Source organism: Aulonocara sp. 'chitande type north' Nkhata Bay, linkage group LG6 (genome assembly GCF_057382095.1).
Source record: "Aulonocara sp. 'chitande type north' Nkhata Bay isolate Kocher_YH1m ecotype deep benthic linkage group LG6, A_spYH_male_GT1.1, whole genome shotgun sequence".
Lineage (NCBI taxonomy): Eukaryota > Metazoa > Chordata > Actinopteri > Cichliformes > Cichlidae > Aulonocara > Aulonocara sp. 'chitande type north' Nkhata Bay.
Genome location: NC_141349.1, coordinates 31,276,287 through 31,397,406, shown reverse-complemented (window position 1 = coordinate 31,397,406; position 121,120 = coordinate 31,276,287). Strand labels below are relative to the sequence as shown.

Here is a 121,120-nt window from a genome sequence, read left to right as displayed (position 1 = left end):
GTATATTATATGCTATAAAATATGCTTTTTCATATTCCAGATTATTGGTGTGGGCTGTACCAAGCATAGCACACAGCAACTTAAATGTCACATAAAAGTGTACTTTTGATACCTGAGGTGGACAAATCTATATTTTTGATGTTTTTTTTAAATGTGTTTTTCTTAGAAACATAACAGAGAATTATGAAATAAAAGACCAGTTTTAAAAACGATTCCTAAATTGTGCTCTAACTGCAGAATGACCCGTAGACTAACTTTACTTGAATTTTAGTCCCACGTGTGTGCTTACAAGGAATAAAACGAACTACTATGACAAAAAGGATGCTTGTCATCACGGGCCATATAGACGCGCACGCAAACACACGTTTCGGTCCCCTCAACCTTCAGATCTGTACATCCCACTATGCTTTGCGATGACGGTCTGACAAGTGGATCCAAGATGGCGTAGAAAGTAAAGCTAGGTAAGTGTTGACTTCCCATTTTCAGCCCTTTCAGTTGTCTTTTTCATCTCAAAGGCACTGCCACGAAACCCCACCATAAATCATTAGGATAATGGCGAATGCTTTGAGTTTATGCACGAATAACAACACGATGTCATACCAGTTATATGCGTCCAAACACCGTGGCAAAATCACAGGCCCGAACCCGTTTTGTTTCGGCGAACCTAGCTAGCTAGCCCGCTAACATTAACAAACCAGACAGCCATTCTTGTTGTGAGCTTCCCAGTTTGGTTCCAAGAAAGGCCGTGTTTTGGCTAGCAGGCTAACTGCTAGCTACGCATACTCTATTTAGTGGCAACACTGTGTGCCCTGTGCAAAGGCGAGCGATAAGTTGACCAACACTTTGAGTGGGGACATTTTTTTTTGTTTTTTTGTTTTTTTGCAAGGCTTTGTGACGCTGCCGTCATCGCTCTTACTTGCAGCAGTCATGACAAGTTTGCTGGACAAACAATAGCTATAACTAACTACTGAAAGGCAGATCATGTCCACTCCAGTGTATTTGGTATTTAGTGTATGCACTCTTGCTGCCTCCTGCCAGTTAAGCTCAGGGAAATAAGTTTTTACAGCCGTATTTTGCACACGTTGCTGCTGACGATACTGTCAAGCCAAATAACGTTATCTGAGGACAACGGAGACAGTCGCGGTTGCTCTACAACTATTTTCCGTTATAAATATTAGCGTTTTCTTCCACTGTATATTGTAATCGTGGAGTCCCACGACTGAACACGAAAAATAAGACAGCTGCCCACCCGCTGCATCCCGCCAAACTATTTTTCGTTGCACCAGTGAAGTGCCAAGCACTAATATTAGGTAACGGCTATCCCCACAGTAACAAATAGGGCTGTGAATCGCTACATTGGTTTTAAACTAACCCTACTTGATCGTAGCAAGCACTGTGTTAATATCAGTCGTGCATCTCTTTTGTTTTTTTTGTCTACAATTCTGTTGTTCATCTTCCCATAAGCCATCATTCTCTGGTCAAGCAACTTTTAACTCTCAACTACTTTTGGATGATTACATGTTTTTTCCTTAGTCTTAAGACTATTTTAATTATTATATTTGCAGAAAGTTGTTTTACAAATACAAACAGCTACTTTAAATTCAAATCCTAGAAGTTATTTTAAGATTTTCTGACATTGTGGATGAACCATTTTTATGCAAAATGCTCCAGACAATGTGTGATGACGAGGTGTGGCAAAATTGGTTAGTTTCATGTCTGCATGATGACAAAAAACTAGTTATACTAATCAAAAATGCATCTGTATTTTTTTATTTTATTTTATTTTTAAAGGAAGCGTTCACACCACGAGTTCACTTTTTGAAGATCAGCAGACCTATAATGTGTCATATTCCTAAATGAAAAGGCAAAGAATTAGCTGCTTATGGTCCCCTCCCTGCTTGGTTAGCTTATTTTTTTCTGACTCATGGAATATCTGTCCAGGCCAATGGTGACGATTGTGGTATTTTTAGCGTTAAAATTAATATAAGTGCAATGACTGCATTATTTGCTTCACATGTGCTTTTTGCGACAGTGAAAAAAATCCTTCAAATACATTATTGTGTGTCATGTGTATTACCATGTACTGCACATAAGCTGAAAGACTTGTCTCTCTATGGTCCTAAGAGACATGTTGAGCCAGAGCAGCTATTACTAACGTAGCTGTATGTTAGTAGATGTTGAAGAAGTGTCTCAAACACTGTTACAGGGTTAACAGACTCCCCCACTGCACCCACCGCCTCTTGCATGATTGATTTTGATTTTGAAAATATTTTTTTAACAATGTGTGAAATGTCAAATCCTTTTGTTTAATGTCTTCATCATGCGATGCAGGTATAAATTGCAATTTCACAGCTAGCATATAGTAATTTGGTGCCTCCTCTCTCTCTTTCAAGGACACCCTGTTCCAAATATGCCTAAAATTACTGTGCTGTAGGTGACAGCTTCCCTGTTCCTCTGAGGTAGTCAGAATCAAAATCTAAATTCCATACTGTGGTGAGTGCTTGGATTGAAATTGAGCATCAGCTAACTGTTGAAACTCCGTTTGCTTTGCACATAGCTATAATAGGGGCTTTTAGTGTAGTATTTTTGTGACAAAAGCTCTTTATCTGCCTTCCTGAGATAAGTTGCAGTTCTGGTGTTGAAACCAGCGTGGTTGGAAACCGGGCCAGAAGTTGCTAGGCTGTTATCCAAGGCTAAGCATTTGAGGTTTTGGCGTTTGACAGGAGTTCACAGTGTACCCTCCCTATCCTGGAAAAAAAAGCCACTTTCTTGTTTCTTACATGTTGTTGTATAAGATATTAATTAGAAGTTGCTAGAAAAGCTGCTGGTAACAGCCCCCCCCCCCCCCCCCCCCCCCCCCCCCCCCCACTTCAAAAGACAAAAAAACAACAACACCCAGAACACGAGTACATTCATGGCTCAGTACATTTTCATTACAGCAGATGAAACTAAACAAAAGATATACTTTGAAACTTTAACCTTTTGTTCAAGTTTTGCATACTGTGAAAAAAGGTTTAGTAAATGAAGCTAATATGATTGCAACATATTTTTATGTATGTTTGTAAAAATATCGTGTTAAAAATTAAACGCTAGTGGTGCCACTTGAGTTTGAATATTTGTACAAAGCACAGTTGGTCTTTTTGTCCACACTGAGGAAACAGTGATTACCACTAGATAAAAGCAATGTTGGTCTTTACATTCAGTGTGACCTTTAGGATTTGGAATTGATAATTGGTTTTGGATGGTTACCAAATTGTCTAGATCATTTGAATCATGTGTCTCTGAACCTATGAATTTCCGTTATCTGTGCTATTATGTTTTCTCACAGTTAACACAGGGGCCTTTGTACTTCGGAATCACATATGAGGCTTTTTGAACTCCCTATTCTATACTATGTTTATATTTATTGATAATAAATCCACATTGATTTAGAAAATGTAGAAAACTTCCTATTCCTATTTTTTTTTTCTCTCCAAAAGTTGATTAGGAATATACAAAGTGAAATGATCGTACCCCTAACCAGAACCTGTATTGGCAGTGATATTGTAATTTTATCAAGATCCATCCTTAGTGAACCCCACAATGTGAGCAGGGAAGTTGTAGATTCCAGCAGTAGAGTAAGTTAAATTTAAAAACTCAGCGGATTGTATGAGTTGTCAGATAAAGTACACGTATAATGCCTTACCTGCTTTCAAGGTGCACTGCTGTGCTTTTCCCAGTGGCTCCCAGCCTGGAATTTTTGTTCCGGGAATCCAAGTGTGTAGACATAAGTGCAAACTTCTCACAGTACTGTTTTTTTGTCACGGGGCAATATCGAACTGAACGTGATGGGTTGAGGGCAAGTACCATTACACTCCTAGTCCCAAAATACGCAAGTCTCATCAGGACAGATTGTGATGAGGTTTTATCTGAAACATTGTAAAAATAAAAGTACTGCTAGAAATTCAACATAAAGGTTATATTGACTTTTCCTCTGCATACTGTCCAGCATGTCCACTATCTTGTCTCAGCAATGCCCCTTTATTCTGGATGATCAGTTATGCCCATTATGAGTCAGTTGACACCAGACAGCTGACTCTACTACTGACTTCAGAGCTTGATCATAAAGAAGAATGTCTCTTATATTGCTTAAGACATCTCACATGACTACATCTTTCTCTGCTCTTTGCACATGTATTTCAATTTACACTGTGTAAGCACAGGCAGAGGTTGAGGTATGTTAGAAACACTCCAAGGAGTCTTATCCTCTGTTCTTGTTGATTTATGGCAAACATCAGTTACATGAGAACTTGACTCTTGCTTGTTGCCACTGTAAAATTACATTTTACTGTAGAAAACCTTTTTAAAAAACAAAACAAAAACAAACTTGTTCCAAATCAAAAGCCACAATATATAATTTATTATTAAAGTGAACATAATTTAATAATTTATGACTGTGACGTTATGTGGAGGGGAAAAAAAACATTTACTTTATTTAAAAATAATGTTCTGTGTCAACTACATGTACAAGTAAAAGCAAATAAAAATGACCTATCAAATCGGGAGTTCATTGGAAGCAACAGACTATATCTTACCCAAATAGCTGAATTCAGTTTTCAGTGGAAAGTTAGGCAGCTGATGTTGGCTGCGTTTTACATATTGTTTGACAATAATCAGGATGACAATTTCCGAGAGGTTGGAGAAAAAGAAAATTGTTATCTTTTGTCTAGCCCTGTTTTTTTTTGTTTTTTTTTTAAGTGTTCTTATTTTTGTGCCATTTGTGTTTTATTTGTAGACGGTTTGTCCCTAAGTCATGGCGGACAGGAGAGCGGAGAAGTCATGTGAAGAAGCCAGTAGATCGTTAGCCAGGCGGGAGTACGAGGCGGCAGTCAGCCATAGCACGGATGCCCTGGTGGTCCTTGCACCCCAACCCCCATCCTCCAGCAACCCCATCCCGCTGAGCCCTCCATCTCTTGTCGCCGCCGCCGGACCCCTCCGCAGCCGTGCCCTGCTCTACCGAATTGCTGCCTTCTTGCAGCTGGTGAGGACACGGCTGATTTTTACAACTATTTAACATCCCCCAAAATCACAATGTAGAGACAGAACTCATTAACAATAATAATGTGAAATATAAAATTATCATCTAATACTCATCTTGAAATTATTACATTACATTGAAATAACTGACCATTGTCCTTTGAATCAACCTTTGTGAAATGAAGAGAAGATTAAAAATGAGGAAACAGAAGTTTCTTCCAGGGTACTGTTAGGTCATCTTTGCTGAAGACTAAAATTAGACCTGTTGCTTGAGGCTGAAGATTATGGAAACTACTTAAGTCTTATAAGTCTGATAATGTGAGGAAGTATCACCAAGTATTCTCATTTGTAAAGGTCATAAATTTTCTCCCCCATTTCTGCCAACAGAAAAATTATGATGAAGCAGATGAAGACTGCAAACATGGTGAGTGGCAACTCAAATTGTAAACAGTACTGATACTGTAAGTTCGTGTAGTGTAATAGGTAATTTTGTACCTGTGGTAGAAGTTTCACCATGTCCTGACATGTTAATTTTGCATCTACTGTAAGTGTTATAGCTGAAAAACAGAAGAAAATAAATGTTTAGGTCTGCACTCAGGTGATGCCTGGGGTCAAAGATAGTGTCCCAGTGTTGTCAAGTGAGTCGTTTACTGCAGTAAACCTGGGGCATTGCTGAAGCTTGCGGCATAGAAAAGTATATGGTACAATGTAGCCTCTTTCAGCCTGTATGAAAATACAAGCCCTGATAATCCTAAAATGTCATGTTTTCATTGAACTTTTCAGAAAATCAAATCAGTCCCTTTCACTCTTTTTGTAGAGAGCAGGCATGCAGACTTATCACATACAGAACATTGAAAAATATCTAACTGACTGAACTGAATTTATTCTTTCCATACCCACTCCTCTTTCCTCTTCATCTTGTGATAGTCCTGGCAGAAGAAATTGCCAGGGGAGATGGTTCACTACAGGTGAACTTGCGCTCCATGCTGTTGGATGGCAGCCTGCAGGAGGTGGCCAGCATCCTGTCTAAAGCCTTGTATGGAGAGCCAATGGTATGATTAATGTATCTATAAATCGCATTCAGAAGTACTGTCAGACTACACATTGGTAGCTAGAAGGGTATTTAAAGTGCAGTGTCTAACATTGCCAATGTTCTACAGTTTTAGAATAATAATAATAATAATAATAATAATAATAATAATAATAATAATACAGGCAATGTTTTTATTGTGGTTTTTGAAGCAGCTGTCAAAAGTTAGATGGTTTTGGTTTCCACTGGCCATTGTTAGATCATACATTGTTTAATTTTTTTTTCTCAACAAATTACATGTATGTTAGTACAGATTTTAAACTTGAATATTCATTTAGATATGATGTGGGATTTTAAATGTTACCGTATATTTTGGATTAGGAATGTAATAGGCACTTTCTATGTGTAATGAAATTGTGAGGGGTTCATGGTCTATATAGAGCAGTGTTAAGCAGAAAGGCAGTTAAACTGTAAAATTTTCTGAGACCTTAAACATTCAGGAAAATCTTCATATAGCGGTGGATAAAGTCACTACCAGGAAGTGCAAATAAGCGATGAATCAAACAAGAGTTTTATTTGGCAAATAATTCACTAAGAAAGTGAATTGCTAAGTACCCTAGCTGTAAGGAAGCCATAAATGCATGAGCCAAAGGCTTATTTGCGCTTTTCGATACTATAATTTGTGACTTGTTGCCAGCAAACTCCAGGTTACATCGCACATACATTTCACATTCCACTGATCTAATATGGAAACCTTTGTAGTGCATACTGTAATGATGATGAAGATCAATTTTGCATGTTATTGTTAAAAAATGACTACTAATAAAAAGGACTAAAGTAGTTGTTTTCTTTCTCAACAGAATGGTATTGTTGCAAAAGACCTGAGCAGATTAAAAATGCTCTTCTCTGAAATAGAGGTACGTGCCTATTGTTCGTCATGCTCCTTTGTTCCAGTCATGTGGTGTTTGGTTTTACAGGGAATTCTTCAATGCTTGTAGATGGAAATAATTAAGATTTGGTTATAGCCAAAGTATCTGTTGTTTATTTGTTCCCGTGCAATATGTTTAATGCCTAAGCTGATTGCATGGAGCTCGAGCTGTTTTTACACATGAACAGAGGATAACCTCAGGAAAGTCAGATCGGAACATTGTCCAAAGTTGCCCTTTCTCACATTTAATGATGGATCCAACAATCTGTGACATTTGCATGCAAATGTGCACCTCCATTGGGTAATGCCTGGAAAAGTTAAGGGCATGCATGTATCTCAAGTTACTAGTTGACATATTAGAAATAATCTACGCACCACCTCCAAGCTCCTCATTCTGCCCCCCTCTCTGTCAGGCTGTAAAAGGAGAGATGGCACCAGAATACACAGATGACCAGGATGAAGGTAAGCAAATGTGTACCATGACAAAAAAAATCACATTAATGTTGTTTTGTTTTTTCCCCTCTGCTTATCTTGACTGGTGGTGCAATATGATTATAAGCTTCTGGCTGAAATGGACCTGTGTGGCACTGTAAATGCCTGAGTGTGTTTTTAAGGATGAAAATACTGTATGGAAAATATGAACGCACATCTTCATTTAGATTATGAAATTCCAGCTCCGATTATGCTTGAGTTTAAAGGCAGATCTTCTTCACAGTTTTAAGTATGTAGGCTGTGATTTGTAGCTGTCCGTCTCTCTCATACATACTGAAGGACAACAGACAAACTTAAAAATAAAAAGAACTGGCAGTGTTTAAAATTAAACATAAATGTCTCTTAATAGAAGACCAGCTTGTTTTTAAAAATTGAAAATTTTAAAAGCTAAACTGCAACAGCCAACAAGGCGACATCCAGCAGTAGCAACAATCCCAGCATCATTTCTCTAGAAATTGTATAATCTAGTTAGCATTAATGGTTACACTTTTCTCAGTCTTACATTGACCACCCTGCTCATATATTGACAGAGGTCCAAGATGGCTGGCGGTTCCGACCACCTCCAAGAGGAGTCACGAGCAGTGAGGAGTACACCCTTTGTAAAAGGTAATGCAAATTGTATGGTTATTTGTAAGAAGTGAGGAATATCTGTAAATTTGTATATCTTTTGATGTGTTACTGGGGTTATAAAAGCAAATGCATGTAACAAATTGTAAGGAAGAATTTATGATTGGTAGGGCATAAATGGGAAGAAAAAGTACTGACTATTAGTTACTAAATAGTGGAAATGAGGTGGGATTATATAAGATTATATATGCTTCTTCCTACTCCTTTTTGAGCGTCAGTTGTAAGTTATTTATAATTATTACTGTTTTGTTCTAATTTTATTTTGCTTTCTTTTTTCTCTTTAGTGTTATACTATTTTTAACATGTTCAAAATAAAGATACAGTACAAATACAAATGTATCTCACACTAAATGTTGCAAGGAAAAATATGCCATGACTTACGCTTATGTTTATGCAACTAACGGGCATTTGCTGTCATCACACTGAGACTTCAGAATTTGTGATTGTAGTTAGTTCTGTGAATTTTCATTTTTGAACTCTTTACACCAAAGGGGTCTCCTTTACAAACAATAATATATTTTAGATTTTTGTGGTTGATAATGGTTTGTATAAAATTAACCAAAATTGTACATTGAAGTACAGGAGGGGTGGGATGAGATGGGATGTGCCTTTTTGAGTCTGCACAACTTAAAAGGTAGAGGAGATGGGCACATGAAATTTTTAACTACATTGTGTCACAGTCAATGTACCAACTATTTTTAAATGTTATACTTTTAAACAACCAGCATCACAAAACACACCGAGAAAGCATAATATAAATTGGGAACAAGAACCGTTGAGTATTCTGAAACATTTTATGAAGTAAAACAGTTGCTTGAACTAACATGGACCCACCTGAGCATACTTTTTATTTCCCTTTAGGTACTTGGAGCAGGGCCTGTGTCGGTATGGGGCCCAGTGTACATCAGCTCATTCGCAGGAGGAGCTTATGGAGTGGCAGAAGCGCTATGCTTCACGCCTCATCCGCCTCAAACAACAGCAGGAGAGTAAACACTTCACCGAAAACTACATGGAGACCTTAATAGAGAAGTGGATGAACTCCCTTTCTCCAGAGAAAGTGGTAAGTGACATTGTAGTTCATGCAAACTCAAAAGTGGCACAGTGAGATAAAAGTGAAAACACTGTGCGAACATGAATGTGTTCACTGCTATTTGAAACCATTCTAACATGTGTTCTGATTAAAAGCCTCTGCAATTTCTATATATATCTACTATATAAATCTCTCAAATATAAATATAAATCTCTCAAATTTACTACACATTTCCAGCATAGGTCCTTATTTACATATGCATCCACACAAAAGCTTTGAATATCCTAATGGAGGGTTGTTTTTTTTTTGTTTGTTTGGTTTTTTTTTTTTTTGGTTTTTTTTTTTTTTGCCCCCATTGGGTATAAACACAGCTATTAACAGATATGTGACCCTCTAGTTCACTTCTTAAGTCTGTTTTATTACGGAAAACACTCAAATACCTCCACTACATTTAAGATATTTTAGAAGAACAATGCATCAAAGATTATGTTTTCTTTAGGAGTGTCAGTGTTGAGCACATACTCACAAGCCTTTAATATTATTTGGCACTCTGTATCTAGCTCTTAATTAATGTGTGCTTACAGTCAGGGATACCTAACTTTTGCTTTCATTAATATTTGATGCGTAAATTAACTTGGCTTGCAAAAATATTGGCTAACCGTTGACCTGTAAATGGTTTATGAATAAATAAGCTGTGATGGTATGTAACTAACCATGGTATTTTATTTCTTCTAGCTAAGTGACTGTTTAGAAGGAGTGAATGTAGAGACCACCTCTAGCCTGTCTGTCACCGTCACCACCAAAAAATCCTCCCACTCCTGGGTCTTCTCCTTGTTGTGCAAGGTAGGATGAAGCATTGAGTGTTTGATCATTTGTCATTGTGGAGGAGGAACATGAGGGCCGTATGTGGTGATGTGTTAAGCACAATGTTAAGTTACATTTTGTTTATTTATCAACATTAATTCATTTTCAGTTGAATGTGACAGTTCTTCCACCATTTGATGTCATTAACAGTTGCACTGGTTACTCTCTGCTCTTTTTTTCCACTCTGTGTGTGTTTAAAAGGACAAAAGAATCACATTGTGTTGTTACAATTATCCCAAAACCCATAGTCTGTGCTCCTTGGATACTTGGTATATTAACCATCTGTTAATTTTGTGAAAGTCCTGATTATCTTCCCATTGCTCTGTACAGCCGCCTAGAAAGCTGTACCGGATTGCTCTCCTCTATGATGCCCACCGACCACACTTCTTCATCACAGGCGTGTCAGCTGGAGAGCGGCTCCAAGGTGTTCCCAAAGGCTGCCAAGAGTGGACTCCAGGGGAGGAGACAGCAGGTGGGTCATAAATTTTATGTTATGTTGTGTTGTGTTGTGTTGTGTTGTGTTATGGTCAAACATGAGCTATCAGGGGATTTTTATTTTCAAATGTATTTTTCCAGCTTCATAAGGTTTCTGATTCCATTTTGTCTGTATAAATTATATGTGTCAAACTTGTATGTTTCATATAATCAAAAAATGTTAATGTTAGACAAGGATAACCCAAGTAAATACAAAATGCTGATTTTTTTTTTTCTCTTTTCTTTTTAAATGATGATTTTAATTATTTTAAATGATGGTTTCAATTATTAAGGTAAAAATGGCCAACCAAACTCACCTGGTCCTGTGTGGAAAAGTTCCAAGGCGAAAATCACTGCTGACCAAACCCCCCCGTTGCGTTTTTTTTTTGTTTTTGTTTTTTTCCCCCCCACTCCCTCCTCTCACCAAACCACCAATATAATTTCCTCAGTTGCCTCTTCCCCCTCCTCTTCTACCAGTTGCTCCATCTATGACTTTCCAACAGTCTCGAGTCATGTCGACTGAATCCAGGGAAAAGGGCAAAAAAAACCCAAAAAACGATGTTGTGGGTTTTTTGGGGTTTTTTTTCCTGTTGTTGTTTTAAAAAAATATATTTTCCTCATTGACATGTTTCAAAAATGCTGCTTGTAATTTTCGTGAACGATGCAGTCTCATGAATCGCCAAGTGACAACACTGACCAGCCATTCAGTGGCATGCAGACTTTTGACATCACATTTTTGGATTGTCTTGGATAAATCCAATCTTGGCTATTAGGTGAGAAGGAGAAGGTAGTGCAGGGGAATCCCTTAGTGTTTTTATGGTGATTGGACTATCTGTCTTGAAGACTATAATTTATGCGTCTGCAGAACAGTGTCTCCAGTGGTGTGCAGCTACAGATACCGTGGTGTGCAGCTCAACAGTAAGTTGGACTGGAAGAGCTACATGGAGGCAGTGTACAGTAATCAGGGACAAAGATGGCTTTATTCCCTAAAGATGCTAAGGGCATTCAACATCTGCCAGCCCTTCTTGCGCCGTGTCTACTCTACAGTGGTGGCCAGTGCTCTGTTTTTTTTGATGCGGTCTGCTGGGGAGCAGAGTTGACAAACCTGTAAAGAAGGGTGACTCTATAGTTGGGTGTAAACTTTAGGCAGTCCAGCAGGTGGTGGAGAGAAAAAGACTTGAAGTTGGAATCAGTTAAGATCAAGCCTGCATACTTACTCCATGCCCTGCAGGTTATCAATAGTAGAACCTTCAAAAACTGACTGCACCTAAGTGCAAGTCTGAGCACCTCAGGAGGTCCTTTATACCAGCTGCTATGAAGCAGTTTGATGCATAATGATGATATGATTTTTATCCACGTTTGCATATTTGCGCATTACTTATTGGCTGTTTTATTTATTTGTATAATGTCAACTTATAGGAATTATTACTATTGTTTTGCTGTTTGTGATTTGTGGTCTTATGGCTGTGTTGAAGCTGCCATGGCAATGTAATTTCTTGTAAAGGATTAATGAAGGATCTTTGAGTGGGCCAGAATTCCTCCAGTGTGATATAAAAGACTCATTTGCAGTTACCGCAAGAGCTTGATTGCCAACAGCCAGTTATTAGCTTTAGATCCCAATTACTTTTCCACATAGTCATTAATTGCATTTTTTGTTTTTTTTTGTTTTTTTTTGTTTTTTTGGATGCAATACAAAATTTGTTTAGTCTGAAACCTCTGACAAATATGCAAAAATAGAAGGATAAGGAAGGGGGCAAATACTAGCACTGTACATACATTAGTCAATGCCTTGTGTGACAGAGCTACCACAAGATTTCCATATTATATAAACTATTAGTCCTTTTATAGGTATTGACAAGCTTAAACATGGAGAAGTCCAAAAAGTTTCATTTAGATTTTCTAATATTTCAAAACTTCTAAATTAACAAGCAAAAATCATTTCATTTATCTTTGTTTATTTTTATTGACTTCTAAACTTGAATATGCCAAACTGTCTGTTCTTTTAATTATTGTGGTTTAGTAACAGTGCAAATGGACAAATAGTGAAGTTCTTAATCAGAAGAGTACATGTACAAGAAATTGTAAACAAAGTTCCCAGCATTGCTAAATTCCATTAGCTGACTAGCCAGGTTGCACCCCTAGGTCTGTATGGCTCTGAGTTGTTTTTTGTGTTTGCTTGTTGTTGTTTTTTTTCATAGACCAGAGGCTTGCTAGCTGACAACCTCGGGTAAAATTGTGTGTATTGTGTGGGGGATATCTCTGACAGTGAAGATTCAAATATTCAAAAAGTCTGGTTGTTCTTGTTAGCGTGATCACTTTGCTGTGTTTGTGTACTCCTTGGATTCTCAGTCTGCCTCCTTAGGCAACTTTTACCATGCTGTTCTACTTATGTAGTTGTTGTGGGGGCTTTGACCTCCAAAAATATCTATATTTTAAAACATTGGTAGAGACTGTATATCAGTGGTGCATAATATGTATTCCTCGTGTTAAATGTATATATTAAATTTATGTGGTTAGCTCTTTCTTTTTACAGCACAGTGGAGTGCTAGTTCAAATGTACTTAAACGTTTCCTCTTCTCACAGTGGCAGCAGACAATGGCCTGGACCACTGTGTCTACAAGGTTGCAGTGGGTTTCAGCACAGAGATCTTTGGTACCTTCCGACAGACCATTGTTTTTGACTTTGGTTCAGAACCTGTGCTAATGCAGCGGATCATGGTGGATGCTGCCTCTATTGAAGGTATGCTTTAAAACAAGCATCAATGCATAGAAAAGTCTGTTGCCTCTTATTAGTGTGTATATCTGATAAAGTTTTACTTCAGATAGTTTTGTGTTTAAAGATGATACCTGGATAAAAATTTCCAGATTTTTTTTTTTTTTTTTTTAAGTCGCAAAAAAGTAGCAATTAATGCTTTGACCCATTTTGCTGTTCTTTGTTCTCTAGACTTGGAGCACCTGTTGGCAGCCAGACAGCAACTCTTGATGACTGCGAAACGCTGGGACTCATCCTGTAAAACCATTGTTGAATTCAGTCCCAATGAGACGATGGCTGAACTGGAGCGCAGCCTCCTTTCCCGCTATCAGATACCTCTATCAGCTGACCAGCTCTTCACCCAGTCAGTCCTTGACAAGACTCTGACCAAAGACAACTACCAGGCCCGACTGCACGATCTGCTCTACATAGAAGAGATTGCACAGTACAAAGAAGTTAGCAAGTGAGTACATACATATTGAAGGTTTCTTAATTCTGCTGTACAGTGCAAATAAAAAAACATTTATATGAAATTTGAACATAAAACTTTGATTGGAAAGTTTATTTTACACATGAATAAAATCAAATGCGACACAGTATCTAAAAGTACAGAACAGCAAGTTTTATACCATATTATGCACTAATGTTCCCATATATATTACACATGCACTGCCTAAATGTACAAAATATATTAAAAAGAAATGTATATACCAATATAGATTCTTTTTTCTAAATTCTGGGCACTATCAAGTCTTTTGCTATTAAATGGCAAACCACCACAAGGTGTCAGACTTAACCTTTACTATATGCTTGCTCTATGCATGTGTGAGAGGGAGGGTGTGTTTCTCACAGACAGCTTTACTAAAAGTGCTAGTGCCGTTTAATAACGGCTTTGAGGTAGCTGAAAAGAAACTGGTTTACCCTTTGTTTGCCAGCTGAAATAAGCACACTGCTGGTAAGTTGAAACGCAGTGTAAACCCTCATTCAGTGAAACAAGTACAGTAGACCATCCATAGCACACAGGACATAATAGCCATTTAAAACACTGAGTTTCAAGACTGTGTCGTTTGAATAGTGGGTGCCTTTCTGTTGTTATGGCTCATATTCAAAGGGCTTTTAATCTCCAGTATTTTCAAACTCCATATGAATAATCTCTTTGAAGTAATCTGGGTTTTTTTGCCAGGTTCACATGCTTGGGTCATTCAGTTTTATCTGGAGACATTTCTTCAGTTTTGAGAGAGGCACATTCCTTGTACCTGGGAGGCAAAAGACATCAGCTGATTATCTAGAAATAAAAATTGAGCAAATAGAACCAGTGCAGAGTTTTTGCCCTGTTTGATTATCCAGCAAAATAACTAATGTAAAATCATAAAAATAACCTTCTAAGACTCCGTTTGGTTGTGTAACATCACTGTTTTGCTAATACACTATGTGTCAATTATCTGTCACAAGTTCATCACATAATATTAGTTCTTGTTTCATCATGTCAGAGTCACTCATAAACAATCCAGAACTGAACTTTTTTTCTTTTCCTTTTTCTTTTTCCCAAAAGACCTTGAATTTCAATAAACATGTGCATGGATACATTTTGTGCCAATGTTTTTCGTTCAAGAACCTTCTTGAATGTTTTTTGGTGATGTATTTAGTTGGCCTTGTACTCTGATGTTTAGATGGTTTTAAACATCACATAATTATGTGAATATATTGCAAAATTGTATATTCATAAAACAAAACGGGTGAAACAAAACAGTTCCAGTTTTGTTTTCTCTAAATGTTAAATTCACCACAGCATTCATTATGACAATGATATATTTGATTAATATGTTTTTCAGTATAATGGCTTTTGTCATTTTGGGGGGTTTATTTTGTTTTTGCTTTTTAAATGGACTATTCAGGATAAAAGTGTGCAACCCATGTCTATGTTTGTCCCACAGGTTTAACATCAAGGTGAACCTGCAGCTCGTCACTAGCTTTATGCTGACTGGCATTTCTGTTGGAGCAAAGTATGCTCAGAATGGACAGCTTTTTGCACGTTTCAAACTCAACGAAACACTTTCTGAGGTAAGTTGTCTAACTCTAATTTCAGCTACCATACTGCTTTCCACCTTGTTTTTTTGCCGTTTCACTCAGAGTACTACTTAGTGGCACTATATACCAAGAACATCTGTAAGCTAGCTATCTTGAACAGTGATTTCTGTTTTGAACACCAGGACACACTGGCTGGGCGGCTAGTGATGACCAAGGTAAATTCAGTTCTGCTGCTACCTTTGGGCCGTGAAGCGATCAACAGCCAGCCGCCTCCTGGAGTTAAAGAGCGTGTTTATGAGGCTGTGATTGAGGAGAAGACTAAGGATTACATCTTCCTAAGGATCTGCAAGCACTGCTGTGAGGAACTCGGGCTGCAGCCTGACAGAGAACTACAGGTATGGTGAACCACACTTCATGTGCTTAGACATGTGGCATCACCTACATTAAATAAGGTTTGGTGAGGGCTGGTATATGCTCTCTTATAAAGCATACTTTTTTCCCACATGCAGCCTGAGAACATCATTCTTGTCATGTGGATTTTCTAACCTTGAAAATTTGAATGAAAGGTTCACTGCTTAATTATAGTTTTCGCAAATGATTGCAGAGGTTTCAAGGAAAAATGTGTCTGTGTTGTGCATCCATGTCAACACTGATGGAATTATTTTGGAAATTTATTTTTGCAATAATGCTATCTTCACCAGCCTCAGCTTGTTATTTTGCTTGTTCCCCCCAAGCCTGAATGTAGTCAGGGGAAACAAGACACTGTGTTAATGGTTATCAAAACAACTCCTCATTCTATCACTGTGGGAGCATAATCTTCTTTTCTTCTGCATATGCTTCTCCTGCCTTCTTATGTGCTACAATTCTATTACCCTGTCTCCTCTGTGGGTTCTTATTCCACACAGCCTTTGAGCTCTTGAATGTCTCTGACTTTCTGTACTCTTGTACTCATTGTTTATTTCATGCTTAAGCTTTCATGTTTTTTGGGGGTTTTTTGGGGGGTTTTTTGGTTGTTGTTTTTTTTGTAAATGGTTTTAGATGTTTTCATTTGGCTAATAAAAAGTGGATATATAGTGCAGCGCAAGCATGTCTTTTCAGACTGTTAATTAGACTTGCTCAGTCATAAGTGTTGCAGGTGGCTTTCTTCCAAGGTTTAGCAATTTTTGAGAGGATTAAGAGAATGGGATACAGCGAATTTTAGTTAAATCTTAGTTTTGAATGGACAAGAATATCCAGCTCCATAGCAACTGCACAGCTTGTGGGCTTGATTTGTTGGTTTAGATGGTCATTTTATCTGAGCACTTGTGTATATTAATATTTAAAATGTTCTCACAGATGCAGACTTTGCAATGTGATGCAATTCATTGCTTGCATAAAATAAATTATTTTAGTAAAAAAAAAAGTAAATTCACATCATGAAAGAGAATCATGAGCACAAGCTTTAAACCAAAAGATGCACACAAATACCTTAATGAATGAATGAATTGAATGGAATTATCTTTATTTTTGTTTTAAAATTTTGTATGATTTCTTGGCATGGATGGATATAGACAATTGTGTTGATAAACAAGCTCTCTGTGTTGTGTCTGCCAGGTGGAGCTCCAGTTCCAGCTGAACAGACTGCCACTCTGTGAGATGCATTATGCCCTGGATCGCATCAAAGATAATACTATCCTTTTCCCTGATGTTAGCCTTGTCCCTACTATCCCCTGGAGTCCCAACAGGTGTGTACTCCACCATGTACACAATGTCACACACATAAGAACACACTTGATGCATTCATTTTTATGATAATGCATTGATTGTTAAGGCACTAAAATTAAATCAGTGGGAACTCAGAGACACAAAAGTTACATATAAATAATAAATAATTGGGATCAAAGGAAATTTTACTTTGTACACATGGCATGCTGCTTTATGTTGCTTTTATACTGAGGATATGACTGGCAGATATTTGATATAGTAAAGGCTGCATCTACTTTTAAAAGTAGATGTTTAAACGTTTACGTTTAAAAGTGAGGGAAGATATTTGCATGCAGCTTTTGCTTTCAGATGCAACTAATCCTAAACACATTTATTATAACTCTTTTAATACGTCCACATCCTTATAGTTTGACAGATACTCTCACAGAGGGGTCACCACACCAAATCAAAAGTTAAAGGAAGACTTCTCCTACTTTTAGCAATTTGGAAATGCTCACAGCTGCCTAAGCTTTAAATTTCTCTGGTGACAGGTGAGGGAAGTGAGACAGTAATCTTTATTGACAAGAGCAAAAGTCAAATATAATCCCTGTGGTTGTCATAGCTGCTGCTTTATCTGAGCTCCATAATAGGATTCGTGTGGATTTTTGTTTTAATTGGAATTTGGATAAACGTGGGTTTTTGATTAAAGAAGGAGCAAGAGGTGAATTTGGCTTTAGTTTAAAAGCACACTTTCTTTATGGTAGGTATTTGTGTTTTAAACATTTGCCTAAACTGTGGAATTACCGGGATTTTTGCATTGATTACTCAAACGTATGGCCTGACGTTTATGTGAGTCCCGTTATAGACAGTCACAATCTGGCTTAACTAATAACTAACAGTAATTTAGAATTTAGAAGTCTCTGTACTAATGAGTTCATTAAGCACTACTTGCAGCCAGGCATTTAAGTTAACGAGCTCATATTAGACGTTGATGTGTTGATGTGGCAGCTCTTTCCTTATTTAAGGAAGGCATCGTATGAATTTTGGTGAAGTCTACTATATTCAAAAAGATTTATTGGTGTGAGCCATGCCTTCAAGAAAAACAACTTTCAAAGAAACTTCACAGGATGCTATAGCATGATCAAACTGTTCAATCAAGATGAAACTATAACAGTTTATTTCTGAGTAGTTATTAAAAACATCTAATGGAGGTGCTAGAGAAGGTTCTGCAAGTCGGATAGTTTAAGGCTTCACTCAGTCAGTTACTTACAGGGATTACTTGGTGTATTCATTTTAGATTTTGATACATACAACTGTGTATTATCAGTTTAGACAAATTGGTTTTTTGGGGTTTTTAAAAAAAAAAAAAATTCATAGAAACTTAGACATTTTATGCATAATCTGTTCAGAAATTCATTCAAGTAAAGTGGTTCTGATTCTTATCTTTTAACTCAAAGTGTCAATAAACCCATAATAGTGTATTAGTGGTGCATTTAAACCTGATTTTTTTGTTGTTGTTTTTTTGTTTGTTTGTTTGTTTTTTGTTTGTGCATCTTACCCTAACCTCTTGCTAACTTTAGTTAGTTTTGGTAAGAGTTTATAGGACTAAATGCAGACTTTGGTGTGTAGTAAAGGTTGGGTGATATCTAAAATTTTTCCAACCGACATTCATCAGTCCAATAAATGATGATAGGCAATAAGTTTACGGATGTGAAGCAAAAAGAGCCGTCAGGAGCTAAAATTAAACCTTAGACTAAAACGTTAGGACAGGCTTTTCCCCGCAGCACGCCGTGTAATAAATACTCAAAGAAAACGCTACAACTTATGTCTAAAAATGTATAGTGTCATGCATCGGTTAAAACATTCGACTCCAGGTACATGACGCCCAGCTGGAAACACTTCACGCAAGTCGAGCTGCCCGAGATTCACAGAATTTACAGAAAATGTTAAATTTTTGTGATTTATATCGTTATCGGGACGATAGATGTCTTATATCGGGATATGAGATTTTGGTCATATCGCACAGCCCTAGGAAAGGGCCATCCTAGAACTAATCCCACAAAGTTGGAAGCATGAAATTATCCAAAATGTCTTTGTATTCTTGAAGCATAAGGACTTTCTTTTACTGGAACTATTGGGGTTAAGCCCGATTCCTGATAACAACTCCACACCATAAACCGCCCTACACCATATTTTACACTTGGCAAAGTGCGATCAGACAAGTACTGTTCTTCTGGCAACCGCCAAACCCAGACCCGTTTACTAGATTACCAGACGTTGAGTGTGATTCTTCACTCCAGAAAATGTCTTCACTTCTCTAGAGTCCAATGGCGCTGTGTTTTATAAAACCACATCAAAACTTTGCTTTGTGCTTGATTATTTTAGGGTCGCTGCTCATCAGCCATTCCATGAAGCTCTCTGCACAGTTGAGCTTAAGAACCAAATCAAAGAATTTCAGTGAAAGAGCCTTGACTTGGTCTTAAAATTTCTTTCCATTACAAATTGCTTACCTTTAATAAGTCAGATGTTTTGGTTTATAATAAATGGTCTGCTTTGACTGTCAGCGATTGGCATGTCCTAATTATTTATATCAAGGTAAGGTATGAAGGAAACAAAACAAAATGCTTGTATAGAAAGTCTTGTTGGGATTCAAGAGTTGAAGCTGTTTGTAACTTGTAGAATATTCCTTAATGTTATGCATCCCTTTTTGTTACGCACACACACTTGTGCAAATGCTGAGATTTCTCTCATTCCCCCAATTACAGCATCTCTCAGCTGGAGTTCAATCAATTGACTCTGGGGGATTCACAGCTTTTGACGATGCAGTCACCATAATGATGATAGTGATGCATGGAGACATGCACGCATGCTACATTTACAGTAATTCACAAGTATCAAATCAGATGTGAATCATTTTCTCCTACCTTTCTGTCTTGTTTAGCACACAAATTACAACTGCTTAGTTGTGAATATTTACTGGTCATCCTAAAACTACATGGAATTTGAAAAGTTATGTTTGTTGCACATTCATAGAAATGCATTCAGACACGTTCCGTACCATGTTTCCTCTGGAGAGCTAGTTTCATGCAGTTGTGAAACTTGCATGATATATGACTTAATTTGACCTGGCCATCAGACACATTGGCATGTCTTAGTTTGTCTAATGAGTCAACTTCATAACACAACACAAATTGATCAAAAAGAGAAATGTGCAGGGTGTTTAGTTTTTCCTTTTTAAACTTGTAACTGTCCTCCTGAGACCCAGCCTATTCATTATGTCGTCTGTAGTGGACAAAAACAGTTAAACTGAAAGATACTACTTTTTTTTTCTCCCTCCATTCTCAGTAGGATATGGGCAAACATTGGGTCACCTGCACATAACAACTAGATGAGGTTTTATGATATCCCATTCTTAATCCATAGATATTAGCATGGAATTTATCTCCATTTGCAGCAATAACTGCTTCTGAGTTAGCTCTCAAAATTTTGGAATTTGTCTGTGTGAATTATTGACCATTCATCCAGAAACCCCTTTGTGAAGTCAGACACTAATGCTTGACAAGAAGCCCAGGCTCACAATTTTGTTCCTAGTTTACCCTAACAGTGTTTGGTAGGGTTGAGTTCTGCACTTTTTGCACAAGTCAGTCAAGCTCCTTCACACCAGACTGGTCTAGCCGTGCCTTATGGACCTTAATTTGTGCACTAGGGCACAGTCATGATGAAACGTAAAAGACCCTTCAATAAAATGAATCATTATCAATTCCCTTCAATGGAACTGATGGGCCCAGGCCCCCCCCCCCCCCCCCCCCCCCCAACAAAACATAACCACATAGAATTATCCCCTCTCTGCCAAACTTTATAGTTTGGTGAAGGTGATGTGGAGATAACAGTCCCAGACTGCTAGCTGAAGTTGCGATGGAGTGCTTTACACTTTTTGGTGCTTTGTATTGTTCTTGGTGATGTAAGACTTGAATGCAGCTGCTTGTCCATGAAAATATCATGAAGGTTCTGGTATCCAATTACAATACCACACTCAAAATTCATTGTGCTCTTTGGAATGACTCATACTTTCCCAAATGTTTGTAAAGGCAGGCCTGGTGTTTCATTTTTTGTTTTGACACAGCTGTAGCAGTGAGACTGAAAACATTTAAACCCACATTTCTTACCCCCTTTCTCATCTGCCCCTCATCTTCCATTCGATCTTTTTATATTATTTTTAGTGGGACATAGACAAAATAATTACATGGGCATACTGCCTTTTTATATTCAAAAGTAATCTTTGTTTATAGTGCAGTATTTTACTTGAATGCTTGAGTTTGAAATGTTTTATAATAACAGTTGATTTGGTCATCAAAAAATGCCTCCATCCTCTTTCCGCCCTCAGGCAGTGGGATGAGCAGTTGGATCCTCGTCTGAATGCCAAACAGAAAGAGGCCATCCTGGCCATCACCACACCCATCTCTATCCCTTTGCCCCCCATTCTTATCATTGGGCCCTATGGTACCGGCAAGACCTTCACCCTGGCACAGGCTGTAAAGCACATCCTCCGCCAAGACCACAGCAGGTTTGCGATCATTTTCTTTTCTGTTTGTGGTTTGTGATCATTTGATCTTCTTCTCTGTTTGTTTGCATGTTAATTTTTTAAGATACATTGAATTATTTTTAACAGATAGGATTCCGCCCACCCCAGATCCCTGATATACTCTCAGCTTCTTTTGTATTTGTGAATGAATGTTTATGAAGTTCTAAATGTAATGTTTACAATGATAGATGGAGCACTTTTTTTTGTTTCAAACTGTAGTTGTGAAGTGCCAAGTAGATAGTCGCTAGTTTTCAATAACATTTGACTTACATTAACTAAATGATTCATAACTAATAACATAAGGTATTACATTGGTTGCCATACCAGCAGTAACCGCCTGATGATTGAGTAGTAAACTGTAAAAAGCCCAAGTACTGCATTTTACATATAAAGTCAAGTTTTGTAATACTTAAAGCTAAGATAAGGAGGCTATAATTTGAATAACACAGCAGGACTGTATTTTTACTCCACTTTCACTGTGAAATTATAGAAATACTATCACATCTGTCAGTAAAATTAACCTAAGACGAATGGTGCATAATTAAAGGCACAGCTAAATGAATATACAAATGAATAAAATATCTTTTTTTGTATTCGGTACAGCAGAGCAATTTATAAAAGCAGGCACTGGTGTAATTTACAAAATTGCAAACTAAATGATGTTTTAACAATGAAATATGAGAACTTTTTTTCCCTACATCTTACGTTTAATCTTTGTTTTGTTTTTTTTGTCATTGAGTAAGTTTCCTCTGCTTCATCACTGGTTAAAAGACAAACTTGATAAACATTAGTGAAATATTACAAATAAATGGTTTCAATCACCATCATATAAATATAGTCAGCAACCTTGATCTCACAAGCAATCGTTTTTGCAGATTACTGATACTCCCTGCTATGTATCATAAAGTGTCAATGGGGTATTTGTAGGGAAATTTGAAAGGGAAATGTGGATGTGAATCAAGTTAATATCACTTATAAATGCAGTAGGGGAGCTCAGTCAAAAGAAATGACAGATGTATCCTGGGGCTGGGCTGTGCAGTGGCCGCCGTTTTCGTTTCAGTGGCAGTCACTGCCTTGGGTTTGACCTTTTTAAAGTTGAGAAATCACAGTGCTATAAAGTGTCAAACTGTGGTGTGTGTCTGTGCGTGTGTTGGAGCCTGTGTTGTGCTGTGTAGTTGTCTATGGTTTGTATTGTCTAGGCCATATCATTTGAAGACAAACTCTGCTGGTCATTTGGACGAATTTGTGTCAATGTGTGGTTGATGCACATGGTTAGTCTGATTGCAACACATTTTCAGGGCCAGAATGGAAGTGCGTGCCAACTATATTGTGATCAATCAAGCTATGTCACTTCAGTGGCCCACACAGTGTTGTATAACAACAAAACAGTGTATGATTTTCTTCCATTGGCATTTTTCATCATTAGTAAGCTCCCTCCCTGTGTAGATACCCACAGGAAACTTTGCAATTTCCCGTGTTAGAAGCAAACCGATGTAGCACAAGCACATAAATGGTTCCCTGGTCTTTATAAAAAATGAATGTAATATCTCGGACAGTGTCCCCTAACAAAAGTTACCATTTTGGTTTTTAATAAGAAAGACCAGGATGTGTATGTGTAATGCAAGAGAGAAAACAGCCTTGGAAAATGTGTAGCAATATAATATTCATTCCTCAATTCACTCTGAATACATTTAATATTCTGTGGTTAAGATGAATTATAGATATTTTAAAAGCTATGACAAGGGGAGGTGAGCCCATGGATTAGTGCTTCTGGCTCACCATATTTTTAAAAACGTTAACAAGACCGTATATCGACCCTGGTCAGGTGTGCTCAAGATGTGAATTACCGTATTTAATATTGGAAGCTTTCTCTGTACATCTTTAGCTGTGATGCTGCATGAATGTTTAAAAGTGTAATTATGAACAGGAGTTGTTACTGCTGTCAGGGTGAACAGCTCTGGGTTTGCTGTCCCGGATACTAATATCAGTTTACTTTTTAAGGTTTCTACTGAAAATAGAATGGTATAGAGATGAAATAAATCCCTTTTCTTTATTCCTTATATTTCTGTATTTGTATAGCATTAGTGAATGCAGTTTAATCATGAAATATTATAGATAAGGTATAGATATACAAAAATAATGTTATACTATGTTTTTGGGAAAGCCAAGTGCTATTAATCAAAATGAACTGATAGGATTCACAACCACTGTTTTGTTATTTAAAAAAAAAAAAAAAACCCATGCAACTTCATTATAAACTTTTTATTAAAAAACTTATGAAGTGAAACCATTTCTTAAGGTAGTTTATGTGCCACTGTACCCTGGTAATAATTTATTCTTGCTGCTGGTTTTGGAAGATATCGATACAGTGTTTCAGCAACTGCGTATGATGATTCATGCCTACAGTTGTTTGTCTTTTGTCTCTACAGGGTCCTGATCTGCACCCACTCCAACAGTGCGGCTGACCTTTACATTAAGGACTACCTTCATCCTTATTTTGAAGCAGGCAATCAGCATGCCAGACCTCTCAGGTAAAGAAACACGCCTACGGAACAAGAGATGGCTGAGGGGCAAAACAAGCTTCTCGTTTTGTTTTGTAGCATGTAGTATGTACAGTAGATAAAACGTGCTGTAGTGCCCCGGGGGGAGCATTATATATTGGATTTTAAAGTGTTTAAGTCTCTTTGCAATTTTATGTTGTAAAATAATACCACATAAGCTAGTGTTTGTAGATGCTGAGAAAAACCTGTCAGGTACAGGTGTTCATCTTCTTGGTAAATAAATAAAAACAGTTTTAGTAATGTATTACACATCTCTGTAGTTTACATACTTTGGGTTGGGTGTTTTTTACAGAAGTGATAAGTGTTTCTAAAATGACTGGTATTTCTACTTTTTGCCCTATATGTCAGCAAAGACCATTCTAGCTGGATAGCATCAATAAAAACTCAACTAGACATTAACTAGATGAATGTTATTGGGCACATAGTCAGAGTTATACATCCATGTACGTGGGTTGTTTTGTTTTTTTCTGCCCTGCAGTGGTAACAAGCAGACGTTTGTTGACTTGAGGGATTTGACCTCATGAACATTCCGGCTTTTCGAACTACTCCTTAAGACAGCAGATATACACTCAAAGATACTGACAGCTTCCTTATACTGCATCATTGACTTCTAATCACATTTCAGCAGTGCCAGAAGTCACCAAAGACATGGAATCAGTGTGTTCCTTGACCAGGCTGGGGTTAGGCTGTGTGTTTGTGTTTTCACACACAAGCCTGGAGACCATATGGGCAATCAAATGACTTGTTTCACATGAGCAGTCGGTCTGATTTCTAGAGCTTCCAGTGTAATTCCTCCATAAGCATTGGAGCCTCCTCCTCTTGGGTCCACTTGTCTGCTTTGAGTGAACTCAGTCAATACAGAAGTTATTTGAATATTTAGGGGCAGAGTTGAAAGTGCACCACTGCAGAAAGTATGTCCAAAGGGTCTGCTCTTGGCAGCCTTCTGTGTGGATAAGATTGCGCTCAGTCTGAGGTGCACATCAGATATCATGTGCAGTCATGCATTTTTACAAGCATTTCCAGTCTATCTGCTTTTAAGTGAGACAAAACATATAAAATTAAATGAAAATTAACAGTTTCATTCACACTGAGACTTGAGTATTTGCTTTTTGTGATTGTAACTCTTGATCTTTCTGCTTTCTTTGCTCACTCCAGGGTATACTTCAGGAACCGCTGGGTGAAGACGGTCCACCCAGTGGTCCAGCAGTACTGTCTCATCTCCAGCACACACATCACTTTCCAGATGCCCACAAGGGAGGACATCCTCAGGCACCGCGTGGTGGTGGTCACCCTCAGCACCTCCCAGTACCTCTGCCAGCTTGACTTGGAGCCTGGTAAGTCGTATGAAAACAAACAAACAAAAAAAACCATTAAGTCACGCTGACCTATTGGTTGAGGCAGCCATTGTTCTCAGCAGCTTTTATTTGGCATACCAGTATTTGCACTTGGATTAAACTTGCCAGCCAGAGTAGCTGACACATTATATATCAGACATACATGCTGAATGAATGCTGAAGTGTGGTTTGTGTGTGAGATGGGGCTTAATTTAACTCAGGATTGTTCTTGTTTTTTGCATTGCTGATTAAATAATTGAGGCTGAGTGTTAGATTTGTATCGGGAGAACGGACGAGAGCAACTGGGGCCAAGCGAAGGAACGGCGTTTGTCCGGTTCTCTCCCGTGCACAAGTACCATGAAGAAGTTTGCCTACTTGCGTCTTGCTTGCAGTGTAATTATATTGTCTTAACGTTCCAGCGGATGGGTTCAAGATACAAACCCATCATTGAGAAACGGTAAAAAACGACAACAACAAAAAATTGCTCGAATTCCCAGAATGGTTAAACCATAATTTCAGCAATTTAATAAATGAGTTTTCTAGTATGTTCTAAAATGTCTTGCAGCACGTGAGCATGCGTGTGCACACTTTTTTAAAGGCTTGTAAATGTATGCAAACAGAACACAGTCACTCTCATTTCCTGTTCTTTGGTCATCCCCACTGACTCTGACAACCATTGCTGGTAGGGGCCCACCATTTATAGAGGGTTGGAACTCATTTAAGTTATGTAAAAGACATGGAAAACAAACCAATTTGTCAGTGCAGGCTAATAACCGACACTAATGTGTCAGCGGAGGGGGCTTTGTCGGTTGCTTGGAAACACCATCTGCCTGTTTCTAATGTACTTTACATCATTAGCCCTCCTCCCCACGTTTCATCTGTCCTGTTCTCCTGTTGGTTGATGGTGATGAAAATCTCCAGGAAACGAGACACTTGGGAGCCAGCAAGTCTTCTAAGTAGCGATAACAAATCTCGCACCCAAAACACAGGTCCCCCGAAAGATGATGTTTAGGCTTTTATGTTTGGCTTGATGACTTTGCTTTTTTTTTCATGGTCTAGGTATGGGATTTGGCATGTAGACATTGTGCATGTATTGTTTAGCATGCCTTTATATATCTTAACAAATTTTTGTTATTATGATATGCAAAAATCCCATTCCCAGCAAAAACAGACATTCTTTGCTTCTACTAATTTGTGCAGCCCTCACAGCATGTTTTTGCCTGGATGCATTACTTTTCTCTACTGTGCAAAGTTCTATATACAGTTAGGCCCATAACTAACTGAAGTTGGATTTGTATTTCTTTTTCTTGCAACTTTCCTTCTGTGATTTAAAATCCACCACCCAAGTGGATTGTAAATCAAACCACTGATGTGCTTGAAGGGCAGACATTCAACAAAAGTATTGCATTAACCATTCAGCAATTACAACTATTATTTATACACATTCCTCAAGTTTCAGATGCAAAGAAACGATGGACAATCTAGCATAATTTTAAATATAGGGGGTATTTTAGTAATTGGTGGCAAAAGCCTTTGCAGTCAATGACTGACTGAAGTTCATGGATGTCAGGAAATGCTGTTTCCCCTTCCTTGAGATCACACTATGCCACAACACATTCAAGTAGATGATCAGAAACTGTCCTTCTGATGGGGGAGTTCCACACAGCTTTCAGAGCTTCGTTACAAAGCTTGTGTTGTAGGTTTAGTTACGCACTCCAAGACCCTTTCACACTTGCACACTTTTCAAATCACTTTTACAGTGTGAAAAGAGCCAAAAAAAAAAAAAAAAGACTAAAAGGGAGAATGTGCGAGACTGGGCGTGTGAGTAGAAGAAATTGTCATTTATTATTGAAGAGTAATCTCTCTACCAAATAATTTCTGCAGTTCTGTGCCTCTGATCTCTTTCACCTCTCCTTATTACCCTACTCTCCTTCTTTCCCTTACTACGGTTTTGTGCAAATTCAAAAACTTCAATTATTAGCCCAGAGACTGATGGCTGCAACAAATGAATTTGTGAATAATTTCTCTGAGGCATTTCCAAAGTGCAGTGGTAAGCACCATATAAATTCATTTGTGCTTCTGACCATCTGATGCTCATAAAGACTATCTTTTCTTCCCTCTCACACCGCAACTAGTCTCTACTCATCTGCCTGAGAAAATGTTCTCATTTTTGAGTATTATAAGTCAATTGACATGCACATAACTTTATATTTGTTATTCTAACATGTTTGCTCTTTGCATAGCAAAATATTGAGTGTATAATAAGGAAATTATTCATCTTAAGGCCTTTTCGTCCCTTTTTTGGTTTTATAACGGGACAAACAGCCAATGTTTTTTGTCTTATACATGCTTTTAATTTCACATGTTATGGTAATCAGCACTCCATGATAATTAAATTTCCCTCCACTGCTTAATAAACTCTAAGTGCATGTACAGATGATGTTGTAGGACTCGCACGGTCAGTTTATAGCAAATAAGAGGAAAATTTCAAGGAAAAATGAAAATTTAGCAACACTTTCTAAAGTTGTTTTCACTAACATTTTGCTCTCTGCATAGTGAAACACTGAAACTTTGCTATCATGCATCCAAATTCATATTTTAAATTAATTATTGAAAAGCCAAGCCAGAGACTATTTATGTGTATTGTTTAACGCACAGTTACATGTAGTTATTTAGAATATTTGTAACCTCTGCAACAAGCATTTTTCCCTTTATTAACTGAAAATAAGGGAAACATTACAAGATATAGACTTTATAATTCTGATGGGACATTTCTCAGTTATACTTTGTATAAACCTACTTATTCACATTCTGTGTGCAGTGCATGGACTGTTGTATCAAAATGTTTACCATTTTATCAGGATCACTGCAGGGAACAGTGCCAGCCTATGCTTCAGTGAAGTGCATACAGCGTTAAAGGCGATAACACTGGTTTCAGGCTTTGTAGTTGGGGGGGGGGGAGCCTGCAAAAAATATTTTGCAGGCTTTTTGCATTTTCAAAGGCTGATACTAAGGATTGAATGTTGCTTCAAATTAAACTGCTCCACCTCTTTTCTTGCCAGGCCCTTTTTCTTTGTTGTTGTTTGTTTACTTTTTTGTCAGTTTTTTTTATTTCCCACTGTCAAATTTCATATCTGCATGTCCTTTTCTGTGGAAATAGTGTAGCTTTAGAGGATGTTTGCTGGTTGTTTTTCAGCCTCTCTTCCTTGCTCCTTGTTCTAGCACTCATTTGCCATGCTGTTTTATCCCTCTCCCCTCATTCTGCCGACCTCTGTTAGAGCTTTTTAAGGCAGGGTTAGACTAAAAGTTCAGTCATTTGTATGTGCACGGAACCCTGCCTTTAAGTTGTAAGACTGGTTAAAACAATGGGAGAAAAAATATATAAAGGACACCAATGAAGAGTGTGTGAGAGAGATTTAAAAAACAAACAAACAAAAAAACTGTTTGGTCGTAGAGCATGAATGTTTGTTGTTTCTGTGTGACAAATTTGTAAGATTTTATTGAAGGGGCGATCGTGGCTCAAGAGTTGGGCGTTTGCCTTGTAATCGGAAGGTTGCCGGTTCGAGCCCCGGCTTGAACAGTCTCGGTCGTTGTGTCCATGGGCAAGACACTTCACCCCTTGCCTACTGGTGGTGGTCAGAGGGCCCGGTGGCGCCAGTGTCCGGCAGCCTCGCCTCTGTCAGTGCGCCCCAGGGTGGCTGTGGCTACAATGTAGCTTGCCATCACCAGTGTGTGAATGTGTGTGTGAATGGGTGGATGACTGGATATGTAAAGCGCTTTGGGGTTCTTAGAGACTAGTAAAAGCGCTATATAAATACAGGCCATTTACCATTTAAGATTTTATTGATGTAAGATTTTTTTTAAATTAATAAGTAATGGAGTCAACATTACAAACAACAGAAAACCAAAGATAAACATTTTATTTAAGATCAACATTAGCCTAGAACTGTTGACAGTGTTGACTTGATGTGTGTCCACTTTTCCACTCAACGAGAAAGGTCAATGCTGCAAGTTCTTCACCTTTATGCTCTTATTAGAAAAGTATATCGTAATAAGTGGGAATAAAGAGCAATTTTGAAGCAGTGAAATTGTAATATATGTACAGGTGAATAGATATTTGTGTCTTGTCTGTTTTGATAGGTTTGTTCACTCATATCCTATTGGATGAAGCGGCCCAGGCCATGGAGTGTGAAACCATCATGCCTTTTGCTCTAGCTAGCAAGACAACCCGCATCGTGCTGGCCGGAGACCACATGCAGGTAAACAAAGACAGTAAGAATTCAACTTTGAGCTTGTAGAAGCCTCAAAAGTGGCCCTTTTTAAAGACTAACTGTATCTATACTGCTTTGTGAATTGCTATATAATAACAACAACTACATTATAGTGTCTTGGGGTCTCAAATGCTTGAAGAGGTTTTTCTTTAGCCCAAAGTCAAAACACTTAAGGAGATGGAACAAACTACAGATGGTAGCTGGGACATCAAGGAATAGTAATACCATTTTGCACTTTGCTTATTATTAGGTTCTTATCTGACCTACTTCAGAAAACAAAGGAACAGGCAGCAGCTACTGTGGCTCTGTGGTTTTAGAGACCACTTCAACCACAAAAAACAAAATATAAACTCATGTCAGTCAAGCTTTCTAAGCCAACACAAGGAATTAAAACCTAATTTCCTCGTCTGCTGGTTTTAAGACGGTGCACAGGATTACCGGTAGTGAAGTGGATGAAGATGCAGCATGAGTTGTGCTTAAATTACTTGATCTCTCTATTTCTTGGAGGAAAGAAAAACAGTATTAAGACGCAGTGTCCACCAATGCATCCATATGTTTCTTTCCCAGTCACACTCAGCTTTCTTCTGTCGACTTTCCTGTCCTGTATAGATCACTACAGAAAGTTATCATCATCATTAATTTACATTACAATCAAACACTGTATACAATTTCACTGACTGTCAGCAGTAAAATGTCACTTGCCAATAACAAAAGATTTATTTAGATATTTGGTCAACACGGAAAAGCTTTGATGGACTTCATTAAAGAGGAAAAATAATGAAGGGGAAGTGTGAAATATCTTGGGTGTAATTTTATAACTACCATAGCTTTCCTTCACTACTACTACATCTTTTTTTTTTCCTTTTTGTCCTCTCCTTCAATTTCCAGCTCAGTCCATTTGTGTACAGCGAGTTTGCACGGGAGCGCAACCTGCACGTGTCCCTGCTGGATCGACTGTATGAGCACTACCCCCCTGAATTCCCCTGTCGTATTCTCCTTTGTGAGAACTACCGCTCCCATGAAGCTATCATCAAGTAAGTGCCTGCTTTCCCTTGCTACCTTGTCTTGAGTACTGTCTGAAGAGGCTGAGAGGGATGGGGTCTTAAGCTTTACTGAGTGAATATATGTCAGACAAAAGCTGACTTGTGCTGCAATTTCTCAGTTAAACTGACCTGGTGATTTTTGCTAATTACTGAGACATTAAGGCTTTGGCCAGTCGAAAAGTTTGTTCCTCAATCCAAAGGGACCATGTTAGACAGCAGGTGGATAACTAGACAGTTAACTGTGTTGCTGCTCAGGGAACCAACTCACCTGCTAGCTGGCTCAGTGTTAAGCTCTCCACAGCCATGCTGGTGATCTGTCTCCATTGCTGTGTCCTCCTGCTGTGGCTCCATCTTGCAGTAAAAAGGATTTGTCCTTTGCAACTTTAATTACTCTTGGCTGCCATCAAAATGGAAAAATAACTCATTTCTGGAACTCCATAACCAAAATTCTTGCAGTCTTTTCTTGCTGTTGTGTTACTGTAACACCTTAAAAATGAACTGCTACCCCCCATCTCAACACAGGTACACAGTTATTTATTTATTATTGGCTTGCTGCCTGACATCATTACAGAAAAATAAACCTGCTCTGCTACCATTTGCTACCATTGGTAAGTCTGCTGCTTAGTGTTGTATGTTGCCAGAATAGTGCCTCATTCATCTTATTAAGCATAATACAGCATGATATCCATGATATTATAGTTTGAAGGAAAAAAGGAATAACTGTCTAAGCCATGCCCTTTGGCTGTGTCTATACACAGTCACATCACTCCACAGGTGCACAGTGGGGTAGCGTCATTTATCTGAAAGCGATTCAGTAGAAAGAATTCTAGGACCAACTTGTGCCCACATATGTGTATCTGGGTTTCAGACCACTTAGCTCTTTACTTCTTCTTGTTGTACTTGTTTATTATCCCAAAATAGTTTAACTTAAGATTTATGTTAGCTGATCTACTGGTCAGTTTCTGCTCTACAACACAGTCATAACTACTGACAGAGACTGCACCTGCACTTTTTGAGACTCAATTTTGGGCAGCATAGTTACACGTTCCCATGTTCTGGGCCTGGTCCATTTTACCACCCTTTTTCAGTTACAGATCTTTGGTCTAGCAGTCTTCATCCATTATGGCTTTCCTTCACTGTTCAAATTGGACCTCATAAACAGCTACATGTGTAGATGATCACATTTACATAAATTTAATCTTGGTTTAACCACGGTTTGCCTGCCAGTGATCCTTCTTTGATCATAGAGAGCTTGGGTTTCCACTGCAGTGGCATCTTTCTATTGGGCTTAACTCTGTTGCTGCTATAAAATCACAAACAGCCTCATGTCAACTTCATGCTCCCTGGATCACTTTAGAAATCAATACTAGTGGCAGACAATTAGAGAGCAAGTACAAAGTTGTCTTCATTGTACATCTTTGAAGCTTAAAGGATCACCTCTCATCAAAATGTTTGTTTAATTTTTATTATAATAATAATAATAATAATAATAATAATAATAATAATAATAATAATAATAATAATAATAATAATAATGGATACTTTATTGATCCCCATGGGGAAATTACTTGTTTTTCTCTGCATTTGACCCATTTACTCAGTGAAGCAGTGGGCAGCCCACTAAGCAGGCGCCCGGGGAGCAGTGTGTAGGGACGGTACCTTGCTCAGGGGTACCTCAGGGTACATAAGGCAAGTTTGTATTGTCATTGGGCACAGTAGAGTTTCAATACTGCTCCATTTTGATCCAAACACGTTTTGACGATCATGACAAAAGTGAACAAATACCCATCCTTATAGTAAAGCTTAATTTCAAGGAATGCATGAATCATATATTCATGTGGTTCACGTTAATATCAGTTTTTGTGAACATATATTTGAAAAATTAAAAACAATTACCAAGATCAAGCAATTGTCCTCCAAATTCATGTCACTCTTTTATTTTTCCTTTTCTTCTTCCCTTCGTAAAGCTACACTTCAGAATTGTTCTATGATGGGAAGCTAATGGCAAGTGGGAAGCAGCCCTCCCATAAGGACTTCTACCCTCTGACCTTCTTCACAGCAAGAGGAGAAGATGTCCAGGAGAAGAATAGCACTGCCTACTACAACAATGCTGAGGTATGGCCGGGGCACTTGTACATCTAAAGCCTTCAAGAAATATTTTTGGTCTTATTAACATCTTATGGAAATAATGTGGTTCAGTTTAAATAATTCAAGGTGTTAAATAAGTGGCATAATGACCCCCTCTGGACTGGTACTAAATGCAACCCAAAGCATATTTAAACCAGTTTCCTGTGTTTTATGTGTATAATTATACTCGCTGTGTATTGGCCTCTATGCACTTCTAAAACATATAAACTGCTACTCACTATGGCCCCTGAACTCCACCTATTTAAACTCAGAGTGCCGTAACTGAGCTTTGTGCAAAAGCATGTTTACAAAAAAGGATGCTTTGTAAAAACTCTAAGATTCAGAGATAAAAAAAAATTAGTTAAAATAAAAGATCAAGAAATGGTTTCTTACCAGTATAGTTGCCAACTTCACACATTAGCTGGTTAGAGTAATATAATACAATACAAAAATAACTAAAAGTCGAGTAATCTTTGGCAGTAAAAAATGCACTTTAGCCTAGTGTCTGATTTTTACAGAGACATAATTATGCATGATTGTTAGATGTGGACCTATACACTCAACATTCTGTATTTGAATTACATAGAAATTAAAGTTGTTACCAGTCTTTGCCTTGGCAAATCATTGCAATTTGTCACGCACATTGCCTTTTATTCCTGAGATGAAACCCATAAACTCAAATGTGATACCAACTTAGACCTACATTAAAACACATGAAGCATAAATTACTGAGTCCGAATTTTGGATGGGTTCTTATTTAGGTTTTCAGTGGACCCTAAGCCTTTATTGTCATGCTCCAAGCAATTAAAGCAATGATCGTTCTTGTTCTCAATGCCACATTAATTACCTCCTGTTTGTTTGATATAGTACCCATGGTGAAATAGTATACATTGAGTAAAACACGCTCATACATCTTATGTCTGTTGTGCAAGAGTCTGTTCAAAGCCTCTACCCTTAGGGCTAAGCTCAGTGAAAATTGAAAAAGCAACCACTTCAACTTTAATAACAGAATTCTTAATTCTAAAATTGTAACTTGAAAATTATTTCCATCAAAGTTTGCCAGTTGTAGGAATTTTTAAACTTAAAGATGTGGCAATATCTATCCAATAGTTTATTTTTTTTTAAACAACATTTTTAAATACACATTTCATGGGGTCTTCAAAATGCTGCAGACACAGCAAACTGTCACAGTTATGGTTTTATCGTGAATGTTTGGTTTCTTTTCTGTTGCTTTGGAGTCTCATTTCCTTAAAATTTAAGTTTGGATTGTATATAACTGAATCACAGTTTTACCAAGAAGGCACACCTCAGCCATGGTAGTTGGGCTAACTTAAAAAAGGAGATTTTTAAGCATTTCATTAGGCATGAGTCCAGATCAGTATTGTCAGGTAGCATCACCTTAGAGTGGTTGTAGAAAAGATCAGTCGTGAAGGTGTTGGAGAATATAGCTCAGTCCAGTTATTTAACATTTTACTTTTTATTATTTATTTATTTGTCAGGACTGATGCTTCATGTTAAAATTGTATTTTTAAATGAATATTAATTGTTTTGCAAGCCTGTGTTTAGTTTTTACAGTTACAGCTATGTTATAACACTTATGTATGTTTATTTTGTAAGTGGGATACATTTTTATTTAAAAAGTTGTTTAAAGAAGACCCTAAATCCAAATGTCTTGATTGTCTCTCCAAAGGTATTTGAGATCGTGGAACGGGTGGAGGAGTTGCGCAAAAAGTGGCCAGTGGCCTGGGGGAAGCTGGATGAAGGCAGCATTGGGGTGGTGTCACCATATGCTGACCAGGTGTTCCGCATTCGTGCTGAGCTACGGAAGAAGAGAATGCCTGAGGTCAGCGTGGAAAGAGTGCTCAATGTCCAAGGTGAGGAACAAATATTTACTAGCACATCCTGTGCTTTGTGTGTCATGTGTTAAGGTGATACATCTCTATGAGTAAAAAGAAAATATCTTAAATTAATGAGCTGATATTTTAGGATGGCTTTGGTAGTATTCTATGTTAGCAAGTGTTAAAACATCATCGTAATTAAAGATATCTATGGTAAGGCATTCGAAAAGACAAACAATATAAACAAGTTCAGAGCATAAATCCCTAAGCAGAAATGCTTGATTCTGTGAAGGTTGCCTCCTATTTTTCTCTTTGAAATGTTGCTTAAAATGAAGGAGACAAACTAAACAAATGCCTTCAATCTTGGGTGTAGCTCGAATGTATTCATATTGTGTCTCACATTATGAAATCAAGAAGATTTCATAATATGATTTGTACAATAAGTCTTTTTTTCCCCAAGTCTCTTTTCTGTGTCGGTCTCACGCAGCTTTCATTTGTATCACATTCAGCTGCTTTCCACAGGTCATTAGCTCCCTCATTAATCATACATGAAACACATGGACACGGAAAAAAACTCGAGTTAGTGGTTAGTAGTTGAATTTAACAGATTTACGTAATGTTTTTCAATAGTTTCTTTCAACAGGCAATACAGGTATACTTATTAATAAACATTTATAAACACGGTAATTACCATTCATTCAGGTTCCAGTAATATAATAAATGTCACATAAGCTACTGGAGAAATTTATTCGGCCACAACTTTAGTTGATTGTTGATAGTTGGTTGTCTTCGGCAAGGTCTTGTAAGCTATAAAGTTTTGCCTTTTTTCTCCTTTTCTGTGTTTTGTTGGGGTTTTTTGTTTTGTTTTTTTGATAGTGAAAGAGAAAAGTTAAATTGAAATGGAGAATAGCAAGTTCCTAAAATCTTCTTCTAATAATTATTTTGATTTCAAATGGGTTACTTTTTTTGTTTGTAATATTTTCTGTTGTCATACTGTTATGTCTTGCTAACATATCTTTTTAAATAAATCTTTTTAGAATTTTCCAAAGATCTCTGTTCTTAAGATTTCTGAGTTTAGCATTTTTTTTTTTTTTTAAGAGGGCTTAAAAATGTTTTATTTAAAAAAATATTTGCAGGCAAACAGTTCCGGGTGCTGTTCCTTAGTACGGTGCGTACACGGCATACCTGCAAGCACAAGCAAACGGCCATCAAGCGCAAAGAGCAGCTGGTTGAGGACTCAACAGAGGACCTTGACTATGGTTTCCTGTCCAACTACAAGCTGTTGAATACAGCCATCACCAGAGCCCAGTCCTTGGTTGCAGTTGTGGGAGATCCCATCGCGCTATGTTCTGTTGGGCGTTGCAGGTAAATATAGCCTAATTAATATTTTCATATTGTTGGTTACTAATAATTTTGTCTCTATACACCAGCACAGTGCATTTTAAATCAGACTGCCAAGGTTTGATTGAAATGCAAAGTTTCAGGTTTAATTAAAACTACTATATTAATGGTTTAGGAGTTGATCATTTGGTAGATAGTTTGATAGTCAGATAAATTAAGTGCATAAAAGTTGTTAAGTGTCGAGTTTGTTCACGTTTGAATATCTGCTTATTTTTCACCACAGAGAGAGCAATGGCGTACTCTGATAAACCATAATTGGGTCACTACTAGCTGCCAGATCCTCTCTGTACTATTTGAATCTTTTTAACCCACCTCCGCAGCTGTCTCCATAGCAGCTGTAGTTTGTCTTTGCTTATGTTTTGTTTATGCTATTATGCAAACAAAATGTCTAAGTCAGTGTAGTAGCCAGCCAAGCTGTTATTCAATATTTATATATTTTTATTAACTGAACAGGTTAAATGATTGCCTCTACCTGCAAGGTGTTGTAGTTTTAAAAATATTTTCTGATTGCCACTCAGTTCACAAACGGCAACAAAAACTCTGCACTTCTTTCTTCCTAATGAGAGCTGAAAAAATACAGTCTGCACAGTTGGCAGAATAAGTACCATTTTCCTTTTCTATTTTTTCTTTTAAAGGGTTACTTACTCATCATTTAATCAGATTAGGACACAATCGATAGCCTGCCCAACATTTCCCTCATAGCAGTTCCCATTTTATCCTAATGTTGACACCTACTTGACTGCTAATGATACAGCTACTCCTACAGCACAAAAGTTTGTTTTTGAAATGTAAATGTCTTATATCGCCACATTCTTTTGACTGCACATTTCAGGACAGAAGAGAACTAAAGTCAGATGACAAATTAAAGGAGAAAACGGCTCAAAATGCTTTTAGTAGGTTTTTAGGGGGTTTACAATGACTCTTAACATTAAGTGAGAAGTTGCCTCAAGCCGTGCCAGCAAAATGCCAACGACAGTATAACAGCGCCACCAGGTTCCTCACAGTTCAAGGGTTTAGGGTTTTTCTATTAGTTTGTTAGCCATCTTTTATAGACAGCTGTTGTTTGTTTTAATCATACCAATGGAAAGCATTGTGTTCTAAATAAAGTACACAATGCTTTAGAAAGATTTTTCCTTTTCCTCGTTTTCCTTCTTCCCTCTAGTTTTTCTGCACTGTGCACATGCCTCTTTGCTATAAATAGTTGTGATATTTTATGTTTATCCCACAAGTCATTTGTAACACTGGCAGGCAAAAAAATTCAAATGATAATCCATTAAACACTCAATTCAAATAAGAAACAATACCAGAGACTAGAAGAAAATCTTCAACATTTTTTGTTTTTGTTTTTGCCCACTTCCAGAAAATTCTGGGAGCACTTTATTTCCATTTGCCATGAAAACTCGAGCCTACATGGCATCACCTTCGAGCAGATTAAGGCTCAGCTGGAGGCCCTGGAGCTCAAAAAGACCTATGTCCTCAACCCATTGGCTCCAGAGTTCATCCCTCGTGCCCTTAGGCCCATGCAAGGACACCATTCGTCTTCACAGGCCCTCCATCCCCACCATCATCCACATTCTCAGCATGCACAGCCAGCCTCCAACAAGCAGGGCCCCCAGCAGCAGCAACAGTCACCTCCTAAGGTAAGGTGTTTTTCAGTGTGGAGGGCAAAATGGAAAGAAAAAATACTGCATTTCTATTTTTTTCATAAGTAGTTTGAATAATAATGATAATGCTGATGGTTGTTATAAACAGAGCTGAAATGGTAACACTTTAGGAAAATGCAGACACCTATCAAATTTCACCAATGTGTCATGTCAATTAAATAAGTTCATAATTTAGTTACTTTATCAATAAAGAAATAGTCAGAATTCACATTAACTAAACCTGTGGTAGTCTGTGAAGTTTCCTGAAGATGTTTCTGCTGTCATCCTCTCATTGGATGAGAGGTGAGATATAAAACTTTTGTGCTGCAGCTGCTGATTGTCATAGTAACACAACCCGCTTCCCTGCTTGGAAGTGATTTTGAACTCAACCATTGGAAACACAGTGACCATTTGACATGGTAAACAGAGCAAAGTCTAAGAGGACTGAATTTGAGCTGAGAAGCATAATTTGTTTGTTTGGGTTTTTTTGTTTGTTTTTTTTCCTTGCTTGTGGAAAATTGACATCCATCACTATCTGCATATTGCTGTGTATTCCCATTGTCATATTTATGGCTCTCTACCTTTAACATAAGTAGGCTTCAAGATGATTTTAAAAAAAAAATGCAATAAAGACAGTTAAATATGTCTGTGAAGGTTCTCAGTCATCCAGGTCATCGTAGTCATTGACTGAGAACCTTCACAGACATATTGCCATACATTTTGGGAGGAACACCCTTCAACTGGTGCGGGAGTATGAAAGGGAATCAAGGAAACTAGCGGATTATAGGAACCATCTCCGTTTCAACCTAAGATGTAGACAAAGCAGAGTTGTTACAGAGCAGACTTGATTCTACAGAGAGCACAAAATCACCTTTTAAGTGAAAGGATAAGACAAGTCCATTTCACCATAGATGCCCTCCAGATCAAGATCAGCCAGACCCTGCAGGAACTGGAAATCCTTCTACCCTCTCCAATCTTAGAAGAGGTTTACAAGTTTGTGGACAAGGCTCAGCGGGCCCAACACTCTAAAGGAAAAGAAAGACAACGCAGGAAATTTCACACCTTGCTTTCAAAAATACACACTCCTCATCCCGAACCTACACAACCCAGAGAAGAAAACACACCTGATGCCAGTCAGGAGAAATGGGTTAAGAACTTTTCAGACAGGATTCTCACTGAACCTGAAAAGAGAGTATTAGCCAAAGGACTCAATTTTGCCATTTCTCCACAACAGTTGCCCATAGTGGACCTCATCACAGCCACAGAATCTGCCATACGGATTAATAAATTATCACAGACAGAAGCAGAGCAAATCAGGATGAAAGTCTCAGCCACGCTCTCCAGTGCCAAAGTCCCTCCATCCAACCTCACAATACAGGAAAAGAAGGCCGTCGCTTCCCTGAGCAAAGACCACAACATCACTGTTTTACCAGCTGATAAGGGAAGATGCACCGTGGTCCTAAACACTACAGATTACTATACAAAGATCACCACTCTCCTCAGTGACAACAATACCTACGAAGCCCTAAAGCGAGACCCCACAAGCAGCTACCCTTTGACAAAGACAGTTAAACACTCATACAAAATTAAATACAAAATTACAAAAAAAAAAATTGGCTCAGTTGGATTTTTCTTCCACTGACTATTTTTTAACCTAATATGCATGCAGAAATAATTATTATTTTGTCACATTTATTTATTTATTTATATTTTTTATATTATGTTATTTGTTGTCATATTAATAATACACTGTATAGTGATATTTGAAAGCTAATTGTTTATACTATATATGTGTTATTGTTTGTCTCAGAGGGCCTAGGGTGTTGACAGGTTTTTAGGACCCATTTGCGTAAGAAGAATCTTAAATGGTGTAGAATTTTTTTTTTTTAATGCTAATCCAATATTCATGTTAGGTAAGAACACACTGGTTTATCAAAATAGAAAGCAAATTATCAGAAATAAATTGAGTGCTACCTACTTTTATAGAATAAAACTTATAAAAGCTTTCCATATGTGGATGCAAATCAAATATCTGAACAGATGACTCAGTTTAATTTTCACCACAGGAAATAATTTTATGACCAGTCCTTTTATTCCAAACAGAATATTAGCATAACCTGTTTGGCAGAAGATCTGTTAATTGTTTAGGTCAGGATGAAATGTCTGCCTCGCCTCTGTGTCTGCACTGAGGTAAAGGTTAACGAAATCACCACTGCTGACAACCTGCTGCCATCACCCACTGGGCCTAATGAGCTGGAGCTCCGCAGTAGCAGCCAGCTTTACAGACTCGCACACTTCTATTTGCACAGTCATACTTACAACTATGCTAAATATGCAGATAAACATTTGCAATTACACCATTATGCAGAATGTGCTAAATATTCTATATGTATTTATGCACAGTTTGAGTTTCATTAAAAGGTCAAATCTTTTTTTCTGGTGTCTTTGTACACAGTGTAGACGCTACACATATCGTTCTAATTTATTTCATAATGACAGTATGCCCTGCAGTGGATTCTGATGTTGGCTTGTATTCGACTGCTTCAGTGCATCATTTTAACATCCGTTGCTGATGATCAGTATTTTTCTAAAACTTAACCTCCTGACTGTTGTAGTGTTGTTAGGATTCAAGTCTGAAAGCTACAGAGCACATTTCCACAGTTTGATTATTGTGTGGGGGAAAAAAATCCACTCTTGGTTGATGTTTATCAGCATGCATCAATGAACACAGAAAACTGTAAAGTACATTGTGGTTAAAATCATTTAAAACTGAAGCATTGTTGGGCATCCATTTTGCCAGAGACATACTGTATGCTTCACTGAACTTCAGATTGCTGTTTTCTGATGCAGATGGTGTTTTTCTGCAAGTGTGCAAGACTGATAGTTGTGCTCAAATTTGCCCCATGTTAATTCCCTTACTAAAAATATGTTTATGTCGGACATTTCTTGGAAAATTCCTCCTTTTCAGTCTTTCTTGCATGCCCCGCCAGTATACCTAGGATTTCACAGTACAGCACACTGCCCCTGTACTGACAGATGGATTGTGCTATTGTCACTAATGAAGCTTTAAGCTAACAAACTTTTTGTTTACCTTTTGTCAGAACTAAGAGAACATTAGGTTACATGATCTAATTTCAGTCTTCTGGATGAAGCCAGTAAATGTTCATCAGTGGTCCCTTTTCATTCTCAGCAGACTCCTGCAATCTGGGAAAATTATTGTACAAGATATCATGTTTAACACCTAGTTCCAGAGAACATTTTGCAGCAGTGAATCTGTGATTGGATCAAATAACTGCCCTGCTAGACTATAGGCACCAGTTTCAATCCAGTGTCTGGCATTGCTCAGTTGATGTTGCACAATGAAACCGTGACAGGGGAAGCTGCTTTGCTATCACATGTCAGACTCTAGTCTGTTTTAAGAAAGGGATCCTGCTTACGCTATACAGAATTTTCACATTTGCTGTGCTGTTGTAATATGACTCAGTTCTGCCAAGTCTGCATTTTACATTCCATTGCCGCGTTAAACCATTTGAGTGGAATAAATATATTAGATATCTCTCCTGTAGTTTATTATGGTTTGGTTTAGCTGCTTCTCTGCGCAAGCTGGCAGCCTAGCTACAACACAAGTGTGGACATATTTTAGAGATCCATAAATACCCATAAACATTGGCTTTGCTGTGGTTAACACAGCAAGACTGAATGAAAAAGGCTTTGGCAGACTGTGTGTGCGCTAAACTCCATATTTCAGTTGGCACTTTTGCTCTTTTCACAATGTTATTTCAGCGTAGCTTCTGTAATGTTCTGAATTATACATTTATTTTTATTATAACTGTCAAAATTGCTTGTGCTTCGCTTTAGTGTTTTCCTTGTATTATGATGACTAGTCATTTCCCTTGTATATCATGTCTATCTAAGACTATCATAGCAAATCACACTGAATTGCTGTTAGCATCTTCCTCCTTTAAGTAAGCTAACCCACAGTCATCTACTATTTCTGTTGCATTACTGATTACATTAATAGCAATAATAATTCTCATTCTCCATTCTGTTTGTTTTCTACCAATGTGATGTGAGAATAATTTTCTTTTGGCACATTCAGACTCTTAACCTTTGTTACTGATTGTCTTGCAGGGTAAACATGCAAACCACACAGAGCATCTCCCACCTGAAGGATATGGTGAGTATAGCCTTTCTGCTCTTGATTTTCTAAATATTATCTTACCAGAACAGCAAGGAAACAGAAAGACAATAACACAAAACTAACTGTGTCAGTTGTGGTTAGTGAAGGGACAAAGGACCGCAAAAGAAAAAAGGCTGGCACAAGTTTAAGTATAACAATGCTTGTTATTTGCCTACTAAATAACAATATAAATGTGAATTGTAAACCCATATTTGACAGCTTTCTAAATCATTTTTTCTGTTATAGTGACAGGTGATATAATAAACTTGTTAAGCACTGTCTTTGTTTAAGCCTAAATAGCTATAATTTAGAACCAGAATCTAGAAAATGAATATTATTTAAGAAATGCTCCCACAGATTTACTTAATATTATTATTATTATTACTACAGATTTACTTTTGAATCTGACAACAATAATGTCATAAGAGTAAAGTAATTTACCAATTTTACTTCTTTGCAGTCCAACCAAACCCAGCAGTGTTGATGGGGAACCCTATTCGGGCATTCACACCACCTTTGGGTGGCACACCAGCTGGTATGGGCAAGTCACCTAGTCCTGTGCAGAGGATAGATCCGCATACAGGTGCCAGTATCCTCTACGTTCCAGCTGTATATGGTGGAAACATGGTCATGCCCATGCCCCTGCATGTAAGTTCACTGGTGTGGTGTGTGTGTGTAATATTGTATTTTAAAAAGGAACCTATAAAACTGTTTGCTTCTTTTAGAAAAGTGTCAAAAAAACGCACTGCAGATATCTGTAAATGTATGTCCTTACTATTTCAAATAAGTTGATCAGTTATTATGGTCACAATGATAGTATTAAAAATAACAATAGCTCCCCTGCCTGATTTCTGTGTACCACAGGAAAACATTTTATTGAAATGTATTTTTTTTTCTTCTCCCTAAGTTGCCCTGGCCAGGTTACCAGAATCGCTTTGCTGTGGACCCTCGCATCATGGGTCATCCAGCAGCCATGGCTTACAACTTTAATCTGCTGCAGCCACCAAATAGAGGCTCCCCCATTCCTTATAGTGGGGTAGCACACCCCTCTCCTCTAGGACTAGCCCAGCCGAGCCCAGACAAAGAGCCTTCTGACCCCATCAGAAATGGTTTGCCTTGACTTTCTATTTCTAAATCAAGAGATCAGTTAAAAACTCTAATCCAATTTTATGCCTTCATCTAGCAATGTGGAAATGGCAGTGTAAGTCTTTTTAATTTGTTTTGTTTTTGACGTCTTAGGTAAATTAGAAGGATGTTCAAAGTCAGAGCAGAATCATCTTCAGACACCAGAAAGAAAAAACACAGACATGAAGGAAAAACAGGCAAGTTGTTGACATTTAAATGTTTCTTTTTTGGGTTAAAAGTAATTTGTCCGTTTTATTTGTACCCAAACCCAAAACATATTTTGCAAAAGCAGTGATAAATTCCTTGTACAACTTATGGTGTTTTTATACCAGTGTTTATCCTTTTTTTTTGTCTAGGGAGATTTAGACTCAGGCCAAAGTCGAAGTCTGGATTCACAGACAGAAAGCCTAGTTGGATTTCCCAATCCTCTGCTCCACCGAAAAGACCCCTCAGCTGCCCAAAGACCTCTTAATTTCCAACTTGCGCCACCTAGTACACCCTTTCCTTCAAATCCAATCAGTGGAAGAACCTTCCCCCAGCAGTATTCAGTCACTAGGCTTCCTTATCGGGTTAGCCAGCCTCAACACCCAGGGATGGCCCAGCAAAATCAGCAGCAGCAACAGCAGCTCAGTCCTGCCTACACTGGTGGAAGCCATAATGCGTCTTTTTTCAGTGGCCCTATACCAACTCACAGACCTGTCCAGTCCCCGACTTTGAATGGGCCAGACTCTGGAGGAGTAGAGGAGATGAGTAGCTCTGTTAGGACTCCAATGGGCCACCCAGGAGGCCACCACTCAGGCCTGTCACAGCATAACAGGGTCAGCAGCTTTGGGGATGAGGGACAGGATGGAAACCCAGGAGATGGTTTGGGTGAGTAAACACTATATTTACTAGTAATTTAATTTTAGTTAGCTAATGAATTGTGTTACAAAGGAGGGAGCTGAATCTGATGATGATGGAAAATTAGCATCTTATTATTTCTACTTAGAATTTTCATTTAATTTGAGTCTGAGGGATTTAATTCATCTCTTTATTTTCATATAGACATTTTTTCAAGAGATTCTGAACTTGGTAGTCATGTATTCAGAGATTGTTCTGCTTATGCAGATGTTGAAGTTTGTATAGTATCCTGCTCAGGATTGAAAGGTGCTTGCACGTTCAATCAGACTGGTTCTGTTCTCCTCAAAGAAAACTTTCTCTGAACTTTTAAAGCAACAATCTCCATGGTTGAGATGTTAGGAGATTGTTTGTCAAATAGTCAAATTTCACATTCCTTTTTTGGATTAGAATGTGCAGCTTTCATATGTTTAAAAATATGAAAGGGTAAATATTTGATTTTGCAGTACATTTAATATATTGAATATTTATTCATAGAGAATCTACTTAAAGGTATTCTTAACCATGCTGTGTATACTAACCCTGCAGCTCATATAATTATGCAGAATACATGAATGACTCCAAAAACTAACCAGACCATTGCCCTTTCAGATCTTCAGGGACCCTTGGCTCTAGAGGCCCTTAGCCAGCAGCAGCAGCAGGCAGCTAGGCTGGGCCAGTGGGGGGAGGCAGCAAGCCCTTTCATCCAGGCCAGTGTTGCCTTTCCTCTGCCCCAACAGCTTGCCCACCTTGCTCAATCCAACATGGCTCGCTTTCCCCATCAGCTGCTTCGGGCAGGTAACTGGGGCCTTAGTTCCAATCTGGATGATGAAGCTGTTCCTTCTGCCTCGACCGGGCCAACTTTCAGCAGGTTAGACTGGGCACTAGTATGTTTTATAGTCATCTGTAATGGTCTACTAACTTGATCTCATAGAAATATTATAGGTTAAATATTGGACTTGTACTTTTTTTTTACATCATATGTTAAGCACAATTAGTTTTTTTTTTCTTTTGTTTTAAAACAAAATACATAGTTCAAAAAAATAAAAAAAAAGTAAACAATTTTCATTTCTAGGTATCCAGGTCTCTTGAGAGAGATGGCTCCACAGGAACAGCCAGAGCCCAGGGAAGCAGTTGAGATGCAGCCCCCACCTCAGTCTCGCCTCCTCCAGTATCGCCAGTCCCAGCCCCGTGGCTCGGGTGACCCTTCATCCTCTTTAGGTGCCATTTCCAATCAAGCTGGCCCTTTTCCATCAGGACTCTACCCCCATGACACAGGTCGGGATCTACTGAATGAAAACCTTCTTAACAGCCAAGGTCTGCAGCAGCACCCAGGGAATCCCCTGTACAATACTGGTAGCTTTCCACATCAGCCACCAGCTCAATCTGCCAGCCCCCCTCCTGCCCAGGTCAAATACCTTCTGCAAGAGGCCCAGTGGCCCCATGGTGGAGCTACATCAGTGAGCCCACCACAGCAGAACCCTCTGATGGGGAATCAGGGCCACGGCCTTCCTTATGGACTGCCCATCATGGCTCACCCTAGCAGGCAGGAGCAGGTTCACCTGATGCAGCTTCACCATCAGCACCACCAGCAGCAGCAGCAGCAGCAACAACAGCAGCAGCAGCAACAACAGCAACAACAACAACAAAATCAAGGTCCAGATCAGGAGCCCTACCACCCATTATCCCCCAGAACATCAGCAGCCACAGCACATCACAATGTAGATGAGGTAAGGGCTCTTCATTAATGTGGTATTCAATAATATTTCAGTGAAATTAGCAATGAGTCTGAACTGCCTGAAGTAGCATCTCTATGCTAAGGTTATTCGTCCAAAGCAACAAAGTTAAGGGGGCACAGCTAAAAGTGAAGGCACAAAGATCCCGTTCATCCAGTTACTCCAATTATGGGCAGTGATGCCCAGCAGACAGCTGTGGGGCTACAGCTGCTTCTGTCAGATCACTTGTCATCAGATCAGTCCTACTCCAACTTCTAGTATCCAGATAGATGACTTATTAAACGAAAATCTGTGCAGTTGTTTTAATGTTGGAAATTAACTCATTCACTGCCAGCCATTGGCAGTGAATGAGTTAAACCCATTGACTCATTCACTGCAATTGACGGCTATAGACGTCAATGGCAGTGAATGAGTTAATGCCTAGAGAAGAAAGAAAATTGTATTGCCTCAGGCTCTAAGCATTTTAACATGGGAGTCTTTAAGGATACACTCAAACTTGAAGTACCAGAGGTTGTTGCTTGGTGTAAATATCATAAATAATACTATTTGGGAAATTAATTAGTAAGAACATTATGTAATGCTAATTAACCATATGGTCATATTAATGGTAAGCCAGTATTCAGCCAAATCAAGTTATTAACTGAAACGCTGTTTCACTCTTACTGCTCGCTGCTTTCTTAAAGTAGGGATTTCAAACAGCCCCGGATTATAATACACCAACAGACAATGGTGGATAATTGTGGGCTTAAAGTTTTGTTTTTAAGTCACCCAAATTTTAACTTACAAACAAATTAAAATAAAAATCAATATGGAAGATGTGTTACTGTAATGCTGTTCTACAAGAAGTAGCTAAACTAAGCAAGGTCTGGAAAAGGTTGTTCTCTCTTATTACAACACTGAGAGCATACATTCACTTTGTTGTCAGTCACTGGGAATTTAAACCAATTGAATACTCTTTGTAGTCACTATATATCACCTTCTGACCTTGTTTTTGTATCTGTGTTTACAGTATGAACCCAGAGGTCCAGGGCGGCCTCTTTATCAGCGCCGTATCTCGTCCACCTACCCAGATGAATCATCTCCAGCCAACACCCACAATACCCTGTCACAGCAATCCCAGCCTTGTGCATCAGATACCCAGGACCACCCTCATCCTCACATACAGCATCATCAACACCCACACGCCCCCTACAGCTATCCTTCACATGACCACCTCTGGCCAAGTAATGGAGGCGGTCCGGGTCCGTTTCAGAACATTCCATGTAACGGAGCCGGCACGCTCGCTCAGCATCGGGACCTTCTAGGTAAATCTTTCTGTTTTCAAGCCCAATTTCCTCTTCACTTGATTATTTGGATTGTTTTGAGATAGTTGTTTATTATATATGCTAAATTCTGTGTCCGTGTCTCATTCACCTCTCATAACCTTTGGCTGCCTTCCCATATGACAGCTTCCAAGGCCCTTCGTCAGGCAGAGGAGCATGCAAAGGCAGAAGCCACAGGAACACAGCAGACACATCCACACTCCCTCAACTCCCTTCAGCATCAGTTTCCTCCTCTCATGCCCAACAACAAGCAGCAGCAGCCTCAGCCTCCCACCGAGCCCAGTGAGGGGGCTCCAAATTTAGGCAAACAGCCTACCATGTCCTACGCGAGCGCTCTTCGCGCTCCACCTAAGCCCCGGGCAGTTCGGCCTGAACAGGTCAAGAAGAATAGCGACCCCCTCTCCCTCCTACAAGAGCTGAGTATAGGAAGTTCAAATGGTAGCAATGGGTACTATTCCTATTTTAAATGAGTGTCACTTCTCCCACATAAGTGAATAAGTAATAATTTAAAAAAACAAACAAAAAAAAACAAATAAAAAAGAAAATTATAAAAAAGGTAAAATCATTTCTAAAAACACAAAAATTGTGCAAAGTGCATTTACAAGTTGTTTCTATCAGTAGGTTGGTTTTATGCATTTTGTTTCATTTAAACTTTTTATTTTTAACAGTCATTTTTTCCCTCCTATTTCACATATCTGTGAAGAAAATAAGTATATATAATGAATGCATTACTGGTATATATACATACTCATTATGTATATATGAATATATACTTATATTATCTACACTTGTATATGTACGTAATGCTAAAAAAAAAAAAAAAAAAGCAAAAAACAAACATAAAAAAACAAAAAAAGCTCAAAAACAATGGTGTCTGTTGGTTGACCACTTAGCTCCCGCTTGTATTTTTCCTTATTGAAGTTGTTTTGCGAAATAAGTATGTTTTTATTATTTTTTATTCCTCAGTTTCGAGTGGACATTACTTATTGATTTTCATACTACTGTAGATGTAATGGACATAAGCTAAGTGGTCAACTGACACAGAAACTACATGGAACAGTGTATAGAAGTAGATAAATTTTGCTCTAATATGTACATATAAAGAAAAAATAAAAGACTGAATCGTATGCCACAGACATGTCCTTAAATTCCTGCATCATGCTAGATTTGCAATATGAGTTTTAAAGTTTTGTTTTTCCTGTTTTTAGCTTCTGATCTTTAATTCTTAGACATCCTTACCTGGGAATCATCTTCAGTCATTTTTAGTAGAAAATGTGATTATTTATGGGGGAAAAATTACAAATATCGATTGCATATTTTAGCTTTTACCAGCTTCAACATCAAAGCAGCAACAACTGTTTCATTCCTCCTCTCTTTGCGTTAAAGATCAGAGAACACCATCCTTTTCAGTGATAAGATTATCCTAGACTGCTTTGCTTGTGGCTGACACGCAGTTACATGAATTCTTTGTTGTTGTTGGTTTTATTTTATTTTATTCTTTGTTTAAGACCGTCATTGCATCGTGGACTTACTTTGCAACTCTTGTCCAACAGTATGACATTGTTTCAGTATAATTACTGGAGTGAAATGGTTTGTTTGTTTGTGTTTTGCTATTGGGCAGAGTTCTGTTTTTATTGTGTTGTTTTGTTTGAAAAGGTTGCAGTACTCTGAAGGCTTGTGTAAGTGAAGAAAGGACAGTGAGGTCAGAGTAGTGTGTCTAACAGGCAAACTGAGAAGATCTAGAATTGCAGTCAGATGTTTTTGAACACACTAAATTATTGGTCTTACGTATGTTGGAACTTAAGAGTAAACACCCTGAAATGTTGTAGGTGTGACAACTTTTTTTTAATATATATATATATATATATATGCTTCTTTATTTTCTTTATAATAACAATGAATAGAAAATTGCCCAAAGTTGATGATAGACCCGTTATGTTAACCTGATCTCAGATGATTTGCCAGTTTCTTGCCACTTAGTTTTAGGCCAGAATGTCCAAAGGTTTTGAAGTCCTTAGGAATAAATATTACTTACATCTTTTGTTGTTTTGTCGCAAACATTGGTCATTGATCATTTCCAGTCCTGCTCAAAGTCAGCAGCTTTTCCATGAGCTGGGTATTTTGGAAATTCAGAGTATGTAATATCAACCTTTTAAAACTGCTGAATGAAGAGTAACATAGAACTCGCTGTTCAGAAACCTTTGACTGTTTTGCTTGTAGGGTGTGAATATAAAGAATGAATCGGAAATATTGGGTTTGCTCCTCGTGGTTCACAGAACCTTTTTATTCAGATTAGATATATTAACGCTACTGCAGTAGACACGTTTCATTCTCTTTAATCTAACTGAAATTGCTCTGCTCGTGCTTTGCATTTCACTACGACAACATTTTTCTATATTTGTAACACCTTAATAAATTACAGGATGAATCATGCCGCTGAGTTACTCAAAAGGAGTTGACACACAACAGGAAGACACACGTACGTGCACATGAATTTTACTTGAAACCCAGCTGATTTGAGTCATGTGGAAATGAAGTATAAAAAGATGCTCGCACACTGTATCTGCCTATTTTATTTAACAAAAAAAAAAAAAAAAAAAAAGCGACAAAGCAATAGTGACAACAGTGGTCCAGTGCTCAGTCCTGTCATGTAATTCATGAATTGTTAACACATCACTGCCCCATCTGCAATTTGCTAAAAATAATAAATCGTTCTGCTGTTTCTTGGCTTCCACATGGTAGTTAATCCCTCATAAATCTCTCTAAAGGTCACTTCCTCAGAACCCCACTGCTAATAACTTTGTTTTCAGCAGAGAGCTTCATACACGGTATGGTTTCATTTTTGTCACATTCTAGCTCAAAGGTCCAGATTTTTTGACTTTGCAGAGAACACATACTTGTAAATATGCATTTTCTAGGTATTTACAAACAAGAACTTTGGGAACGCCTCAATTTTGTAGAAGCTGTTCAAAGAAGAGGTATGCCCTTTTTAATTATGCAAATTCACAAAACAAAGAATTCTAGAAATGGACAACAACAACCCGGTTGGTAGTTGCAACATCTTGGAACTTTTTTTTTTTGTTTGTTTGGTTTTTTTTGTTGTTGTTTTGTTTGTTTTTGTTTTTCTCTTAAAGATGGTGTCTGGCTTATTAGGCAGAGGAAACATTGTGTTGCAGCTGTTACAACTTCTTTCACTGTACAATGTGTATTTTTAAGTACATGTTGCTGGATTAGTCCTTCCCTGTTTTCTCACCACTTCCCAAGCTGTACAACAATCAAAATGGATTTGTTTTTAAATGTGAAGTCTTTTTCTTTTCTTGCATGTTGAGATGATCTGGCTGGTTTTTATCCCTGTTTTTACCAGTTTGTATTGATTTATCGATGGAGGGAAAAAAAGAAGAGAAAAAAAAAAAAGCTTTTTGTTTAACCTACAGAGTCAGATTTTGGTATATTATTTGATGTGTACAATAACTTGTGACATTATCAACAAATCTATTATACTATTTTACTAATGTGTGAATCAAATATGTAATGGTCATGTTAGGTTTTTTTGGTTTAGTTAGTTTTTTTTCTTTCTGCAGTTAGTTGGCAGATGTGAAGCTGAGGTTGCTCCCTCGTGTGTATTAAATTTAAAATACTGTGTTTAGGTGATCTGTTTTCCACACAATAGTCGCTGGCTGGTCTCTGAAGTTGTGCAATACTAATATTTCACCACTTCTATTGATACAGTTTTGGTCTTGAAGCAGAGGAGATCAAGCCTTTTTGTTTGTTTGTTTGTTTGTTTGTTTGTTTGTTTTTAAAGAAATGCTCATTTCTTCTTTTTTTTCTTTTTCTTTTTTCACAGCTCCCTGTCAGGAGTCTTTCTTTTGAAAGGAGACAATAAAAGCACTGTCTTGTGTGTGTGTGTGTGGTTAACAGTTTGATTTCACCTTCCAGAAATCACAGTCTGAGGTGTGTATTTAAGTGGGGGGGGACAAAGTGAAACCATCGTGTGTGTGTGTGTGTGTGTGTGGCACACTGAATGGGAGCAACCTTTTGCCCAGCCAGCAGAGAGCACTGTGTCCAGCTTTCTATAAGCGCCATCTTTTCCCGTTATCTGTTGGCTCTCCTCTGTTCTTCCCTCACTGCAGTGAATCAATGGCTCACCGGTCCTCCCAGCTTCTCAGTCCCATTGGTTCCTTACTCGTGGGTACAAAACAATGGATAGATCTGTTTTGCTCTTCTTCATTTCAGTTGGTGGTGGTTATGATTCAAGGATTTTTGACTGTGTTTTAAAGGTTTATTTTCTTTTGTTTTCTTTTTATTTGTTTCTCTATTAAAGTGTTTTTATTGAAACTGTTTGAGTTCTGTTTCTCTGTCTTCTGAATTGTTGTGTAGTTGTGCCACCTGGGTCCAGATGGACCTTTACTGCATTAAATAACGCGGTCCCAGATAAGTTTTCCACAGCATTTCAAGATTGAATTTTTATTACAAACCTATAAAGCAGTATATAACAAACACACTCAAAATCTAACGCATTCCAAACGTTGTTACTGCATGCCTCATTCAGTGAAAAAAACACTAGAAGTACAGGAGGTTCACGTCAACAGCTGCCTCTATTTTAAACCACTGGATCTTTTTTTTTTTTTTGAGTGACAATACAACTTTAAAGTCAAGTCAAAGAAAACTTATTTTAAAAGTAAATAAACAACTGGATTCTTTCCTCCTCCGTGCAAAGATGGATGCAAGGCTGACACAACAATGACAGTGTGGTTCTTCAGATACACCACATGTCAGCACAAAACGGTCTGAAATATGAACTCCTTGGTGCTCGAGTCTGTTTGCACAGAACAGCAGCCATTTCGTGAGTGACTTTGAGAAAAGTAAAAACAAATATTTAAGAGCCTTTCGGTGTGTCACATAACGTCAGCAGCTATATAACCTGACTTCTTTTTATAATGTTGTATTTAAAAAAAAAAAAAAAAAAAAAAAGCCCAGTAGAGGAGAAGTTCTGTAAGTGTCTGGCTGCGAACTTCATGCTTCTTGTTCTCTTTTATATCCCCTTGGTTGGTGTTGCACAATACAGGCTACACAGAAAAGGTTTATTCTAATAATGTCCTGTACATTTTTGCTTTTTAAACCCAGGTGACCTAATTTAGTTCAAATCCCCCACCAAATAGAATGGTCACTGACCAACTTTCACTCCTTAATGTGGACTGTTACGCTGTTACAGCTGAATTATAAACTGCAAGTAAACATCAGCTAAAGTCCGTGCTCATAATCTGAAAATATAGTGCAGCTCCATCACTCTATTAGTTTGCCACTTGCATATTGTGTGATTGCACAGCGTGACATCATTTACAACCGAAATTAAATTCAATTGGCGCTCATCTCTCTGAAACTCTGCATGTAAGGTTACAATTCAGAAAAAGACCATGAATCTGTGGCTTTTTTTCTGTTATCTATGCTAACAGCGTGTATAGATGCAAATGGACATTCGCCACATGGGTCAAACGGGTCATAACAACACATGAAAATGAACAGAGGCATGTTTTGTATCAGTTTGGCATGGAAGCTGTCAAGGCCTTGTATGTGCACCTGCTAGAACTGAACCTTTTCCAACATGACTGGTGCTGAAGACTTTGGGTGTTTAGCATTCTGCTTGCTACAGACACATACACCCAGACTCTGAGCAAGTAGTTTGCTCAAAGCTTTCCTTTACTCAGGAAGTTCTGGACTTAATGTGCAATTATTTAACTTTAAATGATGTTTTTTTTTCTTCTTTTATTTATCATTAGAGGTTTACCGTTTAAGCTATAGGCTAAAAAATGACTTAATTGACAGTATAAGAGGGCTTCTTGGAGTGATGCCATAAAAAATACAGAAGCACATTGGCTATGTACACGATATCATACATAATGCAGTACATAAAATCACCTGACCTGGATGTCAGGCCATTAATGCTCAAAATGTTTGTCTTTTTAACTAAGGAGTGACACATGGGGGAACTAGTAAGACCAAGGTCATAATACAATACCTTTTCACCAGTAAAAACATGCCAGCACTAAATCATGAGTTGGAGGGGGAAAGGAATATCTTAAAAAATACTACTAAATCCCATGTGGGAAATGTCAGCTCTTAGTGACGAGTAGAGCAGGTTTTAAGCAACTGTGGCCTACAACACAAAATTGCAGGCATTACAAAGGGCCGCTCTTTACACTGTGGTTTCTTCTCTGATGACAAGCTGATGTCGTTGAATCTAACCTCTGTATTCAAAATAAAAGACAAGTCATTCTTTTCCTGCATTTGTCCGTATGTCTTGCTATCACTCAACTTGTTCCGGTTCGGCGTCCATGCAGGTTTCCCATGGATTCCTGGGCATCTGAGGCATGGAGAGGAACAAGAGTGCAATGCCACAGAGAAAGAGGAGGACAAAGCCAGTGCAGGCACAAGCAAAGGACCAGCCGTAGTAGTATTCGATCCAAATTGTCTCCTCGCTCTCGATCATGCGCTTCACTGACTGACGCATCACCTCCAGTGAGATGAATGCACAGAGACCTGAGAAAGAGAGTGATTAAACATTAGACACGGCTTATAGTAACACCTGTGGCACCCGCAGATTCCCATGCTCACCAAATATGAAACACACACTGAACATAAAAGCAAAACGACTGTGAAACAGAAACTGAACACACCTGCAAATGCAAAAAACATGCCAGCAGGTTTAAGGAGGTAGTCTCTTTTTTTGCCTGTACCAGTACATGAGCCCAGCACACAAAGAGAGCCAAGGATCATGAAGGCCAGACTGAAGATGGAGATGGCTGCAGCTGAGATGTTGTACTCTGGAAAGACAAAAAAATGTCAGTCAATTTTACAGTCATGTTGTAAAATTTCCTGGATCTGCCACTGGCGGATTAGTGCATGTGGAAATGGACAAAAAGCATCTGTGAAAGTCTCATTAATGCTGAATGACAAAGACATGACCTGACAGGCAAAAAATGTAGATACTTTAATACTGAAGTGTTTTTTTCTTCTACTTGTAGGCAACAGAGCTCCAAATCTGCTGTGACAAATTATTATTAACCTGTCATCCATGCCTTCGCCTCTTCAGGTTTTCTCGCTTTTCTTGTCTCTCTGTTGTCCATGAAGGTTTTTGGGCTCCAGCAGAAGACAATAATGCTTTTTAAAGAAACGAACTATATACTTTAATTTCTATTTATAATTATAAAGCAACTAGAAAGTTAAACTTTACTCAAAAATTAAATAAACATTTTTTTTAATTAAAAGACAAAATAATCTTTTTTTTTTCGAAACTTTGCTTACTTTTACATCTAAAGTCTTTTAGTTTTAGTTGGTTTAGTTTAGTTAGGTTTAGTGTACGATATCACGAGATTATCGTACACTAATTTTGAAGTTGACTGTGTAAAAATCTGTCTCGTTTTTTCTGCTGAAATTTTCTCCACGGGTTTACAAAGGGTTTTTCTTGACATCAAATGCGAAATGTGTCCATACGTGTACTCTTGTCGCATTTTGTAGCATTCTCATGAGAAGCAGAGAGTGTGGGTGCTTCCCACCTTGTTTGTTGGCAACAGATCAAACATTGCATGTCTAACCTCTCTGCACAAGGTGATTATTTCTGATTGGATCGCTTCCAAACTTGTCCCGCCTCTCTACATACCTTATTCCTCATGTAACCAGAATATTTCCATCTCGTTTTTATTCGTCTTATAAGTCTGAGCCCATTTCATCATATTTTTTTGTCCTTGTGGGTTGTTTTTTATTTAGTTATCGTCTCGTTTTCGTCAAAAAAAGACTTTTGTGAATGAAAACTATGGTGAAATTACTTAGCCAACGAAATTAACACTTTAGTAGCTGAAAGTATTGTTATTTTGTGGTATTTGGTACTCTGGTTAGTTTTTAGGAGTAGCAGGGCAGATTTAAAGTACACTATTGTGCCCAGGGTCATGATAACAGGGTGATATTATTGTATGGTGATGCTGTGTAACTCACCATTTGTACACTAATAGAAGTCTATGCAAAATAGGCTATGTCAGGTTTTGGCTATCTGGGCCTGTGACTAGACTAACAACCTGGGGTGGATGGATGAATGAATGCTTTGGGTCTTTAGATTAGTTCCCCAAAGAAAAACACCTGCTAACTTCTCCATTGCTTTTATTATAAATACAAGGTCTTTGAAATTGGGTGCACTAATATAAATGGATTCTGGTCTTTCATTTAGAGTGTACAACAGCAGCTGGCTAGGTTTCTGAGCAGACAGGTAGATAGGAACCCAGGCCTTTGATCTGTAGCCTGTTTGCCTGTGAACCATACCCTAGGGAGAGAAAGGCACCCCTTTGGGGGGGAAAAGCCTTCATCTTCTACTGGCAGGGGAGGATGGGCTGCACCCTGAACAGCTCTCTAACATAAACCATGTGTGTTAGAGGTTGGTGTCTAACTCAAGTCTGCAAAACCATGGATTCTCACATAGCGTGAGCAACATAGACATCAAAAAGCTTTCTGCATTTTATTCATACAGCACTTGCTTCACTGCACTGCTCAGAAATTTTTCAGCCTGCAGAAACATGAACTTCTCATGTGCTAAATTTAACCCTCCAACACAGAAAGGGGCAGTATTATGAGGAACTGGTCAAGCCACGTTCAAATTCACAGTGTTGCTAATGTATTAATCTCTTTGGCAAGGTTCCTTTCTTTTAATGTGTACTGGAATAGGATTTATTTTTATTTTTTGCTATTGAGCGTACACTTTATGTCACTCTCCAAATTTAGCAGATTAGGTATGAGTACATATTAATACATACAGTATCGGATGCATCAATATAACCACCCTGCTGAAAGAGACAGTTTAGAAAGAAACTCCAATTGTCTGAGCCCATTAACCTGATCATCTCTTTTACTCTCAACTTTTCAAATTTTCACTTCATTTACATTTTTACTGGGAGCATCCCTACATGCCCTAAAGTAGCTCACTGACCACACGTGTATGTTCAGACCACTAACGGCCTCTGCATGGGAGGACTGATGTACAAGGAGGAGAAAACATACACAGCTGAACAAATGTATGTACAAGATATATTTTGCTAAAGCACAAAATTTCGGGACTTATGATCCACAGCTTCTGACCATCAGGGGAAACAACAAGAACTTGAAAAACTACTGAGGCAGACTATTGCATGTTATACAGAGAAATTGAAAATAGATATTGGTCAGCTGGAGAAAGAAAGAAAGAAAAAAAGAAACAAGTCAGATTTCAGATAGGATTTCTCCCGTGAGATGTTCTGACATTGATAGACGGTCGAGTCTGCCTGCTGTGACACTGCCGACTGTGCTGTGGTCAGATGTGAAACATAACTGAAAACTTGAACCCACACAGAGAAAAGCAGCAGCAAGTGAGATCATTTGGAAAATCACGAAGCAACTGCTACATTTCGACTCGTCTGATGTTCACTTCACACAGAGGAAGGAACATGAATTCAGAGATGAAAGCAACTTATTATTTCAGTGTTTTAAGACAGAATAGGCCGAAGCAATTGCCAAAGGGAGTGAAAACAAACAAACAAACAAACATACCTTTTTGTGTTTTATATTCAAATATCTCAGCATCCTGTCCTGGAGTGAAGTGCCTGAAGTAAGTGCAATTTTCGTCTGTGAAAAGAAAAAAAAACAAAGCAAAACCATATTTAGTTTAATTTTCTCTTCAAATCTGCACAGAATATTTGTACTCTGCTTTGTACCAGCACATTACGATAAAACCACAACAATAAAATACAGATATTACATCCACATGTTAAAGGTAAGTTTAAAATTGATTATTTTTAGTGCTTTTGGAGTTCTAATGCTCTTATTGGGAAACTTTTGATTTTACAGATTTTTAAAAAGTTGGCCTCGTCTTGCAAAATTTTATTACAATAAACTTAAATGTCTTCATATGTAAATAAAAGCTCTACTGATAAAAGGCGAGAGACGCATCAAGAGGGTTGTGAAGCACAGACATGATTAGTTAATTCAGTTGGGACTCTGATGGGAGCCTTCAATTGCACACAGCTATGATGAGTCAGTGTGGTATTCAATATGTTGCTATGTATGACCAAAAACCTTCCCGGACTTGAATCTAGATGCTCAGTTTTGACCATATAATCTGCCAGCAAATACACCAAATTGTCATAAAAGTGCTTTTACCTTGTGTTTGCTTGTCATTGACTGGGTTGTTTGGTTGTTTTTAAATTCCTCTCAGATCAAGGTCATATTTGTCAATGCCTAATTTATGTTTTATGATTCATTTTTATTTGACAAAATTTCTGTTTCTAATAAGACAGTTTGTTTTTCTTCTTTCTCAGGTTTGCTCCACATTTGTTCGCCCCATTAGCTGCATTCACCTTTTGTCACACGCCTTTGGAATATGGTACTTGTATTAAACACTTCACATGGTCTCAGCTATAGCTTCCATTTTTTGTCCAAAAGGGATTTTACATCCCAAGATAATGTTACAATTAAAAGTGGCTTCCCTGCAGAACTTTCTCCTTTGTGTGGTTTGACTCTGGTTGCAGACATCGAGTTCAGTTTCTGTCATGCAGACAAGGTGTTATGCCTTAGGGATTTGCAGATATAAAGCCAGGCGTTATGCATTATGTGATCACATAGTTGTTTGAAAGAAAAAGAAGTCTTTGATGCTGTGCCAGGTAGAAATGTTATCCCTTTTAGAAACAGGCTTGGTGTACATACAAAACTTGATTACATTTGATGATCTACCACATTTTGGCCAATGGGATATTTGGCCAAAACATTGGGAAATACGATCATTCAAATAATTAAAAACATTTGAATGATCATATTTGCTCAAATAGTGAGAAGATTTATGCATGCAGCACCAGATCATCAGTTCTCTCATGCACAGTCAGGTGCATGTCCATGATCTCGACGGTATGAGGGCTTAACACACAGGCACATTCCTTATCCCAGTTTCCACACGCGCTCATCATGGGAAGTGAAATGCTTTCATGTGAAAATATGAAGTACTGCATGGTATGATTTTATGGTAAGAGCTTGATAGCTTTGACATTCTTCTATTTCTCAAGAAACTGAGCTAAATGGGATGTCAGGTGCCCCTAAAAGGAAATAACAGGGTAATTTGGTGTAACAGGCGCAAATAGTATTTATGAATCATATTTTTCCAAGTCAAGTCAACAGTGCAATGTTCACACAAAGCTCCTTTGAAATGGCAAGCTTTTAAAGCCATGTGTCATACTGTGTGGGCCTACATGCAAAAAATAAATACATAAAAACCTTTTTTATGAATGAGGACAGGGACTGGCCATCAAAGAAAGGAAGAAAAAAAAACCAGTGGTTGTTACTAAGCAACAAGCGCTGCTGTTTTTCACTGGAGAATGTGATAGAGGTTTGTCACCTACATGTGTTTATTGAGTCAAACCTTGCATTCAAAACAGATGCTGGCCTTTGAACCCCCCCCCCCCCCCCCCCCCCCCCCACACACACACACACACACACACACACACACACACACGCATATGCCTAAATACATAATGCTGATCAATGTCAGTCATCCACCAAAACATAATAATGAAAAAATAAAAACACATGGTCTCGATGTTCGAAAGTGTTTCATAATTATGTTCATTAAGCTTAAGCTTAGCAGGTTTATTCCCACATGTGACTGTGTGTGCTGCCTAATTAAACTTACCTCAGAGTGCATGTTTTTATAGAAATGTGAGGAAGAACTGTTGGATAAAAACGTATCTGTTATCATCTGTGGAAGCATGCTACAACAAACCCAGAGACACACACACACTAATCCAATTTTGGGTTACTGTTAGTCCTCGTCCTGCCAGGCTGTTTTGACGAGCTCTATAAAGCCTCCCTTTTTCCAAATAGGGCTGTCCGCCATCTTTCGACTGACAAGGCCAGGATGCAGGATTAGCAGCGTCTCTGCACATTGTCATGTCAGAGCAGCGTCTTTCCTCGCATTGATTTGTGGTGTCAGTTCATTTTTGGCTACATTTGGCTGTCAAAGCCTTCCTCATTCTTTGCTTTATCAGCTATGACAAGTGGAGTGTTGTTGCAGGGTCAAGAAAAATGTACATGTCAACAAAATTACTTTCAGTAAAGGTCGATCAGTGGCTTCTTTCAAACTTTTGTTACTACTTTGCTGCTTTTGCATGGAAATGTGTCCTAAAGATGAAAGGTGCACTTTTCCCTTCTCTGTAATACTCTGCTAATCTAAGCACCCTCTTTGCAAATGCATAAAACTTTGATCCCACTACAAACCTCAAATACCACATGGATGCATGCCTATTTAGGTCAGAAAGGCATCACTAGCACCCTTTCCCCATATACAATGCCCATCCCTTGGTTGCTATGTTGCATGCCTATATAGGCAAAATACCATTGATTCCATTGCTCTACAGTTGACAGGCTAACAAACCCTCCTGTGTCAGTGGCAGCTGAACTTCATTCGACCATGGCCTGCAATGACTTTGCCAAATTCTTCACTGAAAAAATCCAAAAAATTTGACAAGCAATTGGTACATCAACAGCAGATCCAGGATATGTACTGTGTCCACCAAAAAACTGTTTAAACACCATGAAACAGTTTCAACCTATTAACAGCAAAGACCTGGAGGACATCTTAGGTAAACTGAACTCCTCCTCCTGCTGTTTAGATGTCCTGCCAACAAGTTTTTTCAAAAAGGTCTCAAAGACTTTAGAGTCAGACCTGTTACAGATCGTCAACTTTTCTTTATTATCAGGTGTGTTTCCAGAATCACTAAAAACTGCTGTAATCAAACCTATACTGAAAAAGGACAATCTTGACAAGACACAAATGAACAACTACAGGCCGATCTCAAATCTCCCGTTTTTAAGTAAGATCATTGAAAAAGCAGTTTCTCAACAGCTCAGTTACTTCTTAAAACAGAATAATTGCTACGATGCCTTCCAGTCAGGTTTTAGACAGAACCACAGCACTGAAACCGCTCTGACCAAAGTGTTTAATGACATATGTCTGAATACAGACAGTGGAAAAATGTCAGTCCTAGTTTTACTGGATCTCAGTGCAGCATTTGATACAGTTGACCACAACATATTACTCAAACGACTGGAGAACTGGACAGGTCTTTCAGGAACTGTACTAAACTGGTTCAAAACATACGTAGAAAACAGGAAATACTTTGTATCAATAGGTAACTTCACATCTGAGCAGACAAGTATCACATGTGGAGTTCCCCAAGGTTCCATCTTGGGACCCCTTCTGTTTAACATCTACATGCTCCCACTGGCACAGATTATAAACAACAACAAAATAAACTATCACAGCTATGCAGATGACACACAAATATATATCACAATGTCACCAGGAGACCGAGGCCCTGTACAGGCTCTTGGTAAATGCATTGAGGAAATCAATGACTGGTTGTGCCACAATTTTCTCCAGCTAAACAAAAACAAAACTGAGGTAATAGTCCTTGGCGCCAAAGAAAAACGATTACAGGTCACCAGAGAACTTCAATCTATACATCTAAAAACCACAAACCAGGCGAGAAATTTGGGTGTAGTGATGGATGCAGACCTAAACTTAGAAAAACACATTAAGACAATAACAAAGTCAGCTTACTATCACCTCAAGAATATATCAAGGATAAAAGATCTGATGTCTCAACAGGACCTGGAAAAACTAGTCCATGCATTCATCTTTAGTAGGCTTGATTACTGTAACAGCATCTTTACAGGTCTACCTAAAAAATCAGTCAGACAACTACAGCTCATTCAGAACTCTGCTGCTCGAGTCCTCACTAAGACCAAAAAAGTGGACCACATCAGTCCAGCTCTGAGGTTCTTACACTGGCTGCCTGTCCGTCAGAGGATAGACTTTAAAGTTCTGATGCTGGTCTATAAAGCTCTGAATGGTTTAGGACCAAAATACATCAATGACCTCCTGACCCAGTATGAACCATCCAGATCCCTCAGGTCATCTGGATCCGGTCTTTTATCAGTTCCCAGAGTCAGAACCAGACACGGAGAAGCTGCATTCAGCTTTTATGCTCCTTATATCTGGAACAAACTCCCAGAAAGCCTCAGATCAGCTGAAACACTCAGTTTATTTAAATCCAGGTTGAAGACTCACCTGTTCTCAGCTGCATTTGAATAAAGCACCAAATCCACACTTTAAGCTTAAATTTCAAAACTTACATTTAACTACTGATTTTATCTACTGTTCTGATTTTATCTGTTTTGATTTTATATACTGTTTTGTTTGTTTGTTTGTTTGTTTGTTTGTTAATTAGTTAGTTAGGTTATTTGCTTGTTTTAATCAATTTTAAATCATGCTTTTTATTTGTTCTTGTTTCTAATGTCTCTGTAAAGCACTTTGAATCACCTTGTTGTTGAATTGTGCTATACAAATAAACTTGCCTTGCCTTGCCTTGCCTTGCTTTTTTGGGCTGTGAATCCCATCCTCGGGGAGTGTGAAGTAATTTGAGTGGTGGGCTGCACGGAGATGCGTAGCTGCAGGAAGGTCTTGAGGGAACAGGCCGGTGGGAGAGCAGGCCTTAGAGCTATGCCTGACTCTTTCAGGCGGCCCCGTCACTCAGAGGACTTGGCTTGAACACTTGACCCTCACGCGGCACAGCTGAGTATTTACGTGGCCTATATTTATACCTACAGCGGGTGTTTGCTGAGCAATTTACACAGTAATATATATATTTTTTTTAAATCTCATGTTTTTGGGAACAGTTTTAAAATTGCTTACGCTTTTGGCCAATAAAATGCCGTCACATAATTGTTGTTTTCAATACTATTGAAAATTAAACATAGGGTGAAAAACTTGGAAGCGGCTTGCCAGAACATCTGATGTTGCACATTAAGACTTAACAGCTCCGATACTCAAAAGACATATGCAGTTAAATATAAAGCAGGATAATGCCAACAACTAAAATATTCATTAGGTTAATTTGTTACTTTTTTCTCAAAGCTGGTACAACATGTAAATCTTTATTGTACACTTAACTTGATTTTATATCACAGTCTGTGCTTTATCAACAGCTGATATAAATAACAAGTCAACCCATATTTTCCAGTTGAGTCGCTCTCAGCGAACACCATCTCACACGCTGTTCAAGTCCTGTGTTGGATCAGAGTTTGACACCTCTCTGAGGACAAGTGGTTATGATAAACAATATTGTTCCTGTCCAAATACAGTGGGCCTGGGGAAGCCCCTGGAAACACGGGACTTCTGCCTGTTTTTATTTACTTCTTCTAAAGCTATTTGCCAAGTGAAACGGATCTGTTTCATTTCAATGACTGTAATATATTGCATTGTCCAAAAATATTCCAGATCACTGCTTTCACTGTGTAGTTGTTTAAAAGTCAAAAACTGCACATGAAGAACCCAACCCAAAAACATTTGTCTCTTGGAGTTGCTGTCTTAAGAATTCCCTGTGTGCCTGGGCGGGTCACACTTATTTGGAATATTCAGCACATGCCTGCAGCAACAAGCCCCCCTCAGGCATCTCACTTGCTCCTGAGACGGCCCTGCAGTGCAGACAGTGTCTGGGATTCCTAAAAGTTGCAGGCTGCCACAATCAGGTTCTATTTGTAAGTAGTATAAATTTGGTATGATGTCTGGGCACGCTTCCAAAATCTCATATAACTTGGGCTCAGATAACACAGTCAGAGTTTTTCAGATAATGTTCAATTACCCATTTGCCCCCAACAGTAGCGTAACTCTCACTCCAGATCATTGGCACCACGAGTCTTTGCTTGCCAACAACGGCTCAGCACTTCTTTTTAAATTTTATTACAGTCTGCATTTTATTCAGGCACCTTTAACAGCACGATGTACCACATCATGTTTATTTGGAGTCAAGACATGCACACCAAGGTGAGCCCTTTGTAGGGCATGAAAATGCATCACCTATAAACTGTGGTGGGCAAAGTATTTAGACCATTCAGTTAAGTAAAAGTATTAATACCAGTGTAAAGTGACATGTTGAGTAGGCTGGTGTAAGCATACACCACTGCAAACACAATCCAGAAGCAGACCAGCCTCCATTTGATGTCTCCGTGTTATATTAAATGTACCGACATTTCTATTTCTATTTGATGCACAAGCAGCATTTAAATTGGATCATTTTGTGCTGTTTTCACCTTACCTGCCTTGTACAGACTGAAAGATCCTTAATATGTTAAAAAAAAGATGAATGGGTTTTTGAAATGAACATGGCCAAATTAAAAACTTTAATTTCCCCGTGGCTGTGGCGGTGGTAATATTAGACTGTGTGAAATCTATCTCAAAAGTGTCCTCAAGTAAGATGTTTGAGGAAAGGCTTTTCATCGCTTTTCATGGAGGCTGCTCTATCCAGTTTCTCTGTATTTCAGGGAGCTCTGATGCAGTGTCCATATCCATATGGGTATTATTATCAGCTGTCTGCAGGTTCTGTGGCAGCTGACTTTACTAATAAGATTATCTGTCAGAAAAGAGGAGCCAACCATCAGGGTTAGTCTCCAGTCTCTTGAGACTCTTATGCTTAGATTTCTCTGGCTGATGTCACATCTATCTACTGTTATCTCATGTCAACACTTTGCATCTATGGTTGGTCATAGTGGTTGGTCATTCTGGGTGCTGTTTATTCCAAGACCACCAAGATAGTTTAAACACAGGCTAAATGCTTCGACTAATATTTATATTACACTACCGGCTACTTCTTTAAAACACATTTCAAAGATGTTTCAGAAGTCTAATCAAACAGGCCCTGAAATGCTGTCGGCACATAACAATATGTATCCACGGGAAAAACAAAAAAAAAGAAAAAACAAGCTGAATGCATGAAAGGACTAAAACATGAGGAATACAACAGGATGTGTTTGTGTTGCAAAGGGAAGTTTAGAAAGTCATATGACATGTCTAGTGATCCTGCATCAGGATCTCTATTCTTAGTAGCTTCATACCTTAAAGTAGCATCTTACTCGCATGCAATATTTTTCCAAAAAAGACTGAACCTTTGGAGAGATAGCACAGCCACAGAGACTGAAAACTAAAAACTGGCTCTCAGGTTCACTTTCATGCTCCAGTTGCAAGAAGTTTTCTCTCAGATTTTCTCTTACCTCCAGGCAGGCTGATGGGTCCGCAGCCGTGCCCTTCGTCGTAGTGTTCTGAGCTGATGTAGATGTACTTCTTGCACAGCCTCCACAGGCCGAAGTGGGCCGCCTCACAGGTCTCATTGAGTTTCTCCACCTTTGGGCTAAGAACTGCCCAGTGGTCCGTTACCACTGCCGTGAGCATGCATGCCATGCCCACCAGCAACACAAAGATGGCAATCTTAATCTTTGTACGCTTGTGCATGTTCGCAGGTGGTGAGATTTCTGTTCAGTGAATATTTTTCCCCTGATAAAATAGGAAACCTTAATAAAACTGGATGCTCTGCAATGTAGACACACTGGTCTGTGTCCTTAGGGCTTCTTTCCTCAGTGACTGCAGCACAAAAATCTCTTCTCCTTTTCTCTCACCACCCAAGACTAGTATCTTCTCTCCTCCAGTCACAAATCTGTGCTTCTGGTTGGAAAGGAAAGGGGCCAGGCGGCTCTGTCCTACTTTCAAGTCTCCTTTCCCCTACTCACTGTGAGGTGCTGCACAACTCAGGGGCTGCAAGTTTAGATAAACAGCTGTTGAGGTAGATCAGGGAAGTTGATGACCAAAGTGTCTACCATGGTGGGTAATGGGCGTAGAGGGGGTTGCAGCATGTGCTGGTCAGTGTTTTTCAGGGGCGGGGGGATGCTATAAATGTGATCGGTGAGTCAAGTTGTCAGGCTGTCTTCTTATCTGGTTACACCGCCAGTGGGCGGAGATGTGTAACGTGGACTAACATTTGTCTCTTGTCTTCACATTCACATAAGAACTATTAAAGTAAACGTCTCAGCCTTGGAAATATAGTTTCCCCTGCTTCTCAGTTTCATTCATCATACTGTTTGTATCTTAACTCTACCTCACCTTAACACTGCGTCTGTGTGGATTTGTCTCTGTAAACTATTTATAAGGAAAAAGTGGAAGTGTTTACAAAGAGCAGCAACTGTGTTTCAGCTGACAAGAAAAGCATTTTCCCCCTGGAACAATAACACGTTTAGTCTTCCTGTCAGGAAGGATACTTAATGTGTCTTATGTACTTCATATAAAATTTGTCATAATTTTTCATTTTCTTTTAATAGCTGAAAATGTACTTATTTTCTATCATTACAGTATTAGCAGCATACCAGATATAAACAAAAAAACAAAAAAAACTAAACCAAAAAAAGAAAAGCAAAAAAGAATAGAGACAAGGGACACACTTGAGGAGAAAAAAAAAGACAAAAGGTGTGCTAATCCCGTTGATTCCTCTCTGACTGTAAATCATGTTGGCACGGTTTTTAAGAGTTGGCCCACTTCAAGTCTCTTTAAAAGACTTGTGGCCCACTTTTTCCCTGGCGTGAGCAGAGACACCAGTGAAAGTCAAAAAGTCATCACAGCAGCAGAATAGAATTGTGAGAGATCACTGCAAGCTAGCACACACACACACACAAACACACACACTCCTCGTGCATATGGTACGACAGCTTTTCTCCATGCCCCTGGTACACTGCGCAGAAACACTTTCCCACACACACACACACACACACACACACACACACACACAAATATGAGTGAAGCCTCCAGCTGACAGATCAGTGACCAGCGACACCCTTACATGTTTCCCAAAGACTTTCAGAAAAATGACAATGTCAATAATCTTACTGAAACATTTTGGATCAACTAAAGGCTTTTCAGGGAGTTTTAGGGAATCCTGATTATAATGAATTACATTAGTCCAGCCTAGAAGCAGCAAATGCATTAACTAGTTTTTCAGTGTCACTTTAAGACAGGACGTTTCTAATTTTAGAGGTATTGTGCAAATGGAAGAAAGCCACCCTACATATTTGTTTAATATGTGCATTCAAGGACATCCTGGTGAAAAACAACTCCAAGATTCCTCCCACCATTACAAGGTAATCCCATCCAGAGTAAGAATCTGGTTAGATACCATATTTCTAAGATTTTCAGGACCGAGTACAATAACCTCAGTTTTATCTGAATTAAGAAGCAATTTAGCTTAGAAGAAAGTTAGCGGCCATCTAGGTCTTTATGTCTTTAAGACATTCCTGCAGTTTAACTATTGGTGTGTGTTATCTGGCTTCATAGATAGATAGAGCTGGGTGTCATCAGCATAGCAGTGAAAATGTATACTAGGCCTTCTAATGATACAGCTTAAGAGAAGCAAGTATAATGCAAACAAAACTGGTCCTAGCACAGAACCCTGTAGAGCTCCATAATTAACCTTAGTGTGTAAAGACGACTCTCCATTTCCATTAACGAACATGCATGGGATTAGGTTAATTGGTGATTTAAAAATTCACTGTAGGTGTGAATGTGAACATGAATGGTTGTTTATCTTTATGTGTTAGCCCTGCAGCCCTGCGTCTTGTTCTGTGGCAGCTGTGTTAGGCTTCAGCACACCGCGTGACCCTGAACTGAAAAAACTGAAGAAAATGGATGGATGGATGGATGGATGGATGGATGGATGGATGGATATTTAAAATTTGCTTGTGTAACACGTGTACGTATGTATGTCTGGATGCCTTACCATATAAGGAAACCAGGATGACCGTTTAACCAGTCCAGTCCAGTCTTTCCCACACCTTAATATAGTTTTGATTGATGGCACTGACATAATGACTCTTTATAGAAGAACAACAGCTGACCTCAAAGACATTAGTTGCTTCACCCTTTGACCTGACTGGAACTCAGGGAGCCCACTGGAGTTGTAGGTGTACATCCAATTCCTCAGGGGAACTTTTCTGGCTCTTCAAATATCTTCCAAGGGAAATCATCTCATTTTGTGGACTAATTGGACAGAGCTTGAACCATCAAATCCCACTGATTGTAATCACAAAGGTCACAAGGTGACATTGATTGTGGTTTATTGTGACTGCTTCTCATTTGCAGGGATAAACCCCCGACATCATGGACAGAGGAGACATTGATCATTTTCAGGAAAAGCTTAAATCACTCTGTGGTCATCTTTGCTCTCATCTGACCAAAATCAGTCACGTTTGTCTTTTCAAGTTAGAGATATCTGGATAGAGCCAGTCTATGTTTAGATTTCAATACCAGTGGGATCTTATTTGTGAACACTGTAAATGTGTGAAGACAAGTGTAAAACCACAAGGAATTCATAATCTGGTGGTGTCGTAATTGAGAAGCACTGTAATGATTCTCAGAGGAAGAGGATCCACGTGCAACAGACAGCTTTTTTATTTCTCTGTTTTGTGCATCTTTTACCGTCCTTCACAAAACCTGGAAATCCTTCTTAAATCACCATCTTGCAGGATGTATCACTTTCTAAAACACATCTGGAGGAGAGAGGAGTGAGGAGAGAGAGAAGGAGGCTCACCAGAGGAGCTGGAATCAAGGATGTAAGGGCATATCTTTTGTAGAAGTGCTTTCCCTGTGACTCAAAGGCGAGACACACAGCTGGAATATAGCAAGCAAAGTACTCTAAAGATAAGTGTTCCTTTGGATTTGGTTGTTTCAGTTGTTTTAGTTAGTTCAGATGATCAAACCTTTCTCCCACCATTTTTGTGATCTCTGTACCGCTATTCATATTTGATTTGCATATTTTTAAAATGAGGGCTTTGAAGGATTGATGCTTCATTTTGCTAAATGCCTGCTACCTCAAATCCTCTCCCTTATGTATTTTGTTCCTCTCCTCACATGTCATTTGTTGGTTTCTCCTGTTGTAGTTCACCTGGTTGGGCTTTTCACTTGGCTTTAAAATAAAGTTCTTGACTATATCTCAATATGAATAGCGACAACAGAAAATAAAAGCCATTCACATTTGAAACAAAATCATGCTTACCTTATTTCTGAGGAGGTTTTCTATATTCTTCATTTCGACCAACCACCAGTCTAAAAAGAAGTGAATGCTTAAACTATTTGATAGGGTAGCTGGTGGCATAATACTAAAAACAACACTGCATAAATGATGATCTCATAATTAAAAGAACAGAGCGTGTAATCATGAGTAAAGGTTAAGATGATTATCAATCATTATTGTATGTGAGAGGGCTATTGTTATAAATTGTAATAATTAGTAATGCCCTCCTTCACCCATTGCAAATTACACTGGCCAAGATTTTGTAAGACCAAAATCTAAGACTCATTTAGTCAGAAACTGCAGTTACCAGATGTCTTTCAGTTTGTATTGAAACCTAGCTGTCTCCTCAACTTGCTGCCAGATTGTTAATCCGCTGATGTGGGTGTGTATACACCAAAGAAAATTCAGCAAGACCAGACTTTCTTTGCTTTAGCTGGCTCAACAAAACCTAAAACCCCAGTGGAAGATAACAATAGCAGTTATTAATTTTCTGTGTTAAGCCTGGATTGCTGCTTTCAGAATCACATATAAATGGATATTTCACTCATCAGTGACTCTTTTTCCACAGAAAATGATCCTCGGGACTACTGCTTACACCAATCAGATATTTTATCATCATTACTTAATAATGTAATTATAACAATATGTAAAAATATAACTCTTCTTTACTGGAAGGGACACAGTTGGGGAGCAGTTAGGGCTGTCCGTTTGTGGTTTACCGCTATGGCAACTCTTGGATCAATAAACCATTTATTTTTCTCTCTGCATGCATCAAACCTCATCTTCTTTTGTTAATGAAATCAGGCCTGAAGCTCTATCACTGTCGGCTTCTGCACCAAACTTGAGCTGGACTACCTTGTTACATGTGATATAAGGCATCTGAAACAACCAAGACCCGCTCGACTTGCCATGGAATCAAGAAAGGGTAAGCACACTGAAAGGTTTTGTCACCAGTAATGAACTTAATCCAGCTGAGAAAATGATATAAAGCAAAGACGCATATATTATATGCATTTTACTTTATTTTCTCTTCTGACATGAGTTTAATAAAACGCACTCTTTATGTGTATGCTTTGCAGTAGCGTACATTATAGATCATTATTTTTATTTTAGTAAAATTCAAAGGCCTCAAATGGGACAACATCAAAGCTGTATTTAGACAACAGATACTTAACTGTGACAATAACGTAAAAGAAAATAGTTGCCACCTCAGCCAGCTTCATTCTCACCTCTGTGATGACTGATGGTCCCTTGGTGCTCTAATTTTAAAGTCAGCACTAAAACTGGTGCCTGAATAACAGTTCCCTTGTGAATAGCTTTCCCACAGAGTCTGACTTAATCAAAAGGTTACTTTGGTATTAGCAACAGCGTTGCATTAATGCTTGCTTATTGTCAGCTGCTTTTCTGCAGACTGTAATATAATTGGATATGTTACGCTACACCATTATGATCTGGTTTTTGATGTGTCATAGCTGCTTAAAGGGGTTAAACTCCAACTGCTGCTGGCTAAATCCGGTCTTAGTGCAGTGACAGATGCCGTCCTAATGGCTGCCCGTGGCTCCTGGATTGACAGTGTGGCACAGGGAGTGAGGAATCGTGCCCCCTGCTAGGAATAATGTCAGCCATTTTAAATTTTCAAAAAGAAATCGGGAGGAACCAGAGAGATGTGATCAAGCAGAGGAAATCATATCTGAGTTTCACATTCGTTCTGTAGCCTCACAACACATTCTGTGCTAATAAACAATAGGAAGATGACATATTACAAAACTAGTCACATCCTATGCTTTGTTAATGGGTTTTCCTTGTGAAGGCCACCTCTGAGTTTGAGTTCCTGTATGTCTGCCTCTACACTTTCCTAACTGTGTCCACCTGTGCCTCGTTTCCAGTGTAGCCTTGTCTTTCCCTTTGCTCTGTCAGATCATCTGCTTCTCTGTTTGTTCCCCCTGTGGGGCCCGATGACAGCTGGGCTATTCTCCAAATGGATGGATGGATGTTCCCTGTGCTCCATGGCCTTTTTAGCTTTATTGCCATTAAATTTTGTTTGCCTAACCTACCTGATCCTGGATTTGTATTTATATCTTCATTTTTAAATTGTATTATTTATTTATTTATTTATTTATTTTGCCTGTCCCATTTGGATCTTTAGGCATCAGAATTGTTGTCTGAAATCCAAGAAAGATGCCAAGCGGATTTACTTTACCAAGTGGATCATCATGGCCTTGCCATATTGGTCCATTTGAGTGACCTTTATTATAATTATGTATTTATTTTATTTGATTTTTGGTTGTTACAGATGAGACTGGAGGATAGGACAGGGAGAAAGGATGAAAGAAAGAGAGGGAGAGAAAGAAAAATAGAGGAGAGAAGAGATGGTGAGAAAGGGGGAAAGAAAAAAAAAGAAAAACAAACAAAACACCTGGATCACCTGTATGGAGATAAAAAGAAAGAAAGAAGAGAAAACAAACAAAAAGAACAACATAATAAATACAACACCATCACAATAAACTAGCTAACAGTAGATAACAGTAGATACTAAATATTAAATGTTATTGTGCAGTACGCAAGATCGGCAGCACACAATGTGCTTTGAGGTAGCAGCCAAGAAAGGTGTAGTTTGTGTCTGTGAACCTGTGTGGATCAACACGCTTGTATTTAAAAGGTTTCTCCAAGTAACGATCTGCTAGGGAGTGTGGGGAGCCATAGCCCCGTCCCCCAGGGCATGAAGCAGGTATGGAGGAGATCCAGGCCCCAGAGTACGAGGACCCAAGGAGGACCACGGGCAACCGTGCCACCCTCCTGGGAAGAGCTGAGTAGAGCCCCAAACGAGAGGTCACCCAGCAGCCACGGAGCAGAGGCCAGAGGGGGTTGCAGTGACGTGCCCGCGGGCTCTGCCGGCAGCCAGCTGTGTCAGAGAGGACCGAGCCTCAGGCCCAGAGGCAAGAGGCCTGAGGGCACCCCACCCCCCGGAAGGGGCCCAGCCGGGCCACAGGCGCCAGGCCCCGCCAATCGGCCACCAGGATTGAATTGGTACATACATGAGTGCCCATCCCCAGACTCCCAGGAACCACCAACACACCAACGTCTGAGGGCATCAGCCACCGGCAGGGAGTGTGGTGAGGGGAGGTAGGCCTTCATACCTCGGAGAGCCTGAGATGTTCCCAGAGAGGTGGAGTCTAAGACCGAACCTGACATATAGACACAGACGAACAGGCGCACGCAGACACAAACGTGCATTCCCACCCCCATATACACAAACAAATACTCGGCACTCACCCGACGTGGAGACAGACACAAATAGACACTGTACACACATTCACACTCACCAAACATACTCTATATCCCAGGTCCAGGTACACCTGCCCCCAGAGGGGCAAACCGTACCTAGACCCAGGAGATGATATTTATATCTTCAAGCCAACAACATGGTGTATGAGGCTGACCTTGTAGCAGTACCATGTTACAGTGCACAAAAATGATTTTTCTTTGTGCAGTCCCTTAAGTCAAAGCAATAAATATTGTCGGTTGATTAACTTTATATATCCAGTTTAGATTTGGAATTAGGACAATTATAGCTCACACACTTGTTTACCTGGTAAAATAAAGTGTTGCTGTTGTAAAACCTTTGCTATGGCATTTGTGTGCGTGTTTTTTCATACAAAGATAGATAAAGTATGAGCTGTTGTCCCCTGCTGTCCAAAGACAGGACCAGACTTTAAATCCTGAAATCTTATTCTATCCTTCCTGAACAGCAAGATACTACTGCTAACAAGCATGTTGGCTAGTCCTGCGACTGCATGGAGAGGTGACCCTGCCATTTTCCTCTCAATTACTGGAGAAGAATTTGATGGCGCCCAACAGGAAGGGGTGGGGGTAGAGAGAGGGGGGCATAGCTTTTTTATGGATGAAAATATCAGTGGGGGCTCATGGCATTCATAGGGCTTAACAGCTTGGGTGATGGCTGGAGAGAGGGGTGAAAGATGAATTGCTCAAATTCAGGGCTGGGATGGAAACCGGGTCATCAGAGCAGTTCAGCATAATAAAGATACATCACACACAAGCAGGATGGAAAATAAGTCTATTGTAATTCAAGGCATACCCTTGTCCACTTCAGTGACTTGAATGACAACGATAGCGGGGAGAGCAGGGACTTTACAGCGACTATACAGGCTCTCCTCTCATGGATCGGTAGCCTTAAACACACAGTGCAACCACTGTGACACCGATTTCCGAAAACCAACAACCAAATTAAACCGATTCCAGCTTCTGCTAAAAATACCCAACAGGGAAGCAAACCATGACACGGAAGCCTGACAAGCATGATGTACTATACCAAGAATGAGTAATTTGAACTTATACTAGCCCTTCCCGCACACACACACACATACAAAACACCCACTTTACTCCAGCTCTTGTTTGGAGACAGGGGGACAAGCTTTTCAAAGTCTGGATGAGCATTTATGAGCCTGTTAGTTCAGTCAAGCATTAAGTTGGCTGATGCCGATTTCCTTTAACACCCTGTGGTTGGCCGCCTGTCTTTCATGCAGCTTCATAGTAGAACATAACAGGCCTATCAGCCCTGCGTCATTACCTACTTCTACGAGGAAAAGCAAAGGCTATGAAAAATGACGGCATGCTGTCTCTTCAGACTGAGTCTCAGCTCATATTTTGCATTAAACCAAATGTGAAGACAGCTGAAAGTTGAGTTTTAGAATTTGTCTCCCTGGTGGATGAGCTTGACAAATTTGCATGGGGGTGGCCATGCTTACTAAGTTAATTATATCCCGTTGACACACACACACATACAAAATGTGCTCATATATAGTAGTCAAATTATCCCATAAGGAAGTCACAATTTAAATGGGAGATTGCAGTGTTAAAAACTCTCCATATATTTGTGTTAGCTAATGTTACCATCTAATGCTAGCAAGCTTGTTTAGCAAGCTGTATTCATGTCCAGTTTAATGCAGATGTGCATATACTTGCTTATTATATGGCAGCGATATGGCAGCCTCGCTTCTGTCAGTCTGCCCCAGGGCAGCTGTGGCTACAACCGTAGCTTGCCTCCACCAGTGTGTGAATGCGAGAGTGAATGAATAGTGGCATTGTAAAGCACTTTGGGTGCCTTGAAAAGCGCTATATAAATCCAATCCATTATTATTATTATTATTATTATTATTAGTAATTAAATGGCTAATAAAAAAAAGGATTTCACCCCAAAAAGAAGCAAAAACTGGGTGGAAACAGACATTTTAATGACTCTAGTGAAATCTAGCAGACAACAATTGTTGTAGCTGCTTTTGAAGGAACAGATATCAATGAAAGAGGTTCAAAGAACGCCCAAACTCTAGGGTCCAGGTGGGTTATAAAGTAATCCACTCTATCCATTAGTGGTTTAGACACTCACCTAACACATGAAAGATCACCAGATTGAGACTGGGATTGGTTGCATCAGGTATAAAAATCTGCCAAATCAGACATGCCACAGACACAGTGCATGTAAATATAAGGAAGTCACTGAGAGACGCTAGCTAGCTAGTTCAATAGCACCAACGTCTATTGTGGTATTAGTTTGAAGAGAAATCTTTTTTGGGAAATTGCTTTGAGCATAATTAATAACTTTAATCCAAAACATTTAAGAGCATGAATGGATCTGTGGTTAACTGTAGTCATCATTGCTATAATAATGCCAAATCTATACAGTTAGACTATACAAAACAAAGTCACATTATTACATCCTCACACAAAAATCTTTATTGTTGTTTTTTGTTTTTTTGTTTTGAAAACCATAACTTCCCCAACAGCTGATTTTGATATGGATCAGTAATAATACAGAAATACTTAAATATGAGATTACAAGTGTCTGCAAGTGTATTTTTTGGAGCGTGATCAAAACTCTGTACCAGACAGCCCTCCCATAAAACCTTCCCCAACACAAAGAAAGTAAAGGCAGAAGCAGGAGTCCTGTTAGAGAACAGCAACACAAAGAGCATGATATAACCTATGCCTTTAAACACGCCAGCTGTAACAGTCTGTCTGGCTTAGGAAAGGAACTCATTTGTTCTGTACATCGTCCCTGAGCGAATGGAGAACAAACTACACAGGCAGTCTGTACCTATAAACACTGACACATTACACAGCATACTGGATGTACTGACATTAATATGTGCCTTGTCACTTTTAATATACAGTATATATACAGAGATCCATATTCATAGCACAATTACGCCATGGTGTGGTAGGCGTATTTGAGATTCATAACACACACACACACACACACACACACACACACACACACACACACACACACACACACACACACACAACCCTGTCCAGCGATCTTAGTGAGGACCTTCATTGACATAATGCTTTCCCCAGCCCCTTACGCTAACCATTAAAAATGAATGCCTAACCCTAACCCTAAACCTAACCATAACCTAATTGTAACCCTGACACTAAAACATTTTGAGCCTCAAAAAGGCCTTCAAACTTGTGTGGACCGGGTTGTGTGTCCTCACAAGTGACTGTGGTTCTCACAAGAATAGTAGAATGCAGATTTCGGTCCTCACAAAGATAGCTAGACAGGAACACACACACACACACACACACATACGGCAACACATATTTATGACATGACTCATGTACATGGTAAAGGTTATTAAGACGCAATAAAAGTATTCAAATGGGCTTTGAAAGGCTTAAAACTATAAAAGATGTACAGATTGAGTTAGCACCATTTGTGTTAAGGTACAAACAAATACAATACGATTATATTCTGATAACAAACGGTTACATAGATAACTTTTGCAAACAAGTTTGGCAGGTTATTTTCATCTTAATCAAAAGAATTCCTTTTCTGAGACTAAAGGTTCAAGGCAACGTAATAAATGACTACCTTTACAGAATACAAGGACGGGCACATTTCTTTCTGTAAGAGCAGAATATTCCTTCCAGATTTTAAGCATTATATTTTTCAAAAACCAAACTCTTCAAATATTGCTACAAAATTGTGGCAACCACAATCATTAAAAGTCATTTTTCTCTCTCACCCATTGAAATACTGGTGTTTTTCTATCACAGAGGGATGTAAGAAAAGCAACTCTAAATTCGGACCTTTCATTGCTGCCGCTGCCAAAAACAGTCCTGGCGAGAAAATACCCTTTTCTCATCAACTGTAAACATCTAATGTGTACCATCAAGTTTATTGTTGGATACACTCCTGACCTCATACTGGAGTGGTTCTCCTGTTTCCTCCATCCTTGACATCTCTCTGGAAGCAGTTGTGGACTTGTAAAAACCTGGAGTCCCGCTCTGGGCTGTAGGGCCTTGCAGTACCACTTCCACCCTTCAAAGGGTCCCTGCTCAGGGAATAAAGGGATATACCGCCCACTGGCAAATTCAGCCCCAGCCCTGGTCCCCCCCCAATTCCTCCGCCAATCTTCATTCCCACTGGGGAGGGCTCACGGGATGGGTCACTTGACCTGGAACTGGAACGCGATCGCCTCCGCCTGTAGCGGTAACTTGGTATGCGAGAGTACGGCGAAGAGGATGAGGTGCTTTTGATGAAGTCACGTTTGGATCGGGAGCGCGTCTCTTTGTTTTTCTCAATATAAATGTTGACTGCAAGAACGCCCACTGACTCTGCTACAATGAAGGAGAGGGCACCGAAGTAGAAAGACCAACCATAGCTGTACTGGTTCTTCTTGTCCTCGTCTTTCTTGTCACTCGGGTCGCCGGCATTGCTGGAGATGTAGACGATGATGCCAATGATATTGCTCAGGCCTGAAGAGAGGATAAATGAGAGAAGGAATGCTGTTGTAGGAAAGGTCAAAACTGAGACTCTACATGTAAAGAAAATCAGTGTTTTTGCCATTGTCCTTTTGTGAGTGTGAGAAAGGTGCACTCTAATGACTTAAGGCATTTTTGAAGTGCACTGTATCTCAGAATAAAACCTGACCTTTTCCTTCTTTCACTCTCTTGCACTACACACGATCTATTTGTTGTCACCCTGGTTTTGATTCTTTATCTGTGGTACGCTGTCTGACTCGTCCTACCTGCAGCTACAAACAGGATGCCTGCACTGAGCAGGATGTTGTTCTTGCTGCTGTAGATGCGTCCAATTCCAACACACAGGCCACCCAACATCAGCAGGATGGTGCTGAGAATTGGAAACAGGCTTGATGCACGAACTATACCTGTTTAGACGAGAGAGACAGAGAGTGTGAAAATGTCTTGTCAGCACAATTGAGAATATAATGTAAACTACTTCAAAAAGAGAAGATAACCACTGTAAAGTGGAGCACAGGTGAAAAATATATACCCCCAATATTAGATTATATTACATACTGGCACACAGACATTATGTCTAATGGGTAAGAGAACTAACTAAAAAAGGACAACTACTACTGAAAGAAATACCATTAGTTTCACAGGTGTTTGATCCTAGACTACAGATACTACAGACCCAACTATCATACAGAGAAAACAGAGAAAACCCAAGCAATCAGATGACCCCCTCTGAGCAAGTGCTTTGGCGACAGTGGTAAGGAAATACTCCCTTTTAACAGGAAGAAACCTCTGGCAGAACCAGGCTCAGAGAGGGACAGCCATTTGTCGCGATCATTCAGGGGTGGGCGGAGGGAGACAGGACAAAAAAACACTTTGTGGAAGAGAGTCAGAGATGAATAATAACTAGGGATTAAATGCAGAGTGGTGCATAAAGACAGGGAGTAAAAAGGTGAGTGGAAAAGAAAGTGCATCATGGGAACCACCAGCAGCCTAGATAGAAGCAGCATGACTAAGGCTCACGTTATACAGCACTCACTATAAACTTCATGAAAAAGGAAAGTTTTAAGCCTAATCTTGAAAGTACAGAGTGTCTGTCTTCCAAATCCAAACAGGAAGCTGGTTGTGCAGAACATGGGCCTGCAGCCCGAAGGCTCTGCCTCCTATTCTACAACTTCCTGTTTAAAATATGTCAATCACTATGTTTCTCATCCTTTGTTGACCTTCTTTAACTTTTAGCGTCCCTCACTTTGTCAGACAGGTTCCAACTGAGAAAGGGATTTTTGATTAAACACTGGTGAAGGCTAGTGAAAATGAACTCAGCTTTCCAACAAATGTTCAATAATCTTCTAGGGTCCATACAACCTGTGTGCAGGCTAAAAGTGATGAAAAGAATGATTGACTGACAATGACCTTATGTGGCTGACAAGTTTAGTTTTCCACTAAAAAGTAATTCACTCATATTTCCAAGGTCCTTACTAAAACAGTTCAGCTAATCCATCACCATCTCATCAGTTAGAATCATTTTTTAATTTTTTACATTTCACCATTTCATTATTGCTTTAGTGAGCACCACATGAGGACTTAGCGGAACTGCTAACAGTAACAGTGGTTGTTGCCAAGGCCTCTGTTTTGTCTTGTCTTCTTTAGTCTGCAGGCTCTCTCTCTCTCTCTGCTTTGAGTGAGTGCAAGATTACTTACAGGTGCATAGAGTCTGAACAAAGCCCCACTGACTGTAGCTGCTGAAGTTACCTTTAAATGCTCACTGCTTAACACCAGAACATTGTCTGTGCTTCAGCAATCCTTTGGTTGATTGCAGTCTCACTTGCCAACCCAAGCCCAAAACACATTTTCTAGTCCAAAACTACAAATCCAAGTCTAACCCACAGGCTAGGCAGCTATACTGTAAGTTTTTATTTTTTACAGTTACTGCAGTACAGCACCACACATTAGTAAAATAACTGGAATCGTTTATTCGCCTTGTTTTATCATCAGAATTTAAACCGATACAATTTATCTTTTTCCCGCAAAATATAGAAATATAGTAATTTCTCTTTCTAAATGGTTTCAGTTAGCATATAGGCAAAAATTGTGATGGGTATGTTTAAAATAAAAAACTGTTTAATACTTGAATTGATGTCCAACACTTAAATGCCACTAGAGGGAATTTGTGAGCAGCCTAAAAGCTGAATAAACGGCAGTAGGTGACACGCCCTGCCAAACAAGCATCATTACTCTTCCACGAGTGAAACAAATGAAGTGAAATAATGTCCAGTGGTTCAGCGCATAAAGGTTTTTACAGATACACAGTCCAGCTAGCATATTCAGCTGCCTTTAAAAAAAAAAAAAAAACATAACCAAGTGATTCCAGAATAAATTTTTCTTGAGCTTATTGAAATTCATATTGTGGACAACACACGAAATGGTAACAGTTGCCTTGAGGCACAGAGCTGATCTGAAACCTGAAACATAAATAAATATTCAGTAAAATGATTAAATGCTCTGTAATTTTCAGTGCATCTGTTTGTTTATTTATTTTTAACAAGGGTATTAAGCAAAAGGCCAAGGCCAAATATGAAATCTGCTCTCATGTGGCCAAAGTCTGGCTTGTTTTGGACGGGCCTTATTACTCGGCACACAACACACTTCATTATCTCCATTGCTCCAATTGGTGTCATGACATCAGGCTTTTTATGGGAAAGGGATAGACATGCCATAACACATTAAGTAGCCTGGTAATAACTCTATCACATTCAAGAAAAAAAAAGAAGGAAAGAGCAGGGAGAGAGGGATTAAGTGTTGGAGTGTTTGAAGATGAAGCGGTTGCAGTGACTTACGTAAGATGTACTCTGAGCTGTCTGTATCGTAGTCGTTATCCTCTGGAAAATGATTGATCCGAAAACAGCTTCCTTTGTTGATACCTGTGCAAAAGCCAAAAACACACTGAGTGTGAATGTGAATGTGACTTGTGGCAGAAAGAGTCTGTGCAGGTTCGAAACTACAAAAATTAAAACAGCAATTTGGGTCTTCATGTTGAAAGTTAACACGAGAAGCTCAGAGATAAAAGGAGCCACACATCGACCGTTCACTCGATCAGCATGCAACTTTTATGAACCTGAGACAAATATGTTGCAGAAAGCTAAAGTCTATTCTCGGCAAAGTATATCTAACCGGGAGCAGACATGTCCTGTTTTCACCCATAACCATGTCAAAAACCATTTGAGGGCAGACCACTGTGGATCTGAGATTCTGAAGTTCCCAAGCCCTCGGGCACCTTCTATTCACCCAAGCTCTTCACTGAGAAAATCTTCCCTCCACTTTTAAGAGAATAAAACATTGGAGCATTATGAATATTGAAAGGTTAGACTTTGAATTTAAAGTCTGGCTCTTGAATTTCCTGCCTGAACTTATAGATTAGAATTTATTAGAACTTAAATCAAATACACACAGTATCTTAATCCAAGAAATCAAACCATGCCTGTCGATTGTCAGCCCTGTCCCGTTTAATTCTGTAGATTTCAAATTGCTAATGTGAATAAATGTGGAAGAGTCGTCCAACATGCCAATATTACACTACAATTAAGGGGAAGAGATGAAGTACTGATATTCTATCCTAGTTCACATGCAGTAGATTCTTGAACTCAGGCATAAGCAATCAAGTGACATCTACCTTGTAGAACATGGGTGCATGTAAACAGTCCATAAGGAAGAGCAGCTGTTTTAGAGGGAGATGTTTCTAATCACTATTTATAATCCAAAAAGTCTGTCACTATTCAACATCAATTCTCCTTCACTTTGCCTGGCAGGGCGACAAAGTCAATAAGATGTGAGTTAACTCACATCTTATTGACTTTTCCAAACTTCAGCTATGCCAGTTGCTTGCTGTCATAGCCAATGAATCTGATCGCGATGGTGTCATCCCCAAGAGCTCTGTAAAGGATGGAGGATTGTCTTTCTTCCCTTCAAGTTGCAAATTTGTTATGACAGTCTTATTCCAGCATCCATGGCAGAATTGTTTAATGAGATGTTTTTCAGTTTTACAGGCAAGAATGTCTCATCTTTTGACAACAATTCAATGTGCACTGTAGTCACTGGAAGTAGGCATAGGGGCTTCCACTGGGCCCGTGGAGTGTAGTTAAGAATTCAGCAACGAATTCTTTTCTGCCTTGAACACTGGCCAAGTCCGAGTCAAAATACTGTAAGCAAAGAAGTCGGCGTGGCTTCAGGAGTCAGATCTGTTGATCACATCAGCTTAAAGGGACAACAAGCTTTCAAGAATACACCCAGTGACATCCACTGACAGACCAGAATCACCAGGAAGTAATTCACTGTGAGCTTCTCATTAGTTTTCATCAGCTTCATCGCTGTTTTTTTCCCCTCATTGCTAGGCATCAATGTCTTTGACAACTCTTTGCATTTCAGGTGTTTTTTTTAAATCAGTCTTAACTCTTTAAACCTCTTCAAATACTTAGGAATTTCCTCATCTGTTTTTGTATTTGTATCACCACTAACAACTAAATAACTAATAATCATAGAAAGTTGCATCCACCTCTAACTGTAACACTCCAAACCTTATGTGCAATCATTATGTACATTTTATAATATGTAAAATACCTCATGTGAGGTGCACTTTTCGTTACGTTACATAGACATACACATAGCCTCTAAATAAATGCACTATTAAGTGCCAAACTCACTATAATTTACTATAATACATCAGTTAATCAGTTAATTGTGTTTAAATATTGTACTTTGTATTCCTATCCTGTCTTTATATTGTATTGTATTGATATTATTTAAGCCTTTTTTCTTGTACCATATGAGGGAGTATTGTCTTAATTTCATTACACTTGCATGATGACAATGAAGAGTCTTGAATCTTGAATCTGGAATGAGGTGCCTTTGATTTGCAGGCACTCATTAACTGTTACTGAACCTTACAATATCATAGACCAGCGTATGGAAATCTCCACCAGGTAGCTTTGAAGCCGGTTTTCTGCATCTACAATCTGTTATTCAGTGCATTCAAATGCACTGTTGCAAATACTGGGAACAGGATTTCCACTAATGTTTGAGCATTTGTTATTAGTTTGGTCAGGAGTGAGTTGAGGGTTAAAAATCAAAATCAGCACGAACACTGGCTGATTAGCTGCAATCACTGGCTGCTTCTTCTATGCCCAAGTGGCTTTACGCATCCTCAAGCTAGATCACGTTTCTATGATCGACAGCTCATTCAGATGGTTCATACATTTTTGGGATGGAAATGTTTTATGAGGCAGGACATGCACTTAGACAACGTGACACTATGAGTGCAAAGAAAACTTCTACGTTTCACATTTAGAGCTTATGTCAGTGTTGCCACCAGCGCACGGTTTTGATGTGCAAAATTTATGATTCTTAGGGTTAATTTCTGAGACAGCTGGGAAAGAAAATTAAAGTCAGGCTGTGATAAAGTGATGAAACATCCCTAACAGCCCAGATTCAGTCTGTTGGCTCCACGCTCTTAAATTCACTCTTTCAGTCTCTTTGAACACCCATTCTGTCTTTTTCTCTCTCGCCACAATCATGTCTGAATAAGCCACTTCACTTCCATTTTCTAAAACCTCTTTATCCACTCAGTTTTCTTTTCAATTTTTTTGTACCAAGAAAACTTGTTAAATAAGATTACTGTGTTACTCTAATGTATATTTGTTATATTTGTAAACATACTATTTTAGTGACACTGGATCAGTTTTTTGAGTGTGTAATCCAAAAGGTCTAAGGAGCAACAGGTGTAGAATATTAAAATTTCATATATAAAGTACACATATGTAGGGTTACAGTTGGATGTATAGCCCAGGAATGTTATATCAGTGTCAGAAAATTCAAAAATCAATAACATTACTATGATTATATGGCTTCTAGACTGAACATACGAGTAAAAAAATAACAACACAGCTGACAGCTAAAATGTATTATAATAAAAATGAAATAATCTACTCCACTGTGTTGCTTAATCCATTAGGAATCATTAAGAATTGATGACCTACCCTATCCTCCATTGCATGGGGAATTTCCCCATTCTATTTTACTTAAATAGCCCCAAAACAGTTTCCTCAAGGCACTTTACACTGTAAGGTCAAGACTACAACAATCAGATGACCACCTCTGAGCAAGTGCTTTGGCAACAGTGGGAAGGAAAAACTAATTTTTAGCAAGAAGAAACCTTTGGCAGAACCAGACTTAGAGAGGGGTGGTCATTTGCCACGACCAGTCAGGGGTGAGGGGAGGGAGACAGGGGAAAAAAAGCCTAGACACACAGAGGATTCCGGGTCACCTAATCCAACCCTAACTATATGCTTTATCAAAAAGGAAAGTTTTAAGCCTATTCTTAAAAGTTGAGATGTGTGTCTCCCGAATCCAAGCTGGGAGCTGGTTCCACAGAAAAAGGTCTCAACCAAAGGCTCTGCCTCCCATTCTACTTTTAAATACCCTAGGAATATCTGTGTAACACACATTTTTGGAGAAATGGGGCAGGGATAGCTCAGTAGGTAGGGTGGTGGCCCCCATGATCGGAAGGTCGGGGGTTTGAATCCACTGAACGACTACCCTGAGGTACCCCTGAGCAAGGTGCCGTCCCTACACACTGCTCCCCGGGCGCCCAATGGCTGCCCACTGCTTCACAGAGTGAATGGGTTAAATGCAGAGAGGAATTTCCCCACGGGGATTAATTAAGTATACATTATTATTAAATGTTCAGCCAGTTTGGGAATTGTTTTGTTCAGCTACAGGGGCTGTGTTTCTCAGGCCATAGTTTTAACTTCATTAGAAATGGGTTTTTTAGTGTGCTTTGTGTAATATTCATATTTTATAATATTGTTCCTCAGCCAAACATCTGGGAGAATGAAAGTCATCTTTTCACCTGATATTTTGGTCTATCCACAGACAGTCATGGTGTCATGAATAAAATCAAAAATCAAGAATCAGGTGCAGTTTAGAGCTAATTCCAAGGTGTCCAGTCTCTGCACGTTATGCATCCAAGCTTATTCATAGCTTTGATCCATCCTGTGATCAATCCTGGCATGTTTTTAAGAGAGTTGTGAGTTCCAAATCGATAGCATACATTTCTGCCTGTTTTTTAAACTGTTGAGGCTCAGATATAAAACACTTGCATTAAAGCTGACAAAAATGTGTACGCTAACTTTTTTCCCCCAGACAGAACATTGATCTGGAATCAATAAGGGAAATGGACCTACAGACACAATCAATAATGACATTTCCTTCAGTAAAATCTTACCAATATCCAACCTGAGCTCCCCCCTCTGTATGTTCACTGTGGGGACAATACATTCACTGTGGCAGTTAGGTTAGACTTACTCCAAATATGCTCGACCTCATCTCAACAGAGTAAATTAATCTTGGTTTCAAAGAGCTCCCAGCAGCTTCTTTCTATGTTCTTTAGCACCAAATAAGTTTTTTTTTCTTGACCATAACACATTTGCCCATTTGTCTTTCACAGCGAGACTGTGCAAGTATCACAGTGTCTTTGATGTCATTTTAGGAGGACAGCTGCTGTGGGTGTGATTTTTGGTATTTTTACGTGGGTCCCGATTACTCCTGACACTGTGAATCAACAAATTATTAGCTGGTTAAAGATCTTGCGCTGTCCTTTCCTTCTGTCTCAGTCTGAATTTTTCCTTTCTCTGGTCCATTCTTTGTCCATTTTAAATATGTTCATACACTTTCACAGGTTAATAGTAAATCACAAGTGTACTCTTTTCCCCCCCAGTGATTACAGAATTTAACTTGTCAGCAGTCACAGGTGGATTCAGTTTTGCTGTATTTGGTTCATGTTGTTATTTTAGTGCATTCTTTCTAAAGTACGTTTTTGGCTATTCATAGGTGGAAGCACTCTTCTTGTCAACTTAAAAAAAAAAATAAGAAGTGATATAACTTTAAATCTTTTAACAAGTTCAGAACGGTACATTCACTGCTATGGTATAGTTGATTGTATGCATATAAATCAAACATTTGTGAAAGTAAAATAACCATATCAATATTTCATGCAGCAGCAGTAACAAAATGATCAAGGGAATGTCAGGAGAAAAGAAAAGAAAAGAAAAGAAAAGAAAAGAAAAGAAAAGGAAGCTCACTGGGGGAGGTATCTCCCAAGAGCCCCTGTGTCTGAGAGAGCAGGGCCCATCTTTTATTGCTCAGCATAGCTTCACCATAGCAACCTCCCCCCAGCAACCCAGAATCACATTTCTAGCTCTTCTCAGAGGACGCCTTTGACATCTTACTAATGCATTCATCAGCCAACACACACGCACACACACACACGCGCGCACACACGCACACACACACACACACACACACACACACACGAAAAACAACCCTAACCCTCATCACCACATACAAAGCCACATAACAGTTAACTAACCTTTCATGACCTGCATGAACTGAAAATTTCATGATGACTCCACTTGTATTCCATTAGAGTTCATTATCCACCAGTGCTCACCTTCATCTAACCATCAGCTTGTTCTACAACACAAGGCACTCATAGATGTCTGTTTGCTACTCTTTGCAACATTAGCCAACATCTCCTGAGGCTCACCCAGCATCTATGCTGTTGAATTTACTTAATAAAACAGGATAGATTCCTTCGAATTATACACTAAGTTGTAGAAACTGAGAGACTTTTTTTTTAACGTTTCAGGAATGCATTTAGTACTACCGTTTTCAAGAGGCTGTATCCCAACTGACTGGACATGTTGACTTAGCCTGGGTTTGTATGCAGATATAGAGGTGTGCCACTAGATAGACTTACACAGTATTGCAGCAAAAGTGCTGATGTTCTCTATGCATGAGAGAGAACAAGGAAAAGAGCAAGATAAGTTGTGTTACTTTCAGTTCCAGGTCCATGCAGGTTGTAACACCCTTCTAATATTTTAAGCAGGAAATGAGAAGATGGTGCAGAGGGAAGATGTTTAGAACAGCGTGCACGTCTGCTTGAATCTCTTAGGAAGATTGAGAGAGGGAACATGTCTTTTGAGTAACAGGATTACAAGAAATCCATAAATAGCCAGGCTTTAAAAAACAAAACAAAACATGAAATTCCAGTAAAAATAGTAATGGTAATGGTTGGTGCTTGGAGTGTGAGTTCAATAATGGCTGTATTCATCTCCACACAAGACAGACGCCTGGGTTCTGGGAAAATGCCTTGTCTCTTAGATCCCTCACCCCAACTCTTTGGAAAAGGCACTGTACCCCAAGTTGTTCTCCAAGTTACTGGTGGTAGCCTGCTTTGCAGCTTTGTAAATACATGTGAATTATGAAACGCAGTAAGGTACTTCGTCATTGACGAAAAAAGGCGCTTTGTTTGACGGAGCATTCTTCTATTGTTGTGAAGAATTGAATTGTTCTTCAGGTAAAAGAAAAAAAAAATCATTAAGACTGAGAATTTCAGAACCAATGGTAATGGACAGCGCCACAATCGAAGACGTCATTGGTGACTACTTCCGCGGATCAGGTGATTGTTTGCGTTTATTTTAAGTCTTTTCAAGGAAGCGGTCCGATGGACGGTGGATAGGTGTGCCTAAACATTAACGACCTTTTCTCACAACATGGAAAGGCGATCAGGAGCGAGATGCAGAACAGCTGAGGGAAACAACAAAATTCCCTGAAACAACAAGTCAGACGCTCCTCGGAACAGATTAAAACAAAGTCTAATACACCGGAAAGCGCTGCGCCCCCTCTGAATGCGAAAACTGGGATCATTCTTCCATGCTCTGCCATAGAAGCAAACTCACAGCATTAAATCGTATTCGTGTTCAATCCATCATCTCTCCGCTCTTTCCCTTTTCAGTGAATGTATAATTTACCTTAAAGGGGGGGAAAAGATGTAAAAGATTCGTTACGCACACACAACTCCTCCTTGGTGCGCAACACGAAGCTCTTTCACTCAGATTCTCGTAGAAAATATAATACTTGTGTAAATTATTAAATTATGTTTCATGTCATTCCATCAAAAAAGGGAGAATTGACTCTGATAATAAAGTTCAGAATCAGCATACTTTATTAATCCCTAAGGAAATTGTGTTAAATGGTTTGTTATAATATCACACAAACTGTCGCAGGTTCCAAACAAATGCGAACTTTTTTAGAAATTAGCAACGTTTCTGGTCTGGTCAGGTGTTCAGACTCGTTGACTATTTAATTAATCTCTGTGCACACCGTCACCTCCCCCACGTTAAAGCAAACATTCGGAAGAAATCAGGTGGCGCAACAGTGAGAAAATCGTTCATAAGCAGTCGAAATAAAACAAAAAAAAGTTTGGAAACTTACACAGTCACTGCATAAGGTACCAGACTTTGTTTACCTTCGATGCAGCAAATCCTCCACAGCCCGGAGTGCGTCAGGTCCCCTTTGACTTTCTTGGTTTGCATCTGGGTTTCGTCGGTTGTGGCATTAGTTGCATTGCAAATATAGGCTCGGGAATAAAGCCAGTAGTCGGTGCCGATGGCGATGGTCATGAGGCTAAAGGCGACGAAGGCCCCCACAATAGCCAGCAAAGTCTGAACCCCTCGGTCACACCATGCCATGGCGTCTCATAATGTGAAGATTCTCCACAGCAGCTTACGCACACCGTGAGGAGCGCACGGTACCAGTGATCATGGCTTGGGGGGAAAGGACTTGCGTGTCGATCCTCGTTTTGCTTAATTAATGCTCCACTTTCTCCCAAACTTCAATCGGACTTCAAACCAAGTTGCAGAGATTGATCGACCACAGCTTTCGTTTAATTCCTTACAGTGAGCTGGTGGTGTCTTCAATCCTGCAACAGGTGGAAATTTAACTCAAAACACACAAAAAAGAAGAAGAGAAAAATTCCTCGAACAAGTGCACTTCTTTTTTACCACAACATTTTGTAAATGACGTTTATAACCGCAGCATACATACGGATCACACACGGCTCAAGCTTCTTTACAGCTCAGTGTTCAAAATAAAACTGGTCGGTTTAACAATGGACGCAGCATCGCTCTTCCAGACCACACCTATAACGGATCTAGCCAATTGGAAACGGTGATGGTAACAGCTGTTAAATGAAGAAAACGTCACTCTACTGGCGGTCGTCATGTGCGGGTGGAAAACGGTTCTAGCTTTTACCGAGTGCACATAAAATGAAGAAATGATCAACAAGTGTACAGAAACGAACACGGTAATAACGAACACTCGTACACACGCACTGAAAACACGCACTGAAAACTGGGCTTCAAGTGTTTAAATGCATATTTAAAATCAAGGAAAAGTCTTTAAAAAACACGCCACCACTGCTAGGAGAGAGAGGGAGATGAGAGAGATTTGCTTTGTGACTGTGCAGGAACTTTAGAGTTGAAAGGATCACCAGTGATGAAATATTTCTGAAAACATCCATCAAAACAACTTTGAAGTCGGAGCAGTCAGCGTGCAACATCGCTGAGCTCGTAAGAGTAGAAAAGCAAGAGCAGATCTTTTCACAACGAAAAATCCACGTATCGTTTCTGCTAACTGATAAAAATCCTATAAAATTATCAGAGAATTCTGCCAGTTTTAGACTTTTTTCTCTCTCGTATTTTATCTTGAAAAATGCCACCGGACCCCTTCCATCACACATAATGCGATACAGTGTGATGCACATTTTCATCAAAACATAAACGTGTATTCATGTATTTAAATAAATTAAATATTTATTTAATTTGATTTTTTTGCAAATGTATTAAAATAAAGGCCAGCGTGATCCATGCCCCCCTGCCGTGGTCTTTTTCACACTAAACAAGAGAGAGGGGTCCATCCTTTAGTATAGATTCAGCTCTAAGATCCCGGACTCTGACTCACTTCCTGGTCCCTGCAGAGTGAGAGAGTGAGTTAAAAAAATTGTGTGTGTGTGTGTGTGTGTGTGTGTGTGTGTGTGTGTGTGTGTGTGTGTGTGTGTGTGTGTGTATAGGAAAGCCTGGAAATATGAAGTAGGACAGAAAAACGAGGATTAGAGAGCAAAAGAGGGTGGACAAAAAAAATGAGCACACGGAGAATGTGAGGACAATTTTGCATAAATACATTTACTGGGAAGCAAGTTAGAAGTATTTGTTCCACATTTTGGCATCTTATGCCACAGCACAGGCTAAGCTCTCCCTCAGATGGCTGATAGGACTGGAGTGCATCCACTGGTCTTTACTCAGTCGGGCTTTATCCTTAAAATGTTTCTTTTTAATGAAGTTTATGTGGACTTGGGTTACCATGACCTTACGTCCAAGATGGAAGGTCCTGAGATGTACAAAGCACCTCTGAAATACTTACATCTCCTTAACCTTCAATTCATTTATGCCACTATTGCAAGATACTATTGTGTCTTCACTTTGGATGTACCTTTGGCAAGTATCTCTGGCTCATGACTTGCACATTTCTGGGCTAAGCAAACTGATTAGTGGATTTTTTTTCAGTTGGTTTTGAATGCACATTTTTTTCTCTCCAATCTACCGTCACTTTCACCGGTCAGGGCAGATGGTCTTCCTCCCTGAGCCTGGTTCTGCCTGAGGCTTTTTCCTGTTAAAGGGGAGTTTTTCCCTTACCAAGTTCCTAAGTGCATGCTCAGTGACTGGCTATCTCCCCACAGCCTTGTTTCCAAAAACACAGGATGCTATGTAAATAACAGCAGAATGCAAAATTATGAATGTAATATTGTATAATATTGCAAGCTCTTGACCTCACTGTGTAAAGTAGCTTATGTTGTGATTTGGAACTATATAAATGAAACTGAACTGAAAGGTGAACACGAGACGATCACAGCAGGTGAGTGTTCAGAAGATGAGATGTGATGCTTCACATTGCATCATTAAACAGAAAACCTAGACTCTGAAATCTTCTGTACCGTCATGTAATAGAAAATCATCAACTATCTATCCTTTCATCTATTTTGGACTGTTTCAAATGCTTCCTTGTCTGCTGTCGCTTTCAAAGCAAGTCAGAGAAATTGGTCCAATTAACCGTAAGCTGAGACGAGGCTGGTAAAATACTGCATGTCTCTTAAAATAGTCGTGTAATGAGTCAAATTTATATTAGAGGTCTTGTACAAGTTGGAGTAGAGTGCTTGCAAGATTACCCAGATCATAAAAATAAAAAAGTAAGACATAAATCTTTGTCACGACTAAACAACTCAAATTTCCTGTTACTAGGAGTGTTTATTATCAAACCCTCGGCAGTTTCCAGTGGAGATCTTTTTCAGTGACGCAACCTTCTTCACTTTGACACGGGGAGGGGGGGGGGCAGACTGGTTTCCCAGCCAGACTATCTCACTGTACTGTAGGAGGTGTGTGTGAGTCTTCCCTGCATATGCTTGTTGTGGTTTGGATTCCAAGCGCATTGTCCTCGGGCTATTTTTGCATCCTGACAAGAGATGTCTGAGTACAACTGACATTTGAGCTTTTCAGCCCAGCCTGGCCAAAGTAAAGAGTGGATGAAGGCAAGCGACAATGAATTTAACCATTTTATTAAACACGTCTCGAGCTTTTCCCTCTCTCCATTTTGACAGTTTGTTCCTTTCTCTATTTGAGAGGATGCTGGGACAGCTCTTCATTTTATTCACTTTACTGATTTTTCATTTTCCAGCCTCCTTCATTTTCTTTTTTTCTTTTCATAGTTTTCCATCCAGATTGTGGCCTTTGCCATCTATGACCTATCTTTGACCTTTCTGAGATTATCTTCTATATTTAGGTTTTGAAGTATGGTGTTTTAACTGCTTTTATTGGACTGTTTTTCAAGTAGTGTTGAGTAGCTGGCCTTTTCATTAGAGGATCCAGTGAAGCTGCCTGATGGACAGAATTAGAGAATGTGGAGGCTAATCAAGGAGGTAAATTGTTATTATCTTAGAAATGATCTTAGACTGATTTCTGCTAAACTGTAGTGCGAAGGCAGAAGCCTTCTGATTTGTTTATTTTTTTAATGTTTAGAAGCACATGAGAGAAAGTTGGCCTGGGTAAGATAGGAAAAAGGTCAGAGGCAAGAAAAAAAATTATATATGCAAAGAAGAAATGCACCAGCTGTGAAATGTGGTAAAAGATCAGCTTAAATTCAAAGAAACATTTTCTTAGGCTTCTGAGACCAAACAGAGCAGCCTGCATGTTTTAAAGTGAGTTGTTTTATATCTCAGACTGAGACTGTAGCAATCAGCACAGCACAGGGATGACCTCTACTCAAATTTGGTCGTATATATTCTCTTCTATTGGAAAGTTAACATGTTATCAAAATGAAATCCATTTTTTCCTATTATTTTGTGAAGCCCATTTATTGTAGGCTATAACTACTTTAAACCAGTGGAGAAGTGTGCTGAATAAATAGCTACATTATGTTAAGGTTAATCTCAAAAAGGCAGCAATAAATATAACAGGTTGTTGATAGTTCTCAAAAACTGCCAAAGGACACCAACAGTCTTAAATATAAGAATCTCTGTACATTATAATTTCCAGTGACTTAAATAAAGGACGTGAGTATCTGTTATTCTGAAATAGCCTGCACCAAAAAAGGGTTAAAAGATACTGACCAATGTGCTCTGTGTCTATTGGTTCATGGTTAGCATTAAGCAAAGCAAACACATGCAGTCCGCCTGCTGCAGTCACACGAGGAGCTGTGTGTGTGCAGACAGCGCCTGAAGCAGAAGAGAGAGATAAAGAGCATATGAGATTGGGCTAAAAGAAAGCAAACACAGACTTATCCGTCAGGCTGCCAGAGGCTGGCTGCGCCGTGACAAGCTGTACTTTACACCAGGAATCTTTCCTCTTTTGCCTATTTTTACCTCTTGCTTAAGAGGAAAACAGATTATTTCACCTTAAGTTGTATCTTAATGGTTTTAGACACATTTGCTATGTATGTAAGGCCTGCTACAATAAAGCCAGTTATGGCAAAAATCAAGTCCTGTGCTGACTGTGAGCTTGTCCAAGTCGTACTGTTCTTACTTCGTACTCCAACCACAGCTCCACCCAATCTCATCCTCTGAATTGGACAGTTGGACATTATTATTATAATATATGTTAGGATGAAAATAAGACCCAGATCTAATTAAAGCAATTTTTTTAGAATCACATATCACTTTTTCATATAATAGATGGATATGAATTCAACTGTCACATCATATGAAACAAGCTATAAAAGGACATTGTTTTCCCCATTCTCTGTTTTTGCTAGCCACTCAGCAAACTGCTGTATCAGCACCAATGCACCAAGCTTTAAGGGCCCTCAGTGTGCACATGTGTTCGCTGTGCTTGCTGACTTTTCAAACCTCTACATGTTTTAGGCTGGAGACTGTAAGCAGTGGGTGGTCTAGGGATTTTGAAGAGGGTGCATACTGGAGGTCTGATCTTCAAAGACTAATTTTCAGTTCCCTTGACTCCAATAAGACTTTGAATCTGGCTTCGACACTTGCGATTAAAGGCGTGACATTCTCTCTGAATATTTCAGGAAGCCAAAGCTGTTGCATCTTCAAAAACAGTTGCTTTGTCTTTAATTGATTTGACAGTTATTTGGTATTAAAACAAGCAACTAAAAGGAGTCATTTAATTAATATGTGATGAGTCAGACTTTATTTTTGTTGTATTTTTGTTTTGCTTGTTAAAAAGAACACCCAGAAGGGTTTACCTCTCCTATTAGCAGTCTGTTTTGCACACTTCTGTGCGGCTAGACCGCCTAAAGCGCAACAGTGAGACACATCTGCGACCATGAACCACAACATCCACTGATTGATACTGACTGGCGACCTTAGTTGCATTTCATATATCTTGTTTTTGTTTCCAGCAGTTTAAAATAAATAGATCAAAATCCATAAAAAGAAAATGTTTTGACCGAGATTCTCTAGTTTTGAATCCATCACCCTAAATATTTAAACCAGCAACGCAGCATAATTGTTATCATTTGCTTGCTAACTATTTTTACATGCACCCACAGTGCACACAGGCCTACACATAGACAAAAGTATGGCAATATGTAAAGAAACCCCACCTCGTCGTCTAACACCTTCATCACAGCCACAGAAGAAACAGCTTTGTGATTCTATTTGAAGTTTCTGAGGCCTCTCTTTTTGATTTTTTCTCTTTTTTTCTGTCTCCAGTTTTAATGAGTAAACATACCTCAGTGATTTATCCCACAGCGTGCACATTCTGACCTATTCTCAGGACCAGTGTTTTAACTTCCAATCAGCTTTTGAAAAAATGGAAGCAGTGCAGAGGTCCAAGTGTTTGGTGCTTGTTAGCGACATCCCTCGAGGAATTAATCTCTGTTGGATCTGCTGTTGTTTCAGCTCAAAGAAAAATGTTGCTTAATAGTTTGTTTTATTCTTTTATACAACAACTTTCTTACTCTCTTTCTTTTTTGTCTTTGCTACATCTGAGAAGAACTTCGCTCGATTTTTTTTTTTAAAGAGCAGGGGGTTCACAGTTGGAGTGAAACTAATTGTACGACCACTGAGTGAAAAAGAGCTAATCAGTTCCTTTAGTTTTATGCAAAACACACACAGCCACAGTCTTGTTTTCATCAAGTCAGAGGACATTACATCGACTTACATTCTTTTCCTCAACATTTAGCCCAACCACGCCTGCCCGTGACCTTTAAAAACTAACTCTAACCTTTAAATCAGGTTTTCCTTCTCATGCTTTCATATTTTATCCAGTTTAGTATTTTACAAAAAGACTTTATAAGAAAATATTGAGAAGCATATGGTGTAATTCATTTAAAAAGTTGGTTGGATATATTATCTATGCAGCTTTTTTAAAATCCATCTGGTGGCATGTGGCTAAAGGAAGAGCCTATGAAAGTTTCAGCTTGATTTTGATTTTACTTTCTTTAATATTTCAGGTTTCCTTAATAGTTTGTGCATTGGCGTTAACATAGGGTTCAGCATCATTTCCTACACCCAGATCCTGATGTTCAAAAAAAAAAGAAAAAAAGATTTGCATGACATTAATGAAAACAGATGATGCACACATTGATTTGCATAGATGTCAATGCTACACCAAATTGTCCTGAGTACCCTACATGTTTAGTAAAACATTTCGGATATTAAAATGCAAGGCGATGCCCCGTTATTTTTAATTTTTTAATTATATTTTGCCTGATTTAGGTCTACATTATATCCGCCAAACACCTTGTACACATTAAAGTACAAGACTCAAACTGTGAGACTCGATTGTTCTCTCCTTATTGAGTCTAGTTTCCCATCGCTTTAGGATAATATGTGATTTTAATTTCACTCATATGATTTCAATATGCAATCAGCACGGTGGCACGGTGGTTAGCACTGTTGCCGCACAGCAAGAAGGGCCTGAGTTCAATTCCAACATCAGGCCGGGGTCTTTCTGTGTGGAGTTTGCATGTTCTCCCCGTGTCTGCGTGGGTTCCCTCCGGGTACTCCGGCTTCCTCCCACCGTCCAAAGACATGCAGCTTGTGGGGGTAGGTTAATTGGATAACCCAAATTGTCACTAGGTATGAATGTGAGTGTGAATGGTTGTTTGTCCCTGTGTGTTGGCCCTGCGACAGACTGGCGACCTGTCCAGGGTGTACCCTGCCTCTCGCCCTATGACAGCTGGGATAGGCTCCAGCGCCCCCCGCGACCCTGAAAAGGATAAGCGGAAGTGAATGGATGGATGGATTTCAATATGGATGTGATTTTGTTACTCAAAAAATATTGTGTGTTTTTCCATCCAGCTAACGTTTACTGCTGTTGCCAGTCAACTGCTTTCCAGATGGTACATAATGGTGGATCAAAATCTGATGGCCCATTTTTATGTTCATAACTTCATCAATTTTGGATCCCCAAACCCCCTGGCTGACATGCAGCCTCACTGTATGCACTCACTATTGTTCATCTCTGGTGACCCCCTCTGTAGATATTGATGAACCACAGAATTTTAAATCTGGAGTCATCACTCCAGAAATTGTATGTCTATTTCTTGTGTGATTTGCGATGCCAGAGGCTTTTCTTCCTTTCTCATTGTTTCCCTTCCTTCTTGACAGCCACCCTTCCACTGAGACCATTTCTGATGGGGCTTCAGGGAAAGGCAGGGATCAACTGAAAGGTCAGATGCATCTCTTTGGTTCTGCATCAGATCTTTGATGCAATTCCCCCCTATTTTTTAAGGACATTCCTTTCAGAGACCTGTTTATGTGCTTTTTCATTTTTCCATAACTTGCTTAGTTTCCTCAAAGTTTTCAAAGACACAGTGCACACCATGCCAAGTTATGGCAAGTTATGCAAAACTAATAGCTCTTTAAGGGAATCCCAATACTGGTGTAATGATACTATTTCAGTAATCTACCTTAGACTATCTAAATTATCCAGATTACTATTCCTACACTAAGCGAGATAAGAGCTTATTTAACTTCAACTTTTAAAAAAATCTCATTATCATTAGATTAAAGAGAATTATAAAGTTTTTTTGGTTTTGGTTTTTCCCTTGTGGTAGTTTTGGTGTTTTAGCTATTTCCTCTTCATGAACCAATAATGAATAGTCTCGGTTTGCTCCAGTTCCTTGAGACACATATGCAGCTTGTATATATCACTTTAGTCATCCTATTTACACCTTGAATTAGTGATTCAGTGTGAAGCTGTAAATGCATTTCTTACCTGAAACAAAACTGTGTATGTTTCCCACCTCTGTGTTTTTTGTTTGGGGTTTTTTTTTTGTAAAGTTTCACACAGATAAAAATTGAGAAAATAGGTTTTGGGTTACTTATAAATGTCACTGCATAATGAACAAACCGGATTCCAGTGTTGTTGGGAATGAAACAAAAAGCTGTTCTGTTTGTAGCATTTTTTATTAATCTTAAGATCTTTGCATGGTCAGTGTACATTATGTGGATGTAAGTGAATGAGAAAGAAAAGAAATGACCTGGTAGTGTTGTACATTCACAAAAGTAACACTAGATGGAGGTGTTGTCAAAAGGCACTGGGTCCCCTTCTAGCCAAGACAGAAGAATTTTGAAGAAGTGCAGACACACATTCACTTGATTCATCTGGAAATGTTCTTCTTTAATTATACAGAAACTAGAAAGGGAACTTTGACGAGTTCAAATGAGCGTGTGTCCCAAAATGTGTGTTAATTACTTATTACAGTAATTAAATTTGCAACAAATGGTTTCATTGTTATAGAGGTAATCAGTCTGGGAATGTGCCATCTCATCAGGTCAATATATAAAACGGTTCATTCAGTTTGTGGGCACATCAGTGCACGGTGCAGATTAGCCTGTTTCCATCCTGCTGATAACCTCATTAAATCTCATCCACCTAGATGGTGCCAGCTCGCACAGGGAGGCCTGGTTCAGAGAGAGTGACTCACTGTGGCCGTATAGTTCATAAAAGACATTACTGATTGCAATGTATTTTCTCTTAGTCTAGCTGTTGATTTACAGATTTATTTAGATGCCACATAGTGGGAAAAGAATTTGACATTGAATGATCAGTGGTTGATATTCTTCTGTTTATTAGGTACATGTAGTTGCTTATCCACCTTTGGTCCTCAGAACTTCCTTAATTCTTCCTAGCATAGATTCAACAAGCTACTGGAGAAATTACTCAGAGGTTTTACTCAGAGCATCACTTCCTGCAGATTTCTTAGTTGTTCACATCCATGATGAGAATGTCCTTTTCCACCAAATCACAAAGAAGCTCTAATTGGAAGCGATCTGCTGATTATGGAGGTTGTTGCTGATAGGAGGGGTACCCAGTGTGTCCTTCTGCCGCTTCAAAGTTCACTTTTGTAGCTTCAGAGATGCTCTTATCAATAAGTTTATTGCAACAAATGATTATTTGGGTTACTCTTGCCTTCCTTTCAGGTTGAAGCCATTCTTCTCTGACCTCTGGGATCAACAAAGAATTTTCACCCTGATAGCTCATTAAATATTTTCTCGTTGTCTGTAAACCTTAGAGATTGTTGTGCAGGAAACTACCAGCAGAAAAGCAGCCTCTGAAATACTGTCGTCTGGCACCAACAACCATTCCACGTTCAGCATCAGTGAAATCACCTTTCTTCTCTATTCTGTTGCTCGGTTTGAACTTCAGCAGGTCATCTCGAACATGCCTAAAGAGATGCTGCCAGGCAATTGGCTGATTAAATATTTGCATTAGTGGCTGAACAGGTGTGGCTAATAAAGTGGCCAACGGGTGTGTAACTACAGTTTCTATTTGTTATGCATTTCCACTCTGTGCCAACAGAAGGTGGTACTTGACTACACATTTACTATACTTTGTAGTTTACCAGCAGATCATTTTCTTTAATGGCAATAAACATCCACAGCAAATGGCTTTACCTGCCTGAGAGTAACAAGGGTCAATCTCCTTGCATTAGTTTGTTGTTTTGTGTTATTGATCGAGCCACAGTCTCCTTCCCTGACTCATTTTGTGCAGTTAACTGAGTATTAGTTTAGGCAAGCTATGAAATCAAGCGCCACAGCCCCGATGCAGCTGTTCTCAGTCTTCTCAGCAGTTCTCAGTCTTCCCACAGCTGCTGAGCATCTGCAAGCCGCTTTTTGACCCACATCCAGCATTATGTCTGTTGCTACTGATACTTAGCAACAAGACTCTGATGTGATCCCAGAACAGATAAATATTATACGAGCTATTACAGATGTAAATAACAGTTTCCTCTTGAATATGATACTCATGATTGAATTTAAGGATACCTTGCTGTTTTTAAGATTTATTGTCATTTTTAGCTGTAATAGTCATGGATTTTAGAGATTTCAGGTTCAGAGTTTTGGAATTTTGAAGGACCCTTTAGGGATATGCATGCACAATAAACTCAGACTTTAGTAGATTCATGCAGTGAGTATTTATCAAATAATAATTTTATTTGAGAGAACACACCGTCAATTGCACATCTAACATCATGAATATGACTGAATGTAAAAATACACATATCAACATTTCATGACACCATTTGGGATACTTTGCATTAATGTAAGCTTAACAATATGAAAAAGCTCACACTGTCAATGTGAAGCAGGAGGCAAAGCAGCTGTCAAATATACTGCAAGTAAGTCTACCCAACAATAAAACAACCAGTTTTTACATGAATAGATGTCTATACAAAAAAAATCTATACACATAGATGATTTTATATTTACAGTGTTTAAAATAAAGAAAATAGAATGGGTGTGTATACTGTAGTTTCAAAGAGTGAAAGTTTAACTTGGCACAGTTTGTGTTTGTTAGTTTTATGTACTTGTGCAGGTGGAACAATGTGATCCAGTGATGAAATGTTGCATGCATTAATATCACGTGGAGCTCACACCATATACTGACAATAAGTAAAATTTTATTTATATGTCAAACTAACACAAAATTATTGCAACAAGACAAAATGCAGCTATGTAATATGTTTTTTTTACACTTATACTGCATGAAATGTGTATATTCAATACACTGGTGCTTAACCTGGATACAGTGTCTTCCTTGGCACACTCAGGACTGCGGTGCATTTGTTAACATATAAGAATATTCTTTCTTTTTGAGGGAGAAATAAAAAAATACGCTTACAGAACTTGGTTGAAGTGTCTCTATAGGAGAGGTATTTCACTATATGCAGAAACATCCCACTTAGCAGCATCTTCTTTGCACATCTTACATTCACAATAAACCCATCTGAAAATGGTATTTAATACAACCTGACTGACTCGTTCTACATCCAAGTAGAAACTTCAAACTTCAACTTCTCCCCTTTGGCATTCTCTTATAAACTAATAGTTTATAACTCTAAGTTAGCAGCAACACTCAAACACTGTTGCCTTTCTGATATTTTTGTTTCCTTCTTGTTTTATTTGTTTCAAAACTAATAAGTGCACAAATTAATTATAGGTCCTCTTTGAGTAAAAGGGTTGTTTATATACGGATAGTTATATTCGCCGGTGTGACGCAGTCCTGTATGTAATTCATGACAAGATATGAGTGCATATAAAGCATTAGTTTGTTTCCTATGTACAATAAAACACTCAGTTTCTATAGCCATTAGCGTGTTTGTATTTAGGCCTTTGAAATAATGTATCTCATATGTGTGAACAAGCAACTTATAATGCAAACCCATCCTTTGATGTCAACATTTACATTTCTTAGATGGACCAATGCGAACAAGCTTGAAAATGAGTAATATTATGCGTAAATACAAAATAATGACATATTCCTGATAGTGCTTAAAAAGTTTACAAAACTCTCATGGCTTCACAACAACAAACGGTTCTTATTCGGTGTACAGACATGGAGAAAATCAACTAAAAGTCATATAAAAATGTCAAATACCAACTGCATTGGACCCAACAAATACATCTTTTAACTGTTTATTTATAAGATGGAACATCAGTAAAATTATCTGAGCAGTTGTGATTCACAGCTGTTTCATAACCTTAAGCCTGCACTTGAACATGAAAATGTTCAAAGCTGAATTTTAGAGCCTTCACATGAACACGTCTGAAACAACTGTGATGTGCATACAAAGATGTACATGGCAACAAAATGTGCAACGCTTTGCAGTTGAGGCTACTTTAATTAGAAACAGCTGAGCATGTGAGCATGTAATGCCTGTGCACACTAACACCGCTGTTGCACATGCACGTTTATAGAATAAATGAGAAGCAATTTTCTGAACCCTATTAGCTGATTTTCTGAACCCTGTTAACCTTTATGAATGGCAAGTGCACGCTATTTGCTCAATTATCACATGATAAGAGAATCAGAGTGAGGAAACATTTTCTCAGAACAAGAACCCGGGATGTTTGAAGCACATCCAGCTACACTATGTGATTCCTCTGATTAGCTGCTTGTTTCTACGTGAAACTACATCGATGTAAAATGTTTGCATTTGAGGAAAAACCTGCAGATTCTACAATAATTACATATACAGAGCCTACTGATCCAGTTCTTACCTAGAGTCTAAAGCTAGCAGGGTGGCAGCCAGCTTTCACACAAAAACTTGAGAAAAAGCTAATAAAAGTAAAACCAGGTAAAACTATTTCCTCTGTCACTTGTTGTACAGCCTGGAAACAAAGTGAACCTGCGACTTTCAGTTTACTGTTGCTCTCTACAAAATCAAAAACTGCTTAAAAAACTTAATGGTAGAGAGGGTAAAGATAGTTCAAACAGCTGAAGCGGAAAGATCAAGCTGGATAATATTAAATTATTCAATAATTTTATGTCAAAATTCAGGCAGCTCAAACAGACCCCATCAGTGAAACAACCGCGCCTCATCTGCCTCAGCAGGGTGAGGAGGACATTTGTTCATACTCTGGACACTTGAGAAGGGCGGGGTAGTTAGAGGAGTTCATCTGGAGTGAGGCCTCGGAGGAGATGGAGGAGGGACTGCGACCACGTCCGGCCCAAGCGTTTGGATGGAGGAACTGACCGGAGTAATCTGAGCAGTTGCTGAGACGAGGTCTGTAGAAGCCCTGATGGGGCCTGTACATTTCCTCTGCTGTGTAACGCTTCATGAACAGGTACACTGACATCACACCTGCCGTCTGGGGAGGGAATAAACAGATTAAGGCTGGGACACAGTACATCTTCAGCTGCTATAAGGACAAGATTTGCTAAATGCCTGAAGTACAAGGCAAGTGATGAGATTAAATCTATACAAACAAAACTGAGACCAGTGCTAAGTTTATGTACATAAAACCATTAGTTAGACAGAAAATGGTTAAATATTACTGTGGCTTTGAAACATTCTTGTAAAATGTGAGATACTATTTGACTTTCTGAAGTTACCTCAGTGAGCAAGAAGGAGATGGCAGCAAACGCAAATGACCATCCATACTTGTAGCTGAAGTAAGCCTCATTAGTTTTGGTCCTGTTCAACATTTCATCATTAATATTGGAGATGTACAACACCAGACCAACAACCAAAGACAGACCTGTGGAAGGCAGAGAGACGAAATGATTAAAACTTATTTTATATAGCAAAGGTACACATCACTGATAGCTGCATAAGTTTGCATAATATTTTCCAAAGACAGAGTTAATGAAAACAATCATTCTTTCATATGACAGTGATGGACATGCACAAATATATTGGGCCACAGTCTCTCTTAATCTGTGAATGCATGTGTTTTCAGTCCATTGCCACAGATGTATGAAATCAAACACCAGGGTTTGCAAAATTTGTGAAAAAATTGGAAAGTTTTGTTTACTTTCCTGCTGTGTGCAGCAGGGGTCTGGTAGCTGCAACACTGGCATACTGTAATTCATTTTACAGATTATAATGTGACAAGATGAATGACGTGCAACAGATGGTAGCACAGTTGAACCTTGTCCTCCAACCTCCCACCAAGCAAGCACACGTGCATGCACACATGGCGCCACTTTGTCCAACTAGTGCAGATACAGTAAGTATAAATCAAGTACCTGACAAGATGAAGAAGATTCCAGAAACAAAGGCCAAGATGGTGTGATGTGGTCGAATGTGGCCGATATTACTGAGTACAAAACCAATGAACATGAAGAAGAGGCTGACCAGAGGAAAGGGTGTAGAAGAGCGAATCATCTCTAAAAGGAGAGAAGGGAAGCAAAAAGAAAATAAACTGATGAGTTTGAGTGTGTTTTATGGGTCCTTATCTTAGCTAATATAAAATTTCAATATCTGTATCTATTTATTTTTCTTATTAAAATTTGCTGTAGTAGCAGCATGAAATATTCAGTCGGTCTATCTTATGCCTCACTTTCATGGATTTAGTGTTTAATTACCTTGACTAACTTTTGATTCTTTTATGTTAAGACGGAGCAGGGCCTGCTCGCTGTGAGAAAATGGCAAAAGACCTCTTAGAGTCTCTGGTACTTTTTCCCGAACCCCCATTGTGTTCTTCATTACCCCCAAAATATAGCCTTTTAGCTAAGTGGGCCAGATGTCTAAGGCCATAATCTTAATGGAATTTGGCTTTAATGTTCATTAGCTGGTAAAACTTTGGATTCAGTGGCAATCTTGCCAGTTGAAATCTACAAGAAATATTCAAAAATCTTTTCTGAATGAAAACATAAACATTTGGCTAGCGGATACATTGGACAGTGGTTTACTTTCAATGTCATCCTAAACTGTTGTTTTAAACATCCACTGTCACCAGATCTGGACCCAAATCCTTGAGGACTGTTCACAGCATCTCGATTAATTTATGGCACAAAAAATTCAGCCAGTTGAGTAAACAAGAGGAAGTCCAACCTAGTTCTAGTCCTAATTAATTAAATGGCTGGTCAGTTTATGCTCTCCTGTTGTTTCCCTTGTCTTTTGGCCATTTGTCCCTCTTCACAGCTTCCTGCTTGCTTCCTCATGTCTTTAGGTATTATTATTGTTAGCTTGTACTTTGCTGGAATTTTGTTTAACTCATCCTGTGGCTCTCATTTAGTTATTTGCTTCTTCCAGAAAATGCAATCCCTTACATTTTATTTTTCAACTTTTCTGCATTTGTGTCAGTTTTTTTCAACCCCCACATAACAGCATAAAAGAGTGTGCTAATCTTTGAGTTACTGCACCTACTCAGTATAACTATATAATTGCAGGCTCTGGAAAAACTGACTTTTATATAGCTTGGCAATGTTATTTTCCTACAATTTGCTTGCTTGACTTGGTGAGACTCCACAGTGCCAAATGCTAATGCGTATATGTATGCCCATGCATTTTCACCATGTAGGGAGTTATTTAAATAGCATCACTGAATTTTTCATTAACACTCAGTATTTGTCTTGCATGCATTTGCCTTGGGGATTATTCCACAAATTGCAATATCACTCCATCCTAAAAAAAAACCCACATACTGTATGAGATGACAGGACAGCAATGAATGAATGACTGAATTCATTTCATTAAGTGATTTTAAATCTAAACTACGAATCCTTGAGGCCAAGTCCATAACATGCAACTGTTTCAATTAGATTGATTATCATTTTAACTGACTTTTTTATTTTATTTGAATTTTATTGAATTTTATTTTTTATTTTATTTGTATTCTTTCACTTATTGTTGCATGTGTGTTGTTGCTGCCTGTGTTTGAGTAATTTCTGTAACTGTGAGACACTTGCTGCTGCCTATCTTGGCCAGGTCTCCCTTGAAAAAGAGGTTTTTAATCTCAATGGGATCTTCCTGGTTAAATAAAGGTTAATAAATAAAATAAATAAAGAGGTGTGGACTTAATTCATGTGAGTTGTACTCAGGTAAAACTTAGTTATTTTCTGTTATCCTGTTAGACTTTACAATATCAAAACAGGATTTACATATGAATTGAGTGTTTGTTAAGAATAATCTTATCATTCAATTCAATTCAATTTTATTTATATAGCGCCAAATCACAACATAAGTCGCCTCAAGGCGCTTCATAGATACAGAGAAAAACCCAACAATCATATGACCCCCTATGAGCAAGCACTTTGGCAACAGTGGGAAGGAAAAACTCCCTTTTAACAGGAAGAAACGTCCGGCAGAACCAGGCTCAGGGAGGGGCGGCCATCTGCTGCGACCGGTTGGGGTGAATCATTGTCTTGTAAAAAAAAAAAAAGACTTCTGACAAATGTATGTGGCTTCAGTTAACACAGTTCTTTCACACACTTCTATATAAAACATTTATGTTTTTATCATCTTGGTTCTGCATTTCTGTGCAGTAGCTTTGGTACGGTACATTTTTCTATGACTAAAACCGCTGTGCCCCTAGATGCTATTATGGTGAAGCATTTTAAACTAAATGGCATCTTTTCAGTTTAGAAAATAGACTGAAAAATGGTCAGAAATAATCATGACATGTGAACAGTTACTTACTGAGTACACTAACAGTGGACTCAGATGTCATCTGCACATTAGTAGGCATCACATACTCAATGGTAAAACACCGTCCATTCTCCTCTCCTGGAATGAAACACAGGGAAAAAAAATATTAAGTGAAATTTCAGTATATGTTTTTGTACACAAGCGATTAATTAAATCCAACCCTGAAGGTCATACAGTACACATGCAAAATACATGGATGTCTTGACATGATGAATACCTATAATGGCAAAAACGAATAAATGTCACAAATGTCATGTTTTCAAACAAGTTGTTGGAACGACGAGTTGCAAGTGGTATCTAAGGACCAAGCTCAGTTTATTTTCTCTGTGAGGCTCTTAAATTTAAATATCACTTAAAATCAGTCAACTTAGAAAGAGAATGGGGAGTTTATAGCTTCCACACAGTTTATGCTGTCAGTATTTGTTTGAGGAACACCCAACATTAGACTTTAACACCTTTCTCCTTATCGCGCTGACACATACAGTACAAAATGTGGCAGCAAAACACACCAACTGATTTTTTTCATCACTTCATTAACTCCACACACTATGAGGTGTTGGATTAGGTGATATTCTGGGGTTCAGCATATGTAATTACCTTCATACTGCTTCCACAGAATACACATATAAGGATGTGTTATGTTTTTGCATAGCTATTTAAGAAAAATATAATATATCAAACAAATCTGGGAGATTCTTGAGACTGTTCTCCAAGGATTTAGCCAGTTATTGACCCCATGTTTATAGTCTTGCTGGTTTTCACTTTAATGAAAAGTCAGTTTTTATTGTGCATTTCTAGGGTTTCTTTGTGTATGCAAATATCGGGCCCCCACTTCTTAGTGATATCACATACAGTATGTCTACATTTGCACATATGCGCAAATACAGTCTGTAATTTGTTAGTTAATTACCTAACTATATCATGACATAGTTATATTTAACAGACATTAGGATTAATATGTCTGCATATGAATATAAGACAGACAGACAGCAGGAGAAACTGATGGAGGAGAAGTTTGTAAACGCAGACTGATTGGACTAGTTCAGGTCCACATTGTGTATACATATGTAAGTCATTGCAGATCTCCCTCAAACTTGCTCATTGTATCAGCTTTTCTTTTAACATAAAGTAAAAGCTTGAGCCACTATGCAGTAAGTCCAAGGTTCCCTTTGGTCATGAAATATTTTGTACTCCAGTCAACAGCATTTCTGTACTACTACTAATCACCACTTTCTTTTTATTCCCAACAAAGGAAAATAACAACTATTACAGAACTTTCATGATGAAGACTTATGTTATTATTTCAATTTTTCTCTTATTTTTTATTATTCTCTATAATAACTGATTCTGGAATAAAATACTAACTGTAAAACGTGATATACTTCACCTGCCACAACACCGTGCAACCTCATTCACATTCACTGGTGTAACTACACACTGTGATGGTAAGCACTGGTTGTTTCTGGGTCAAATTAAGTGGGCAATAAGGCCACTCAATTGCCCCTAAAAAACACACTAAACCATTAGTTTGTTTTAACCAAAGGCCTGCTTCATGGCAGCAGAACATCTCTTACATAATCACAACTGGAATCCCAACATATTTACTAAGACTTAACCATTAACCCTGAAAAAGGACGAAGCAGCTCAATTGTCGTATAGATTAAATCAACAGTAAGTGGACTGATGTTAAAGGTTATGTTACCATTTAAGAAAAACACAAATATTCTTCCTGACCATACTGATCAAAATAATTGAAACATTCCCAGTGTAGGCTGGCTAAAGTGAAATGTTAAGCTAAACAGTACAAGTTTGTAAAGATGGAATTCAATCAATAAAATCAGGTTTGCTGAAACACCTTTTTTAGGTTTGCTGTTCTTAAAAACGAGACTGGAAAGGCTTACAAATTAGTATTAGTAGTTTAGAAATAACTATAATTTAATGCAAAGCTAGACAAAGAAAATGGAGTGTGGCTAATCTCCCTAGATGTGGACATTCAGTTAAAAACAAGAAATACTGGTTGGTGGTGAGCAATATCTCATACTCTAGACAGAAAGAAGCTGGTGTTCTCCAGCTGTTTTAACACTCCAGCAGCTGGCAAACCAGAACAGATTAGATCTACAGAAATACTGGGAAAAACCTGCTTTACGGTTTTCCCAGGCAGCGCCCAGAACTTAACCAAGTAAAGTGAACTCTGAAACAATCTAAAGACAGCTCGTCTGACTTAGAGTATGACTAAGCTCAAACACTCCTGAAAGACACATGTCCTTCTTGTCCTGACTGATGTATAAACAGTTGATCAAAGAAAGTTAAACCAATAATAAAAAAGAAGAGTCAGTATGATTATAACTGTTGGTATGTCTACTATGGTGGGTTAAATACATTGTGTTGATCTGTACTTGTGAGCAAAATCAGACAAAATCAATTTAATGACCAAGCAAAAGAGGAAAAAGCATGTTATTTTAATTGGTTAATATACGTCTGGCTTCTGTAGCATAACTAATAAAAGCATCTTAAAGACCTAAGCACAAATATCATTGGATGCAATACAAAACATAAAGGAGTTTTTTTCTTTGGTATCTAGATATCCAGCAAAATAACAGAACATAGTACTGCAAGTACAGTAAATTGTTGTGATTACTGGAGGAATCGAGAGGGTAAGAGCAAGAATGGATACCTGGTTTACTCTGGGACAACACTTGTCTGGACGGTTGTTTCTCTAAAGAAAAGATTTAAAACGGTTAGTATTTCCAATATTTTCCAATCAAGAACTGTGGAGGAACACGTTAAGATGGTGTTTATCCATGCAATGTGCTGTGCTTCTGCAGTTGCTTTTAATGTGGAATGGTAAAGTGAAAAATGCAGGTCAAAAAGAAGGAAAAGGAAAGTCCAGTTAAGGAGCAGAGAGGAGTGTCTGCACCAACCAAAACTTCATCTGGCACCACTGAATGTAAATCAGCAATCGGTTAAATCATGAGAGAAGCAGTCTTGAATAGCTCTCTATCAACAGGAAAAGTGATTTTGAAGGATACAGCATAGGACTGGAAAACAGTTTGGAGATAGTATACAGGTAAGGTGATGGATCATAAAGCTATGCAGAGGTGAAGGCAAAGTTTCAAAGTTCATGCTCAAATATTCAAGTGCAAAGCAAAAACAAAAATACATCTTCTATACTTGCAGCAGTCTAGTGGTTAAAGAGAAGTAAAAAAAGGAAAGAAATGAGAGGGAAAAAATGCAATGCACAATATACTGCAAACGAGACAATGCAAAAAATTTTGGTGAATGTGTGCTTCAAACTTAGCTGTGTATAATAAAAATAGTTCTGAAAGATGGCATCACGATTTTATTTCCACTTTGTTACTGCTTTTGAGACTAACAGGAAATCTACTCTACTGTGTTCAAACTGTATTCTGACTTCAAACTAACTCACCAGCCAAAAAGCAAACCCTCCACAGACCAGAGTGGAGCGACATGCGCATCTCGGTGCTCTGGTTGAGAGGAAGGATGACGCCCTCTTCCAGGTAGAGCCAGTAGTCGGTGCTCACGGCGATCCCCAACAGGCCGAGGCCGCAGACGGCGAACACGCTGCTCAGCAACGTTAGCGCCTTCCTGCCACATAGGCTCATACCACAGCCTCAAGAGCAGGGGGGCACCGGTGGCGGAAAATGGAGCTATGAAAGGGAGAGAGAGATAAACATTTTTACTTTTATTTTTTTCCTTTTTTTTTTGTAAAATCCACTTTTTTCGGTGCTCAGAGGTGGTGGTTGGGCCTTTGGGTGTTGTCATGTGTGACGTTCTGCAATATTTAATTTCACTCGAACTGAGGCTTACGACTGAAAATGGAGATCAGGTAGAAACAGAAAGTAACAAACGCACCTGCAGATAGGACAGTATTATCTCTGCTGAATTTTAAATCTGGGAATGAGTCTCTTTCTTTCAAATCTCCCATTAATCTTTAAATAACCAAACTGTGCAGGATGAAAGATTTAGTAGAGCATGTTTGAGGAAAGTTTTTCACTTGACTACCCTTGACTGCTTCCAGGCAGAAAGAACACTCCTGCAATGTACCTAACAGCACTGATTGCACACAAAGGAGAATTACAAGACTGAGTTTGTTTTGATTTGTTTCTGCTTTAATAATCATGTCTATGATTATTAAAGCAGTTATGTAGTACATACATAACTGTCTGTTATGTATGTACTACAGCTGGCATACAGTATGTCACGGCATATGAATGTGAGTGCTTGCCAAACAAAACGATGGCTCTGTTCTTAGCTGAAGCCCACTTTTGCCGGAAGCTAAAGCGCTGGGAGGCTGAGATACATGTTGAAAGGAATTGATTTCACATAATGAGATCTCAGCATGCTGCTACTTTGAGCACCCACTGTGAGCTTGGGAAGATGGAGAGAGAATTTGTGAAAGGATTTTGAACTTTTCAGAAAATTCGTCGCATTTGGAAATCGCTTTCCTCCAACAATTCCTTATATGAAGACTTAATACAAAGCCCAAGTTAGAAGAAAAGAGTGAGATCTCCATGCAACCGTCAGCATGTAGTGAGGAACAAGTTTGCATAGTGAGGAAAAGTCCATGTAATACAGTAGAGAGAAAGACGATCATCTCCCTTTAAGCAAGCTTTTGGTAACAATGTGAAGGAAAAACTCCCTTTTAACAGAAGTTAACCACTGAAGTATCAGTCATCTGAGGGTGGGCATCTCAACCAGTTAAAGCACACAGTGAGAGAAAAAACAAAGTCTGATGGGGATAGTAACTTTAGATCAAAACCACACAGTTCATATAGTGATGCCAGTTGTAAGCAATTGAAATGCACATACTGTAAGTAATCAGAATTCACCAAGCACAGGAGCAGCATTAATGGAAAAGGACTATTACTAAACCTAAGCTATTCTTGGCTCTGTTGCAATCAGCAGCTATTCATTTACAATGACCATAAAGGCTGTATATTCAGGCAATTGCTACTGAGCTGTAAGTAGATGGATGCATTCCACTCAGTAACCCTTTTTGTGTACTTCACTTACCCAGAAGGGCTGTTTTAGCTGTACAGTACAAAACCCACACACTGGAGTAGTGACTGTGCTTAAATATACAGTCTTGAACAACCCTTCATTTTTTAAAATATTTTTTAATCAACAGTTCTCCAGGCTTTCTGATGATCTTTCAGACATTCTCTTGGGACATTGGCTGCCGGGGGGCACTGCACACCACCCAGAATCTCCAGTAAATTAATCAGTCAATCAGTTAAAACAGATTATTATGAATTTCAAAATCTTATTTGGTTTTCATATGTACATGTTATCAGAGATGTCAACTCTAATAGCAGGGAATTAACTAGGCAAATGATTTTTTCTTTCTTTCTTTTTTGCCATTTTTTTTTCAAGTAACCTATATTTGACAACAGCATAAATAAATTGGGAAATTCTGTTTTTGGTGTGCCACCCCATTATTTTTAGTGGCCCCCATATTGCCCCTATGAAAAAATTCTGGAGCAACCCCTGCCCCCTCTGTCCATCAGTAAATAAGGGTGTGACAATCATGGTGACACTGTAGAATCAAATAACTAAGACCCCAGTCACACAGGCCAAGAGAATAGTTCATGACCATCTGGCACCCAGTTTCAATGTGACAGGATGCCAGAGGTTGATGGTAGTTGTTGGAAAATGATTGTTAAAGTCCCAGTCATGCTGGCCCAAGTCAGTGACCCCCTGAAAACCACTTATCATTAGAGAAAAATGTGTATTCCACAACTGGTTGGCAAAAGACTCATTGCTTTGGTCAGTAGCATATTGTTACAGTCATGGTTTGAATGGAAATGATGGACTTGTCTGCAACAACTGTCCAGCTACACTCCAAGATGTAATAAGAAAACTAGTTTGCATTGCACTTTTTCCAAGCTTTACTACTGTTTGGCTAATAATTAGTGAGCATTTCAAGACAAACATGGTGTGCACATGGTGTGGATATAGATATTTATTCGTAGAAATTTGTGCTTGTATCAGATCCAATGTGGCTGTTAACTTTTCAGCATGGTGTGCATGGCATCAAATTGTAATAGTGTTTGGTAGAAAAAGTCTCTATTAATAAACAGCTGAAGCTGTTTCAAACAAAATAGTTCAGCTAATATCTGACTAAATACAATTGCATTGATGTCCAAAATGTTTCTTGCCTTTCTGTGTGTGCACCAAGTTCCCATCTCTCTGGTCACTCAACCTGCACACCTGATAATCAGCCAGTCATCAAATTCCAGCAGTATTTAAGGTTCTGGTCTTTACATCAATTGTTGCAAGACCTTTAGTCACTATGGAACTCCAAAGTGTTCAAAATTAAATAAATAAATAGGTCAAGATGAAATAAATAACTATGTGAATAAATAAGACACAGATATGTAATGTGAGAATGATATTGTGAAATAATGGAACACATTTTGAAAAAAATGCTCATTATTGTGAAATATATTGCATTCTGCTATATAAATTTACTTATCATTGTGAAATATTATTTCATGGTCATTATTTTTCACAATAACAGAGATTATTCCTGAGGCATTTTATTTATTTCCAGCCGTTTTTAGTCCAAAATGACCTTTTTTCAAAGTCAGTCTTTATTTCAAAATCCCGTTTTTCCCGATGGTCTATTTATTTCATAATGCGACTTTTCAGCAGAATGACTTTGTCTGTCAATCAATGTAAGTGGGCTGGACCTTTGCACCTATTGGCTTATCGTTTACCATCGACTAGTTTTCCTGGATACCGGCTCCGCGGACGGCTGCTGCAGCTAGCAACAGCGTGCTAGGTCAAAAGTCACGGAGGATGGCGGACTGGTGTGAACTTCAGCCAGTTCTGCTCATTTAAGCAAATCAGATAGAGAGGGATCATTTACCTGTAGATACTGTTTTGAGTCGTTTAGATGTTTCTGAAATGCTTGGGATGATAATTGCTCTTCAAGATGTTCGCATCGATGACAGCATTGTCAAAGGTTTAAGATCAATTCAGCACCGTGTTCGTTTGGAATACGCCGAGGAAGAACAGTCTTCAAATGTTGGCCGTCCACGTCTAGAAATCCCGGTGCAGCACTCAGGACTTTAGTGCTGTCCGGGATAACCATCGGGGTAATTGCCGATACATTTTCTGTGTCTCCGAGCACAATTAGGAGGAAAATGACGGAGGAAGGTCTAAGGTAAGTTTATGCTGTAATTGAGCACCTGTGTGATTCTGTACACAGCATTGTTTAGGTGTTGACCTTAATTATGACGTTTGACAATGAATTATTATCGCTTACTTTTTTTTGTTACTGTCTAAACTAAGTGGGGCAGCTACGGCTAAAGCTATCGGCGCCATCTCGGCGTTGAGACACGTTTAGCAGTGTTAGCTGTTAGTGTGTTAACTCGGAGACTGGGGTCAGTGGAGCCTGTAGGAACCTTTTACACAGAGAGTAGACCCACCAGCTTTCCACAGTCTACTTACTTATCACATCTTGTTAGACAGCAGGGTCATTAGTGCTTTAAATAGTACATAGTTGAATGTTTCATTGCTGTTTGCAGTTGATTGTTCTCTGATAACGCATAACAAGGTTGATGTTAAATAGCGAGTTTATTGAAATGGTTTTGTCTATTTCAGCAGCATTATAGATATCATACTTTCTCTGGTGTCTTCGGTAAAGCTAAAACAAGAATACATTTACATCCTTGGTTCTTTCAGCATTAATTGGAAAACTTGAGATTTGCTGTGCGCCTCCCAAGCCATTCTCTTTTATCCCACCTGTCAGGTATAGATGGCAATACTTTAAACAAAGTTAAATTTGTTATACCTGAAGAGAACCAATCCTGACCTAGAATGGGTGAATGAATAATTAGTTGGTAGCCAATGCCTAAGCAACTCACATAGGCCCTGGCAGACTCAATAAGTCCATCTAGGAACAGCTGCAGGAAACACCTCTTCAGTTTAGATTTAAAACATGTGCATGCTCTTTCAGGTTGATGAGGATTATGGTGTGGACTGGACAGGACAACATAATCGCTGCCCATCAAATGAGATCACCATTCCTGAGATTCAGCTCCCAGATGCACTGAATGAACAAGACCCTGCTGTGCTACCAATACTTCAAAATCACTTGTAGAAAGACATTATTACATTTAATCAGTTTCTATGTCAGGAGGATTTTTTTTTTTTTTTTTAATTTCTACAGCTTTGTAGCTAATACTGACTCAAAACAGCATAACCAATTTCATTTTCAACAAAACAGTGAGTGGCTATAAAACAGGATTTGTTTTATACAGCTGTCACTTTAATGATATTCATTTCTTGGTTGGATATACAGTACATGTCAACTCTGAGCAGATTTAATACAATGAACACAGTAGAGTAGTGTAACATCTTAATTCAAATAATTTTTTCTAGAAATTTTTTTTGTATCAGTAGCGAGTATAAACAAAACATATTGTGTAATTTATAATGTACAGTGAACAACTGATTTTGATATCTGAACTCTTCATCAGTTTATATTAAAAAAGCCATAAATGCACACCTGTACTCTGTATTTTTCACTGTCAAGTGTATTAAAAAGAACTAGAACTCACTAGATTGTCCGTTTCTTTGAACACCGAGTACAGTAATGTGATGCACGAAAGAAGAAATGGTCTAATTTTACCATGTGGTTATGGAATCAATCGTAAACCAGACCAAAACCTGAGTCAGTAGAGTTGAGACACACCTGAATGTCCATTAGAAATGACTCATAGGTACAGTAGTGTGCAGGAAGACGTAGTACTTCAAAACCGGTGGAAGACTTTGGAAGATTGCTGTTGACCACTTCCACAGTCATTTCTCGGCAAGACTTCCCATCCTGTCCAAAACTTGATGAGGGCTTTTTGTTGTGCACAAGATGCTGCAACAGAAGATTGTTTTAAACTATAATGACATCCTATATTCATTATTTTGAATCTTTTATGGAGAAATACCATAAAGATGACCACTTACATACAGGGCACCAGACATTTTTGCCCCACTCAAATTGCTGTTGTAGCTTTTATAGATATTTTTATGTTAACAAAGCTAAAAGTAGTCTACATACAATTCTAGTGCAACTGATAATGCCACCACTCTTATGTATTGCATGGAGCAAATAACAAAACAAAATTATACTATAGCGTAGAGCTGGGCGATAGAACGATAACGATATGTATTGCGAAATAACTTTTTCTCAATAGAAAAATTAAACTATTGTGATAGACCTCACCGCTCTTGTCCTTTTTATAAAAATAAATATCGTGATATGAAAAAATCTCATATCGCCCAGCTCTACTATAGTGTACTTTGTTAATGACCCAAGATCACTGGACTGTATGTAATTTACCAAAGTATAATCAGAGAAAACCAATGGCAAAATACCTATCGCAGCAGACTTACCATTTTCAATGAAGGACCGAAGGTAACCTGCCACTCTGCATTTATCCTCGAGAGCATTCCTCTTCTTCCTCATCTTCATCTTCTGTGGCAGGCCACAGTCATTTTATAGCTTTACTTATCTTGTAGTCTTAAGAGCATCAGCAACATTAGGTGTATTTTTATTAAATGTAACCCAGCTGTTCAACTAACCCACGCATACAAAACAGTATATTGGTGTTTTGTGTCAACAATTAATGTTCATCCTTCATAAATTAACCAAATAGCTTTACTATTCAGATGTTAAAAGATGTGACCTGACCTTACCTCACAACAGGGAGCAGTCTCTGATTCCCTTGGTAAGAAAGGAGGAATGATGTCTGATCTTTCTGTCAGAAGCGGCCATACCATGGTTTCCTTAAGCCCTTTCCTCAGCTGCTTGACTTGACGACTTGTTTGTGTTATGACCTACAACGGTGAGACCAAACCAAAACTGAAGTTGGAGTCTGTAAAGTGACACACACTTTAAATGTTAAATATTTAAAGAACATCCACTGTACTAGTAAAAGCATTTTCAAATTATAACCACTTACAAAATCACTACGTTGAACTAAAATTGCTTTCTTTTCTTTCACATAGATTACTTGTCTTCCATATTAGCACAGAAGATAAGCCACTTTAAAACAGTCATGAATAACTATTACCTACAACAATGTAAATAGTAATACAGACATTAACCCAGAAGACAATTATTTTCTCTTACCTAATTTATAGAATTCTTTGCTATGATAAAAAACAGTATTAAAAAAAATCTGTGACTAAACTGATTAAAAAGCTCATTTTTGCCAGACAGACAGACTAACCAAGCAATAATAACATATCGTTACTTACCCTGAACAGCGTTTCGTGGAGTGGAGCTAGCTGTGATAGCGTTAGCATTTGCTAACGTTAACACTGTGCGGTTGTGATGAGAACTTGGACCAGGGACCACTTCATCTCCAGTACACTGCTGCAATACGCAGACTGAGGTGAAGACGTTCAATCTAAGCGGTTAGCAAGTTCTCTGAGTAACTCAGAAACGGACTTGTTTCCTGCAGCCATGCCCTTCACAAGAATTGATACACCTGTAACGTTATTCGCGCCCAGTGTTTTGCATTTGTTGGTGCCTTAAGTTTATTTTGAGCTGCATACTGCCGCCAGCTGCATAGGAGACGCATTGCACCATTAAACCTAAATCGACAATTCATGTGCTATTACTTATGTCTGAGTAAAGGAGCAACCAATCACACAACCGGCTCCGCCCTGTCTTTCTTGATTGACAGACAAAGTCATTCTGCTGAAAAGTCGCATTATGAAATAAATAGACCATCGGGAAAAACGGGATTTTGAAATAAAGACTGACTTTGAAAAAAGGTCATTTTGGAATATAAACGGCTGGAAATAAATAAAATGCCTCAGGAATAATCTCTGTTATTGTGAAAAATAATGACCATGAAATAATATTTCACAATAATAAGAAAATTTATATAGCAGAATGTAATATGTTTCACAATAATGAGCATTGTTTTCAAAATGTGTTCCATTATTTCACAATATCATTCTCACATTACATATCTGTGTCTTATTTATTCACATAGTTATTTATTTCATCTTGACCTATTTATTTATTTAATTTTGAACACTTTGGAGTTCCATAAGTCACCTCCACGTGGTGCTAACACTACAAGTTGGATCTATTTTTGTGTGTGTGTGTGTGTGTGTGTGTGTGTGTGTGTGTGTGTGTGTTTGCGCATGTGGTAATCTTTATCTCCTGTCCCTCAGGATCAGTTTCTCCAATTTCCACTGTGCCAATTGCCTTGCCCTGTTCACCACCTTCACTCTGCCTTCGTAAAGTATACCTGTCTCACTTCTAGCTCTGTCCATTAAACTTCCATCAGCCAGCCATTTCCCTCACCAGCCACAGCTCTGGGGCCTTTTTACTGGAAAAAAGAAGTATAAAATCACAAGCTGTTTTCAATAAAAATCAGTGTCTCGGACTAGAAATAACCATGGTTGACTTTGTGTTACCTGACAAAGTAAAAACAATGAAAACCAATGAGCAGTGCTGATTTTCATGTTTGGTCTAGTCCACCAAATACTCAATAATGTTTCATCTGACTTAATTAACCTCAACAAAGCCTTCATTTGTGCATTTGTGAAAGGGGAAATCACAAGTCATTTGTTGTCAGTTTACATTAAGTGACATCACAAATGCATAAATTACAAATTGGGATTTTTAGAAGCTGCTTAAGCAAGCATTTTAGCACGCCATAGGGACTGAACACAAGACAAGTTTTAAGTATTAATCTAACAATGTTTTTTACAGATGAGTTCATAAATTAATACCACTGCTCTCCAAACAGTTTTAACCATTTCTCCCTACGCTAGGCAGGAAGTGAAAATTGCATTGTATAAAAATATAATATGATCCTGTCTCTATTGTCACAGTTTATGGTTATTATGAGGAAACTGTTGCACTGGCAAATGGAGGAACTTCTGCATCACTGTCCCTGTAGTGTCTGGCTGAATTATGCTTCAAGTGTTAAAAATGTTTGTAGAGTTTGCAAAATGTGTTACGTTTTACTCCGTAAGAGTATTTTATAAAATTATTTGCAAACATATACCAGTTAATAGAATGTGCAACCAATAATAATAATTCCCTCATTCAGGGGTCCCATACTAACAGACCTGGTATTATTTTTCATGTTTTGTTCTTTTCTTTTACATTATTCCTTAAAAAAAAAAACTAAATAACAAGTATTCTAGTTTCAGATGTCATCTTTAGACTTAAGCACTCAGTTTCATCTATCATCTATAATCTGTTAAAATAAACTACATGTAGGTTTGTCCTAGCTTGTGTTTCTTACTATTATGAAAAGCAGGAACCAGGAGTAGAAAAGACAGCACCAAAAAAAAAAAAGGTTCTTAGTCCATCATAATCAGTGAGATCCAACACACTTGTCAACACACACACAATTACCATAACCAGTCATTCATTAATACTAATAATTCTGTTCATTGTTCTGTTCTTGAAAGGACAGTAATTGTGACTGATCTTAAATGAGAAAAATGTGTTTTCATTTTGAAAGCTTTCTCTTTAAATGTTCAAAGCTACGGGCACCAAAGCTTTGGCTCTTGTTGTGGGATCAAAGGAGTACACAAAACACCCCTCTCCTGCATACTTATCAGAGCTGCCTTTGGAGGAAAATGTCTGAACCTGTGACTAGAAACCATCCATCAATAAATGCGAGGTTTGTATTTGTTGCCGTCTTCTCAAAAGCTGCGTGCTCGTGCAAAAACATAGAAATGGCACTAAAAAAATAAGCAAGTTAAAATGTCAGTAATGAGTTTTATTGGGGATGTTTATGTAGTTAATGGAAGTCAGAATGCTCAAAATGCAAAAACATTTGCTAATTAATTTGAATGAAAGTAAATAATGTTCACATTTTCTGCCACTAATGTGATACAAGGCCACTAGGGGCCCAGAGGTGAAGTAAAGGAAATGTACACAACTGCTAGAGTAAAGGGCACATCATCACCAAAAGTAGGGCAATTCCTTTTCTGCCTACTTCCTTAATATGCACCGACCCTCCTGTCAACCCTAATCTAAATGGCTCACTGCCAGAAATACAGCATTTTCCCTAAACTGAAAATCCAGAGGTTTTTCATCAAACGATGGCAAAGCAAGAAAACACATTTTGATCTATATTTTTTTGGTAATAAAAAATATATTGTAACTTGAACACAAATTGTAGTAAGTTATCCAAATGAAATTATTATTTATATCAACATATCTCTGTATAATTATGATATGTCAGTAGTCCTTTCGTGGTTCATGAAATAGCATTGCTATAAAAAATTCATGATTTTTGACTGATACCTTTGATTGTCAACTAAAATATGCAGTCACAAATTAAAATGGTCACAATGTTACCATGAAGAATAGATGATGTCCATCACAGCTGAGTTTGAAGTTGTATTTGGAATTCAATTCAAAATGCCACAAAATGGTTGTGAAATCTATGAAATCTTGCAATGAACACCCTCATTTGAATTTGTGTATTTGTTCTTCTGCGTCAAGGGTTCGTCAGTGTCGTAGCGCGGATCTCTTTTGGCATGCTTATTGACCCAGTTACTGTGGCTGTAAGAGCGTGGCTGAGTGCATGTCCCTCTGTTGCTTCTGATGTGGACAGGCAACTAACACTGTGTGAGTTAGTTCCTGTTGGCTGATGTTGCCAGGGCTGGCTGGGGGAGCCTAAGGACAATAGCAGTCCAAAGCAACAGAGAGGAGATATGCCATGTCATCAAGCCACAGTCACAGCTGGGTGAAGCTGGCAGCCCCATCACTGTGTGGCTGGGAACTGCTTATATATTTTCAGCAGGCATACTAAAGGGGAAACACATGTCAACAGTATATATCCACAAGCTCAGCCACGCATCAGATCTACAAATATCCATGAAGTGGGTCATACGGTATATCTCACAAATTATACTTGTGAATGAACACATCATTGCAGAGCCAGTTGTCTACAGCCAGTTTCTGTTAGCCTCACTTCACACATAATAAATCTTACAGAGGGAACGTGTCATAAAGGGGTTTCAAGCAGTGCTATTTTTCTATGTTTCCTCAATCCGTGATAGAGTTAAGAAATACAAATACAATAGAATAACACAAACCCAAATAAATGACACAATTATTTTACCTTTACTATCTCGATTAAAATGATTCATTTAGATAAGTCACTGAGTTTAGTTTCCTTATTTTAAAGACTACTTCAAATCAGCATATAGTCTTGGCTTTTAAGCAAGGTACCATAAACAACAGTTAAGGTTGTAACAATTTCTTTACATGCTCTTGTGTATAAGCGAGCATTTTCGATCCACACCAGCCTCAAGCACATAGCTAACAAGCAGGAATAATTTCTCAGTGGTCTAATTTTGGACATGCCTTAAAATCACAAAATTCATACTATAGTCCAAGCCCAATCTCTGCTGTAGGCCAGACAGCTTACAATGCCTCATCTGGCACGAAGCAGAGAAAGGTGGTGATGGTGGTGCAAGTTCAAGTTGTCAAGACAGAGGATAGTTTTAGTATTTTTAAAATAAAAAAGTTTGGTGAAAAAATTTGCCAATTTGTGTTACTTTATTGCTACGGCAGTTTAACCAGCTGACCTAATGTGTCTCCCTCCCACTCTCGGGACTCTAAAGCACTCTGTATCAAAATGCAGTCCATCTCTCTTCTGTAATGTCAGATCATCTTAATTTGACAGGGCAGCTCTGGATACAGAGCTGGATATAGCTCAAGCGTTTAATTCTGTTCCAAATGTGCTTCCCTTATGATTTTTAGCAAAGCATTTTGGCTTTGAACTATCAGCCCTTGAGGATGCCATCATATAATATCATGATTTCTTGCCTCTCCACTTGATCTCTATATCTTCTAAGAATAATAAATAAACAGAATATAAAATAGTAGCAAAAGGCTGAACAAAGGCTATAGCTTATACCCTTAAATATATAAGACCATTTAAATACCCCATTTCCTTTGCCATGACTTTGTGTAAAGCCGGGACAATTATCTGAACTGCTTTTTTTCTCTTAGACATATTCATAAAAAAGAGCACAGACAGGTTCACTTTATTTAATAAAACGAGTGAATGGCACTTTTGTGATCTCTAAAAGGGTAGACACTTCATTGACTCTGGCACAAAATAAAATAGTGACCCACAGCAATAGCACTAACATCATTTCCTCATGTTTGTTGTAAGAACAAGTCTCCCATTTATTTATAAGTGCCTGACTTGGCCTTGTCGCCAGGCAACGCTATACAGAGAGGCCCACAAATTAGTTAAGCATGAATGAGCTGATGAGTGAGTCCCAAAACAAGGCTTCCTATTTGGCTGTGCACTTTTACATGCTGGGGAGGGGATAGAAAGGAAACAGGAGAAAGACACGGGGAGGCAAATACATTTTAAAGGTTTACAGAAGGAAACATTAAAAAGACATACTACATGTAGCCACATAGGCACAGAATGATCTCAAAATGTAACTGGAGATAAAATATATCTAGAACAGGCATCCTAAAGTACATCCTGTCTACACTCTACAATACATTTACTTTAATTTTCCACAGACCCAGAAAGAAATGCTTAAAACTCCGGTAAAACTTTAACAGCAACTTTGAGAGTCTTACTCAGAATAGGTGTTTAAAAAACTGGGCACATGGCAGCTGTGATCAGCAGAGAGCACTGTGTTTACATTTTGGGGATATTCCCATCGGGGTGCTTTTTAGAGGGTGGCCGATCGCTGACCCAAGTGATTTGCTACCAGGACAGTAACTGATGCAATGGGGAACACTTATTTAATGCACTTTGTTTAATTGCTCGTGCTTTGTGCCCACACTGGGAATAGAGAATTAATTTAATAAATCCTGCAATTCTGACAAAAGACATATTGTACGTGGGTTTCTTTTATGAATAGATATGCTCATTAAATCATGGATTAAACCTACACCGATCTATTTACTAATGATATGTTATTTATATTTTTTGTCAGTGTTAGGTGATTGCAATGTTTTCTGCCACAGAGATAACAGGGGAACATGGAAATTGTTCACATTTATCAAAAAGGAGCTACATTTTGCTTTTGTCATGAGTGACAACTGTGAGCATTGGTTATGTGTAAACAACAAAGAAATAAGGATGGGGAAAAGAAAAGAATTGATTATTTTAATGGCAAGACACAGGGACAGGGCTGTATAACCCTGTGTAGCACAGTCTCTGATCCTATCATGTTTGAAACGTGGCCCATAATAATGTTTTACAAGGCTGCCATGATAAACATAAAAACTGCCAGCCAGAGTTTAAACATGTATTTAATTTATGGCATTTATGACATGGGCACAGAAAGAAAACAGTGCCTGCAGAAGTTTAATGATGAGATCAGTAAAAATCAGTGCTTAACAAAAACCCCAAGATTTAGGTCGACTGACTTTCAATTAAATACCAAACCTCTAGATACATCTTTGAGCTTCTTTAAGAGCTATGTGGCTAAAGAGGCTTTTACAGCGGAGAAAAATTAAAAGCTCTACAAAATGTGAGGGGCTAATTCTGCAAATCTAATAGACCCAATTGAAAGTGCATGAAGTCACATTTTCTGTCTTTGAGTCACAGCCTGAACCGTTATGTCCAGATAATAATAGACTGTAAACTACCTACGTGTACCTCAATGCAACAAGTACTTTCTCACCTGGCAAATGCACAAGTATCCACAATGCAGCCTGTATGCGTCTGAAACTGTTGAGAAATAATCCCCATACTGAATGAGTGTTTTAACAATGTTTGTTTGGTTGACACACTGACCCAATGACACAAGCTGCCTATTTAAATCTTAAATTATACAAATGCCAAGGATTAGTTTAGTATTACTTTACTATAGAATAATCATGATTTGTATTAGGTCAGATTATAATGTACACATGTATCAGATCTTACAGAATCATTTTCCATCACAACACCACAAAACTATCTACTATTTTAAACCTCATAACTATAACACATAATCATTCTGAATGGCCACCATCATATTAATGGAAGCAACAAATCAAGTAATTATTAGATGTCAGATGACATAAAGCAAATATATTAGCCTTATATTCAATCTCGATCGGAGTTTTCAACAAATCATTATGTCATTTAGCCAGAGAGACTGTTGTTTGTAGTGCAATCAGCCAGCTGTTTGTTAGGCTACTGATACCAGTTAATCTTTGGCTCCGGCTTAAACCGCTGTCCGCGGTACTGAACCACTCACACACGTTCTCGTATTGAATCAGTGATAAACTTAACCAAACCTGATGCTAAACAAGAATACCTCAACTGTCCTTTTAATACACGCCCTAGGCTCTGGAATGCGCACAGTAAATACTGCATGTGTCTTGTTTTCCGTTTTAAAGCCGTGGGTTTTGCCTAAAAGTCTCAACGACTCTATTTTTTAATTCGTTTCCATCCCTCTAATCCTAAAAAATCTAAGAGCGATATTCTTTGTCACACATGTGATACTTTAGTTTTCCTGCAAGTTACAGCACTTCACGTGTCGATTAGCGGCATTGTGACACAATTGAAAGGGTGTAATAACCGAACAGACTTTGAGTCGGCATAAGGGAGGTATCGGCTTCTCTTCGACTGGCACTTAAGGCGTACATTTATCTTCTAAGTTTTTGTTTTAATCAACGTGCAACAAATCCTTTTGAATATCGCTAACATGTGTCAGAGAAAAGCAACTCCAGTCTTCACATGCAGATGTGAGTAAAGGATAGTCACATACAAAGCTTAGTAAAGGCTTCAACAGTAATTATGGAGACAAAGAGAAAACATGTGTTTTACATGTTAATATTTCAAACAAGTCTCAGTCTGATTGGAGCTAAGCAAAAACATTAGTAGCATGGGGGAGAAAACAACAACAGGAAAAGTAGCTACTCCGTGTTTTTGTTGTTGTTGTTGTTTTTTGTTTTTTTGCTTTCTCCTCCTCGAAATATTCTCTGTAACGACTTGCTTACAGTGGACACTCAAGGAAAAGTTGGCTAAAAATAATTTACCTTCGCGAAGAAGACTCGTCGATGAAACGCCTTTCTCCTGGTGTTCTTTCTCCTGTTCAGTCGCTCCGCGTTATCTCGGCTTTGGCTGGAAATAAGCCCGTTAACTGAACCTGACCCGCAGCTGCGTCGCTCGCGCACCACTACTATCCAAAACAGCAATACCTTCTGCCCGCGTGGAGTGAGGCACGTGGCACCCCAACTCCTCACTCCACCTCTCTTCAGGTGAACGGGAGGGAGGGAGGTGAAGTGACGTGATATGGATCAGTGAATTTGTAGTTCAAACCACATGCAGCGATAAGATTTCAGCAGATATTGTTTTGATATGAAGCAGCAGCACAAAAATCAAGCTCTGCTATAGGATTTACCACAATGTTATGCATAAAATAAAATTTAAAAAATGACCTGTTTTGCAAGGATCTTTGTGACTCTGTGGTCTACCTTATAATCAATCTAACCCCCTTTGACCGCTGAAACTATCTCTATAAGCCTGTTAAGTTATATTTGTTGCAAATTCTGCTGCCGCCTTGGCCACTTCTTGAAAAAGACTTTTTTTTTTTTTTTATCTGGATAAGCCCCAAACAGCTTGTACCTCGTGTGAAGAATGCTCTCTCTGGAT

At 38.6% G+C, this 121,120-nt stretch overlaps 5 protein-coding genes across 6 annotated transcripts; 1 reads left to right on the top strand and 4 right to left on the bottom strand.

The window, feature by feature from the left end:
- The first annotated feature begins 259 nt into the window (after nucleotides 1–259).
- helz (helicase with zinc finger) lies at nucleotides 260–51,297 on the top strand. Its single transcript, XM_086296310.1, has 33 exons — nucleotides 260–461; nucleotides 4,775–5,020; nucleotides 5,404–5,440; nucleotides 5,944–6,068; nucleotides 6,907–6,963; nucleotides 7,388–7,436; nucleotides 7,997–8,072; nucleotides 8,955–9,153; nucleotides 9,859–9,966; nucleotides 10,318–10,459; nucleotides 13,045–13,200; nucleotides 13,405–13,675; nucleotides 15,147–15,273; nucleotides 15,423–15,635; nucleotides 16,834–16,964; nucleotides 21,308–21,487; nucleotides 23,935–24,036; nucleotides 25,222–25,400; nucleotides 29,541–29,659; nucleotides 30,560–30,705; nucleotides 32,682–32,829; nucleotides 34,532–34,715; nucleotides 35,816–36,044; nucleotides 37,441–37,720; nucleotides 41,855–41,900; nucleotides 42,364–42,551; nucleotides 42,811–43,012; nucleotides 43,143–43,225; nucleotides 43,385–43,898; nucleotides 44,517–44,775; nucleotides 44,980–45,634; nucleotides 46,650–46,944; nucleotides 47,089–51,297. Exons 2-33 carry the CDS (start codon nucleotides 4,793–4,795, stop codon nucleotides 47,430–47,432), a joined length of 6,072 nt encoding a protein of 2,023 aa, XP_086152436.1. The 5' UTR covers nucleotides 260–461; nucleotides 4,775–4,792; the 3' UTR covers nucleotides 47,433–51,297.
- LOC147328135 (voltage-dependent calcium channel gamma-1 subunit-like) lies at nucleotides 50,938–64,691 on the bottom strand. The gene is made up of 4 exons (XM_086296311.1): nucleotides 64,075–64,691; nucleotides 56,530–56,604; nucleotides 53,637–53,783; nucleotides 50,938–53,499 (listed from the first exon to the last, which is right to left on the bottom strand). The coding sequence occupies exons 1-4, from the start codon at nucleotides 64,310–64,312 to the stop codon at nucleotides 53,267–53,269; spliced, it is 693 nt and encodes a 230-aa protein (XP_086152437.1). The 5' UTR covers nucleotides 64,313–64,691; the 3' UTR covers nucleotides 50,938–53,266.
- Nucleotides 64,692–73,652: 8,961 nt separating this feature from the next.
- On the bottom strand, nucleotides 73,653–86,697 carry LOC147328134 (voltage-dependent calcium channel gamma-4 subunit-like). The gene is made up of 5 exons (XM_086296309.1): nucleotides 86,634–86,697; nucleotides 86,056–86,508; nucleotides 78,533–78,616; nucleotides 75,965–76,105; nucleotides 73,653–75,692 (listed from the first exon to the last, which is right to left on the bottom strand). The coding sequence occupies exons 2-5, from the start codon at nucleotides 86,276–86,278 to the stop codon at nucleotides 75,136–75,138; spliced, it is 1,005 nt and encodes a 334-aa protein (XP_086152435.1). The 5' UTR covers nucleotides 86,279–86,508; nucleotides 86,634–86,697; the 3' UTR covers nucleotides 73,653–75,135.
- Nucleotides 86,698–96,521: 9,824 nt separating this feature from the next.
- Nucleotides 96,522–120,708, bottom strand: LOC147328132 (voltage-dependent calcium channel gamma-5 subunit-like). Of its 2 annotated transcripts, XM_086296306.1 has the most exons (7): nucleotides 120,505–120,708; nucleotides 105,910–106,150; nucleotides 105,157–105,198; nucleotides 102,474–102,560; nucleotides 100,079–100,219; nucleotides 99,443–99,588; nucleotides 96,522–99,198 (listed from the first exon to the last, which is right to left on the bottom strand). In XM_086296306.1, the coding sequence occupies exons 2-7, from the start codon at nucleotides 106,103–106,105 to the stop codon at nucleotides 98,935–98,937; spliced, it is 876 nt and encodes a 291-aa protein (XP_086152432.1). In that variant the 5' UTR covers nucleotides 106,106–106,150; nucleotides 120,505–120,708; the 3' UTR covers nucleotides 96,522–98,934. The 2 variants fall into 2 exon arrangements, with proteins under 2 accessions (XP_086152432.1, XP_086152433.1); XM_086296307.1 differs by lacking the exon at nucleotides 105,157–105,198 and having other exon boundaries at nucleotides 120,505–120,707.
- LOC147328133 (uncharacterized) lies at nucleotides 108,978–113,028 on the bottom strand. Its single transcript, XM_086296308.1, has 4 exons — nucleotides 112,767–113,028; nucleotides 112,203–112,343; nucleotides 111,900–111,981; nucleotides 108,978–111,378 (listed from the first exon to the last, which is right to left on the bottom strand). The coding sequence occupies exons 1-4, from the start codon at nucleotides 112,812–112,814 to the stop codon at nucleotides 111,263–111,265; spliced, it is 387 nt and encodes a 128-aa protein (XP_086152434.1). The 5' UTR covers nucleotides 112,815–113,028; the 3' UTR covers nucleotides 108,978–111,262.
- Nucleotides 120,709–121,120: the final 412 nt, after the last annotated feature.

What these genes read in the sequence shown, in the direction of transcription:
- helz (XM_086296310.1), top strand. Translation starts at nt 4,793, where the DNA reads ATGGCGGACAGGAGAGCGGAGAAGTCATGTGAAGAAGCCAGTAGATCG. An exon ending in TTGCTGCCTTCTTGCAGCTG is followed by an intron (nt 5,021 to 5,403) that starts GTGAGGACACGG and finishes TTCTGCCAACAG; the next exon opens with AAAAATTATGATGAAGCAGA. An exon ending in TCCAGGGGAGGAGACAGCAG is followed by an intron (nt 10,460 to 13,044) that starts GTGGGTCATAAA and finishes CTCTTCTCACAG; the next exon opens with TGGCAGCAGACAATGGCCTG.
- LOC147328135 (XM_086296311.1), bottom strand. Translation starts at nt 64,312, where the DNA reads ATGCACAAGCGTACAAAGATTAAGATTGCCATCTTTGTGTTGCTGGTG. An exon ending in ACCCATCAGCCTGCCTGGAG is followed by an intron (nt 56,605 to 64,074) that starts GTAAGAGAAAAT and finishes TTCTTTTCACAG; the next exon opens with ACGAAAATTGCACTTACTTC. An exon ending in CATGTTTTTTGCATTTGCAG is followed by an intron (nt 53,500 to 53,636) that starts GTGTGTTCAGTT and finishes TCTCTTTCTCAG; the next exon opens with GTCTCTGTGCATTCATCTCA.
- LOC147328134 (XM_086296309.1), bottom strand. Translation starts at nt 86,278, where the DNA reads ATGGCATGGTGTGACCGAGGGGTTCAGACTTTGCTGGCTATTGTGGGG. An exon ending in CAGCTCAGAGTACATCTTAC is followed by an intron (nt 76,106 to 78,532) that starts GTAAGTCACTGC and finishes TCGTCTAAACAG; the next exon opens with GTATAGTTCGTGCATCAAGC. An exon ending in CATCCTGTTTGTAGCTGCAG is followed by an intron (nt 75,693 to 75,964) that starts GTAGGACGAGTC and finishes TCCTCTCTTCAG; the next exon opens with GCCTGAGCAATATCATTGGC.
- LOC147328132 (XM_086296306.1), bottom strand. Translation starts at nt 106,105, where the DNA reads ATGAGCCTATGTGGCAGGAAGGCGCTAACGTTGCTGAGCAGCGTGTTC. An exon ending in GTCCACTGTTAGTGTACTCA is followed by an intron (nt 100,220 to 102,473) that starts GTAAGTAACTGT and finishes CTCTCCTTTTAG; the next exon opens with AGATGATTCGCTCTTCTACA. An exon ending in TCTCCTTCTTGCTCACTGAG is followed by an intron (nt 99,199 to 99,442) that starts GTAACTTCAGAA and finishes TTCCCTCCCCAG; the next exon opens with ACGGCAGGTGTGATGTCAGT.
- LOC147328133 (XM_086296308.1), bottom strand. Translation starts at nt 112,814, where the DNA reads ATGCTAACGCTATCACAGCTAGCTCCACTCCACGAAACGCTGTTCAGG. An exon ending in TCCACGAAACGCTGTTCAGG is followed by an intron (nt 112,344 to 112,766) that starts GTAAGTAACGAT and finishes TCACCGTTGTAG; the next exon opens with GTCATAACACAAACAAGTCG. An exon ending in AGACTGCTCCCTGTTGTGAG is followed by an intron (nt 111,982 to 112,202) that starts GTAAGGTCAGGT and finishes GGCCTGCCACAG; the next exon opens with AAGATGAAGATGAGGAAGAA.